We start from the raw sequence: 144,179 nt of genomic DNA, 5'->3' as shown, positions 1-144,179 counted from the left end.
GGAGTTTCATAAATTTGTTTCTACATGACAGTGTGGAGAAGCAGATTATCTCTGTATAACACACTGTGTAGATGCAGAAACACTTCACTGTTCCAGCACCTCCCCTCTTAAGTTCTGTACACAGCATGAAATCATTCGTAGGCAAAAGCTACATGTAAGTGAAATTAATTTATTCAAGGGACCTGAAGGAATCCTCCCATAATCAACATAGATAAGTAAACTTGTGCTTATCAATTACTCCTAAAACATAAGTACCATTAATTATCAAAGCCAGTGCAGTAAAAATGTTGTACAACACAGTAGCCGGCCACTGTGGCCGAGTGGTTCTAGGCGCTTCAGTCTGGAACCGCGCGACCGCTAAGGACGCAGGTTCGAATCCTGCCTTGGGCATGGATGTGTGTGATCTCCTTACGTTAGTTAGGTTTAAGTAGTTCTAAGTTCCTGGGGACTGATGATCTCAGATGTTAAGTTCCATAGTGCTCAGAGCCATTTCAACAACACAGTACACCAGACAAAGTGAGATGTTCACAAACTACAGCGTTAAATATTCACATAACTGATAACTTTACTTCATATGTGTATTCAATTACTTTTGGAGCTATGGCTGAGTAATAGAAACTGAAAACTAAGTTAGCTGTAGCCTCACTCCAAGGCCCCATAAATAAATCATGTTTGTGATATGTACAGGAACATTTCAGTTATGTTACACTACTGTAAAACACTCTTCAATAACACCAATATTTACATAAATACGTAAGATTGGTAAATGTACACAGTGTCCTGTTTAGGCCTATACTTTACGCCAGTTAAATTAATGTTAGATTTTAATTTGGTACATGATGAAGACAGAAAGTGAGTTACTCAACACTTCGATTATCGGCGATACATACGTATTATGTATTATACTGAAACGTGAACTTAAAATCTAAGAATTTAAATCTTTGAATTAACATACCTTTTGCAAATGTTTCGATGGCACAGCATTTTCTTGGAGATGTACTGTTGAAAGAGAAATTCGGTCAATGTCCTCTTCTCGAAAATTCTGAGAACATATAGTATTCAATTTAGGCACACACCAATTCCTCCTCCTCATGGCATTCTCCCACAGAGCTTTCCGACTTCCATCTTCAGGAAATCTAAAATCATAAAAGAGAAAAATACGCTATAGTACAAGTAAAGATGTTGTACACGTTCGTTCACAAAGAAGTTGTAAAATCACACTTAGCGAGACAACTTACACATGAAATGCTTTTCCCTTCGATTTCGCGTCACAATCAGAACGATTCTTACACCTGAACACCACACAAGTCACCATAATAGCGCAAACTCCTTCCAAAAAGGAGCGACAAGCCTATTCACACAAGCTTACAGCATCAATGTTTTGGTCGGATTAAGATGGGTACCCTCGGCTTCACATAGCTTCGCAGCTGTGACGTCACGGTGTCTCGCTTTATTCTTACCTCCATGATTCGCACTGAAGAAAGTGGTTCCAATGCACAGCCAGACTTACCAATTATCTGGATGAATGGTGGGCATTCCACACAGATACCGCAGCTGTGAAACATTATATGTAAATTGAAGGGGAATCATGACTATCATCTGCAGCGAGATATTTTAGCGGAATCAGCGGCGACGAGCGAACATATATACTGGACAGGAATTCGGACCCGAGATAAAAATAAATAACTAAATAAAATAAAAAATGCATAATCCCAGAGAATCGTAAAAGAAGTTAGTGAATCTCAGGAACTTCTCTCGAATGTGAGAAAAGAAGAAACAGAAGAAGATCTACAACTGATTTCATTAACAGACGCAGCTATGTTAAGGTATGAGGTGTGTCTGGAAACTAAGTATTATTCTTTTCTACTGTCACTGCAGCAATGGTGTCGTAGTTCTACACATTCGCACTTGTCTCTCCAGCGCATTATAGCCGGATATGTGTAGTGCATTCTGAAATACGATGTTTGAGTGCAAAGAATGTTACGCCAGTTGAAATTCTTCGTTAACTAGTAGAGATTTACGGCGAAAATGTAATGAGTGATGGGGTGGTGAGGAAATGGTTGAAATAGTTTAATGATGGACGAACCAGTGTTCATGACGAAGCATGAAGTAGGTGGCCTTTTGTTGTCAGTGATGGTTTGATTGAAAAACCGACTGACAATATTAGTAAAACGAGACGGTTCACAATCAGCATGCTTTCTGACGAGTTTCCACAAATTTCAAAAACTGTTTTTTATGTGAGTATCACAAATCGCTTAAATTTTCGCAAACTGTGTTCCCGTGAGTTCCGAAAATGCATACGGATGTCAACAAACCGAAGTGACTTGGCAGTGCTTTGATATTTCTTACCCAGTACATTGATGAGGAAGATGAACTGTTAAACAGAATTGTGACTGCTGATGAAACTTGTGTTTGTCATGTCACTCCAGAACAAAAACAACAGTCGATGGAGTGGAGGCACTCACAATCCCCCAAAAAACAATCATTAAAAACAACTTTGTCAGCATAAATAGATCATATGCCTATGTTCTGGTTCAGACAGTGCATTCTGCTTGTTGAGTTACTTCTCTGAGATGAAACCGTGAATATGGTAAAGTACTGTGAAACATTGAGAAAACTTAAGCAAGCAAGTCAAAACAAACGGAATTGAATGCTCGGTCAAGGCATTGTGTTGGTTCACGACAACACACATCTCCATTCAACAATTTGGTTGGGAGCAGTTCAGTCACCCACCATACAACCCAAATCTCACACCCTTTGACTACCACTTGTTCTTGAAACTGAAGTATGAATTTGGGGGAAAGAGTTTTGACAGCGATGGCGACGCAAAAACAGCGTTCAAAAGTGAATGTCTTCTCAGGTGGGATCATTCTATGAAGAGGGGACAGAAAAATTGGTTTTCCATTACGACAAATATTTGACCAATAGTGGCAACTGTTTTGAAAAATGTTTTTATGATTTTTTTTCCAAAAAGTACTTACTTTCCAGACATGCCTCGTAGATAAAACGTATAGAGTCGGCAGGGAAGAACCTTATACAGTAGGCACACAAGCTATGCATTTAACCAAGCAAACAATACAGTTTATTGGGAGAGAGGAATTTGAAAGAACATTCGGTTCACTGAATGTAATATTCTTAAGAGCCCAGAACCCTTGAATTATTTACTAGAAGGCAGCAAAACGTATGGGGAACTATAATACGTAATGCAGAGAATAAAAGCAAAGCAGTCTGGAATGCTATGAAAAAGGAAACGGGGAGAGGCAAACAAATGCAGAATAACATACTGCTAAGGGAGGGGAATAAGGTAATAAATGATGTACAACACTTAGCAAACTATGTAAACGAGCATTTTTCAAATATTGCAGAGAAGTTACAGCAAAAATTCCCGAAAACAAATATAACACCTGTAAATAATGTTGCACTAAATACAATGACGTTACTTCCAACCACAGTGAATGAAATCAATAAAACTGTTCAAAAACTAAAAAATAAAAAGTCAGTAGGCTCACATGAAGCATCAATGTGTGTACTGAAACAAAGCATGGGGATTATACAAGGCCCCTTAACAAATATAATAAATGAATCCTTCTCATGAGGGACATTTCCAGAGCAGTTAAAACAGGCAAGAGTTGTACCTTTGCTTAAGAAACATAATGCCTAAGACATAGAAAATTACTGGCCCATTTCCCTGCTGTCAGCATTCTCAATAATAATAGAAGAAACTATGAAAGACAGATTAATGAATTACCTGAATAAATATAATCTTTTAAGCGAATCACAGTTTGGTTTCCGAAGTGGCAAAAATACGGAGTCAGTCTTAGTAGAACTCACAAAAGTTGTTCTTGATGCTCTTGATAAACATGAGTATGTTACAGGCATATTTTTGGGACTTTCTAAGGCGTTTGATACAGTCGACCAGAAGATTCTGTTAAATATATTAGAAGCATTAGGAATAAGAGTGGTAGCTAATGACTGGTTTCGATCATATCTAACAGATAGGGTACAAAAAAGTAGAGATAACACATACTTCAAATAGATCTAAACATTTAGTAAAACACTTATCATACATCTTGCTCACTAGATGGTAGAATTTTGTCAGGACTGGCTCTCCCAAGGCCATCAGTAGTTCTAATGGAATGTTGTCTACTCCCGGGGCCTTGTTTCGGCTCAGGTCTTTCGGTGCTCTGTCAAACTTTTCATGTAGTATCCTATCTCCCATTTCATCTTCATCTACATACTCTTAAATTTCCGTAATATTGTCCTCAAGTACATCGCCCTTGTATAGACCCTCTATATACTCCTTCCACATTTCTGCTTTCCCTTCTTTTCTTAGAACTGGGTTTCCATCTGAGATCTTGATATACATGCAAGTGGTTCTCCTTTCTCCAAAGGTCTCTTTAATTTTCCTGTACGCAGTATCTATCTTACCCCTAGCGAGATAAGCCTCTACATCCTTAAATTTGTCCTCTTGCCAGCCTTGCTTAGCTATTTTGTACTTCCTGTCGATCTCATTTTTGAGACGTTTGTATTCCTTTCTGCCTGCTTCATTTACTGCATTTTTATATTTTAATTATATATATATATATATATATATATATATATATATATATATATATATATATATATATATATATATATATATATACACTCCTGGAAATTGAAATAAGAACACCGTGAATTCATTGTCCCAGGAAGGGGAAACTTTATTGACACATTCCTGCGGTCAGATACATCACATGATCACACTGACAGAACCACAGGCACATACACAGGCAACAGAGCATGCACAATGTCGGCACTAGTACAGTGTATATCCACCTTTCGCAGCAATGCAGGCTGCTATTCTCCCATGGAGACGATCGTAGAGATGCTGGATGTAGTCCTGTGGAACGGCTTGCCATGCCATTTCCACCTGGCGCCTCAGTTGGACCAGCGTTCGTGCTGGACGTGCAGACCGCGTGAGACGACGCTTCATCCAGTCCCAAACATGCTCAATGGGGGACAGATCCGGAGATCTTGCTGGCCAGGGTAGTTGACTTACACCTTCTAGAGCACGTTGGGTGGCACGGGATACATGCGGACGTGCATTGTCCTGTTGGAACAGCAAGTTCCCTTGCCGGTCTAGGAATGGTAGAACGATGGGTTCGATGACTGTTTGGATGTACCGTGCACTATTCAGTGTCCCCTCGACGATCACCAGTGGTGTACGGCCAGTGTAGGAGATCGCTCCCCACACCATGATGCCGGGTGTTGGCCCTGTGTGCCTCGGTCGTATGCAGTCCTGAGTGTGGCGCTCACCTGCACGGCGCCAAACACGCATACGACCATCATTGGCACCAAGGCAGAAGCGACTCTCATCGCTGAAGACGACACGTCTCCATTCGTCCCTCCATTCACGCCTGTCGCGACACCACTGGAGGCGGGCTGCACGATGTTGGGGCGTGAGCGGAAGACGGCCTAACGGTGTGCGGGACCGTAGCCCAGCTTCATGGAGACGGTTGCGAATGGTCCTCGCCGATACCCCAGGAGCAACAGTGTCCCTAATTTGCTGGGAAGTGGCGGTGCAGTCCCCTACGGCACTGCGTAGGATCCTACGGTCTTGGCGTGCATCCGTGCGTCGCTGCGGTCCAGTCCCAGGTCGACGGGCACGTGCACCTTCCGCCGATCACTGGCGACAACATCGATGTACTGTGAAGACCTCACGCCCCACGTGTTGAGCAAATCGACGGTACGTCCACCCGGCCTCCCGCATGCCCACTATACGCCCTCGCTCAAAGTCCGTCAACTGCACATACGGTTCACGTCCACGCTGTCGCGGCATGCTACCAGTGTTAAAGACTGCGATGGAGCTCCGTATGCCACGGCAAACTGGCTGACACTGACGGCGGCGGTGCACAAATGCTGCGCAGCTAGCGCCATTCGACGGCCAACACCGCGGTTCCTGGTGTGTCCGCTGTGCCGTGCATGTGATCATTGCTTGTACAGCCCTCTCGCAGTGTCCGGAGCAAGTATGGTGGGTCTGACACACCGGTGTCAATGTGTTCTTTTTTCCATCTCCAGGAGTATATATATATATATATATATATATATATATATATATATATATATATATATATCAGTTCATGACATCCAGTCTTACAAATTTACTGTCTCTGATGGACACACGTCCAGATCATCCGCTCTCAAAACTCCGCCATCTCTCTCCCCACATCCACCACTGCTGGCGGCTCACCTCCAACTGCGCAACGCTACGAGCTGTTCACATCCAACTGCCCAACACTACAATAGCGAATATTACAACAATGCTAACCAGCCACAGACTGCACACAGCACAGCCAGTGATTTTCATACAGAGCGCTACGTGGCGTTACCAATAGAAAAACCTAAACAGCCTACTTACAATGTTTATGTTCTCTCTTCCCAGTACTTTCTTGGTATGGAATCCAAACACTACAACAGTTCTACAGAATTGATAGCACAAGTGCTTTACATAAAATGTTTCAAACTCCTTCCGTCTGGAGCTCCGTCATGCAAAAACCATCCGTTTCTTCTCCTTCTTAATCGTCTGGTATATCATCACAAGACTCTCAAATGAATCAGGTCCATATCTGCTATACAAAAACAATAGTACTAATCCCCTCAGCATGCATGCACCTAGAGGGACCGTGTATGACACATCACAGATGGTGAAATCTGGAGACTGAAGTTGTAGCTCGTTTCGAAACAGAGGGCAGAATGCTGCTATGGTTATGATTCGTTTGTTGGGATAGTAATCATCAAAGATGTTGGTGAGATCTTTCAATCCCCGACTTTATCCTACAAATGCGAGAATACTTTGCGACTCCCATCGTCATAGAGGGAGATAGAAAATCGTAATGAAATCTTACCGAATTTATAAAGTGTTTCGGCTATGGAACGTAGTTTTTACATCTACTCTCTGCTGATGGCTATTTCCTACACTAATAAACAGTATATGTGTCATGTGATGTAGGCTGTGTAACAGGGTCTGCGATGTGTCCACATGTATGTAACCCTCACAAAGTAATGAAGAGTGGTGGTTTAGGAATAATAAAGAAATTGAGAACCATGCTGCAATGTCATTGGCTAATAGCGTCACGAGATCGACGCGATTAGACGTTATGTTGACGTGGCAAGTCGTCGATAGTGGTGATTTGTAAATCGAGTAATTGGGTAAAATGTGTTGAAGTTATGAGAAAACCAGTTAAAATTACGAAAATTGATGGAAGATACGTAAAATTGATGGAAATATGAGGAAAATATAGAGGGATGAAGGTATGTACATGCTCGCATGGACGTATCAAAATCATTCCATTCCTCTTCTGGTGGGATTGACAACTGATGGTGCATATTATCCATGCTCTATCTGTTTAAGTCCCGCAAAATATCTCTTTGTTCCACAGTGGTTATGCGTTTTAGGCCATAAGAATGAAAGATGCAGTGTAAACTCTTGGTCTCTACCGTGGCACCTACCACCCTGTTACTGTAGAAGATGGGATTAAATGTAGAGGTCATCACCTTGAGACAACTGTTTGGAAACACTCCACAATGCCGCAGACTTTTACAGTTTCCATTTGTTGCTGGGTCTTCCACATTTTTTTCAATAAGAAACACCACCTCTGTCCTTTATTTCAAAAATCCTGTGTGTTGTGGGAGCGGTTTAGTTTACTTCATTCATTTTGCAGTTTTCTATGACAGTCATTGTATTGAAACGTGTTGATGTCAGTTTACCACCTGACACAGATCTCAAAGTAATGGTAGAAAAACAAATGTATGGCTATGTACACAGCTGAATTCATACACTGCTTCGATGTGCTGCACAAAATAAAAAAGGGAAAGTCAAATTGCTTATGAAACAACAACAGAAGAACCAACAATTGTGACTGACAGTTTGTGGGATACGATCTTCCTCCAGTAGAGGCAACAAAACTTTACACAGCTGCATAACAGCGACAATAAAAGTAGGGAGGATATAAAATGTAGGCTGGCAATGGCAAGAAAGGCGTTTCTGAAAAAGAGAAATTTGTTATTATCAAGTACAGATTTAAGTGCCAGGAGGTCCTTTGTGAAAGTATTTGTATGGGGTGTAGCCATGTATGGAAGTGAAACATTGATGATAAACAGTACAGAAACTTTTAAAATGTGGTACTACAGAAGACACTCTGGGATGATAATGGCATTGAAACAGAGGATGACACGTGTATAGCTGAAATACTAAACACCTTTTTCCAAAGCTGTTGCACAGAGGAAGACCGCACTGCAGTTCCTTCTCTAAATCCTCGCACGAACGAAGAAATGGCTGACATCGAAATAAGTGTCCAAGGAATAGAAAAGCAACTGAAATCACTCAATAGAGGAAAGTCCACTGGACCTGACGGAATACCAATTCGGTATCTAACAGCCGTGTACCGCAAGTCTCTAGAGGAACGGAAGGTTCCAAATGATTGGAAAAGAGCACAGGTAGTTCCAGTTTTCAAGAAGGGTCGTCGAGCAGATGCGCAAAACTATAGACCTATATCTCTGACATAGATCTGTTGTAGAATTTTAGAGCATGTTTTTGCTCGCGTATGATGTCATTTCTGGAAACCCAGAACTTATCTGTAGGAATCAACATGGATTCCGGAAACAGCGATAGTGTGAGACTCAACTCGCTTTATTTGTTCATGAGACCCAGAAAATATTAGATACAGGCTCCCAGGTAGATGCCATTTTCCTTGACTTCCGGAAGGCGTTCGATACGCTGTCGCCTGATAGACAGCATGTTGTTCTCAATGGAGAGACGTCTACAGAAGTTAAAGTAACCACTGGCGTGCCACAGGGGAGTGTTAGGGGACCGCTGCTTTTCACAATATATATAAATGATCTAGTAGATAGTGTCGGAAGTTCCATGCGGCTTTTCGCGGATGATGCTGTAGTATACAGAGAAGTTGCTGCATTAGCAAATTGCAGCGAAATGCAGGAAGATCTGCAGCGGATAGGCACTTGGGGCAGGAGTGGCAACTGACACTTAACACAGACAAACGTAATGTATTGCGAATACATAGGAAGAAGGATCCCTTATTGTATGATTATATGATAGCGGAACAAACACTGGTAGCAGTTACTTCTGTAAAATATCTGGGAGTATGCGTACGGAACGATTTGAAGTGGAATGATCATATAAAATTAATTGTTGGTAAGGCGGGTGCCAGGTTGAGAATCATTGGGAGAGTCCTTAGAAAATGTAGTTCATCAACAAAGGAGGTGGCTTACAAACCACTCGTTTGACCTATACTTGAGTATTGCTCATCAGTGTGGTATTCGTACCAGGTCGGGTTGACAGAGGAGATGGTTCAAATGGCTCTGAGCACTATGGGACTCAACTGCTGAGGTCATTAGTCCCCTAGAACTTAGAACTAGTTAAACCTAACTAACCTAAGGACATTACAAACATCCATGCCCGAGGCAGGATTCGAACCTGCGACCGTAGCGGTCTTGCGGTTCCAGACTGCAGCGCCTTTAACCGCACGGCCACTTCGGCCGGCGACAGAGGAGATAGAGAAGATCCAAAGAAGAGCGGCGCGTTTAGTTACAAGGTTATTTGGTAAGCGTGATAGCGTTACGGAGATGTTTAGCAAACTCAAGTGGCAGACTCTGCAAGAGAGGCGCTCTGCATCGCGGTGTAGCTTGCTGTCCAGGTTTCGAGAGGGTGCGTTTCTGGATGAGGTATCGAATATATGGCTTCCCCCTACTTACACCTCACGAGGAGATCACGAGTGTAAAATCAGAGAGACTCGAGTGTGCACGGAGGCTTTCCGGCAGTCGTTCTTCCGGCGAACCATACGCGACTGGAACAGGAAAGGGAGGTAATGACAGTGGCACGTGAAGTGCCCCCCGCCACACCCTGTTGGGTGGCTTGCGGAGTATAAATGTAGATGTAGAAGAATGCTGAAGATTAGATGCGTAGATCACGTAACTGTTGGAGAGGTACAGAATAGAATTGGGCAGATGAGAAATTTATGGTACAACATGACTAAAAGAAGGGATCGACTGGTAGGACACAGCGCGAACCAGTTACGAAGCGCTCAGCAGGAAACAGAAGTGGAGACCAAGGGAAGAGCCAGGATACACAGCACCAGACACTATGGATGACGACCTCGACTCCAGAGAGCGGCCGAGCCGGGCGCGGACGGCAGTCGGAACACCAGCGACCACAGACGACGATGGGAGCCGCGTCTGGCCGGCGCGGACCGACTAGGGAGAGCCCAGCATCTTACAGGCATAAATACTGGACTCTATCCGCCCCCAGCAGTTGCGCTCGAGCAGCAGAGACGCGCGCATCGCTACCTGTGCTTGGCCAGAAGAAGAGCTGTGAAGCTGTGCTTGGACTGTGGTGTGCAAATTGTCGTGCGTCGTTATTACGACACAGCAAAATTATCATGTCCTCACATCACAGAATGAGCAGAAACGGACAGAAGAAGAAGAAGAAGGCAGACGCAGAGAAGAAGCCTTCGCCACCGCAACCCAGCAGGAATGCAGAACGGAAGCACGATGAACATCATGTACCTGTCCCCCCCCCCCCCCGTACATTCAGTGCAGTAGAGGGTCGTGCACAGAGATATATGATGTCATAGCCAGCTGCTGCAGGGAAGAAGTAGGCGTAGAGTCCATCGACTCAAGACGCCATCATCCAGATACAGGCAGCGAGCGTGGCCGACCACCGCGCACTGAAGAGTGCTGTGGCCTCCCACATTGTCGATCGACCTACTGTGGAGTCGACGACCGAGCCGAAATAGCGCGAGAAGCAATCCAAGGTCTGTGGCTAAATAGTGCCGCAAACCGCCACGGTGCGTAAAGTGCGACGGCGCGCACGACACCCACGCCTGTGACAGAAGACGAGAAGAGGCGCCAACTTGTGCTCGATGCGGCGGGATACACGTGGCAAACTGGCGTGACTGCCCATCTTTCTCCAGCGATGGCTGCACTGGAGACAAGGCGCAAACCGAGAAGACACGTCGACGGCGCCGAAAGCGCAGCCGAACGAAGACACAACAGAAAGGAGAGAAGACAGCTCCCACTGACCAATGGTGGCCGGAATATCGCACCAGTGGGAGTGACAATGGGGACCGGCCACCGGCGACTGCACAGCAGGCTCTGCAAGTGCGAAAGATGCGCGCCATGCTGGAGGCCGCGGCGGAGGCGGCGATTACGGCCTTCAAAGCCGCCATGGGCACAGATGTTGTTGTTCTGGTCTTCAGTCCCGAGGCTGGTTTGATGCAGCTCTCCATGCTACTCTATCCTGTGCAAGCTTCTTTATCTCCCAGTACCTACTGCAACCTACGTCCTTCTGAATCTGCTTAGTGTATTCATCTCTTGGTCTCCCTCTACGATTTTTACCCTCCACGCTGCCATCCAGTACTAAATTGGTGATCCCTTGATGCCTCAGAACATGTACTACCAACCGATCCCTTCTTCTAATCAAGTTGTGCCACAAACACCTCTTCTCGCCAATCCTATTCAATACCTCCCCATTAGTTATGTGATCTACCCATCTAATCTTCAGCATTCTTATGTAGCACCACATTTCGAAAGCTTCTATTCTCTTCTTGTCCAAACTACTTGTAGGGAAGCAGCCTACTCGCGCTGTAGTAAATTCACATCAGTATTTCCATTGTGTGCCAGCCAGTCTGCTGTAACTAGCTCTGACGTCATAAATGTTGCGCAATACTTTAAAAATCAAGCAAATAATCGAAAATGTTTCTGGCATGTCAGGAGTAATACTAAATTAATGTGTGTTGAATATCAGTTCGATAACTTTAGCCATTTTCGAAATTTGGACGTTTTTCTGTAAAAATTATTGGCGCAACAGAAAAGAGCTAGAGAGTTAAAAATTTATAATTAGATTCATTTTTCATAATTATTTAATAAAAGCAGTACTTTGGATTTCACAAATTAAAATTTTAGTGGAAATTCATGATTTTCTGGTTTTCGTCTTAAAACTTAAGGAAGCAAGATAGATTAAGTAGGCTAATAAATAAGGCTAGGATGTTTATATTTAAGTAGAATGGAGATCCGCTATCACCAAAAGGATGTGAGAAGTTTCATTTGAATACCTATAAAACTATAGCGATAACGTATCTCCAAAGGGCCAGTTCAGAGCTCATCTACTGCGTGCAGTGTAATTAAATTAATTCTCTCGCCCAAAATATTTAACTTAGCCACGTCAAATTTTATTATGATTACTTTCCTGTGTGCTGAATGCACATTTAAATTGAGAGCTTCTTCGGCCATTAGCAAAAGAAGCTATGATTTATTCGGTAACTTAAAGTGGTGCATTACTAGCCCAGCGGCTAGTCGGGAGAGCCGATTTGATCAGGCGTTCCCTTAGCCGTCCGCACCGCGTCTTTATATATAAGAACGCTGCGCGAGGAAGCAAGGCCCCAGTTCTCTCCAGACGCTGAATAACACGCCATCTGTGTCGGGAGTAGCGTCGCGTCGGTATCATTGCTACAAACAGCTTCGGATGCCGTATAAAGTTACTCGGGATACGCGTAACCATGAAATCATTTTCGAGTGAAGTGTTAATTCTGGGATGACTTTAATTATCGATCTTCAGTTTGCGTGTGTCGTATTTTCACGTGCCGCCGCGGGACAAACATTCTACCATTATTTAGCGTGGCGTTTGATGAACCTTATCATCAAATTATGGCGAGCATTCATTTAAACATTTAATTAGGACATTTATAGTTGCATCAGCGCATTAGACTCTGAACTGCTCTGTTAGTTAGATTGTGTGGATTCTTTTGTTTTCATCTGTGACTTTCAGAATACAGAACGTTTTTCAACGACCGTTTTTGATTATAAATCCCAGACAATCTCCTAATTCCTCAGAGCTATAAGCTGTAACTATAAGTGTGTTTCTCAGATGAAGTGGGCACTAGGAATTCTAATTACAGGCTTCACGTTTTGCTAATCACTTTCTGGTTGCCAATATTGTAGTTAGAGAGCCAGTGTTGAGAACGGCGAAAGACAGCATAAATAACATTCTAAATATTAGGAACATTATACAACAGTAAAATTCCACCCGCCGCCCCACATATAGTGCATCGGCCGGGAAATGAAGTGTTTCAACATTCTACATTCAAACATTTAAACAACATAATTTTCCTACCCGCCGCCCCACATACTTATCGTCCACGTTTCACTTCCATACACGGCTACACTCCACACAAATACTTTCAGAAACGACTTCCTGACACTTAAATCTATACTTGATGTTAACAAATTCCTCTTCTTTAGAAACGCTTTCCTTGCCATTGCCAGTCTATTTTATATCCTCTCTACTTCGACCATCATCAGTTATTTTGCACCTCAAATAGCAAAACTCCTTTACTACTTTAAGTGTCTCATTTCCTAATCTAATTCCCTCAGCATCACCCGACTTAATTTGACTACATTCCATTATCCTCGGTTTGCTTTTGTTGATGTTCAGCTTATATCCTCCTTTCAAGACACTGTCCATTCCGTTCAACTGCTCTTCCAAGTCCTTTGCTGTCTCTGACAGAATTTCAATGTCATCAGCGAACCTCAAAGTTTTTATTTCTTCTCCATGGATTTTAATACCCACTCCGAACTTTTCTTTTGTTTCCTTTACTGCTTCCTCAATATACAGATTGAATAACATCGGGGATAGGCTACAACCCTGTATCACTCCCTTTCCAACCACTGCTTCCCTTTCGTGCCCCTCGACTCTTATAACTGCCATCTGGTTTCTGTACAAATTGTAAATAGCCTTTCGCTCCCTGTATTTTACTCCTGCCACCTTTAGAATTTGAAAGAGAGTATTCCAGTCAACATTGTCAAAAGCTTTCTCTAAGTCTACAAATGCTAGAAACGTAGGTTTGCCTTTCCTTAATCTATTTTCTAAGATAAGTCGTAAGGTCAGTATTGCCTCACGTGTTCCAATATTTCTACGGAATCCAAACTGATCTTCCCGAAGGTCGGCTTCTACCAGTTTTTCCATTCGTCTGTAAAAAATTCGCCTTAATATTTTGCAGCTGTGACTTATTAAACTGATAGTTTGGTAATTTTCGCATCTGTCAACACCTGCTTTCTTTGGGATTGGAATTATTATATTCTTCTTGAAGTCTGACGGTATTTCGCCGGTCTCATACATCTTGCTCGCCAGATCGTATTGTTTTGTCAATACTGGCTCTCCCAAGGCTGTCAGTAGTTCTAATGGAATGTTGTCTACTCCCGGGGCCTTGTTTCGACTCAGGTGGGCGGCCTTTAAGGCCGTCCTTACTGCAGAGACGGAGGAGCACGCAGCCAACTGCGGCAATTGCGCTCGCAGATGGCATCTGCAGGCGACGAGAAGGCGCCTACCGCCGCTCCCCTAATGGAGCAGCCGGCGGAAGCACACACCGCGGCGGACACACTGAAGAAGAAGACGGAAGCCGCCGCAACAACGCCGAAGTCCACCGGTTCCGAGCAGCTCTGCTCCGACGAGTGGGCTACCAGAGCGATCAAGACGCCCAAGTGCATGGGCTACGTCGTCCGCTACACAGGGAAGACTCAGCTGCGGCCCTCACTGAGCCTGTCAGCGCAGCCAACGAGCGAGGAGTGGTGCCGTTGGGCGACCACACATCTCCGAGCGATTGGCTACGACGCTCGCCCACCAGACACCGATGGACGACCTAGGCCTTCACCCACGCCAAGTCAGCATCGACGCAGCGCGGCAGGGGGCTCTCATAGCCTAAACCGCAGCACGCCGTGCTGCAGCATCGTCTCGGACTGATCTCTTATGACGAACATATGGCTTGTCACTGTATCCGATTGCATGATACCCGCTTCTAACTTAACCCATTCTTGCATGACCTATCACAGTCAGCAAGAATACGTTACTCCTCTTATTACCCGACCTAAGTGTCACAGAGGTTTTTTTTTTCCTTGGCGCTTGCCTTGGCACTTTTTTCAAACGTTCAGATGTGTGTAAAATCTTATGGGACTTAACTGCTAAGGTCATCAATCCCTAGGCTTACGCACTACTTAACCTAAATTATCCTAAGGAGAAACACACACACCCATGCCGGAGGGAGGACTCGAACCTCCGCCGGGACCAACTGCACAGTCCATGTCTGCAGCGCCCTAGACCGCTAGGCTAATCCCGCGCGGCCGCACTTTTTTCCCTCTGCCCTTCAAACGACTACCATTCGTTCGACTTTCCACCCAATGTATCTCCAGATGAGCGCGTATAAGTGGTTAATCTCAACCAGACATCGCAGTACCCACATCATGCGACACCTCACTTTAGTGAAAACTAACCCTTATGCAGAGATGGCAGTTGTCTTTTTGAGTTGTGAGTTGGCCACCATGCCGGTGTAGAAGACAGCGAGTTAGGCGGTCGAAATTCGCGCGAGAACGACGCGAACATTCGGTAGAAGCCTAGTTTGGAAATGATTATCTCACACTTACCTTACTGTTATTGCCAGCATTTCTACATGCTGAATACAATTCTACATTTTGTGTTTTTGTGCTGAATCGTATCCTTGAACTGCCTGTGGAATCTGTTAAAGGAAATCACCCACATTCTGAAGTAATTGAAATGTTTAATCAAAGTTTAGAAAGTACCAGCCTCTCCTATCCTTTCATTAAGCGGATGCAGCCAGAATAGCTGACATTTCTCCTCTTCATTCGTCGACGTAATGACAATAAACTTAGAATTTGCTCTCTGTTCATTTCAAAGGTGTTGATAATGATGTCATAGTCGCCTTGAGGGCGTTCTTTATTAACTTCAACTCATAATGCTCAATCTCAAAGGCAACTAATTCTCATGACCATTACAGTGTGTATTTAAAGCAAACCTGATTTGCATCCTCATAGTGGCGCTACTACCGCCACTCATGCGACAGCCGCGAAATTTGAATAGATGCCATCTTTCAGAGGTAGAAACACGCCAATCAAATTTCGTTTATGTCGCACAGTTCGTCCTTGGTGTCCCGATTTTTTTCTTCATCAGTGTATTTTACCTGAGAGGATTCCACATCATTTAACTATGCAGTAGAGTAGCACGATCTCGTGAAAAAGTCAAGGTTGCAGTTTACTCTTGCTTTCAGCTGTTCGCAGTCCCAGCACAGTTAGGTCATGTCGCCTAATGTTACAACGAAAGATCAGTCAATTATGCAGACTATTGCCTCTGCAACAACTGAAAAAGTTGTTGCTGCCCCTTTTCAGGAACCATAGGTTAGTCTTGCATCTTCACAGATATCGCTCCGTTGTGGTTGCGTCTACTGTATGGTTATCTGTATCGTTTCGTTTATTGTGTCCTTCGAAAACAAACGAGCCAAAAGCCATAAAACGAAAAACAGGGATTGTAATGCCACAAGGGATCGTAATGGCGCTGCTTACGGAGGAAGATGTGGTCCCTTGAGGAACGTTGAGGCGCCAAACTCGCCGCTACAGGGACACGGACGCACATTCACACGACGACACCGCCAGTCCATCACTCGTCGATCGTCTACTGCACTCCGTAGTGCTGAAATAAGAGAAATAGGGGCTTCAAAAGGAGAGCGAAGGGGTGTAGTACGTTCTCCGACAGCGGAAGGAGTGCAAGAAACGGAAATTCATCGAAGAATGACACAAGTGTACAGAGAACATTGAATGTACGTCACTATTCTGATGCTCAGTCTGACCTGTGGCGCAACGGCTACTACCGTAGCTCAACGTTCTTCAATATAATGGTTTACAATGGCATCGGCAATGCTGTGTGGCGTTCCAGATCGGGCGTCATCGGCTAACAACCTCTGTGCTTCACTGAATCACTTACGCCACGCCTTGATCCTGACGCTTACAACGGACATGCCGTGCACTTTGTACACTTAAGCCAATGTTAGATGAACTTCCGTCTCCCACCCTCTTTTCGCTATAAAGAAACTCACGACACTCCTTTGTTCTTCTTTTGAAGCCTCCATTTCTCTGTTTTCAACACTACCTAGTACACTGGACGGTCGAGGCGCGCACGTACTCGCTCTGTCGTCACGTTTGTATGCGCCCCAGTTCCTCCAACAGCCATTTTGGGGCTTCAGCGCTGTTATAGGGAGCACAGTGTGTACGGCAGGCACTTGCATTACGATCCCTTGAGCGCTTTTCATTTTACAGCCTCCATCTCGTTTCTTTTTGAATGATATTTAATATACAGCTCATTTAAGTGATAATTTTCAACAACTTAGAAATTGCAAAATTTCCAAAATCAGTGAAGGAAAAATGCAGAAAGGGGAGAAGTCTTGGCAGCTCTCCAAGGACGCAGGACTACCTCGGTACGACTCAGCTGACTTCGAGATACCCAGACTCTGCTTTTTGTGACTTTTTTGGGAAATGCTTTTAAAATAGGGGCAGGGAAGTACTAGAACATATATTGATGATTCATCGGTAGTTAGTTTTTATAATATACTACTGGCCATTAAAATTGCTACACCAAGAAGAAATGCAGATGATAAACGGGTATTCATTGGACAAATATATTATACTAGACCCGGCATGTAATTACATTTTCACGCAGTTTGGGTGCATAAAAATGGTTCAAATGGCTCTGAGCACTATGGGACTCAACTCCTGTGGTCATAAGTCCCCTAGAACTTAGAACTACTTAAACCTAACTAACATAAGAACATCACACACATCCATGCCCGGGGCAGGATTCGAACCTGCGACCGTAGCAGTCGCGCGGTTCCGGACTGCGCGCCTAGAACCGCGAGACCACCGCGGCCGGCTTGGGTGCATAGATCCTGAGAAATCAGTATCCAGAACAACCACCTCTGGCTATAATAACGGCCTTCATACGCCTGGGCATTGAGTCAAACACAGCTTGGGTGGCGTGTACAGGTACAGCTGCCCATGCAGCTTCAACACGATACCACAGTTCATCAATAGTAGTGACTGGCGTATTGTGACGAGCCAGTTGCTCGGCCACCATTGACCAGACGTTTTCAATTGGTGAGAGATCTGGAGAATGTGCTGGCCAGGGCAGCAGTCGAACATTTTCTGTATCCAGAAAGGCCAGTACAGGACCTGCAACATTGGGTCGTGCATTATCCTGCTGAAATGTAGGGTTTCGCAGGGATCAAATGAAGGTTAGAGCTACGACGTAACACATCTGAAATGTAACGTCCACTGTTCAAAGTGCCGTCAGTGCGAACAAGAGGTGACCGAGACGTGTAACCAATGGCACCCCATACCGTCACGCCGGGTGACACGCCAGTATGGCGATGACGAATACACGCTTCCAATGTGCGTTCACCGCGATGTCGCCAGACACGAATGCGACCATCATGATGCTGTAAACAGAACCTGGACTCATCCGAAAAAATAACGTTTTGCCATTAGTGCACCCAGGTTCGTCGCTGAGTACATCATCGCAGGCGCTCCTATCTGTCAAGGGTAACCGCAGCCATGGTCTCCGAGATGATAGTCCATGCTGCTGCAAACGTCGTCGAACTGTTCGTGCAGATGGTTGTTGTCTTGCAAACGTCCCCATCTGTTGACTCAGGGATCGAGACGTGGCTGCACGATCCGTTACAGCCATGCGGATAAGATGCCTGTCGTCTCGACTGCTACTGATACGAGGCCGTTGGGATCCAGCACGGCGTTCCGTATTACCCTCCTGAACCCACCGATTCCATATTTTGCTAACAGTCGTTGGATCACGACCAACGCGAGCAGCAATGTCGCGATACGATAAACCGCAATCGCGATAGGCTACAATCCGACCTTTATCATAGTCGGAAACGCAATGGTACGCATTTCTCCTTCTTACACGAGACATCACAACAACGTTTCACCAGGCAACGACGGTCAATTGCTGTTTGTGTATGCGAAATCTGCTGGAAACTTTCGTCATGTCAGCACGTTGTAGGTGTCACCACCGGCGCCAACCTTGTGTGAATGCTCTGAATAGCTAATGATTTGCATATCACAGCATCTTCTTCCTGTCGGTTAAATTTCGCGTCTGTAGCACATCATCTTCGTAGTGTAGCAATTTTAATGGCCAGTAGTGTACATTTCCCCAGGTTTCATTTGCTAACACTTGAATGAAAATATTCGCATTTTCTGTGTAGAAATGCGATTTATATTCCCAATTGGAGGGAGGAGGAGAAAATTAGTGTTTAACGTCCCGTCGACAACGAGGTCATTAGAGACGGAGCACAAGCTCGGATTAGGGAAGGATGGGGAAGGAAATCGGCCGTGCCCTTTCAAAGGAACCATCCCGGCATTTGCCTGAAGTGATGTAGGGAAATCACGGAAAACCTAAATCAGGATGGGCGTACGTGGAATTGATTCGTCGTCGTCCCGAATGCGAGTCCAGTGTGCTAACCACTGCGCCACCTCGCTCGGTATTCCCAACTGTTTTTTACTACCTTGGGTATACTGTAATTTATACATGGTACTAGCATGTAGTGATCTGAAAAAGTCTTGATTTTAAATTTAAAGCCTCTGTGACACCATTTTCGATATTTCTGAAGGTATTGTCTAGTACGCAATATGGAAACTCTGTTATTCTAATGCGGTCCTAAAACAACGGTTTTATGTGAGAGCTATTGAGGATACTCAAAAGCTGTCTTCTCACTTCACTTTCAATTAACAGGCTAATATTAAAATCGCTACAAAATAATAATTTAACTGTATTATCGTAAAATTTGTTTAACGCACCATTATGCAAAATCTCATCACCACTTACCGAATGTTATTTCTGCCGTAAACGTCAAACTTATTCTCTGGGTAACCTCCATAACCCAGCCCGAAACGCTCGAATTTATACTCAAGTTGTCCCTCACGTAACTGCAAACTTGCATGATCATGACTAGGGTAATTTTGAGCAAGTTTCCGGACTGCTCACCTTGCCTGGGGCTTGATCGATTTTCAGATACGCAAGCTTATGAACGTACATATGCTCAAACCTCAGTTGTGAGACGATCATCGGAGCAGCACTGCGTCTAGCAATGTGAAACAGATCAATTTAAAATAGTCGAGAAAGTTTGGTTGAGCGTCTGAAAGCCATCCTTGCTTCACAAGCATTAAATCCATAGACTATCACGATAAGACAATGTAGAATGTTGCGTACGTTATACTTCTAAAATAATCAAAGCAATTGACCCTGTTTGTACAGACATTTCATTAGTTATAAATTCTCCAAGTACCAACTACAGGAGACAAAAAAATGAATGGTATTTATTAGTATGGATCAGGAAGAGATGATGTATATGAGTCAATGGTATTTATTAGTATGGATCAGGAAGGGATAATGTATATGAGTCAACACTTGCGCATTGTCTATGTGTACAGATGAATATTTAAGGTTTCATAACCCTTCAACTAGCGAGGATTCATAATATTACTTTTAGTATTTCCTGTCGTTTTATAGTGTCTTTCATAATTGTACCCTGCTTTTTGATCAGTAAGGTTACAAGTGATAGAGGTTAATATGTTTCTCCATTCGCCTTGATATATTTATACCAACCATATGGATATGTCTTCAACTCAGAAAACAAATTAATGTGAGATTAATTTTTTAATGTCATTAACTAGTCTTTAAATCGCACATCACGTTTCATCTTTTGCCTTTTATGCCACATCTTAATGTCAAAACCGATCAAACGAGCAAATACTCGTTGTGCAACCATGCATGTACTTTGTAGTGGCGAAAGGGATTTGTGCCTACTTGCATATTCATGTTCCTCAAGTTTACAGTTACGGCTGTAGCTGCATTTTAGGCGTTATTCCGCGCTAGTACAAAACGGTTCCCGCTATATTTCGAAACCAAACGTTAACAAGCAATGCAACAATCGCTGTGGGGGGTGAGAACCACCTACCCAAGGCATTTTCCGTAACGCGCATTACCAATGGGAAGGGGGGAGGGTACTTTAAGTCCACTAAAAAAAATTTATATATATATATATATATTTTTTAACAAAATACTTTTTAAAGAGGTACTGATGTGTAAGTAGGTTCCAGAACCTGAAGGTACCTTTTAGCATACTTTAGGAACACCAACACGCTTTCAATAACATGTACTATTGACTTCGTCGCCACCACAAAAAAATTTAAAAACTCAGATTTCTTTCACTGTTGATGGCTTTTATCCTCAACATACATTTTAAAGAGATATTGATCTGTAAGTAAGGCTTCGAACCTGGAAATACTGTGTACGAGATTCACTCTGAGAAGCAACATTGGCTACTGAGACTTAAGCTATTGGCTTAAGTTAAACTAAAAAATTTGAAACAGATATGGAATATGGTATAATAATTCGTTAAAAACAATAAATATTATTTTCAAAATTTTAATATATGAAGTAACTGATTAAATTGCAATACTTTCAAAAGAAGAACAGAGTGTCCCCCACCCCCTTGAATTGTGTGGGTTAAATGTATTACTTCTGTGTTACTAACTGTATTCGTAATAAATTTCGCAGACAGCACCCATATATGTAGCAAAATGCACCTACAAAAGTATATCGTGGTACGACACACAGCTCAGGAGATATGACCTCATCAACACTTAAAATGCATGAAAAACTGCCGCATCACACTTGACATTTAAATTTATTACTCCTTTGCTACTAACTCTGTTCGAGACACACACTAATGGCATTAATTCTGGACACTTCGTTGAAATGTTCATTTTAGCATCACGAGATGAGAGTAAGTTTCGGAATACTGAATTAATAATATATCACGCTTTTATTTTTTGCTTGTGGTGTGTCCTGCTGAATAGTTATCATTTTTAGAGAATGTGATGTTATGTTTTTTTAAGAAAATGAATAAGTAGACGTAACTGACAACGATTTAAAAGCTTCACTTTTTTATCTTCTTGTGCAGCTGTTTGTAATTTGTTCTATTCTGACAAATAAATCACTGGAAGCGTATTATTGTTACTTTAACCAGTGAGAAAAAGCACTCTGGTAATTGTTGTAATTCCACTAGTAGCAATTAATTGTTGTTGATGAAGTATAATGTTTCTTCAGTGTGAGCTGAGTTCAGACGGATGACAGATTGAAAACGATGTCTCCTGTAGCAAAATGTGCTGATTGGTCACCAAGTAAACACGCCTTGGAGAAGGTTATATGTCTGCAAAAATAGCAAAAAGTTTGAGTGGAGAGGCTACAAAGTCGGTTGTAAGGAGAGTTTCCAGCCAGTATGGAGAAACTGGTTCAATCAAAGCTGCTCCAAGAACCGGCAGAAAACCAGTACTGACTAATCAAGAATGTCGTAGAATCTGCCGTCTTTCTGTAGAAGATCGTCGGCGTAAGGCAAAATGTATAAATGCCATCTTGAAGACTTCATGGGTTGAAATTTCTGATCGAATGGTCAGACAGAACCTTTGAGAGAAAGGTCTGCACGCGAGGACTCCGAGGAAGATCTCTCACCTGAACAAAATACAGAGGCAGAAACATGTGCAGTGGACATTTGCACACAGGAAACGGACGCAAGCAGACTGGGCTAGAGTCGTTTGGAGTGACGAGACTAAGATCAGTAACTTTGGAAGTGATTGAGCTAAGTTCATTCGTCATTGACCAGGTGAAGACTTATTGCCTCAGTGCACCACTGTAACTTTGAAGCATCCCATCAGTGTCATGGTGTGGGGCTGCATGGCAAGTCAGAAAATTGAGGTCTGGCAGTGCTACAAGGCAAAATTACCGCCGCAAAAAAGCACCAAGACGAAGTTTTAGTGTTGAAATTGCTGCCGTCTATCCGCAATTTGTTTCACTGTAATAACCATCAGTGCATCTTTCAGCTAGACAGTGCGTCATGTCATACTGCTAAAATCAGTAAGGAATGGTTTGATGAACTTCAGTGTGCTGCCTTGGAACGGCAACAGTCACGACCTCAACCCAACTGAGAATTAGCGGTCAAAGCTTAAAATCATTGTTTCATGACAGAATCTCAGTAACAAGAGGGAGCTGCTACAGGCCATCGTCAGTTCATGGTTTAGAGTGATCAGACCAGAAAATCTCCGGCATTTGGTTGACTACATGCTGTGCAGAGTCGAGGCAGTGATTAAATCAAAAGGATCTCTCACAAAATTCTAAGAAATATTGCATTAACTTTTGTGCCAAGTTATTTGTAACTTTCTGAAATTGGTGGTCTCTAAGTATTTTGTTAGATTTTATAAAAATCTTAATTAAAGTTTTATGTTTGTACTTTAATTTTCGAATAGTGGACAGCAAGGCATGTTTTCTGAAAATTTATAGTGGATTATTTCGAGTATTTGAACTAAAATAAACTCCTGAACGTAGTATTCAATGAATCTCTACAAACTGTCCAGAAGTAATGCCACGACAGTATTTCGCAGACAGTACCTACACAAATACATCATTTTACGACACATAGTTCAAGAGATATGATGTCATAAACACTGAGATGCACATAAAAGTGCCACATCTTGCATAAAGTTTCAATAGCTTTATTCTTTACCTCTACGACACTCGTACCGTCGGGTCAAATAAATGACACTCCTTACATCTGGCAGCGCTTTTGACAGCTTTCAGCTGCGAAGCACATATGGTTGTAGGCGAAAACAGAAACTGTCTACAGAGCTATGAAGAGGTGTCTCCATAGACGCTTACAAAATCGCACTGTAGACACAGAAAGCACACAAACCAGATGCGTCCAGCATACAGAAACTGACCGAGAACATGTTTCTTAATTTGGATGGTGTACTTATACATTATGAATATTTCTTTAAACGACTGTTTCATAATTTCGAAGGTATTCTCATAAATACATGGAAGTGATGTGACACAGTTAATTTTTTTGTTTTTTTGTTTCTAGTTGGCAAAATGAATATGCAGGTGATGCTGAGTTTGTCAGATAGTTATACATAAAAAGGAAGAATATATTCGAGGCAAACCATCTGTCTAAGAGTTTAAGTACACGGCTATTGCAGATAAGACCGACTGTGAAAAAATTAATAACACCGGACATATTTTGCAGCACAGCAACACACGTCACATTTTTCTTTCTCACAGTCAGTTTTAATAGAAAATCTGCAAACTGTTATTTTAAAAAATATATAGCAGATGTCAATACTAAATTTTATTACAGCAGACCTGAAGTAAATCGATCAATGATTTTCAAAATTTTTACTAAAAGCACTTCCACTTTATATATTACATATACCGGGTGATCAAAAAGTCAGTATAAATTTGAAAACTGAATAAATCACGGAATAATGTAGATAGAGAGGTACAAATTGACACACATGCTTGGAATGACATGGTTATTAGAACCAACAAAATACAAACGTTCAAAAAATGTCCGACAGATGGCGCTTCATCGGATCAGAATAGCAATAACTAGCATAAAAAAGTAAGGCAAAGCAAAGATGGTGTTCTTTACTGGAAATGCTCAATATGTCCACCATCATTCCTCAACAATAGCTGTAGTCGAGGAATAATGTTGTGAACAGCACTGTAATGCATGTCCGGAGTTATGGTGAGGCATTGGTGTCGGATGTTGTCTTTCAGCATCCCTAGAGGTGTCGGTCGATCACGATACACTTGCGACTTCAGGTACCCCAAAGCCAATATTCGCATAGACTGAGGTCTGGGGACATGGGAGGCCAAGCATGACGAAAGTGGCGGCTGAGCACACCATCATCACCAAACGACGTGCGCAAGAGATCTTTCACGCGTCTAGCAATATGGGGTGGAGCTCCATCCTGCATAAACATCGTACATTCCAGCAGGAGTTTATCAGCCAGGCTGGGGATGATGCGATTCTGTAACATATCGGCGTACCTCTCACCCGTCACAGTAGCAGTTTTACTGTCCAGCGCCATCTGTGGGACATTTTGTAAACTTTCTTTTTGTTCAAATAAAACCCCATGTCATTCCAAGCATGTGTGTCAGTTTTTACCTCTCTATCTACATAATTCCGTGGTTTATTAAGTTTTCTTATTTATACTGACTTTTTGGTCACCCTGTATTTATACAGGGTGGTCCATTGGTCGTGACCGGGACAAATATCTCATGAAATAAGTGTCAAACGAAAAAACTACAAAGAACGAAACTTGTCCAGCTTGAACGGGGAAACCAGATGGCGCTGTGGTTGGCCTACTAGATGGCGCTGCCATAGGTCAAACGGATATCAACTGCGTTTTTTAAAATAGGAAGCCCCATTTTTTATTACATATTTGTGTATTACGTAAAGAAATATGAATGTTTTAGTTGGACCACTTTTTTCGCTTTGTGATAGATGGCGCTGTAATAGTCACAAACATAGAGCTCACAGTTTTAGACGAACAGTTGGCAACAGGTAGGTTTTTTAAATTAAAATACAGAACGTAGGTACGTTTGAACATTTTATTTTTGTTGTTCCAGTGTGATACATGGACCTTTGTGAACCTATCATTTCTGAGAACGCATGCTGTTACAGCGTGATTACCTGTAAACACCACAATAATGCAATAAATGCTCAAAATGATGTAAGTCAACCTCAATGCATTTGGCAATACGTGTAACGACATTCCTCTCAACAGCGAGTAGTTCGCCTTTCGTAATGTTCGCACATGCATTGACAATGCGTTGACGCATGTTGTCAGGCGTTGTCGGTGGATCACGATAGCAAATATCCTTCGACTTTCCCCACAGAAAGAAATCCGGGGACGTCAGTTCCGGTGAACGTGCGGGCCAATCCACCTGTTATGAAATATGCTATTCAATACCGCTTCAACATCACGCAAGCTATGTGCCGGACATCCATCATATTGTAAGTACATCGCCATTCTGTCATGAAGTGAAACATCTTGTAGTAACATCTGTAGAACATTACGTAGGATATCAACATACATTGCATCATTTAGATTTCCATCGATAAAATGGGGGGCAATTATCCTTCCTCCCGTAATGCCGCACCATACATTAACCCGCCAAGGTCGCTGATGTTCCACCTGTCGCAGCCATCGTGGATTTTCCGTTGCCCAATACTGCATATTATGCTGGTTTACGTTACCGCTGTTGGTGAATGACGCGTGCAAAAACTCTGTCATCGTCCCGTAATTTCTCTTGTGCCCAGTGGCAGAACTGTACACGACGTTCAAAGTCGTCGCCAGGCAATTCCTGGTGCATAGAAATATGATACGGGTGCAATCGATGTTGATGTAGCATTCTGAACACCGACGTTTTTGAGATTCCCGATTCTCGCACAATTTGTCTGCGGATTAGCCGCGGCAGCAGCTAAAACACCTACGTGGGCATCATCATTTGTTGCAGGTCGTGGTTGACGTTTCACATGTGGCTGAACATTTCCTGTTTCCTTAAATAACACAACTATCCGGCGAACGGTCCGGACACTTGGATGATGTCGTCCATGATACCGAGCAGCATACATAGCACACGCACGTTGGGCATTTTGATCACAATAGCCATACATCAACACGATATCGACCTTTTCCGCAATTGGTAAACGGTCCATTTTAACAAGGGTAATGTATCACGAAGCAAATACCGTTCGCACTGGTGGAATGGTACGTGATACCACGTACTTATACGTTTGTGACTATTACAGCACCATCTATCACAAAGCGAAAAAAGTGGTCCAACTAAAACATTCATATTCCAGCGAAAAGCAGCGCGATTCGTCATGGGGACATTTAGTCAGCGCGAGAGCGTTACGGAGATGCTGAACAAGCTCCAGTGGCGGACACTTCAAGAAAGGCGTTACGCAATACGGAGAGGTTTATTATCGAAATTACGAGAGAGCACATTCCGGGAAGAGATGGGCAACATATTACTACCGCCCACATATATCTCGCGTAATGATCACAACGAAAAGATCCGAGAAATTAGAGCAAATACGGAGACTTACAAGCAGTCGTTCTTCCCACGCACAATTCGTGAATGGAACAGAGAAGGGGGGATCAGATAGTGGTACAATAAGTACCCTCCGCCACACACCGTAAGGTGGCTCGCGGAGTATAGATGTAGATGTAGATGTAGATATTTCTTTACGTGCTACACGAATATGTAATAAAAAATGGGGTTCCTATTTTAAAAAAACGCAGTTGATATCCGTTTGACCTAAGGCAGCACCATCTAGCGGGCCAACCATAGCGTCATCTGGTCTCCCCCTTCAAGCTAGGCGATTTTCGTTCTTTGTAGTTTTTTCGTTTGATGCTTATTTCGTGAGATATTTGGCCCGGTCACTTTCAATGGACCACCCTGTATAATATATGTCTGAAAAATAGTAGCTTACATCAAGCCAAATATTTATTAGAGTATCATGTAAAAACTGGAAGTAAATCAGTCAATAACAATTCGAGATTTGTGCTATGTTCACCCGTTATATATTTTATATATAATTTTATATAGGATATATATTAAAGTAATGTGTAGCTTTTGTCTGTCCAAGCTTTAATTAGAGTATCACGCAAATATTTTTAGTACATGGGTCTTCAATTTGTCAAAATTTTTACTAACAAAGCTTGTTTATATATTGTCACGTAGAAGAAGGTGTAATTAGATGAATGACGAACACTAGCTTCACTAACAAAGGTTCCAGCACTTGCACATCCAAGAACGCGGAGCGAACTGCCTACAGCCAGAACACATACAGTATATTCCAGTACAATGGTTCTTGACATTTGTACATACTTCTAGAATGAACTCGAACTGAATATAGAAATTAAAAATGTACATCCCAGGTGAATTTTGAACTCACAACCCTCCATGCAACAGTTTAGTTTCATAACCACTACATTAAAGGTTTACTCAGCTACTTCTGTGACCGTCTCTTTCTTCTCGGTATTACGACGTCCTAGTCCGGGAACGAGTCATCGGTCCTGCATACTCCGACTCCCGGTAACTGATGCTCGCCCTGGCGGTGATCTTCTTAGAACTTCTTTTGCTGCCACGCTCTTGGTCACCTTTCCTCTTATTGCCTGTCGCTGGTGCTTCGAATTTGCCCTGGGTGGCAGGATCCTTGTAGGGCTTCATTCGAAGGACGTGGACCGTATCTTCGATCTTTCGTCGTCTTGTGTCGGGGTAGAAATCTTCAACTTCATAAGTAACATCAGACAACTGTGTTACAACCTTATAAGGTCCAAAGTAGAGCCTGAGGAGCTTCTCAGAGAGACCATATGGAGTGAAGATCCAGACGAGGTCACCAGCCTGGTTGGCTCGCGTCATACCTTCGGCGATCGTTTTCTTGAGCTTGCAGAGTGCGGTGTCGAGCTAACTGCCGAACTTCTTCAGCTCTGGTTAACACCTGGCCGATGTAGTCGTCGTCTACGTCATCAGGATGTAACGGAAATACAGTGTCCATTGTCGTAGCCGCCTCACCCCCATGCACCAGGAAAAATTGCGTAAATCCAGTGGTGTCTTGTTTGGTGGTGTTGTAGGCAAACGTCACGAAAGGTAGCACCTCATCCCAGTTGCTCTGCTCAACGTTGACGAACATTGATAGCATGTCGGCCAAGGTCTTATTAAAGGGTTCAGTAAGTCCGTTAGTTTGGAGATGGTAGGCAGTCGTCATGTGATAAGTAATGTTGCACCGACAGTTTATCTCTGTCACAAGATTCGACTGAAAAACTTCCCCCGATCCGTAATTAACGACCTTGGGGCACCGTGTTTTAATACGCTGTCTTCCATGATGAATTTGTCTACATCAGATGCTTCGGCTGTTTTCACGGCTTTTGTAATGGCATAGCGTGTCAGACAATCAGTGCAAACAATAATCCATCTATTGCCACTAGCAGACATTGGAAATCGTCCAAGGAAGTCAGTCCCAACACGCTGGAAAGGCGTTTCGGCTGGTGGAATTAGTATGAATCAACCAGCTGGTTTCTGAGGAACTGCCTTTCTACTCTGGCACTCTCTGCAGTGCGACACATAGTGACGGACACTCCTTAATAAACCTGGCCAGAAGAGTCTCTTGAGGATTCTATCATATGTCTTAATAAATCCTAAACGTCCGGCCACAGGTGTGTCATGGAATTTCTGTAGAACATCTAAGCGCATGTGTTTATGAATCACTAGTAACCACCTCTTTCCAAACGGCTCAAAGTTTTTCTTGCAAAGTAATCCATTAACTACCTTAAATTGTCCTTTCGCATCCTCTGACCGATTTAAGGCAAGCATAATTTGATATATCTTAGCGTCCTCCTTCCGCTCAGCAGAGAGATCTTGGAGTGCAGCGAGACAGTCACTACCTTCATCGAAGTCTTGACGGTCTTGCACAGGGTATCTTGAGAGATAGTTGGCATCTTGGCGTTTTCTCCCACTTTTGTACACTATCGTAATGTCGTACTCTTGAAGATGTAGTGCCCACCTGGCCAGTCGTCCTGTTGCATCCTTAAGACCTGTCAGCCAACGAATTGAATGATGGTCTGAAACAACTGTGAATGGCCCTCCATAGAGATACTGTCGAAATTTGCACATGCCCCAGATCACATCAAGACATTCTCTTTCTGTAGTTGAGTAGTTTCTCTTGGCTTTTGTAAGTGTCCTAGGAGCATAGGCTATAGCCTTTTCTTTTGCATCCGAAATTTGCACCAGAACAGCACCGATCCCATAACCCACTTGCATGTGTGTGTAGTTCTGTAAGTGATCTCTCAACATACAGACCAAGTACAGGGTCGGTCGTCAGAGCTTTTCGCAGCACATCGAAAGAATCTTGTTCAGCACCACCCCAGATAAATTTAGCATCAGCTTTTAACAACTCTTGGAGTAGACTGGCTTTGATACAAAAGTCTTTGATAAAACGACGGTGATAAGAACGTAATCCAAGGAAGCTTCTTACATCTCTAATAGTTTTAGGAATAGGAAATTCCGTTATAGATCTCACATTTTCTGGGTCTGGCCGCACAGCTTCGTTTGACACAAGGTGTCGAAGTATTTTAATTTTTTTTTGCTCCAAAGCGACATTTTCTTGGATTAAGTTTCAGTCCGCCTTGTTGGAGACACTTAAGAACGGCCCTCAGACTTTTTATATGTTCATTAAATGTCTCTGAGAACACTATAATGTCATCTAAATAACAAAGACACATAGTGCACTTCAGGTGCCTTAGAAGATTATCCATCATCTGTTCAAAAATTGCTGGTGCATTAAACAAACCAAACGCCATTACCTTAAACTCACACAGGCCCTTAGGGGTGGCCGGCCACGGTGGCCGTGCGGTTCTAGGCGCTCCAGTCCGGAGCCGCGCTGCTGCTACGGTCGCAGGTCGAATCCTGCCTCGGGCATGGCTGTGTGTGATGTTCTTAGGTTAGTTAGGTTTAAGTAGTTCTAAGTTCTAGGGGACTGATAGCCACAGCAGTTGAGTCCCATAGTGCTCAGAGCCATTTGAACCATTTGAACCTTAGGGGTGATGAATGCAGTTTTCTCACGATCAGCCTCATCTACTTCGATTTGCCAGTATCCCGAGTACATGTCCATGGTTGAGAAAAACTTAGCCCCGTTCAGACAATCAAGTGCATCGTCCATTCGTGGAAGAGGTTAAACGTTCTTTTTAGTTATTAATCTTCCTGTAATCAACACAAAAGCGCCAAGTGCCATCCTTCTTCCTGGTGGCAACCATGGGCTCTGCGAAGGCTGAGTGATGTCATTCTTCATCATTTTCTCTACCTCGTTGCAAATTATTCGACGTTCCATTGCTGACACACGGTATGCTCTCTGGCTTATTGGTTGATGGTCTCCAGTGCTAAATCAGTGCTTCACCGTCGATTTGTCTAATTTGCTCTTCATCTGTGGATTGAAGCATTCAGAGACCTCTTGAAGAATGACAAGTAGCTTCTTCTGTTGTTCCCTAGTGAGATCTGGTGATAATCGAGCTAGAAGATCTTGTCTCGCAGTGGTAGCGCAAATTTCGCCCGCAGACTCGGCGTGGGAGGTTTCTACGACGCTCAGCTGTTCTTCAGTTAACGGCTCAGTGTTTGCTATGCACAAGCATCTTGGAAGGATCTGCGGTTCTCGGCGACAGTTAACTATCCACAATTCACCGAATCCGTACTCAAACGAGCGAAAGAGGTTGGGATGACCAAGTTATTCTTTGGTGGTATGTTTCTCTTACATTCCACAAGATCCATGGGTTGACGCATGGCATTACACACGACAGTTACCTTTCTAGTGTTGACTGCAGGAATGATTACCTCATCCAGCACACATACTCTCCACACACTCGGATGCGCATCTCCCTGGCCACAGTATTTCATCTCGTCTAGCATAATCTTTGAGCGACCACAATCTAGAATTGCCTGAGAAGCTTTCAAAAGGTCCCATCCGAGAATGACGTCATGAATGGACTCTTGTAAGACGGTGAATTCTAAGGGCTATGATTGGCCACTTCTACCCACATGAATGATACATCTTTGACTGAATATGATGCTCCAGAGCCCACAAGAGCTTGGGCTGGTCGGCCATCCATGAGGATATCGACGTAGTTTCCTATCATTTTTGTAGTGATCGACGGCGGAGGATTTTTCTCTTCGGTGGCCTCACTTCCAAGGAAGGTCGCACTCTTTAGTTTTCCAGGTTGCGGAGGCTAGGTGATCGGCTGAAGCTTCAAAACGGCGATGGAGACCTTGATTGGTGTGCTGGGGAGCGTCCTCTCCAGCGGCTAGCTTGCGGCGATGGTGATCTACGTCGTCCTGCACCCACAACGTCTTGTTTATCTTCGTCGTCCCGGAGTTGGCGTCTACTAAGGTCGGTCTGCTGTCTTATGGCGTGGGCGTCGTCAAATATCCGCCGCCTTTCCCGACAATTGCGCACCACATCTCCTGGTCGTCCGCAGTGGAAACATACTGGTTGGTTATCTTGGGTCCTCCATATGTCAGTCTTCCTTGGTGCCCAAACAGGTTCCTCATGCGGCATTGTAGGAACGTAACTTCGCCTCGGTCTCGACTTTTTTTCCGTTTTGAAGGAAATGAAGGACGAGAGATTGGGTTCAATGTCTGTTCCACTTCCTCCCTTATGACCTCTTGAAGCGTCTCGGTTTTTTGCTCGCCGTTCAATCCAAGTGCCTTCTGGACTTCCTCTCTCACTATCTGACGAAGAACACTTGTGAAATCAGTTTCTTCCTCCATCACAGACATCGATACGACGTTTGGAAGCCGTTCAAACTTCTTGCATGTAATTCTTTTTTGATGCATTGTATCGATATACTGGCACCATTTTATGAAGTCGTCAGCTGTCGAAACCTCCTTCAGGAGGATGGCTTGATACATGTCCTCAGCAACACCCTTCATGAGATATGCAACCTTATCTTCCTCCTTAATTCTACGATCCACTATTTTACACAGCTCCAAGACGTCTTGAATGTAGGATGTTGTAGTTTCTCCTGGACGCTGTGCCCTGCACTTTAATTTATCTTCAGCCTTACATTTCTGTCGTTGTGTGTAGCCGAAATACTTGCGCAGTTCCGCCTGGAATACTTTCCAGCTTTTGAACTTCTCCTCGTTGTTCTCATATCATTGCTTGGCAGTACCCTCCAAGTAGAAAAATCCGTTAGCCAAACACAGTGTCATCCCATTTGTAAATTTGGCTATACGCTCATATATCATCAGCCACTTGTTTGGATCTTGGCCATCATCACCAGAGAACGCGGAAGGATGTCTCATCTGGTGGCACACAGTTGCTGTCATCGTGACGTTCTCTTCTTCTTCTGTCCCTGATAGATTGCGATCTGTTGAATATGGCTCGAACTCGGGTTTCTCGCCACGTAAACGGCGACTCTGTCGTGGCCTGATGGGAGCAACTGTGTCGTCGATAATGTGCCCTATCACAAGTTCCAATACCCAGCGTCTCCATCAGAATAATGTCACGTAGAAGAGGGTGTAAGTAGATGAATGACAAACACTAACTTCACTTAATGAAGGTTTATTCAGCACTTGCATATACAAGAGCGGGGAGCAAACTGCCACTGGGCAGAACACATACGGTATGTATACAGCTACAGGATATTCCAGTACAATGATTCTTGCCATTTGTGGATATTTCTGTACTCAACCATATATAGAAATTAAAATCTTACAGTTTAGGAAAGTTTTGAACTCACTATCCCCCACGCTACACTCTCGTATCATAACCACTACACTACAGCGACTGTGCTGCTCAGCTTCTTCTTCGACAGTATTTTTGGTTTTCTTACATCATGCAATATTTATGCAATAGATTAGAGATGAACAGAAAGTTTCCTCCTGTTTAACCATGGATTTTGCTATAACATTATTACTGTTATCGTACATTCTGGCTTGTACAAAACTGGTAAATAAGAAGTGTGTAAATAAGTGTATGCTGGAGCTAAATATAAGTACAGGCAGGAAATCAATAATGCAATGAAACTACATGATATTTTAAACATTGATAAGTCCAAAAACAAATGGGAAGAAGCCTGGAGTGTAATGAACTTTATTGCCTAAACTAAACAAACAGGTGATATTGCCATAACTTCACAAGGATGCAATAAATTTTGTGTCTAATCCAGTGAAGAAATTAGTAGTTCAATAAACAAACTTCCTGAAACTGCACTTAGCATCAGGGACAACTGCTTTGAAAAGTCTTTTCCAAGCACTTTCACAGAAATGTGTCCAAATACTATCTTGAAAGTAATGAAAAATTTCAAACCTTCAGGTAGTGGTGATTACTATGATTTGTCATGTAAATTGTTGCAAGATGTTATTGACTGTGTATTTTATCCTTCAGATTTTGTGTAAGTAAATATCTAGTTGAAAGTAAGTTCCCCAAGAAACTAAAAATTTCTAGAGTTGTGCCTATATATGAAAAAGGTGAAAAGAACTGTCCCACTAGCTGTAGGCCCTTGTTTTTTCTAAAAAATTTTGAACAATAATTTATAAACAAGTTAGTGTTTATTTGGGCAAATCAAATATAATCAGTGATAAACAATTTGGATTTACGAAAGGTAAATCCACAACTAATGCAATGGAGTCCATAGTAAAATTTGTCCTAGATGTGTTCGAGGCTAGGTGTTGAGTCCAGTCTACGTTTTGTGACCTGAGCAGAATGTTTGATTGTGTAGAGCACAATATTTTCTTGAATAAGCTACTCTATTCTGGTTTTGATGGCAACGGTTTAAATATGTTTAAATCTTCCCTAGATCTTTGCTAGAGAGAAGTCAAATTTGGTTTATATTAGGCCTGGAGTTCCACAAGCGTCGGTTCTCGGACCTTTATTGTTTCTGCTAATGATTAATGGTTTACCCTTATTCATAAATTCTCACACAATATTGTATGCCAGTGATACAACTTTTCTAAATAAAAGCTCAGATCTAGCTACACTTAAAAGATTGTCTGAAAATACCCTTGCTCAATCTTCATTATGGTTCAGAGTGAATGATTTCTTCCTAAATGAAAGTAAAACCCAAGAACTTTACATTAGCTTGAAGTACATTCCTAACCACCATGAACTATAAACTTAAAATGTATGTGTTATTATTGACAACAAATTGACCTGGGAAACACACATCAAAAATATATCAGGTAGACTTTCAAGAATTATTTATTTAATTAGAAATTTAAAAAGATATGTTCCAGATAACTATGTAAGATCGGCATGTTTTACTTTTTTCCAAAGCATATATTATCACATGAAATTTTATTGTGGCGTAGTAGTTGTCATATAAATAACATTTTACTTTTGCAGAAGAAAGTATTAAGAATAATTATTGATTCTAGTAAATCAGAACACTGTAAAACTCTGTTTGTGAAATTAGAATGTGTGGCAGTAGTAAACCTATTTATTTAATTGTTCTGTTGTACATTAGAAAACTGTGTCAAAATTTGTCTTCAGAAGTGATATTCACAACGATAATACTAGAAATAGAACAAGTGTAGACATACCACATCATAGACTATGTAAATCACAGAACTACTGCCTAGTCCTTGGACTAAGCATCTTTAACAGACTAAGCAAAGATTTTAAAGAATGGCCTGTAAATATTTTTAAAAGCTAAATTGTATAAGCTACTAGTAAACAATCCGTTTTACACTGTTGATGAATTTTTCTAAGATGAAAGTATTGCTTTGTAACATGTGGGTACTACTTTTACCCATTTCATGCAAACTAAAGTGCATTGAGAAAGGTATACTCTTGACTTTGTCTATTGCTGTAATGAACTGAATGACAATAAAGTTTTACTTTTATTATTACTGCTCCATTTTTCTGAGATAAATGTAACATCTTTAGTTTTTTAAATCTGTGTTACATCCATAAATGTAACTGCATTGTGTTTTAATTTGTACATTATTTATATAAACAGTTTTTAATAGTCTGAAATTAATATTAATATTTAATACCCGAAATTTTCTTTATAGACTGATGACATGATCTATCAGTGTTGCTAATGGTGGAATAGCAGCTTACTGTATAGCATTTTTTTCCTAAATTTGGGTTCCTAAATTAGATCATATAAGTCTCTTGAAAGAGAACTGCCTTCTAGTGTTTTTATATTATCACCTACTACTGTTATGTAAGTCAATTCTCTGGTATCCTTTTTTAGTAGTACACACAGTTACTTGAGAAAACGTCTTACCTGGCAACTTGGAGGTCTGTACAGTCCTAGTATTAAGCTTCTCTTCCTTCCTATGTTGCTTCAGGACAATTTCTATATATTTCTGTCTGTCCACAAAGTGGTAACCTTTACCTTTGTGTTTAAATACATTGCAACTCTGCCTCCCTTATGTCCCTGTCGACTGAAACATGCAAGTCCCTTGTACCCAAAATGTGGCAAGAATATTTACGCCGGCCGCGGTGGTCTAGCGGTTCTGGCGCTGCAGTCCGGAACCGCGGGACTGCTACGGTCGCAGGTTCGAATCCTCCCTTGGGCATGGGTGTGTGTGATGTCCTTACGTTAGTTAGGTTTAAGTAGTTCTAAGTTCTAGGGGACTTATGACCTAAGATGTTGAGTCCCATAGTGCTCAGAGCCATTTGAACCATTTTGAATATTTACGCTGTTTTTTGTATTATGAAAGTTATGTCTTTGTTTGTCTCAATCTATGACATCTGGAGCCAAATTAATACAGTCCTCGAGTCTGCGATCTTCTGTTTGGCATACGAAGTCCCCAAATAATAACTTTTGTTGCAAATCTTGTACGCAATTGCGTATGAGATGGTATGTTTTTCTTGTATTGGTCACTTATAATCGTCTTCCTAAGCATATTGTAAATACTTTTACCCAGTATGTATTTCTATTCCTGATGTTACCTCTACCTCACAATTATTGTGTGTTAGCTTTTCTAATTTGTCTTTGTGTGAATTTTGCCACAATGATCTGATGATGATGACTCGAAACCCATCATATGTAAAGTTTTTAGGAATCAAGACATTTCCATGAAATTAGTACATTCAAAGCCTGAATGGTCGCATACCTTACAAATGGAAGACTTCATATTTCAAATGGAAATTTTGTTGTACATCTTGATGACATTTTCTTCTACTCCATGTTCATACATTATGGTCTCTGGTGTATCAGAATCAATTAGTACTTCTGTTGTTCTCAATTTCCAAGCAGCATACTGTACATTTTGGTGTAAAATTCTTACATTTGAAGCATATCAGGTTGAAAAATACGTGTAGTTAAAAATATGAACGAAGGAAGAAAGTGACCAGTGTACCAAAAGCAAAGTTAACTTTCACTCTAAAGAAAATGCTCTAAAACTCCAAAAACAGGAATGAGGTGCTCTCATCAGTGAAGTGTGACCAAAAAACAGGTGAAAAGCAATTTTACTGTGAGTACAGTTACCTCAGCTCAGCCACATTTATAAACATGAGTGTGACACATTTATGAATATATAAACATCAGACACATTCATTAAAAAATCACTGACAACTTGTAGTAAAGAATACCTAGTGAAAGCAAGTGCACAGTTAAGAACCAGTGAAATAGAAATACCTTTGTGCAACAATGATGAAATTATTCTCCACACTAATGTCAAGTCTCCTAAGGGCCAACTAAATGAACAGCTGTACCAACTAGAAAGAATCAGTTATAGCCTCTTCCGTATCAGTAAAATTTGGGTGAAACACTCCAAAATAGTTTACTGTTCTCCTCTTTGCTACCTACTAGTTGGTAAATTCTAGCCAACCAAGCATTGCGCAATATCAATCTGCATGAAAATTCCTATTACGAAAGATGAACATCAAAAAGTGCTGAAGACAAGGAGTGGTATATAAATTTAGAAGTATAATTGCTAGCTGTAAGGCACATGACACTGTAAACTCTAAAAATAATTCTAAAGCAGCATAGAACAATACTAAAAAGCTAATGATTAATTATTGTAAAGAAAACAGTGTCCCATTTTTCTTTACAATTCTCAATATTCTCTAAATCGTACTAACGGCACCATCCTGCTCAGTAATTGCACCTTGGATGCAGAAACCTTGTTTCTTCAGATTAAAAAATGTGTGAAATTCTTTACCACAATTAGCCTTTGTCAATAATTACTATAGGAATACAAGTACAAATTCTTTCAGGAAGTTGTCACATTCAGAGCCATTAAATAAATATAAGGGAGCAATAGATACTCAGCTTATGTGCACTAAATATTATTCTGTTGAACTCTTAGTGATGACTGAAATGTGTTTCAGAAATGAAAAAATCTTTTAATTGTTATGCAAGCATTTTTATTTTGCGTTTTGCAGTATATCATGACAAAGACTTTGGTCCATCATATGAAAAGTGTCTTCCAATTCATGCCAAACATACTCCTCTGCAGACACATCTAAATTTTCTCCACTAGTTACATAGCAATTCATGTTACTGTAATCAAGTATATCAAATAAGGGTTTTAATTACACATGTAAATAAAAGGATAAAATTTTCAATTGAAGGACAACATTGCAAAAAAAAATATTTTCCTTATTAATATTGCTTGGGTTTCTGCATCACCAACTGGGGTACCAAGCACAATGCATTACTCTTTGTCTTACATGGCGGGTCTCCCCAGTAGGCCTACAAACCATGTACACAGAAGCCCACACATCTAAAAGTTAGTGCCGACAGTAATTATTGTCATAGTCAATATAAACATTTAATATTTCACTTTCATGCTGCCTCAGTGCTGAAATAATATTTGCTTTTTCAGCAAGGATTCATTTCTTCAAACTGCCCTTTGGCAGTTTGTTACATTTACCAGGTCTTGGCTGCACTTTTACCCTCTGGTTGCTGGGGCATCATGGAGCTTCCCTGCAGTCTGACTGAAATAGTGACAGTGATGAGCTGCATCTCTCTGTAGTGATTTCAGGATTTCTGTGGACACCAACCGAACTGACACGGTTAATCAAAACTTGGTACATGGATCCTAGTTCACAGACCAGAGATGTGTTCTCATGATCATCATTATTTGTTTTAAGTGAACACAAAATGGCAGAAGCCTGTTGCTTCAGTTGGTGTAAATGTGGCACTGGAATGTAATGCATACATCATTGACACAGCATGAATTTGTTTGCATTTGTTCAAATGAATTAAACTGTCTGCACAAGAACAACTGAAAGCATGTATACATATATTACAAATGGAACATGTCAACTTACACGCCAATCTACATTCAATATTATTTAAAATCACAGTGTGTTTGTGATTTCACACGAAACTGTGTGCCATCAGTATTGGCTGTTATGTCACTCTCCTTAACACTATATGAAGCTTTGTGATGAGCTTCAGTAACGTGGATCCTATATGAATGGCCACCCTTATACAGTTTAACCTCTGGAGCACACAATTTGTCACCCACTAATTTCCTCAACACAACAAGTAGTTTGTCAAGTCTGCTGGCTGGTGTGGCCGTGCGGTTCTAGGCGCTTCATTCTGGAACCGCGTGACCGCTACGGTCGCAGGTTCGAATCCTGCCTCAGGCATGGATGTGTGTGATGTCCTTAGGTTAGTTAGGTTTAAGTAGTTCTAAGTTCTAGGGGACTGATGACCACAGATATTAAGTCCCATAGTGCTCATAGCCATTTGAACCATTTGCCAAGTCTATTGTTAATGTTCCATCTAAATAAAAATATGTAAAGACTCAATGCTTTGGTTCAAGGTGCATATTTGTGTTTATACCCAGATTGCGATGGTGACAGTATGCCCACTGCTGAGGCCAGAATAAATACTTTGAAAGGAGATATACACTAAAGTTTCGTGTAACTTCATCTGCTTGAAGCTACCCGACAAACGACTCCAACAGCTCGTTAAAATTGTCTATGTCCGCTTCTTCAAGCAATGTATGAAGAGCTTTATATACAAGTGCTTTCTTTCTCTTCATTGCCATGGACTTTCTTCAAATTATTCCACCAGCTGCGGTGTATGTGTCAAGCACACAGCAGGTTATTTTCTGTGGGTATCATGAATCAAGTCCACACACAGCGGAAAGTATTTGTGTCATCAGACACAAATACAGACACTTTTATGAAGACATCTCTCTCTTTCATAGCACTAAAGAAATGAGTCATTATGGAAGTAGTCTCCTGATTTGAAACACAGAATGCTACAGGCATACCTGAACCACAATCGTCTACCACTAACAATGTGGTCACAAACTTGTAGACATTTGTACAATGTGTGGAGTCTACACATACAACATTTTGTCCAAATCTCCGTAATAACTGTTTCTGGTAGTCAGTCGACTTCGTCAATGCTATGCTGCTGATCATTACCAACGGTGGAAGTTCATGTCGAGTCAAGAGATGCAGCCTCTCCACTTTGCTGGAATGAATTGAGTCCCGCACATCATCCACAATTCTCTGGAGAGTGACCTCCTTAGTAATTTAACCTGCAACATTTTAAAATTACTCCAACCGCAAACAGGGCATTTCTGAGTAAGTACATGCACACAATATGCAGAAAGAACACTGCAGTTAATCACCCTCAATAAAATAAATTCATGCAATATAACAGTTGCTGTAAGTATGTATAAGCTGGATAGTTTAAGAAATGGCTTAACAGTTTATTCGGCTTAACAGTATATTCAGCATACCCTTCCAACATAGCTGAAGACGTCATTAATACACTGAGGACAGAAGAATAAACTGAGACCAGATTTCAGCACCAGTTGCAATGTGTTATTTCCCTGTTCCAGCTAACAAGGCCACTTTCAACTGGTTATGATGTCTGCAAGTACATGCCAGAGCATTGTAACTGGTGCTTTAGTCTAACTCAAGTCCATTATTGCAGTTGCAGATGTCTTGATCCACCATGTTTAACGCACTGGACAAGAAAAAATAAATGTTTTGCCTTTAGTATATCCAGATGCAGTAATTATCTATTCTTGTAAAATAGATTACTATGCCATATGCAATAACACAAGGCAATATGTAAGTATTTCAGAACTTTCTTCCACACTTCCATTACTGTAATGCATTACACCTGCCCTCACCCACCCAAGTACGTGGCATTACAATCACCATTATTGTGGTCAGTATGGATCGCGATAGTCTGGTCTTTTACAACTGCACTCATGCAACAATCACAAATTGTATTCATATGAACTGCCAATCAATATATTCACATCTTTTGCTCCAGAACACATATCCATGACAATAGTCATTTCTCAATAGTAAAAAACAATCTTCCTTCACCGTAAAAAAGTAAAAGTCAACTACATGTAACTAAAAGCAAGCCTGACAACGGATTCTCAAACTTTCATGCTATAATTTAATCAGAAGTTTGACTCATGTACTAGGAGATCACTGAAAGGGCAGCAACATTCTATAATTAAGGTAAAAATCACCAGTGATGGCTTCTCTATCAGAACTACTGAGATGCAGGAAAGCAATGTTCTGTTATGTGGTAAATGACAGTACAAATTCCACTTTCTTCTTCGTGAAGCTCTTATGGCAGCAACAAAAAAAAAGGTTCAAATGGCTCTGAGCACTATGGGACTCAACAGCTGAGGTCATAAGTACCCTAGAACTTAGAACTACTTAAACCTAACTAACCTAAGGACATCACACACATCCATGCCCGAGGCAGGATTCGAACCTGTGAGCGTAGCAGTCGTGTGGTTCCGGACTGAAGCGCCTAGAACCGATCGGCCACCATGGCCGGCTATGGCAGCAACACAATGGTTCCCCATTTTGCTAGTACCCTGGGACTTACACAACCTTTTTCTATCTGACTTGGTTGAAAATGTGCCACTTCTGTGGCACACAAAGGTGGTTTTTGCAGTGTCATCCTTTAAATGCTTAGTGCCATAACGAGACACAAAACTACTTTTTGTTTTTCTCTCCTTCTCAGACTTCCACTTCAGATAGTCTAAAATAAAACCATCGACGAAAAACAATTATATTCAGATTCAAGTACAATGTAAACAGAAGGAGTAAAACATAAATTGCACTGTTAGATATCCTCACGAATTATTGACACAATACTGTTACTAGTGTGATTTTAATCATTTAAATTTGTGTGTACAAGGCTTAGGTGCAACAATTTAACCTATACTGAATGTAGCATACAGTAAGGATACACTCTTCAGGCTTTCCTGGCGATCTAATGACATCTTGGGTTGTCGGGTGTTCTGCCGGATATCAGCGTCGTACTTGCACGATATTTCGGTCACGTAGCTCGTAACCTTCATCAGGTGCGACCTGAGACTGCTCCTCCAGTGGACCTGGTCCAGTATTTATGCCTATGGCCTTCCCCTTCCACCAACGGCTGCAGGCGCTTCCTCTGTGGTCCGCGCCCATTCCCTGCGCCCTTCTGGAGCGTTGCTGCTCCCTTTTCCGTCCGCTGCGGTTCTAGGTGTTCCCTCTGCGGTCCGCGCCCACCAAACCCGCTCCTGGGGGTTTCATCTACGGTCTGGGGTACCAAGCGTTCCCCCTGCGGTCCGCGCCCGCTCACCACGACCTGTTGGAGCGTTGCCGCTCCGTTTTTCGTCCGCTGCGGCTCTGGATGTTCCCTCTGCGGTCCGCGCCCACCAGTCCCACTTCTGGGTGTTCCATCTTCGGTCTGGTGCGCCTGGCAGTCCGTCAGGGGCTCGTTTTCCATCTCCATGTCTCTGATTCTTCTGTTTGTGTAGTGTTGCAGCTGGCCCCATTGCTCCTTTAGCAATTCCAGAGCCAGATCCCAGGCTCTGCTTAGCTGGTACCCTGTGTCACGGTTCATATGATCGTCAGCGCCTGCAGCCGTTGGTGGAGGGGGAAGGACATAGGCATAAATACTGGACCAGGTCCACTCGAGGAGCAGTCTCAGGTCGCACCTGATGAAGGTTACGAGCTATGTGACCGAAACATCATGCAAGTACGATGCTGATATCCGGCAGAACACCCGACAACCCAAGATGTCAGTAAGGATACAGTTTATGCGAAATGCGTCTTTTTTAGGCTTTCAAATAAGCACATATTCTATTGATAAAAAAAAGGGCTACAGGCCGCAGGTCAGGCAAGTATGTAACAATTAACAATGAACTATATTAATTTAAATAGGCAGTGTACACTTAACTTACCATCCTTCCATTGGAATTCACTAATTTCTTTTACCATCTCGACAATGTGCTCCTGTTCCACATGTAGTAGCAACTTAGCCAAAAAAATAAATTTAAAGCTGCAGCCACTTTTTGAGCACTTTATCATATTCTATCCATCTGGCTGTATTTTAATGCACATTTTTCAACTGAGCGTTCAAACGCTTTCTCGCTGAATACTCTCTATCACACACACTTAACACGCAACAGAACCAGCCATTTCGACGAAATAACTCACAGTCCACAACATGCAAAGATATTCGCTCTAATTGAGTGTGAATACGAGAGTGAGTGTAGCAGAGATGTTGCATTCGCTCAAATTTTAGCTACGCTTCTGGTTGGTTAATGTGTATGACATCATGAATCTAGCTCCCTGCCAATCAGCATCACGAACAGCGTGTCGCAAGATGCAAGTATATTTTCTACATTTAGTGCAAGGGTGGCCAACCTTTCTGGCAGGCTGGCCAAATTATTGAGATGAAATATCCCCGTGGGCTGCATTATCAATTTTTGTTTTGCAAACCTAATGAAGCAAGAAATATTATTTCTTTTTTTAAATGAAATATAACAAATTTGAGGAAGGAATATTTATTATGCAATTTAATGAAATAAAATATTAGTGGGATGTGTTCTTTGACCGAAGTAAGTGAGTCAATATTGATATCAACTGAACTTTTCCAGATGAACATCAGGAATTCGTGTTCTCATTTTTGATTTGGTGTAATTCATCCGACTAAAAAGCTGTTCACACATGTGTTTCCAAATAATGAAATAGTTTTTAAATCATATTGTAAAACGCTGGATGTTTCTTCTTGTTTAAATATGCTTTATAGAACTATTCCAAACCAACCTGATTAAATTTCTCTTTTAACTGTGCATCACATTGCATTCGGCAGCATTCCATTTCAAAATGTCCCGGCAGTGAACTCATGCCTACGGAGAATGGCATAGCAAATACAGAAAAAACAGGCAATGTTTATTTAGACCTTTAAATCGGTTTTCGAATTCATATTTCAAGTCAGATATCAAAGAAGCATATTTAATCGCTGCCGCCTGTGTGACGTCCATTTGCTTTGACAGTGTAGGAAAATGGGTGAAAATTTTTGTTTGTAACTGTTGGCTCCAAGGCCCAAGTTTCATTTGAAATGCGGAGATAAGATCAGCATGACATTAAATAGCTGTTCTTTTCCTTGCAGTCGATTATTAACATAATTTACATGGCTAATTATATCGACCAAGAACCCAAAGTCGGAAAGACCTTCTTCATCTTCGAACTCTGGGAATATCTTTGATTTGCTTTCAAAGAATGATTGTATTTCTTGCTTCAAATCAAGCACTGTTTCCAACATTTTCGCACGGGTTAGCCATCTAACTTTTGTGTAATACGAGATTTTATAATGCTCGGAATCCAAAGACTTCAGAAGTTCTTGGAGCAGACGGTGTTTCAATCCTTTCGAATTAATAAAGTTCACTGTTTTGACAGTTATCTTCACGTCATGCTCCATTCTGAGGGACTTAGCACATAAATTCTCTTGATCGATTATGCAATGAAAGTTTAGCATCGACGTATTGCCAACATTGCAGGCCTCGTTTTCAACCAAGTGAACTAAATCTTCTTGTTTCCCAGTCATTGCTGGAGCACCATCCGTTTCCAGCCCCAACAGATTGTTAACTTTTAACGAAAAGTGCCTTAATGTCGATATAACTGTTTTCAATATATCTCGTGACTTCGTGGTATCTTTAAATGGATACAATGCCACTAATTCTTTTGTTTTGTTAAAGTGGTCATCAACACCTCTGACATAAATCGTTACTTGGGCGATATCCGCTATATCTGTGCATTTATCCAAAGCTAGAGAATAATACACAAACTCAGATGCACGATTCTTAAATTATCTTCAATTTGTCTTCCAATGTCGTCCACAAATCTAGTAATAGTCTGACGAGACAGGTGTATTTTTGAAAAATCCTTTTTCTATCACAGTCATGCAATTTCAACGACTGTCTCTAAGCATTCCTTAATATGGCTTTGATTTTTTACCAGTATAAAGGTAGTGCATATCTCGCTTTCACATAGCATGTTGACTCCGAAGTCGTCCTAGTAAATACCTGCTGTTGAACAGAAAGTTTCCTGTTTAAATCGTTTACCTGGTCTTGTCGAAATTTTCCTTTGTACTTATCAAATATAACTGCATATTTAGTCTCCTGTGTCATAGTTTTGTTTTATATTCCACAAAAAATATAGTTTACAGTCCACTAGTCTTGAAAAGATCGCAACTCCCCTGTAACATTCCTCTTCTTAGATCCCGTTGGTTTACTAGTTGACGCTATGCATAATTTACGTCTTGGACTGAAACAGATTTATTTTTACCATAAGTCAGAAACTGACAAAGGTACCACATGGTAATCAGAGTTTCGTAATTTTTTATATGTATGGTACTTCAAGCTCAGAATCAAATATCAGTTACGGTATCTAAAGTAGTTCGATGCAACTTTCAAAAATTCCCTACAAAATCTACTTTGAAGTTCCCCAAAGTTGTTTAACGCTGTAAAGCAAGTTGACTGTTTTGATGGGCTGTGTGTCTGTCTGGTAGGATGCCTAACTTCCACATGGGTGGGTAATGATTGTTGGCCTTGCAAAAATGTTTAATGATATACATAAACTATGCTGAAAAGTGGAATCGAATCCTGGCCCTCCACATGAAAGACTAGCATCGTACCACAGTGCTCGTCAAGTTACCAGCATTTAATTTGAGTATTATACTCACTTGGGAAAAATGGCTGTGAGCACTATGGGACTTAATATCTGTGGTCATCAGTCCCCTAGAACTTAGAACTACTTAAACCTAACTAACCAAAGGACATCACACACATCCATGCCCAAGGCAGGATTCGAACCTGCGACCAGAGCGGTCGCGCGGTTCCAGACTGAAGCGCCTAGAACCGCACGGCCACACCGGCCGGCTCAGTTGGGAAACTTTGTAGTCTGTTCTCTAGAGAATTTTTGAGAGTGGTATTCAACTGCTTTAGAAAATTAATATCTTAGTTCTGAGCATCAAGTAAGGAGCCTTACTTTAAAACTTCGACCCACATTACGACTTCTTTTGTTATGATTGTTTCTTAAAACTATTATACATTTCAAGTCGATAACATTATAAGTTGCTACAAATAAGAAAGAAAGAAAGGTGAATGAAGTTGCACTGGGAAGGTCTCTTTCCTACCTTTGTAATGCAGAATCCATAAACGTCAATAGTAAACACACATTATTACAATTAAGTATTTATTCATTTTGTACTACTAAACTTAAAAGAAGGTACTGAGGCAGAAACAGATGCTAATATCGAGTGGTGTACCTACTCGCCATAACTGAATACATCAAATAAATGTAAGCCTACTGAAATGAAGGCAAGCATCGCAGACTAATTGAAGAAAGATAAAATCTGGCTTTACTTACCTGAAGTGATTATAGATTTATGGCGATCGAATGTGTTCCACATACACACGTGAAGGACCGTACTTTATGCCTGAGGGTGTTGTTAGTTTGCAGTAAAATCAAATAAGGAACGTGTTGGCAATGTCTGCTACTTGTGACACTCGCTCAGTGCAACAAACATATCCTGTTGTGCAATCCATACTACTGCTGATTGGTTGCATATCACCAAGGCGAGCTACATTTTCTTCAAGATAGCGTGCGGGCTTTTCAAAACAAATATATTGGAGGGACTTTTCTTTCAAACTGGAATACAGACAAAAATCTAATGGTGGTCGAATCAATGAACTGAGTTATTTCTATTGTAATTAGATATACGAAAGACAGTTGATGGAATGCTCTTTTGGGGGTTTTACATGTAATAAAAGTTAAATTTTTTATCATATGAAAGAGGTCTGTGGGCGAAAAATTAGTGCCTGTGGGCTGCTGGTTGGCCATCCCTGCTATTGGCCAAAAAAATTCAACCTTTTGAGCCAAGTCGTTACACGGCAGCCACTTGGAGCATTAGCAATGCTTCAGCTGCCAGAAGTTTTGAGAGGTGAAGTGATTCCAGCGCTCTAAGCGACTTGTGCTTAGTAACAGAAGTGGAATAGTATAAATGAAAACTTGCTTTATTTCCATATTTCTCAGTCACTAAACATAGGGGTGACGTTTTGACACAATAAAGAAAATGTAATTAAAGTATTATCCCATCTTCTGTTAATGTCAACATGTAATAATGAAATCTCAGTGGAAAGTAATATATACAGTTCACACTAGCACAGTCATAATCATGTAATCGAACATCGATTGAGATGAGAAATAAATTGTGACCTGATATGTTTAAGTTCAAAAGAAAATTATTACAAATGTATCTGCATGCTTGGCATATATTTTATGAATTCTGATGCTTTGCACGAAGTGTACTTAGTTTCACCAATTTCTTTGCGAATTTCAGACCTATTTTAATACATTCAAAACCAAGCAAGTTTTTCTTACAATCTTGGAGATATTTTTTATTGCTCCTACAATTTATGTGGCTCAATTAACTTCATTTGTGTTTTCAATGTGCTTCTACACTTGGTACTTACAATATACATTTGTTTTGCAGGTGTGTTTTTACTTGTTAGCTGTATGGCAGCGCTGCAGTAGCAGTTTCAAGAAAACTGTGGAGATTTCCATAGAAAAGATATTTCTGCTCTATGGGAGTTTCACAGCTGTTTTTCATAAACTGTGCTTAAACATCCATGGTTTATACATACTTCTTTACAGAGATCTTTCATGTGATACCTTAAGTCACAGATAACAATGGGAAGCACTGCTTTTCAATCAGATATTTTAGTTGCTAGGTCACCCAGAGTGTTCTGTAACAGCTCTGGCATTATTCTCCTATTGCTGCTACCTATAAATAAGATGTTTTTGTTTTTCTTCATGGATTCTAAGACAAAAGGAAAAAGCCATGTACTAAAAAGGAATTATCCGAATGTGACGGAAATCGGTAGATAAGATGTACATGCACAGATAAACAAATGATAACAGTTTCAGAAAAACTGGAAGATCTATTCAAGAGAAACAGCTTCACTAACTGAGCAGGTCAATAACGCGTCGGGCCACCTCTGTCCCTTATGCAAGCAGTTATTCATCTTGCTATTGGTGGATAGAATTGTTGGAGGTCCTCCTGAGGTATATTGTGCCAAATTCTGTCCAGTTGGCACCTTAGATCGTCAAAAGCCCGAGATGGATGGAGGGCCCTGCTCACAAAGCTCCAGACATTCCCTATTTGGGAGAGAACCAGCAACTTTGCTGGCGGAGGTACATTTTGGCAAGCACGTAGACAAGTAGTAGAAACTCTTGTCATGTGCAGGCAGGCATTATCTTACTGATGGTTTGCCATAAGGGCAAAAAAGCGGGGTTCAGAATACCGTCGACGTAGCAATGTACTGTAAGGGTGCTGCAGACAACAGTTAAAGGGGTCTTGCAGTGAAAAGAAATGCACACCAGACTATCACTCACGGCTGTCGTGGCATATGATGGGCGACAGTCAGGCTTGTATCTGGGGCGTCTCCAGACACGTCTTTGCGGGTCATCGGATCTCAGTTCGAAGCAGGATTTGTCACTGAAGACAATTCTACTCCAGTCAATGAAATTCCAGGCTGAAGACTTGCATAAGGGCCAGGGGTGGACCTACAAGTTATTGACTTGCTCAGTTTGAGAAGCATTCTCTTTTGAACATGTTATCCAGTTTTTCTGAGATTGTAATTACTTGTTTGTCTGTAGTTGTACATTACATCTACTGATTTCCGTTCCATTTGAATAATCCTTTTGTGGTGCGTGTCTTTTTGTCTTACAGTGTATTTTAATTAGCTCTTGTGAAATGCTGCAATTGTAGTGATCACTCTGTAAGGTGTCAGGCAAATCCAACACCTTCCATGAAAACCCTGACATGATAAGCAAATCTAGTAGTATGTCACATACCTCCGAATAAATCGTGACATTAAATTAACCAAAGTAATACGAGTAACGAGTGAGCAAATGGAATACCACAGACTAACACAAGAATGCCTAAATGCATGTCATAACTTCCCACCGTGAGACAGACGCAGTTCCGAGGTGAGAAACGAGAACAGAAGCCGAGAGCAGAACCGTGTTAAGTGAGAAGGCCCTACCATAAGGGACGGACACCCACGTCGCCAGCTAACCGCTACGACCACACCAACTGCAAGTTTTTAGCATGAGACTTTTTCACGTCTCTGTTACGTTAGGACCACCCCCCAGCCCATGTTAAAAGCTAGCGCCCTCCAGAAGAACTGTATAGATCTTATGATAACACAAAAAGGGTCACACCACCGGCAAGTTTTAGCATGAGACTTTTTCGCGTCTCTGTTACGTTAGGACCACCCCCCAGCCCATGTTAAAAGATAGAGCCCTCCACAAGAACAGTATAGATCTTACGATAACGCTAAAAGGACCACACCAGCTGCAAGTTTTAGCGTGAGACTTTTTCGCTTCTCTGTTACGTTGCAAACTTTAAAAACATTGCCCCACCACGAAAAGTATAACGTTTCTCATTCGATAGACAGAATTTTTGTAGGCGGAGCTTAAGGTTAACATTGAGACCCTGATTGGTCAGATGAAAACACAGCCAGATAGTTTTTTTTAAACCAACTTCAGTAAATTGTAGTAAGGAGAAGTTAGGTGAAGAGTTGTTTCGGAGACGGCGAGGTAGGCGGAGCTGTGCTGCCCACTGCCCCCTGACGAACACCGACAAGGTAATGAACGCACGCGATGCCGCATTTTTGAGCGCATAAGGCTTCACTCAGAACTGCAGAAGTCTCATCTGTTACATCCCCTTTTTGCGTAATACTAGTGTCGATCGTCAATTTAAGCTCATGGTGTTCACATTTGCCACTTGAAGTAAAAATCTGAAACGCGAGGATTTTTCTGTTATATAATTATTGAGAAGCCACATCAGCCACTGTAATTTACGACAATTTAGATAAGTAATTAAAGATGATTGAGGGTCACTGTAGACCATTTTGATAGTTTTCCCTTTTGGAAACTTAATTTAAACCTAGATTATAGATGTGATATGGCATAGGTCACCCTTCGATCCATTGTAGAACTTGGAAACCCATTCAGGGACTATTCGTTCACATTTTTGTTGAACGCAGTTGGTTTTTACCATCCTGTATTAAAACATTTTCTTTTATTAATGGTGCAATTTATAAACAATGTTTTGTGAGTAGAATAAAATTTCCAATGGTAAACTTAACTGCTTTTTCGACGTTATTTTACCAGCTAACTAAAAATAGGAAAGCCTTGAACCCCTTCCACCAAATTTAGTTAGTATTAAGATTCTTTTACAGGGAGTGCAGTGGAACTGACGCTGAAATCATTAAGTATTTGGTTATATCATCGCTAGTCTCAATGATCTCTTCTGAATTCTACATGTCATGTGTGGTCTGGCGTCTCATTACCAGCAACAGGTCCCAGGTTCAAACTAGTCAATTCCCTAAAAAACACGCTCAGAGCGTCGTTGCACGAAATTGGTAGGGAGACACGATATAGAACAAACAGACACCACGCAGAATGTTTCGAACTCCAAAGATATAAATTTAATGCCCCCTGTTCACTGTTAAACAGCCACAGTAATAATTACTGCATAATAAAAAACATATTTTTCAAGAAGGTTGTGGGAACATTATATGGGAAAAAATGTTGTGTTCAATGAAAAGAACGATTATTTTGTATCAAAGCTGGTTATATGGCAACATAGTTCGGGAATCAGTTATTTGACAACAACAGTGACTGCATTCCTTCATAATGTGATGAATAACGTTTTGTTTGCTAGTTTATGGATATGAATGAGGCAATAGCTAATTTCTACCCATAAATTAATGCTATTTTCATATTGTTTAGGTAGTCTTTTCGTAGTGGTAGACATTTAGCTGGCAGAAAATATCCCAGCTAGCGAGTGGTAAAATAATTCAGACATATGAGCTACTAGAAACCATTATTTTTATTTATTTATTTCTTGTTCTGGTGACCCATGTTGTGACAATATCACAGGATATGCAACATGTCAGAAATCTATGGTAGCACATAAAAACAAAACAAAATGATTTCAAATTACAGTAAACAGTAACTTAGGTCCTACTACAAAAAATCAGTTTTGAGAGATAAATAAATATTACAAAATAGTAAGTGTTACAGAAAATAAATATTGCAAAATATGTGTTTGTAATAAATAATAGTCAGGATTACAAATGTAGATTTGGGAATATATTTGCAGTTAACAATACAAGAAATGCTAGACACTATAGTTCAGGAACTCTTCTCTCATATGAAATGATCCTTGTAATAGGAACTGCCTTAAAGTTTTCTTTAAACAAGAGCTCATCTTCTACCAAACACTTAATTCTTAAAGGAAGGGCGTTAAAACTCTCACAGCCAGTGAAACGGACTCCTTTCTGTACCAGACTTAGATTGACCTGTTCATAGTGGATATCATGTTTTCTTCTCGTCTCACGACTATGATGCTCATTATTCAGTTTAGAAATTGATTTTTCTTTCCTTATGAATCACATCAAAGAGAATATATATTGTGCAGTGGATGTAAGGATTCCAAGTTTCTTAAAAAGATTTCTGCGTGTGGCTCTAAGGTGGACTCCACACATGATCCTTATGGCCCTTTTTTGTGCACACAGTACTTTCTTAGCCAGTGACTGATTTCCCCAAAATATAATTCTATATGTCATAATGGTGTGTGAATAACCATAATAGCCTGACTTCATGGTTTCCATACTTCTACAAGAAGAAACAATGCGTAATGCGTAAGTTACTGAACTCAATCTCTTGCATGGATCCAGGATGTGGTTTGACCAGTTCAGTTTGCTGTCAATATGCAATCCTAGGTATTATGAGGTATCCACCCTGGTTACCACAAACTCACCTATTTTTACAACCATTTCTTCATCTTTGAATGTTGTGTGGAACTGAACGTAATTTGTTTTAGTGTAATTTTAAGAAAGTCCATTACTGTTAAACCAGTTCACTGCTTCATTAAAAACCTTATTTGCTGTCCTCAAGTTTATCTACTGAATTATCAGTAAGTAACGTAGTGTCATCAGCAAAAATAGTGAATCTACAGTATTCTGTACATAGAGGCAGATCATTCATAAAGATAGTAAAAAGTAGGGGCCCCAGAACTGATCCTTGGTGCCTCCACATTTGGTAATGAAATGGCATGTGACGAGGACCTCCCGTCAGGTAGACCGCTCGCCTTGTGCAAGTCTTTCAATTTGATGCCACTCCGGCGACTTGCGCGTCGATGGGGATGAAATTATGATGATGAGGACAACACAACACTCAGTCCCTGAGCGGAGAAAATCTCCGATCCAGCCGGGAATCGAACCTGAGCCCTTTGGATTGATAGTCTGTCGCGTTGACCACTCAGCTACCGGGGGCGGACTCCACATGTGATGATACCCATGTTTAACAGATACGAGTCAAGCTGTTTCCATGATGAACCACTTATAGTGAGATGTGCAGCTGTTTGTAAAAGAATCTGGTGACTGACACAGTCAAACGCTTTTGTTAGGTCACAGAAATACCAACCACCTTCAGTTTTTTGTTGATAAATTCCAAAACTTTGCCAGCAAATGCAAATATTGCATCTTTTGTTGACAAATCTTTCTAAAATCCAAACTCACTTTCGCTGAAGATATTTTGATTCCTGAGATGCTTAACTATCCTAGCATGCATTAGTTTCTCTAAAAGCTTTGAAAAACTGGTCAGTTGTGATATTGGCCAATAGTTAGCAACATCTGTCTTATCTCCCTTCGTATACAGCGGTTTTATAACTGCATACATAAGCCTATCAGGAACTATTCCTTGCTTAAGTGATGCATCAAAAATGTGGTAAAGGAATTTACTTACATGGCTGCAGCAGTATTTTAATAATTTGTTAGAAATATTATCAGTTCCAATAGAGTTTTTACTTTTCAGGGATTTAACAAGTTTTTCAATTTCTTGAACAGTGACTGCTGTTACCTTCATTTGTTGTAATGAGCTAGGTACTTTGGCTTTCAAAAGATTGGTGGCTTGGTTCATGGAGCCTTGTGAATCTATTTTTCTGATACTATTAAAAATGTTTGTTTAATGTGTCTGCAACTATTTTTGGATTGCTAACAAAATGACCCTCAGTTTTTAGCTGGATATTTTCACTACAAACTGCATTTTTGCTTGTTTCCTTCTTTACAAAATTCCAAATAGTTTTTACTTTATTGCTCAAGTAATCAATTTCTGCCTTCAAGAACATGTTCTTTGCTGCTTGTATGGTCTTATTCAGAACTTTATTGTAGAGTTTATAGTGCATACTCCTACTGGATCATTTGATCTCTTGGCTACTGCATATAGTACTCCTCTGGTTTCACAAGAAATTTTGATGCCTTTAGTAATCCAAGGCTTGTTTCCAGATTTTAACAGGTTTTCTCTCATTTACCATTGTTGGAAAGGTTTCTTCAAGAAGACTTGTAACTTCACTGATAAATATATTAAATTTTGAGTTTACATCAATTGCAGCATACACATGAGACTAGTCCACTAGCAGTAATGGCTGACTAAAGCTTTCAATGGTGTGTTCGTTTATAATCCTATTTTTTTTTCCAAATGAAATTTTCTTTCCTTCATACATTTATTTGGTTTAGAGCGAGGTATTGCCCTTCATGATCAGAAAGACAATTTATAATATTTTTCACAGTTAGATTATTGTAAATATCCTTATCTATAAATACATTATGTATTAAAGTGCTAGAACTGGCTGTCACTCTAGTAGGAGTGCCCACCAATGCTACTAAGTTGTAACAGTAGATCAGGCGTTCGATGTCCTTTTGTTTCTATTTACTTTTTAAAAGTCGACTTTGAAGTCACCCATAACAATGCTTGATTTATTTTTCCTACACAGGTGGGACAGAAGTGATTCTATTTGTCTCAGGAACACATTCAGATTTCCAGCAGGTGCCCTGTAAATAGCCAGTTCGATAACTGTTGCACTGTCTGCTGTTAACTCGATGACACACGCGTCATAATGTTGTTAATCACAGTATTTGCTCAAATATACAGATTTATACACTACATTGTTTTTTCACAAATATTGCAACTCCAGCTTTTCTCATAATAGATCTGTAGTAATATACAGCAAATATAAAGTTTTCAATTTGTAGTATGTGGATTCCACTAATATGTTCTGAGAATCACAGTATATCAGGCTCTCTTTCACACTCGTGTTTTAAATTTATGAGCAACTGGTCCATTTTATTCTTGAGACTACACATATTTTGGTGGAATAAAGACAAGGCTTGACTTTTGCTCACCCTTGCATTTGCATGATGTTTGGTAGGACTGGCTTTTCCCAGAACACTAGTTTATAGCATTGCTTGGGGTGTGGAAGTCTCATATTGAACACACGAGAGAGTTGTTTCACGCAACTTGGGATCCTTTTCCCTTGTGTTACTTACCATAAAAAACGCTGGGTTTGCTTTCTGTTTCGTGTAGGACCGGCAACAGTTTCTGCTGCACGTGTTGATGTTTCAGCTGTTGGTCCTGCCACTGATGATTCTGCTGCTTTTGATGATGATGCTTTTTCTGCTGCTGAGACTGGTCCCCTACCAGTACATGGAATTTTGCTGTTCGCTCTCTCTCTGTTCGCAATGATTTCATTTATCATTTTACACTTAAAATTTTTTCTTTCGTAATTTAGATGCATTTCGTGTTGGGTAGGGTTCCATTTTGTCCAATTTGGTACGCTACATTTTACAAACAAAGAACACATTTGTTTTCTTTTAATGTTAGTGTTTCGAATTTCTTTGTTGACACACAAGTGATATCTTACTTCGTATCTGTGTGGTAAATTTGTAACTATTGTACTTCGTAGTTTATTGCGTTCGAGGGACTTTTTTAGTACCATTATGCAGTTATTTACTTCGTTTTTTGCAATATCATTTGCGCCCGCTACACACACGACATAGTCATTTTTTCCCCGGCATATTATCGTGTAAGTCGACACCAATAATGTTTTTCGTTTTTGCTCCTGTCTTCACAATACCCGTTGCGTCGTATCTTCTGATTTCTTTTGAAAGTCTCGTCATGTTTTTGCCGTTAGTGTCCGTTAAAAACAATACACTACTTTCGTGTTTGTACTGTTGTACGTTTTTGTTGGTATTGTCTTTCTCATTCGTCCCATTACTACGTGCAATAGATGGCATTCTCAATTTCTCACTTTCACTTTTTGCCTTAATGCTGCTCAGTTTCTCACCGTTACTATTTGCCTTAATGCTGAACTTAGAGCCTGTATCACCATTCTGTTGATAAGGTTTGTTCAAAAGTTCATGTTCCCTTACCGATGTTAGGCCTAAATCCGCCTCTTCACTCACGGAAAGAACATGAAATTTGTTTTGAACCGCCAACTGTTGGGCGTTTTCACTCCCCGGCAATGTTTTCGCATTTACATCTCTGTTTTTATATGGTATTTTCGTCCACTCGTTAGAGTTTTTTTGCTGAAGAGAAATGGATTTTTGTTTGACTAACGGCTCAGTTATTTCTTTTCGAAGTTTAGATATCTTACTACTCAATACACTGGTGATTTGCTGAAGGCTAGAAATACTCTCATTTAGCTCCATAATTTCGTCCCTACAATTTTCACACACTGTATTTTTACCTACATTATTATCGTTTTTCGCAAGAATACTACTCACTTGTTCACACAACGTCTCCGCCATCTGTCTATTGTAGGGCAGAATGAAAACTGATTCGAAATATTTATTAGAATAGGTACTAGGCAGGGCTGAATCTTCTTTCAGAGTCGCAACAAAGTTACCTCCATAGGGGCAAACTAGCCTCGTTTTACCACGAGTTTAAAACAAATTAAAGTACAATATGTTCGTGGAAAACCCGTGCAAAACGCATACACCGAGCGCGGTTGCGCAGTGGTATGAGATTGGACTCTTATTCGAGAAAAAGGCGGTTCGGATTCCCGTCTGGCCACGCAGATTCAGATGTCGGTTTTCTGTGGAACGCATAAGGCTAATGCTGTATTGGTTCCTTCGTTATGGCATGGCTGAATTCCTTCTCCATCCGTCCCACGGATTTACTTCATCACTAATGGTCTTGCCATCGACGGGACGTTAACTTCTAATATACTTTTTGTAGGATGAAGGCAGTATGTTTGTATGACCTTTCGACTGTAATTATTCGATTGCTATCATATTCCACTGCTGGTAGAAGACGCTGTGTCTTTCCTCTTTTCTCTACGTGTTGGGAATGGTTGCTGTTGACGTCAGTAATGTAGGTCATGGTTTGTGTGTGAGATGATAAAACCATACGGAAATAAAGCCTATTCGATTGCTTAGTGCAGTTTTGTGTTGTATAGTGAAGTTAATGCTATATCTAGTGCAATGAACAATCACTTAGATCCCCGAAGACCTGATAAAGAAGTCAGGTTAGTTACTAACGTGTCTGTTTCTACAGTGCGATCTATCACATGGTTACGTTCGTTTACCTTGATGTTAAGTTTTTAAAGGATTGTTGATGTTTTGTGGCATTTCAAAAAGCTGGAGATTCACACGTTTCTGAGATAACTGTTGCACTGTCTGCTGTTAACTCGATGACACACGCGTCATAATGTTGTTAATCACAGTATTTGCTCAAATATACAGATTTTTTTTAGTTTGCTAGTAATAATTTGTTGAGCGGTCTTTTTAAAACTATGTTTCAAATGACAGCATTATACATATGTTCTAAAGGCACAACCGTAAAATGCTGTTTTCTTATTACCGTAATTCTAGTTTCGCCATAGATACAACACATAAACATGACTTAGGTTCTACAACTTTACCAGTACCTAATTACTTACGTAATGGAAGGAAGGCTGTTTATCAATACCAATTGGGTTTTAAATGCACAAGTACAGTTGGGCAAAGATGGGACAGCGAATCAACTGAGTGCTTGCTTATGGTAGTGCCTTATACCTACGTGAGAATAACTAGGGGAACAATTGAAAGCTTATGTGAGAATTAACTCGTGGATTTACGAGCCCTCCTCTCAAATATGGAGCTGTCTTCTTTATCACAGCATCACGTTGTTGATGCAGACATCCACACACCTGTAAATAAGTTCCCATGTAAAACTAGAAATTAGCCATACATTACAGTAAGGGCAAAATGTATGCAGCATGATAATGTGTTTAAAATCACTCATTTGAACATACTGGGTCATTCCTTCACTTATTGTACCAAATTTATGGTTTGTCACATTCATATGAGTAAAAGCAGTGCTTTAGAAAGGAAGCTAGCAAAACTGCTCTTCATACTAACACTTGGTAAAGAAACTTCCCCCACCCCATCCATACATACAGAACCAAGTAGATGTCTACATCTAAATCTGTACTCTTCAAACCACTGTGAAGTGGATGCCAGAGGGTACATGCCTTTTGATAAGCTTATATATGAGTTTGAATTTCACAGTTTCCACCCATAATCACTTTACACACTCTCCTTGGAACTTACCACCTGAATGTTGACATTACATGTTTAGTGATGTACAACACATGATGCTCTTGTGCTGAACTACCCCGTGATGAGATATGCTGTTCATATTTGGTTTTTCTCACCTCTAATTCCTGCACTCAACCTCTGTAAAGATGGTCCCAGACACTTTAGCATTACTGAAGAATTGGTCAAACAAGCATTTTGTAAAGCACCTTTCTGCTGAATGAATTGCATGTTAAGGGACGAAAATGGCTTTGGATATCGTTAAGTTCAACTGACCCATAGTTGGAACACTTATGAAGACAGCAATATTTTTCAATTGGTTTGGACACATTGATACTCCAATGACCTACTTTGAATTGCTACTAAAATGGGGGGTGGGGGAGGTATCTCATAAGATCCAGTTATTTTCACTCTGTTGTAGTTGATTTTGTACTGTGGGAAAACTTATTTTAGTATCATACATCTGAATGTCTGTGAAGTGACAAATGAGGAGTCATAGTACAATCTTTCCAAATGAAACAAGATTGAAAGACTGCTATGTATGTGCACTATGGTACATTTATATGTGTTGGTCAGCTGCCAGCCCTTGAAAAAAGTGCTAGACTTTTGCAGGTTTTCATGAATTTTATTAAAATTTGCAGGTGTTGGAACACTCTTATTTCCAAAAGCACCATCTTCAGATGGTCTCGTTAAGTTTTTGATGTTATCCCTGTTGTCACTGATGTTTGTTGTGAACATTAATGCTGCTCGTACACTGTCATGCAATACACTGAAATTACTTTCATATCTCTGTTTCTCCCTACTAAGACTGACATGCTGATATCTATTTGTGAGGAAATCCTCAACTGTCACAAAAATCCTCAACTGTCACAAAAATGGGGTCGACAGAAGCGTCCGATCCCACGCATCGGCTTTAACCCGTGACGTAAGGGTGTTGTCGTGTGTGACGTCATGACGGCACGGAGTTTGGTTTGTGAGTGTGGCGTGTTTGTAGATGTCGTCGTGTTGTGGTTTTTTGTGCTCTCTGGTGGTATGTCCAGGGTTTTCGTTTGTGTGGTGTGATGGGACAGTTTGCTTTTGATCATTATCCAGAATTGTTGGTGTCGGCTGTGTTTGTAGTTGAATTCGTTTCAGTGAGTTAACGATTTTGTGTGAAGGTTAATTTAGTGTTGTTCGCTGTATGTCATGTGGTAATTTTAGTAAAATTAATCGGTTGTTGTTTTTGTTCAGGAATGGATATGACGGATAAAATTAAGAGTGCGCAGGTCAAGGGAAGTGTTCGATCCCAATGTGTGGCTGTGTATGTTGGTATTGGTATCGGGAGATGTTTCTGAGCTATATAGGCTAAGGGAAGTGTTCGATTCCAGATGATAGTGTTTAGTGGTATTTGGGGAGTTTTGTGATGTCGGCTTTTTTCGTTGTTTTGTGTGGTTTTGTATGGGGGTGGGTGTCTAAATTTGTTTATATTTAGTTTGTCCCCCCCCCCCACCACCACAAAAAAACACCTCATTTCCCGCGCTTGTCCAGTTAGTGTCATTAGACTTTTTGTGGAAAGTGTGTGTTTGTTTTTCGATGTATTTTCGACCTCATAATGTGGACGTAACGACTTTAAATGCGCCATATTGGAATCGTGGTTTATGGTCGTTTCCGCCATATTTGTGACGTCGTGGGTCAAAGCAGACGGGCGGGATCGGACTCTTCCGTATTTCCCAAAAAGGATAAATTTCCATAAACTCTTATTTGTTTCACTAGGTGATAATCCAGAGCTGTACTGAATGCTTTCTGCCCGTCAAAGAACACACTGTTAAACTTGGTGCTGCTGTCTGTGGTTAAAGTTATGGACTCCCTCCTGAAATCGTGGTTGTGGCAACAGATTGAACTTTTAGTGCTTCCTGAGGTGTAGGTTAGGTTGGAAGGTGACAGTTTGGTTGCGAGTTGGTGAAGCCAACTAATGTGAAGGTAGAAAATCTGGTTGTGATAACACATTGACTGGTAGTGAAGCTTGAAAAATACAAAGGGAGTCTAATACATAACTTTTACCCTATTTACTGCAGTCAAATTCTCATGAACAAGCATAGAATGTGATCCATAATTCTACTGCTCTAAAAGTCTGTAGTTATCAGCACATTTGGTTTGGGGTTAATTGAAGTGTTCAATTCCACTTTGACCAGTCATCTTTCAACCTAATCTAGTTATCAGGCTATGCTACAGTTCAGTATGTCATCACAGCTAAGATTTTGTATTCAGATTCATTTACTTCTCTAACTCTCAATCAAATTGTCTCCTTCAAACCTAACCTAGATTTCAAGCTATGCTACAGATCAATTGGGCTCCATAACCAACATTTCAAAAACAGGTAAAGGAGGAATACCAGCTATTGACTTTGAGTGATGCAGGTGTCAAACAACATGTCTTTTTCTTTCATTCATTTTCCTCCCTTTCATGTGGGCTAAGTGACAGATAAGTCTGTCACAACCACCACATAATTTGCTTCCACATTCAGTAGCTTTGCCAACTAACAACCAAACAGAAAATGTTCACCAAAAGATGATGTCACAGCAGCTATTAACTTTGTTACTAGTCAATGCCAACAACTGGTATAGAATATTCCTCTTGACTCCCGAAAATACTAAGGTGAGGTAGTGGACTCAGACACGCCCTCCGCTCTCCTGACCACAGTAACAGAGTGATCTATATCATAGCCGAAGGTCGAGAGTATCTTGGAAGGTGATAATTTAGTTATGAGTTGACAAAGGGAATGTGACTGTGTAATAAAGATTTTGATAATAGGATGATCTGTAGTGTAGCCAGATGTCTACATTTGTGCCATATTTAACACATCATATATAACACAGATTTTGCTATACAAACTAAAATTGGAAAGTTCAGAATGCCTTTATTAGAGAATGGAAAAAGCCTCCAGCTAGTATTTTGATGCACATTATGAACATATATTGTACATAAACTATCAAATAGAAGGGGGTTCACCATGTAAGTTTGCCCAAAAACTAAGACAGATGCAAAAGAAATGTATTCAGTGTTCTGTTATCTTTATGTTTTGAGCACATATGATGTCATGTCACATCATCATTATGTTACGGGACAAAGGAGAAATCTGGTATCATTAGCCTCAATTGACCCATTGTTTGAACATTTATGAAAACAGTAATGGTCTGAAATTTTTTCCAGTTTAGAAGACAAGGAGTCTTCAGTGACCAACTGTAAGCTTGGCCTCTCTCTCTCTCTCTCTCTCTTTTTTTTTTTTAAAGAAAAGAAGAAAGAAAGAAAAAAAGAAGGGAAAAGCTCTTTCACATAATCTTTACACAAGCCTCTCGTAAGATCCGTTTATTTGTACTCAGGGTAGTTGTAGTTGCGAATAATCTGAGGAAACTTTTTTCAGTATCAATCATTAGGACTTGTGTGTGATGAACCACAGTACAATCTTCCCAAATGAGAAAAGTGCAGAAGATGGATTGCAGTATTTTGGTCTTCTGCCATTCACCATTTCAGTGCTACTATGGGCAGATGGCTTTTACCTGTTTCTAGATTTTCAGTAAAATCAAAATGTTTAAGAATTTTTCATTAGATTGGTCAAAAGAATATTGCTTTCAAATCTCTGAAGTATATTGTACAATAGGCCTTGCTTTTTTTTCCCCACCATTTATACTCCTTTGTTCAGCTCCAGAGGTGAATATTAGATTTTGATTGTGCAGGTAGTCTGCAATCTGTTTCTTGCACATTTGCAAAGCTGAAATTTGTTCCTAGTTTCCTTAATGTTTGTTTTAATGGAGCTATGACAACCCCCTGGCCACCAATTCACTTCTGCATGTTAATTGAATTGAAAAGTTCAGGTCTGTCCTGCTTCATTGGGCGATTCTATAATTTCTCAATGTAATTTTTGAACAAGACATTTAGAACAAGTCATGTCCCATATAGATGTCTTTTTTTACTTCTAATGTTGAAATAGTCGTTAATGAATACAGAATCTCAGTTTGATGCACCTGATCTGTAGTGTAGCCCAAATGTAGCTTAGCTTGGAAGATATGTTTGGGTCTGAGATGTCAAAGGCAACAAATGTGCCACAGCCCATGACACAGCCCCAGGCCCTGCTTCAGTTCGCAATCAGATGATCCAACACCTGAATGTTCCCCAAAGCCAACACAGTCTTCAACTGTCTTTGGCTCCCAGGTGCCTCCCCACCCCCCCCCCAAATGATGAATTTAGTATAGTTGTGCCAACACTTAAGCCAGACAACAGGCTAGTGTCTCTCAATAGTTATCTGCTCATTAGCCACGCCAATGTACTTCACAAGTTGCTTGAAAGAATGCTTGCCTGCAGGTTCTCAAATCTCGAGGCTTTTTGCCTCCCTATCAGTGTTGTTTCTGGGAAGGACAATCCACAATCGACCATCTGCTTGGGTTGGAAACAGCAATCCCATGGACTTTTTGTAAACTCCAACACCCTGCCACAGCTTTTTTTTTTTTTTACACTTCTTTGTGTCATCACATTTTACTTGCCCTCCATGACTGGGTATTTAGAGACCACCTATCGATTTTTATTCATTTTTACCTCACCGGTTGTACAAGGTTAGAGGTGGCACTTCAGTCAGCTTCCCACAGATTTGTGTGTTGAGTGTCACTCTTTCCCTCATTGCCATTAATAAGTTTGTGGTGACCTCTGTTGGGTCACCCCTCAGGGGCTCAGCATTCATTTGATGGGTATGGCGGGCTTGATGACCCTTTGGTTCCTGAGCTGGGAACTGGTAAGTGCCACCAGTGTTCTGTCATCGTAAGCTCTGGTCATACTTCAACGACCACTATGTGGGGCGCAGCGGTGGAATGTTGTGTGTTTTGGAGAATAGGGGTCTTGGCTTCACCACCTGGACCACGAGGATGGTACACACCTCTATAAAAAAAACCTCAACCTCAAGGTGTGCTACGTGCTGAGGAGTTGACTGGCTGTTGATGTAAAACAGTCTTTAGTGGGCAACCTCTGGGGCACCTGTCTCCCCTCCCCCAGTTGTATCAGGCTTGCTCAGGCATGAAGGGCTCTGCCTGGGTCGATGGTTGTTTCCCTAGCATCTCGTGGGATCCTTATGGAACTGTCTCATGAAACTACTACTCCTGACGGGACAGGTGTACCGTCAGGCAGCACCTACACCCATTCCTCAAAGAGAGCTTGGTTTGTCAGTCCTCCTGAAAATAAGCCTCAGAGTAATAGTAACAGGGCATTAGTATGTCAACACTTTCATTGTAATCAAGTGAAATGGGGCCAGCTTTGAGAAGATATCTCCTTTCTATATTCACAAGGCATTGGAAGGTATTGCTGGGTCTCTGAAAAGTGTCAAACGACTTCGTAATGGAATGCTTTTAGTTGAAACTGCTAATTCCAACCAAATATCTAAGGTTCTGGGATGTAAGGCCCAGTCGAGGCTGAATTGCCTAACACCCTTAACTATAGTAAGGGCACGGTTACCTGCTCCGATATAATGGAAGTGAATCCTGCGGAGTTATGTGAAGGGTGGAAGAATGTGGGCATCACAGAGGTGCAGAATTATATGAGGAGAGTCAATGGCAAATTGGAAAAATCGGCAACATTAATTCTAACATTTAGTATTCCTGAATTACCAGAAGATATCCTTGCAGGCTATATCCGTCTTAAGGTTTGCCTGTTTGTTCCTAACCCCAAGTGATACTATAAATGTCAAAGATTTGGCCATACCACTATGGGATGTAACGGGAAAACTACGTGTGGCAATTGTGGAGGCTCTGCTCAAGAGTCAGGGACTTCTTGTACACTTCCTTCGAAATGTATAAACTGCTTTGGGATCACCCAGTGTGGGGTTTACAATGAGGAAAAGAAAATTCAAGAGTTGAAAGTAAAGAGACGCATACCCTATGGTGAAGTTCTTTTGCATCAACCATTAAGACACCAATAGCTAAGTGTGATGCGTCCACACAAACTCAGACCACAGATTCCAGTACGAGCACTTGCACTTGTCGATGTACCTGTGGGGGAAATGCTCCGCTTGCAACTGATGTTGTTCAGAAGCCCTCAACAGTAGGCTACCACCGAAGCCACATACCACTGCCCAACTTTAGAAGCCAACTAAGCCATCCCCACAACCCAGGCAGATGCCGCCTCCTGTCAGTAAAGAAAAATGTCCTTCGGAAAGTAGTTCTAAGTCCAAGAAAGCGGTAGGTAAACCTTCAGATTGACGAGCTCTCTTACTTCCTCATGACTATGCTCTTGAGGATATGGACTTCCAATTGGAGGAACCAAAGAGCACGGAACGGGCTAACGTTCCCCCTGACCTCCCGGGTAAATCACCGCCTCTGAGGGAGATAGAAAAGAGCCACCAGCGCTAACCAATGTCTTCCATAGGGACTTCTGTGTTGAAATGTAATTTGAATGGATATCGCTCACATTTGGAAGAATTCCAGCTGCTGGTCCAGGATAAACCTTTTTGCATCTGCTTGCAAGACGCATCTTAAAAAAACACACACACACACACACACACACACACACACACACACACACCTGTGTTATGGGTCTACCACATATACAGGAAGGACGATACTACTGGAGACAGGGCTAAAGATGGAGTGGCTATTTTTCTTGATGACAGATCCAATCCCCTCCTGTCCCTCTTACCATGACTATGCAAGCAGTTGCTGTGAAAGTTCTCTCACCGTTTACTATAACAGTGTGTTCTTTGTACCTGCCCCCCCCCCCCCCCCATGACACTTTGGATGCGGACGCACTGGCAGACCTCTTCCAGGCACTCCCACGCCCATTTCTCCTTGTGGGGGACTTCAATGCCCACAATGTGCTGTGGAGCTCGGCTACTACTTGCTCCAGGGGTCGGATGATCGAGCAACTCGTCCTTCGTCCGTTCTGAGAATATCTGCCTTCTGAATGCGGGTCAGATGACTCACTTTTCCACAGCTACAGGGTCTTTTTCAGCTATTGATCTTCATTTTTGTTCCCCAGCTATTGCAGACTCAGTTCAGTGGGAAGTGGCTGCAGATTTACATTATAGTGACCACTTCCCAGTGTGGATTTGACTGCCGCCTTGGTGGCCAGCAGGAGACCATGCAGGTGGCTGATACAAAGGACAAATTGCTTACAGTACAGTCGACAGGCTATTTTTGAGTGAAAGTATTGTGCACGGGAGGCAGTGGCCCAAATCACTCATGAGATTCAAAGGATTGCCTCAGAGTCCATCCCCAAGTCTAGTTACCACCTCGGATGACGGCCTGTTCCTTGGTGGAATAACAACTGTCGATTGGCAATCAGGGCCAGACAGACAGCTCTGCGGAACTACAGTGTCCAGGGAGTGTGAGAGCACATGCAAGGCGAGTGATCAAAGAATGGAAGAGGGCTTCCCGGAGGGAATTCATGACTTCCAATAATCAGTCGACTTCTGCTGCACATGTTTGGAAATCAATAAGATGGATTTCAGGCAAGAGTAGTCGACATCCCCTTACGGCCTTGTCAAATGATGTCGGTATCAATGGCATTTCCTCCTCAGTCAGGAGCCCTGTCAAATGCTCTTTGTTTGTGTGTGACTTTGCTGTGTTCTACTCTTCCTCTGATCTTACGACGACGATGAGGCAGCTACAGCTTACCATTAGGAGGCTGGAAATCAGGGTCCAGACAACTGGTTTTAGGTTTTCACCTGAGAAGACTGTGTGTCAATTTTAATTGTGCTTGTCGGAGTTTTAACCAACCAGAGCTTACAATGGAGGACCATATTTTAAGTTTTCAAGACACTGTGCACTTTTTGGGTTTATTATTTGACTAGAAATTAACATGGCTCCCACACCTGAAAGACCTACGAACAAAGGGCTTCCGGTTGTTGAACATTTTGAAATGCTTTGGCGGAAGAACATGGGGAACTGACAGGTCCCGGCTCCTGCAGTTTTATAGGGCATTTGTTCGATCACGCCTAGACTATGGCAGCGTGGTTTGCGGATTGGCCTGTTCTTCCTACTTCCGGATGTTAGATGCTGTACACCATGAGGGCATTCGGATATCGACTGTAGCCTTTCGGACCAGCCCAGTTCAGAGTCTTATGTGCAGAGGCTGGTGAACCACCCCTCTGGATTCGGCAACGTATCCTTTTGGCTCAACAGGCGCTGAAAATCTCGGCCTCACCTCAGTCATTGGCATTTAGTTCAGTGATCGGCAACCCACCTTCAAACGACTGTTCAGGAACCAGCCCCAAACGACCCAGCCATTTGGTATACTGCTGCGGACTGTCTCAAGGATCTGGATCTCTCAGGCATGAAAATATACACCCAGGGAGGGAATGCACTGCCGCCTTGGTGTCTTCAGAGGCCCAAAGTGATTTTAAGCTTGACACAGTACACGAAAATTTGTACTCCAGATGTGGTTTTTACAACTTTGTTTTCATCTATTTTAAGTATGTACCATAGTTTTATTGTTATTTATACAGATGGATCCCAGCAGGGGAATGCTCTCGGTTGTTCTGTGGTTTACCCTGATAGGGGTTTTAAAATGCATCTTCCAGAACAATTTACAAATTATGATGTGGAGTTATATGGCATTCTGATGGCACTGGAGAGGGTTCACACACATCACCGTTCCAGTTTCCTTGTCTGTTCCAACTCTCTTAGTGCACTGCAAGCACTTCACCAAATGGTTCCGGTAGACCCGCTGATTCAGTTCATCCATGACTCCTTACAGCAGCTCCAACACCGTAGCAAGGAGGTGATCTTTTGCTGGGTACCTGGCCATGTTGGGACACAGGGTAACAACATGGCTGACAAAGCTGCCAAGGAAGCATGTTGGGATGGTGCTGTCCATCAATGCACGCCATTATCTCATTTTCTGACAGATGCGTCAGTGGGAGACTGAATGGTTGCAGGTGTCAGACAACGAACTGCGGTCACTCAAATCAACCACAAAGGCTTGGCGGACTTCGTGTCAGCCTCGCTGCTGGAAGGAGGTTTTGCTTACCAGTCTGCGCATTGGGCTTCCTCCTCCAGCGTTAGGATCCACCCTTCTGTGAAGTTTGTGGCGTGTCGCTTTCAGTTCAGCATATTGTGGCTACGTGTGTCCTGTATACTGATATTAGGGCAGCCCTCGGTCTCGCTGGAGATCTTTCCACCATCCTCAGATACAGATACCAGTGTTAAGAGTGGTGAAATTTTGTGGACTGTCAGGCCTCATCCCTTAACTGATAGGGAAGGGTGGAAGATTTTAGTACATTATAAACTGCTGCACATGTGGGGACAGACTTCATCCCCATCTATGAGATTGACTTTGTCAGGGCACTGACCACCATGATGTTGAGTGCCGCCTCAACTAAATCACCATCTCTGTTGGGCCACTGGTCACCCTGCTTTGCATGTCAACGATTTTTGCATTAGGGTAATTTCATGTCAGTTCTGGGTTGGGGATTTTTTTATGCCTGGGGACTGGGTGCTTGTGTCACCACCATCATTATCAACACCATCGTCATCATTCATGACAGTGGCTAGATTGGATTGTGTAAAAACTGGGACTTTGTACAGGCGCTGATGACTGCGCAGTTGAGTGCCCCACAAACCAAAAATCATCACGTCAGTTCAGCATATAAAAGTAACATTTTCAATCTGACCAGCTCATTTCTTCCAAACTTGTCATATCCAGTGATCCAGATAAGAGATGAGAAACTACCAATTTGCAGAGGTATATGACAGTTGTGAATATAGTTACAGGTCTGCAAAGTTTGGAAATTGTGTGAAATTTACATGTGTCTGTCTCAACTTAAATGACAATAATTTTGGTTCTCATCCAGATACAGCAATGAAACTTGTATCATTACAAAGCTAATGAGTAGAGCTTTACATTGATATGCAGCATGGTGGGATTCAAAGAATTTTCACATTAAAGGTCATTGACCTTAACCCTTGACCTTGAATATCTCAAAACGCCCCACCTACAATTCTTTTTAAAGTAAATATTGTATTACTTCAGCACGCTACAGTAAAGATGGTAAATATCAAGATGATATACCAAAGGAATCGTGCTCCAAAATTTTTGTCATTGTCAGTACAGTATATAAATGCAGAAGATAGCACATGAATATGAAACACAAATTATTAAAAAAAATAAAATTCATGAGCAATGTTGTATAAAAATATGGTTTATATTGTAGTAGTGGTACAATGAATGATTTAAAGTGTAGCTTCAATGAAAAGGCAATATAAAGTGGTTACATCTCATTTCGTAAGTCTCCAATTAAATTGTTAATGTTCATCAGATCTGATGCAGTTACATCCTTCCAGTTGGTGTCACTGGATCCAGTCATGTGAGAATGTCACATTTTCTGATGACACGAAAGTCTGGTTTGGCAGGAAACATAAATGATGGATATGGTCCATGTGGATGCAAGTAGTTGGCCTGTAGTTCTCTATTTCTTTATGAGTTTCTAAGACATATGCAATCCACCAATGACTGTCACAATACAGGCAACAAATCCATGTATATCTCTTAACAGCAATCCATTAACCATAGTGATCACTGACTCTCCTCTGCTCACAAAAGAAGCAGAACATGTCTTTGTTTTTACTATACATTTCCTAATGCATATTACACCATGTAGCTTACGGGCACCTGTAACTTAACTTGTACTCTTGAAATGTTGGCTCAGCTTGGCAATGACTTAATCATGATGGAAAACTGATGTATAGTCAAAGACACATGGCGGAATATTTTCTTTGCACCACTGAAACATACTGACCCGGAATTCTACTTACATACCCAGCACCTGGCTGTTGTAGCACAATCCTGTTTCTTCAAGCTCTTTTCTTATAAGAAGCTGACCTAGCTGCCCCATATTTCTCACCTCAAGTCTAGCTATTTGCAGAAGCTCAACACCCTCATCTTGTTGTGTGTATCATGCTACTCTTATCTGTATATCCTGAATGGATTACTGTTGCCAAGTTGGTGAGTTTTAGGCTCCTTCAGCTTTAAAACTATTAGACACAGTCCCCCATTGCGGTATGCATCTGGCCACTGGTTTCATTTGGAGTAGTCACGTAGACAGACTCCTTGCCGGAGCAGGAATCTTCCCCTTCAGATTAGACAGTACCAGCTCTTGGTCTCGTATGCAATTGCCATTTGACAGTTCATTGCTCATCCGTCCGTAGCTTGTGGTATAGTGGCTAATGTTGCTACCTCTGGATCAGGGGGTCCTGGATTCGATTCCTGGCTGGGTCGGGGATTTTCTCTGCCCGGGGACTCGGTGTTTGTGTTGTCCTCAAAATCTCATCATCATTTGGGAAGTGGTGAGCTTGGAACTGGAAATATTGGGAACTTGTGTGGGTGCTGATGACCTCGATGTTGAGTGCCCCACAAACCATCATCATCATCATCATCATCATCGATCATCCCATGTATTCCATTCTCTTTACATCCGAGTGGTGTTGTCATCCTGATACTCACCTTTGGGTGAGACTACCACTACGATGGTGCCTTGTTTCCCTCTTCCAAGATCTCCAGCCCTCCCCCCCCTCCCTTGAGTGCTCCCCATGTTTTCTCATGCCCTCCCCCTTGGACCAGTCTTATCCCAGGTCCTAAAGTCTGTTGCCCCTAAGACCTTTATGCTCTAAAGCTGAGGAACACAGGAGATATACTTTCACATCTTGTGCTGGTATGGAACGCCATTTGCTATCAGGAACGTGTAGTGTGTTTATGGCAGAGCTGATAGGTGTTAGCAGAGCCCTCCAGTTTATTAAATGGACCTCCTTTGACCATGTTTTAATATGTACTAACCCAATGAGCAGTATCCAGGCTATTGGCCGGTGCTATTCTTGCCACACTTTGGTCTCTCTAATTTGTGACCTTGCTGACTTTCGTCACATGGCCTGCTCAGTTGTCTTTCTCTGGGTCTCAAGTCATATGGGTATCCCTGGGAATGAACTGGCTGACCATTTGGCTTGGAGAACTTACTCACTCCCTGTTCATTTTGTTGACCCCAGGTGTAGATTTGTGGGTGCACATTAGATACCCGTTCACTCATAAATGGAACTACATCTGGTGGGCTACTGCCCCATCTAATAAACTCCTCACAACCAAGGAGACTACTGCAGCATGGCACTCTTTACTTTGCTTCTCCCAGAAGAAATTCAGTCCTACGTTGTCTCCACATTGGTCATACCAGGTTAACCAACAGTTCTCTTTTGTGTGACGATCTATCCCCACATTGTGGTTGTGGAGCCTTGCAGATAGTAGCTCATTCCTTGGTGGTGCCCCAAGCTATTGCAGCCCCTTCTCTCTCAGGCTGCATTCTGTTCCCCATATCCACTACTTCCCATCCTAGCTCCTCCTCCTCCTCCTCCTGACCTGATCCCCTTCTTTCGCCCTCAGTGTTTCCCTTTGATGACCCGGCCATTCCCTAAGTTCATCTATTCCCTTTTGGTCTTGTGTCTCATGTTTCCACTATCCTTTTTTTTCCCCTCTGGCTTTTTCTGGTGCCACTTGTAATTTGATCTCCCATTCTAAATTGTTTCCATAGTGTGAACCATGTGGTAAAGAACTTCCTCCCTAGCATCTCCAATGTGGATTCCTCTCCTTCCGTCCACAGCTCGTGGTCTCGCGGTCTCGTTCTCACTTCCCGAGCACGGGATCCCAGTTTCAATTCCCGGCGGGGTCAGGGATTTTCACCTGCCTCGAGATGACTGGGTGTTTGTGTTGTCCTCATAATTTATGCAAGTGGAAGATTGGACTGAGAAAAGGTTGGGAATTTGTACAGGTGCTGATAACCACGAAGTTGAACGTCCCACAATCCAATAATCCTCCTCCTCCTCCTCCTCCTCCTCCTCCTCCTCCTCCCCCCCCCCTTCCCACTTCCTTCCCACTTCCTTCCTTCCTTCCTTTCTTCTGACAAGACAGGGATCACAAGTCTGGTATTTTAGCTGTCACCATCTCATGTAAGCCTAGAAGTGATTGCTCACTTTTTGGGGAATTGGAACTCCCGGCAACAACCAGTGGGCCAGATGGCACTTGCTGGGGCTGGATGCAGATGGTGCCCATGAGGAAAGTCCCTGATCAGAGTGTGTGGTGCCAGGGTGGATGTTCTGCACATGAAGCATGCTAAGCTCCGTGCTTCTTGCTGCTCATCAACAGCCATCTTTCTCTTCGGACAGGAAGAGTTCTTTCTCTGCTCCTTTGATTCGTCAGCCTTCCCCTCCCACGCCACTCCATGTGAGGGCCAGGGCCACTGGCTTGGGGCGAAATCCTTTCCCCATTACTTGGTTTGTTCCAGGACAGGCGGGGAGACTTCTGCTGCTACCAAACTGCTCTTTACATAGACCATATTCAAGATAAGTTTGGTGAAGTTGACTCGGTAACGTGCGATCTGGTTCCCTACTGATTGAAACCTCTGCTGCCAGTCAGTCAGCTTCCCTTTGTGATTGTAAGCACTTGGGAGGCATCCAGATGAGTATCACTCTTCACTAGTCCTTAAATATGATCCATGGCATTATCTTCCCCAGGTACCCCTTCTTTTAGTCTTACAGGAACTCGGGACTAATCTGGCATGGTGCAGCATTCATTTTGTCCAATGAGTCCAGATAGCTCATACGGACAACTGAATTGATACTGGCACTTTCATCCTGGCCTTTGAGGGGAATACCCACCAGGAAAAAGGTCTTAAGTTATGGTTTACGATTGTGACGTGCACCCTATATCCCATCTTTCGTGTGCTGTTCCTCAAATCTTCATGATTTGAGACAAATCTTAATTGTGACAACTGCACCCACCCTCTCTATGTGGAGAGTCAAAGAGCACCAACTGTTATGGCCCAAATTCTCCTCGCTCACTGGACTGCCCAATCTATAAAAAGGAAAGGAAAGGAAAGGAAAGGAAAGGAAGATTCAGGAATTCAAATCTCTCAACCGTCTATCCTACTCTGAGGCTCGACAGAAATTTAACCATCCCTGCCCAGTATCTGTAACATATGCCGCTGCTTGTGTTGCGTCCTTTCCTCCTCCCTCCTCCTGACCTCCACCCTGTCCCACTTCACGTTCCTTCTTCCTGGCAGTTCCAGAGATGAAAGTATCTTCCCTGGCACCCACCATCTCCAGGACAAGTAACCTGTTACATAGAGCTCGATGAGGCAACAGTGGTCTGTGGGCTTCAAGGCAACTTGTTATCTTTCACATCCTGACATTTCTGTGACTTGCTCTTTTCCCAACCACAACTTCTCTTGCACTCTGAAGGAGGAGGGGGTCCATAAGTCTCGGAATGAGGCTGCCCGCCCCCCTGTGACATAATGGGGGTGTTACCCCCCCCCCCTGCCCCCTTCCTGTCAATCAGTGTCCAGTCTTACATTTATTGATGTCACCTTGTCCTTACAAGTGATAGTGAGTTGGCACAATACCGATTCCGGCTGCTGGCCTGCTCAATATCCATCAATCCTCTTGTACTACTCTCTTCCAATTGGTTTGTAATGGTTATTAATGTCACCTACTTGAATTGTAGCCTCTTCTTGTCCTCTCTGTAGCTTGTGTTGTATTGCAGCAATCTCATTTTGTGGATACCCATTTGCCAGCTCTTTATATTTCCAAGCCTTCTGTCGGAACTGGATTGGCCCTTTGTGAGCTTCTGGTGGTGTATCTAAGTTGGTTTGCATGGATATTGTTAGTTGTTGGGTTACTCTTCATTATGTGCTGGTGCAATGGCTGTTTGGATCCATTTAGACCCTGTGGTAACAATATGCAATTTCTATCTCCCCCCTAGACCAGCCTCCTATACTTCTTGCTCTTATTGCCTCTCTTCAACAGCTCACTACCCCCTTCCTCCTTCTTGGAGATTTTAATGTCCAAAATCCTCTGTGGCATGGTACTGTGACCACTGACTGGAGCAGAATTGTTGAAGACCTGCTGGCAGGGCTAAATCTGTGCCTCCTCAACATGGGAGTGCCCCCCCTCCCCCAAACATTTTAGTGTGGCACACAGCACTTCCTTGCGACTTATCATTCCATCTCTAGACCTGGATTCCTCCCCTTCATCCAGTGGGTAGTTCACGATGATTTGTGTGGCAGATCATTTACGATCTTATCTTTTCTCTGCCATCACTCGCCTGGATTCCCTTCCCGGTGGCCCTTTACTAATGTGGATTGGGATGCCTTTTCCACGCTGCCATCCCATCTGTCCACCACATGAAGGCATTGATGAGTCTGTATGACATTCTTTTGGTAGCTGCTTCAGTGACTCTTTCCTCTGGTTCTCCCTGATGGAGGACCACGATGGTGGACCCCCAAATTTGTTGCAGCTATTAGACTGACATTGTGCCCTCCAACACTACAAATGGCATTCATCTCTAGACTACCTCCTGACCATTAAATGGAATGAATGCCACAAAGAATTTGTTGGGAATGATATGTCACAGCTATAGATAGAGCTGAATACTCTCTCTTTGCAGGTAAAGACAATGATCAGTGCAGTTATTGGTGTCCTCTTACAGATGTCCTGGAAATTCCCTGAATGGTGTTATCCTCACCAGCTCAGACTCTATCACCTAGGATTTTGCTCTGCATTTCGTCCAGGCCCCACCGTCTGCAATGACTTCTTTTATCTTTTGTTCCCTGTCGCCTAGAGCCTTACAATGTCCCATTTAGAGAGCAAGAACTCACCAGCACTGTTACTCTCTGCCCCGACACAGCTCCTGGATTGGACCGACTGACCGACCGGGCCGGGTGCACAACCAAATGCTTAAACACTTGTCGATGGCTAGCCAATGTCATATACTTGCCTGTTTTAACTGTCTCTGGAGCAAGGAGGAATTCCCTTCCCAATGGTGAGAAAATGTCGTTATTCCAGTTGGGAAATCCGTTAAACTGCCCCTTCAGATGGACTGCTATTGTCTGATCGGCTTAACCAATGTCCTGTGCAAGTTACTTCAATATATGGCGTGTCAAAGACTCTATTGGATCCTCGAATCCTGGGACCTTTCTTTCCTCGAGTTCCATACAATAGGCCCTTCTTTGGTGTATAGTTTTGTTGACTTGCTTGTTCTAGGTAGGAGGGACTGACGCGTTCATGCTTTATTCCCTTTAATCATTAAACCAACAAACGAACCAGCCACATCTCGGTGGAATGCGCCCTCATTTTGGCTCTCCGTGCTAAGTATGAACTTCCAGACTCATTGCCTCTAATATTGGCCAACAATTCATGGATGATTGAACTGGTTCTCAGTTTTCTCTGTGAAAGTGATTTTTATTCTCAGTTATAAGGTTTTAATCTTCCTCCGTCACAGGGCCAGGTTTGTTAGGGATGCGCGTCACCTGCTCCATGCTAAGTCTGTGGGATCCTCAACCCTACCTCCTTGACCAGGCTACTCTTTCATCCCTTTTACTCTGCCTTAATCACTTCTAGATTCCATTTGCATCCTGTCTGCTGCACCCAATATACTATTCTGGGTGTCGCACTTTGTTGAATAGTTGGTACTCTCGACTGTAATGGATCAGTGGTTGGACAGCTGTGGGTGGGACATTCCCTGTTGCATGCAGAGGCCTGGGGATTCCCACCTGCTGAGTTGTATCTCCTTTAACTTGTTTTCATTATTGATGGTGGAAAAGGTATTTTTTACAGGTTTAGCCTTCTCACTTTTACTGTTATGAATCTCACGACTAGTTCAGAAAACATTCTTGGTGCATGTCTGTTCTTCCAGATGCACTATTATTGGATTGAGGCACTGATGACCCCTTTGTCTGTACATCCCCTCCTCCAATCAATCAAGTTCTTCAGCCATGAGTGTTGCTGAATACCAGCTACAGGTTGCCATAAGGAAAGCGCAGTTCTGGGCTCTCACCTATGGCTTCCTGTTTCCCGCTCTCAAAACACTTTTTATCAATGTCCAGCCATGTCAGTAACTTTTCCTTCATAGTGAACTGCTTTTGGGGCTTTTATTTGATGCTTGGCTGACATAGCTACACATATTTTCTAGCTTAAAAAGAAGTGGTAGTTGAAATTAAACACACTCCACTGCCTCAGCTGCCACGTCTGGAGTGGGAGCCGATCCATCCTTTTGTATCTTTACAAAGCCCTTGTCCTATCTTGATTTTAGAAGTCTGGCTTATTGATTAATGGCTTTACAGCTGCTTGACACAGTGCACCATTGCAGGATTCAACTAGTGGCTGGTGTCTTTCAGATGGGCCATGTGAACAGCCTTCTTGTAAAGGCTGAGATTTCCCTTCTACAGATCAGTCAGCACCAGTGATTACTGAATTATACAGTAAACATCCACAGTGACCCTGAACACTAGAATCACCATGTCCTTTTCACCCCCACAAAGGTTCAGGTCTGTTTTCCCAGCAGCATTTCATCTGAAGTCTCTCAGATCTTTGCTTTGCTTTCATCTGTTGAACCCTCATGTCAGGTTCTCCTTGCAACTTCCCCTCCACCTCCCCACCATGCTCTGTATTTCATCCAAAGATCCACCTGGAACTATCCTTCAGACCAAAGGAAATTGCGGACCCCTCTGCATTTAGATGTTCATTCCTCTGTTCTAGGAGAATTTCCTGGTTCAGAATTTGTCTATCTTGTTGACTCGAAGGTAGACAATGGTATTGCCTGTAACATCTCATTCTGTGGGTCATGAACAGCACTCCTTGGTATACAGGTGCTCTGTTTTGATAGTAGAATTAAATAGCCACTAGCCAAGCTGTCCATTACATGTGAACTTTGACCTCACAGAAACTGCCTAATATGCAGTGACACTCTAAGCTGTGTATTCTCAGGACCTGTTGGTTTTGACCATACATGATCTTTCTGACCCCACAGTACTAGGAGCCTAATTGTATTCCTGCAGACCTCAGATCACACTGGGGTTCTTCCGGAGAACAAGCTGGCTGATCAGTTAGCAAAGGAGGCTACTGAGATGGAGATGGGGAGACCAGGATATGATTTGCAACACTATCATTGCATCTTAGGCTTCTGGAGACCTGAAATGGGGAATAGCATGGTGGTCTTTTTTGCTCCTTCCAAAGGGAATCCACTACCCTTTGCTGGCTCCAAATTGGCCATACCTGGCTCACTCGCTGTCACATCCTTAGGCTAGATGATGAACTGTAATGTCACTTCTGAAATTTTCCCGGCGTATTTCTTCTTCTAATAATTTCCGGGTATGCAGCCGGATCCCGTCGACATTCTGCCACGAATGTCGACGGGATCCGGCTGCATACCCGGAAATTATTAGAAGAACTGTAATGTCCTTTTGACATCCTTCTGTCATTGGCCCATATCCACTTAGTGCCCCAACTTTGTTCTTTGCAGTGAACAGTGAAACTTGATAACTCATTGCCTATACTGTTCTGTGATGACCCCCAAGTAGTGTATCTGGTTTTAAAATTTATACAAATATGATTTATCGACCCTCATTTGACCTTTGTGACTGTGGTCTCTTTAGTTCATTTTAGCATTCTGTGATGAGAGCATTCCGACAGTATTCTACAGTGAATAGGGGAATTCTGGTCTGGTACACAAGTTAACCTTACTTCACTTGACTAGTCTTGTTGAGGTCCTTCAGCTGCTTTGTCAGGCACATATCCCCTGCTCACTCTAAAATATTACTTTTTATGGCTGATTTACCTTTTCTCTTGTTTTTATCATGTTTTAGACTTAAGATGAAATTCCTAAAGATTGCCCCTTAACAGTAGACTGATGTGGCAAGATGTTTTCAACCTCTTTGTGATTTTTGTGCTAGTTCTTGTTTCCACAATTTGTTTGATATTCTACCTTTTCACCATTTGATTATGCCTGTATTCTACAATGATTGGGTGACTGTAGGTTGGATGTAGAAGTTGACTTCTCACTGCAAGACTACCTTCGAGGGATGGAGCTCCACCTTTGGCGGGTACACCTCTGGCTCCTCACTGTGTGTAATTACTTTTGGTTTTTTCCCCTTCATTCTACTCCTTACCTGGTTCTTTGCATCAGATAATGCCATAAATGATCAGATTTGCTGTCCACTCTTTTTTTCTCTTAGTGGAATCCTTCAGGCTTTGATTACTAAAGGAAGAGGGGACTAATCTGATGACCTCCAGGTTTAGTCCCAACCACCATTCAATGAAACATCTCCAAAATGACAATGGTATCTTGTATTGAAGAATGGCTCCTATTCTACAATGGAATGTGAATGGCTTCAGGATCAACGTGGAGGAGCTCAAACATGGCATAGAAAAAGACATTGAGCTTCTGTCTACAAGAGTGACACTGCGAAACTTCTGATAATCCTGTACTGAGGTTTGATCCTTTCCACAGGAAAAAAGATGGTAACTGTGACTGGATTAGATGTGGTGTGGTATTATTCATAAGTAACATGTATCACACTTCACCTGTCCCACTTATCACCACCTTCCATGCAGTAACTGTTAACTTCCCCATGTTGCCTAAAATTGTCATTAACACTTTGTATATGCCACCTTGTGATCTAGTTGTTAAAGAAGCTCTCATAGACCTAACTGGGCATCTTCTCTGTGTCAGATTATGCTACTTAGGATCTAAGAACACCACTTACAAAGAGTAAAGTTCTTGAGTGTCTCACTGTACAAGGGAACACAGTAGCAAGGTGGGGGTGGGGGGGGGGGGGGGTGAACAAAAATATGGCAACACCAAAAACACACTACCATGCCTAATACAGTGTAGGAAAATCCACTGACATTCAAAACAGGAATGGATAAGTACAGGCCATCTGTGGTTTCCAAGGGAATCTTATACCATTCTTCGTGCAAAATAATGATAATGAAGATGTAGGTGGATAGCAATAATACATCGATCTCTCCAAAGTAGACCACAAAGGCTCAGTAATCTTGACTGTAGTGGCTAAGGCAGATATAATAATTCATCCTCGTGTTCACAAGATGAGTCCTGGCAATGTGAGCTGTGCGAACAGGGGACCCTGTCATCTTGAATTACAGCATCACCATTGGGAGAAAGATATTGGACAGTGGGGTGGATGTGATCAGCCAAAATGCTCACATGTTCCTTGGCAGTAATGTGACCTTGCAGAGTAACCATGGGGCCCATGGAATACCATGATATGACTGCTCAAATAATCACTGAACCCCACCATGTTTCACTTTTGGAACACAAACTCAGCTAAGAGTTAGAATCAGTGTGAAACAAGACTCACCCAACCAAATGACTTTCTTCCATTGCTTCATAGTCCAGGTTTTATGGCTTCAGTACATTTTCCTGTTCCAGGCATCTGAATCACTGATAGATGGTTTTGGAATTCCATCTAGCCCTAAATTCCCTGCATATGGAGCTCTGATCATGTTGCTTTGGTGCTGACAGGGTTTGTGACTGCAAGATTCAGTTCTGCAGTGACTTTTGCAGCTGTCAACCTCTTATTTGTTGTCACAATCCTCTTCAATGGATGGTCATCATGGTCTCTCAATACACACTTTTGTCCAAGTCGTTACTTAGCAGACAATGTTTTTCCTGTATGCAGTGTAAACTTGGGTATGATGCCTCTTGAAACACCCAAACACTTTTGATCACCTTGGTTACAGAAGCACGTACCATAAAAGCCCCAACAATTTCCCCATGTTTGAATGCACTGAAATCAGACATAATACACTAACACCTACATACAACACTGTTCTGGCCATATAACAGCACATCCTACAGACTTGGATAGTATCTGCATTTACATTTATGTTCAAGCATGCATTTCTTGTGGTGTATCTATATTTTTTTCCCAACGCCTGTATTTGTCCTTTGAAGAGAGATTCATTTTATACGTTACTGGCCATTGACCTTCTCTTCTGTTCTCCTGCTCTCACAGACACAGCTGAGTGGAAAGTGGATAATGATCTTCACTGTATAGTGACTGATTCCCTTTCCTGACAGAAGAGAAAATGCTGAAACGTATGCTAAGCAGAGCCAACTGGATTTTGTGTGGCTAGCAAGCTAGATTTAAATACAGAAACTGCCCAGGATGGGGTGGATCATATTACTGCTCTCAAGTGGAAAAGTGTCACTGTTGTCAGGAAGAACCAAGCAGCTCGGTGAAAGTTTAGGTCCAATCTGTCAGGAGATAACCAGTAGCTTCTAGTGTTGTGAGAGCAAATTCTGGTGAGTAATTGGAGAGTAGGAAAGGTCATAACAAAAGTTTCTAAATTCCATTTAATTACAGAAGTTTTGGGGTTGATCAGAAGGCTCACACCCCACAGGGGGGTCCACAACTCTCTTGTGGATCCGTGTGTGGCGAGCACGGGACCCCGAGCTAGTGTGGCTATCTGTCCTTTCTGGGCTGCATACCTTACTTTTCCACATCCTTCCCCATCCACCATCCTCCCCCCCTCTCTTCCCTTCCCCTTCCCCCTCTTTGGGAGTATGTTTCATCCCTACATCTGGAGGTGGACTCTTACAGTTACAAAACATAGTTTCTGTTCTTTGCTCTCTATGCTGGAAAGTCTCTGTCCTCCCTTTGTCCTTCTCTTTTCCTTGCCTATTCTCTTTACCCTCTTCTCTGCTGCAGCATTTGATACATAACTTCTTTACTTTACTTTTCTTTTCTTTGTTCCTCCCTTTCTCTTTCTTTCCTCCCTGTGCGTGTCTGAAGGCCTACCCATGCGTTCCCATGCATAGCCGGTGACGGGGTAACGTGCAATTCTCCACCCTGGGTAGACAGGTAGGACACGTACAAACCCCCTGGTAAAGGCCAGGCCCAAGGAGGGGTGATTACCCGAGCTGGTACCTTCCAAATTTGTCGATTGGTCACTCCATCTGTTTCTCAGGATGTCTGACCTGAGGTGTGAACAATCACTTAAGGCAGGAGTGCCCTCGGAGAGGGACCCAATGAGGAAGAAGCGCGCCATCGGAGACGTCGGTAATTGGGGGGATACTTTCGCAGTGGTTTCCTCTACATCTAAAATTTCTGCTCACAGGCGAAAATTAGATGAATCTCATTCACAGACAATTCTTCCATAAGTGCCACAGTTCCTAGTTGTTTCTCGGTTTGATGAAGGTTAAGACTTCTCCACAGTCAACCCTTTCATTATTCAGAAAGGTGTTGACACAACTGCAGGTCCTGTAAGGTCTTGGTCCCAATTATGAAATGGCACCTTGTTGTTATAAACAGTCAGTGCCCTCTGGACACAAAAATCGCTGCAAACTCCACTGCTTCACACCTTCCCTGTCTGGATGGAAGCGCACCACACTTTAAGTTCATCATGCGGGGTGGTTTATACATGCTCGCTCAACGGATTGTCCAACGAGGAAATTCAAAACTACCTGTCTGAACAGGGCGTAATGGCTGTACATAGTCATTTCGGGTTGACAAGGACTTGATGCCAAACCGTACGCTCTTCTTGACATTTGACAGAGTTAAACTTCTATCGAACATTAAAGCGGGCTATGAGATAATTTCAGTTCGCCCTTACATCCCCAACCCTACGCATTACTATTGGCGTCAGCGGTTTAATCATACCAGCCAGTTGTGTTCTAATTCAGCCAAATGTGTTACATGTGGCAGGGATGCCCACGAGGGTGCTTGTCCACCTCCACCCCCTCAGTGCATCAACTTAATGGGCGACCATGCTGCTTCCTCTAGAGATTGCCCCATTTTCAAAGATGAATGAATTATTCAGGAAAGCAGAGTGAAGGAAAAGGTGTCTACATTTGATGCTCGTAAGTTGTGCACCAGTTGAAAGCCCACTGTGCCCCCAGCAGGTAAATATAGCACTGTCCTTGCATCTCCTCGGCCTACTAAGGAGGCAGCCATGCAGACTTGCAATCTCACCTTTAGTGCCACGGTTGTTAGCTTGGTCAGCACAAAGATCGCCCATTCAACCTCCCCACTTACACCTGCTCACTCTACGGCTCACCCTTCATCAGCTCCTGCTAAATCACGAGCCCCAAAATCGGATGCCCGGACTTCCAAAAAAGAGCCTGCTCACGAAGATTTTTTATATACCCCAACTTCACAACCCTCGATTCCTCCCTCATCTCAATGTCTTGTTTCCAAGAAGGCTCATAAGAAACAAAGTTCCTCTCCTCTGCCTTGGAGCGTGTCATCTACAGCTGCGGCTGTCTTCCATGTCGCCAAGGCGCACCGCTGGCGGCCGATCAACTGGCCAATCGCTGGTGGCAGGAGCTGCCCCCGAACAACCTATGGATCGCGATCTTCTGCCTTTGGCTGAATGCTGTTCCATGGTGTCGGCCATTGGCTCTCAGCAGTCGTTGAGTTGACAGCAACCATGGTAAAATTCTTCCCTTTTCTGTCCACCCTATGTCAATTATCCATTGGAATATCTGCGGCATTCGAGCCAATCGGGATGAATTGTCAATCCTCTTACGATCGTACTCCCCGGTCATCTTCTGTCTTCAGGAAACAAAGCTGCATCCCCACGATCGCTTTGTTTTCCCTCATTTCCAGTCAGTCCGGTTTGATCTCCCCTCTGTTGATGGCACTCTGACACACAGGGGACTTATGATTCTTCTCCACAATACTGTCCGTTATCACCCAATACCCTTAAACAGTTCCTCCCAAGATGTCACTGTCAGTCTTGCCCTTTCTGGATACACCTCTCTTTGTACCATCGTCCACACCGATGGCAAGAGCTGATCTCCTTTATATCTCCTTGGTCAGCTCCTGCCCCCCTATTTGCTGGTTCGGGACTTCAATGCTCACCACCTGCTTTGAGGATCTCCGCGTCCTTGTCCGCGAGGCTCTCTATTGATTGACCTCTTCCACCAAGTGGATCTTATTTGCCTCAACACCAGGGAACCTACATTTTTGTCTGCCTCAAAGACAAATTTCTCTCATTTGGATCTTTCAGTCGGTACTGTTAGCTAGCTCGGCACTTTGAGTGGTTCGCTCTTGCTGATACACTCTCAAGTGACCATTTTCCATGTGTCCTGTGATTACAGCAATTGCCACCTATGCGCTCGAGACGCTGGAAGTTTGCCCAAGCTGATTGGACACTTGTCTCTTCTCTAGTGACATTTGATGACTGTCACTTTCCTAGCATCGACGATCAGGTCACTCATGTTACAGAAGTTATTCTTACAGCTGCGGAATGTTCAATACATCACACCTCTGATTTGCCCCGGCACCCCCCCCAGTTCCTTGGTGGAACGAGGTGTGCCGTGACGCAATATGCAAGCGGAGATGTGCTCTTCGCGTTTTCCGCCACCATCCTACTTTGGCCAACTGTATCCGCTATAAGCAGTTATGTGCGCAATGCCATTGCATCATCCATGATAGCAAGAAGGCAAGCTGGGACTTCTTTACTAGCTCCTTTAACACTTTCGCTACTTACTCAGTAGTTTGGAGTTGAATTAAACATTTATGTGGCACATCTAGTTTCTGGCTCTGAGCACTACGGGACTTAACATCTGAGGTCATCAGTCCCCTAGACTTAGAACTACTTAAACCTAACTAACCTAAGAACATCACACACATCCATGCCCGAGGCAGGATTCGAAACTGCGACCGTAGCAGCAGCGCAGTCATCTAGTTTCTCCCCGATCTCTGGGCTCACTGTCGTGCATGATACCTTAGTGGACCCAGTCACAATTTTTATCTCATTGGGTCAACACTTTGCTGGGATTTCGAGGTCTTCAAAGTACCTGCCAGCCTTTTTCCTGAAGAAATGTGCAGTGAAAGTCTGACCTCTTGCTTTCTCCTCTCAAAAGAGGGACAGCTATAATACTGTTTTCTCTATGTGGGAACACCAACATGCACGCTCTTCTTCTCGCTCTTCCGCCCCAGGACCAGATGGTGTTCATGTCCAAATGTTGCTGCATTTATCATACCATAGTCTGTGTTACCTCCTTTGCTTTTATAATCGGATTTGGACCAACAGTACCTTTCCCAGAAGATGGCGGGAAGCTATTGTTGTTCCTGTTCCGAAATCTGGAAAGGACAAACATCTCCTCGATGCTAAGTGTTGTACTGTTTGCCATTGCCATAAATCCAATTATGGATTGTCTCCTTCCCGATGTCTCAGGCTCCCACTTTGTCAGCGATTTTGCAATCGTCTACAGCTCTCAACAGACCAGCCTTCTCGAACGACATCTTCAAGAATGTCTCGATCACCTCCACTCTTGGAGCATAAAAACTAGCTTCGGCTTTTCTCCCAGTAAGACCGTCTGTGTAAATTTTTTGCATCGTATGGAGTTTCCTCCACCTTCCCTACATCTAGGTGCTGTTGACCTTCTGTTTGCGGACGTTGCTAAATTCTTGGGACTTAAGTTTGACAGAAAACTGTGCAGGCCCTCCCATGTTTCATATCTTTCAGCTCACTGTCTACGATCTGCTAACACCCTCCATGTTCTGAATGGTACCTGCTGGTGAGCAGACAGAGTGGTCCTTCTCCACCTATTTCGCGCCTTAGTGCGCTCGAAATTGGACTATGGTAGCATAGTTTACTCCTCCGCTTGGCTGTCTATTCATCAGCGTCTCGACTCTGTCCACCATGGATTGCGTTTAGCGTCTGGAGCTTTTTACACCAGCTCCGTGGAAAGCCTTTATGCTGAGACTGCTGAACCTCCGCTGTCCAATCGGCGAGCTGTCATTCTGAGTCGTTACGCTAGTCATCTGTCTTCCATGCCTGCTCATCTGGCCCATGCCCTTTTTTTCGACACCACCTCAGATGTATGGTATGTGGGCCGCTTTTCCTCTCTGCTACCACCGGGAGTCTGCTTCCATCAACTGCTACGTTCTCTTTCCTTTGGCTATCATAAAACTTTCTTGACAACTGGGGGTACGGCACCACCTTGGCTTCGCCCCCAGACCTGCCTGCTCCGTGACCTTTGTCATGTTCCCAAGGATGGTACCCCTCATTCGTTTATCATCTGGCATTTGCTGCTCTATGCACACAAATGGAGGATGCCACATTTATTTACACTGATGGCTGAAACACAACATAGGGTGTTGGGAGTGCCTGTATTGTTGGCGACACCCGTAATAGATTTTATTGTTGACGACACCCGTAATAGATTTCAGCTTCCCCACCAGTATTTGGTTTTTACTGCGGAGCTTTATGCTGTTCTGCAGGCTGTCCAATACATCCGTAGCCATAAGCGGATCCAGTATATTATATGCTCGGATTTGCTCAGCATCCAAGCTCTTTATCCAGCCCACCCTCTGGTCCACCAGATTCAGGACTGCCTCCACTTTTTCCAGTTGGGGGGTGTCTGTGTCATTCCTCTGGATCCTAGGGTGCATTGGTATGAGGCAGCCAATATAGCGACCACAGCTGCAGTCTCTCTTCCTTGGCCCGCTGTTTGCATGGTTCCCTTTGCCGATCTACAGGGTGTTTTATGTTGTTGTGTTGCTCTTTTATGGCACACACATTGGTCTACACTTCCCAATAATAAATTGCTGGATGTGAAACCTCTTCCCTGTGCGTGGACCTCTTTCTCCCGATTTTGTCATTGGGAAGAGGTAATTTTAACTAGACTCTGGATAGGGCCACTGTCTTTTTAGCCATTGAAATCTTTCAAGTGGTGATCCTCCCCCCGCTTTGTCCCCTCTGCTCTCAACCGTGGATGGTAAGACACCTTTTACTTCATTGCCCCTATTTTAATCCGTTATGTGCCCATTTACAGCTGTCACCTGACATTCTCCCTTTTAGTAGATGACACGTGCTCAGCCAGTCGCGTTCTTGAGTTTGTGTCAGTGAGACGACATTGGTCATTTGAAGCTCTTCTCAGGCAAAACAACCCCCCTTAATAAGAGTTTTTTAAGATTTCCTTCCATTTGTAGTTTCCCTCCTTTAGTTTTGCTCCCATTGCTGCTGATTTAAATTTCAGTTTTTTACCCTTCACTGAGCCACAGAATGGACGCTTATGAACATTGCAGTTTTGCGCCCTAAAAAAAATTCATCTGTGAATAGCCTTAAAGAGCATCCAACATTCTCTACTAGATCATTTATGTATATTGTCGACAGCAACGGTCCTATCACACTTCCCTCTGGTACTCCGAATATTACCTTTACATCTCTCAATTTAGTTCAGTTATGAGTGGCGTGTTGAGTTCTATCTGCAAGTCTGCTCTGATGCTCCGTAACCTTGTATCTCCATTAGACGGCAATGCGGGACAGTGTCCAATGCCTTGCTGTGAAGGCAAGGAACACAGGATCAACCTGAGCACTGTTTTCCGCTGAGCTGTGAATCTCGTGAAGGAACAGAGCGAGCTGAGTTTTGCAGGATCTCTGTTTGCAGAATCCATGTTGTTTTTTGATCCATCTTTTTCTAAAGTAGATCTAAAAATTCACCAAGCTCTCAAAAACTCGTGGAACTGTTCCAACTGTCAACAATTAACTAAATATTCAAAACAGCTGAAAATGCATACATACATCAGGAACATGTATACCAACAAAATGAGAAGTTTTGAAAATTTGATGTGTAAAGGCTGCGAAATTAAATTCCCATTACTTTTATTATCACACCTCTTATATCTAAGCCAATGTGGTACTTTAAATGCCAAAATTTTGGGGACATCACCATTCAATACAAGGGAAGACATTGTGCAGCAGGTCTGTTTTGTTTTTGTTGTAAATGATAGAAATATTCCGTGTATGGCTCAATCCACATGTCTGAATTGCTTGCAAAAAGACATATGGAGCAGAGTATGGTGGTTATTTATAGAGGAGAAGAAATTACAGGGACCCAAGGTTACCCAATGTATCTCATATTCTGTGGCAAACAAGGCATTTAGGTCCAGCCAGCTGCCTACATTCATGAAGCCATTCATCTCAGCCGTGAAGCAACCTATATGGGAGACTAGTGTTGGCACCCAGAAAATATAGCTGATGAAAGCACAATAACTTGAAAATGTAGCTACAAGCCTGTGCTACATTCTAAACCAGCAAGCACATGCAGCAGATACATAATAGTGGCAGCAGAATATATCATTCAGAATAATGAACCCTCATGGTAGTCAGAAGACAAGAATGAAATGAATGGTTTTGGTATAACAAAATTACCTATGTGCTTAAAATTGAAGCATTATATTCCCTCCGCCTGCCCCTAAATGAAATTGTAGACCAAGAGGCTCTCTTCCTGCCCCCCGGTCTCCTCCCCCCCCCCCCCACTGTGTTTGTCAGTCTGTCTCTTCGCCCCCCTCACTCTATACCCTCTTCCCCCCTCCTTTCTCTTTATCTCTCCCCCCCCCCCCCTCTCCCTCGAATATTCCCATTGAAAGCCTTCTAATTTCAGTAATAAGTACACTGTGATCAAAAGTATCCGGACACCCCCAAAATATATGTTCTTCAAATTAGGTGCATTGTGCTGCCACCTACTGCCAGGTACTCCTTATCAGCGACCTCCGTAGTCATTAGACATTGTGAGAAGATAGAATGGGGCACTCAGTGTCAGTGTCAGTCAACTGCAGATAACCTAAAAGACTTGGAGTGATAAGGGTCAAATGTCATTGAATTGTTAGGGAGAGCAAGTAGACTATGCCAGCTTTTCCTGAATATCATAAATTGATCCACTGAAAGTATGATTGTATGGAAGACTATCAGGAGGATTTCTTGAAGAGATGGGATATGTCAAATTGCAGCTGTAATGTGAAACTGGAGTTGCTAGAGCAATGCACAGACATAACCCAGACAATGGCAGAAGCTTTTGCTGGAGTTACTTCCACTGCCAGTCTGGATCTAGCTTTCTGATACCAGACAGTGACTTGTCACTGTCAAGACACAATGGATAAATTTAGAAAAAAACTTGGGATTGACAAAAATATTGCAACGTTCAGTCATCCATAAAGAACTACTACTAGCCAGGATGTCTTACTGTTAGAAATATTTTAATTCCACTAGATTTCTTGTGTACATACTCCTGGATTTTGATGACTTATTTACTATGAAAAACAGCATCAGCACTATCATACTCTAGTTTGGAAGACCTCTTTTTGCCCATCTGTTCTTAGTGGTTAGCACTCAGAAGTTCTTACAGCAACATGTAAAATAGGTTGTAGAAAAACTGCTGTGTGTCTAATTTTCATTGTCTGCATTTGCAAAATCGCACATCACACTGAACCTCATTATTGCACAGCACACGTAACACTAAGTGTACTATGATGTTACATGTTATGTGGTTTGAGAAATCATTTACACTTAAAGGTAGTTCCAGAGTTGTGTGTATTGCATGTGTGAGTTTTAAAAATAATTTACGTTCAGTGACATTTATGGTTGAAGTGCCTCTTTAAAATAATGGTTCTGGGTATTTTTATAGACCTAGTGATATGATGAGATTTAGTACAAATAATGTAATTTGCTTTGCTTGAGAACCACACAAATTTTTCTACCTCATCTAATTGAATGAGTCAGTTACAGTAACAGGATTTATCAATTGGCAATAATTTTAATTCATAATTTCAATAGATACCTGTATCAAATATTTTTCTATTTACAGGTACAAACCTCCAGTACAGAACTCTCAAAATGGCCAGGGGGAAGACCTGACTCCTGATTATATGAATATATTGGGAATGATCTTCAGCATGTGTGGACTGATGATGAGAGTAAGTTTACAGAAGGTCTAACAAATTGCTCAGATATCATTAATTTCATTTTATGAGAATAAATTTTTATGGAGAAATGAACAGTCTTGTGAAAATAACAATACCAAGTGTTCTTGGCTGCCCACAAGAGGCTCTAAAGCCCTTGTATATAAAGCTCAGTGGGTGTGGAAGACAGCTTGCGTTTCATTAACTTCACAGTCTTGATTCCCTTGTGATACAGAGAAACCTCTGAAAACAAGCTACTCAGATCATCATCATCTGGGTAACAGGGCAGTTTCCTGATGCATTCAGATATGCTAATGCAATATCTGCTGAAACCCAAAGAGGACTGCATACCAAAGAACTTACCCTAGTGTTACCTTCACCAGATATGTAGGTAAGATTTTGATGGGAACAGTCAACTACCACTTTGTTTGGAATTTAGAGTTCAGACAACACCTAAGTCACTTTCAGTGGGGTATCAGGAAATAACACACTACTATGTACAACCTGATCCTGCTGGAGCTTGGCAGTACAACAGACCTCTGCAAATGTCACTTAGTAAGTACTTTCTTTGAATTAAAAGAAAAAAAAAAACATCCTCAGAAAGCTCTATAAATGCAGTTTCTAAGGACATCTGCACATCTTTATAAGGTATTTCTCCCGCCCCCTCACCCTGTCGCCATTCGTGCTGCTCCTTTCATTTCAAATACTGAGGAGGCGCTGTTCTAACTGCCTAAGTAGCACTTGGCTCAAATAGCATTCTGTGACTGGTGTACTCTGTGACCAGAAGATTCCAAACTGCCTCAAGTCGAAGTATACTGATTTGTAATCCACTGAGTTGCACTTTATGCTACTGAATGCTGGACGACTTGCTGTCATGGAAATGAAGATGCTGAGGTGGACATCTGTATTAACACTGCACAATCATGTCACAAATGATGACAGTCATAAGCTATACGGAGTACCATTAATAGTTGACAAGATGAGAGAAAGCCATCAACAATGGTATGGGCATGTTCTTAGAGCAGACACAACAATAATGGCATGGGTTTTAATTTGAGAGTAAATGATAAATGCCAGTAGGATGACATTGACAGTGAAGGCTTGACACCCTGCACGAAGACCTGGCCTACGCCCTGATCAGGCACGTGATCACGTAAAATTGTGACAGCCAATCAAAATGGGACCCTGCAAGCATGTGGGACAAATGCTAAGGAATAAGTAGTAGTAGTTCAGTCTTTGTTGTTAAGTCCACCAGTTTTAGTTCTCTTCCAGCCTTGCCACAAAAAATCCGATGGCTGCAACTGACAAGTGAGCGAAGTAATGAAAAATGGAAAAGAAACTCTGCAATCAGGCCCTGAAGTCGATTCGATGTTGACCAGCTGCCTTGTAATCATCTGCAATGTGGCATCACGTTGATGGAGTACGAGGGGGCACAGTTTCAGCACACCACTCTCCAACCTGCTGACGTTTTGACCTGAGAGCTGCTACCTCTGTTGAGTAGTTCCTGAGTTGGCATTATGAGACTGATTGCACCCTGGTCCAGTGCTACCACAAAGGAAAAAACTGGCTTTGGAACTCGAGCCTGGGTCACCACATTGCAGGCATCTACACTGACCACTCAGCTACAGAGGCAGACAGGTGGAGGAATGGATGGAGAAAATGCTTTTAAATTATCAATTGTCAAATCTAGTTGTCCTTGTAACTGCTTGTATTCTGTGTTTTGAGGTCGTGATGAGGGCCACTGTTCTAGTCCTGTCTGATGTGAAAGTGTAAACTGTATCCAGAGTAATAATTTTCGTAAGCTGCACACTGAATGTATACCAATAGTGAAACCAAGACATTTCAGAAACTGAGCAGGGTTGTTGTAGTTGCTTCAGTATAATAAGATGGAGTACCCCCATACAGCACAGCACAATAGAATACTGGCTGCTAGCTGCCCTAGCTTTGTGCAAGGGATGCAGCCCACATGACTCATCATTTCAGCCCCTTGTAGCCAACAGCAGAAGCAGCAGTTGTAGGGATGTGTAGCACCTATGAATTGTTATCGAAACCCACTTTAGGTAGTGATACTAAATCCCCTCCCTCTGAAATTGCCAAATAGAGCTGGTAATGGCCAGTTTTTGCCATTGCAGGCATGGAAGAGTGGGAGGTGTGGCTTAGATCTCCACCAAGTGATAGTGACACGATCTCATCTGGACTGGCCAACTCAAATTGCCTGAATGAGCACTTCAGGAATGTTGGAGTTGGCAGCACATCAGAGGCAGTGCTGCTCTGGTGCAGCTGGACTAGAAGAGGCTTGGGCAGTTGGAGTGGCTCAGCATTCATGAACTGTCACACACTGGTCTGTTCAGTTGCTCACCTACGATTGTGATAGTGGGTTTGCAGGTTGTACCAGTGAAACAGCAGCACAGGGTTACGGCTAGTGGCTTGTGGGGCACAACTTGAAACTGCTGCCTTTTGGCCTACCCCTGTGATCAGCCTTCTAGCAGAGACAGGGGTTCTACCATTGCGGGTTCTGCACCACCAACAGTTGATCACTCGCGCATTACGCATTTGGTGCTTCCCGGAGCACCTGAACTACTGTGTCCTCTTTCCAGACACAGATATCCACCCCCTGCAACAGTGTCCAAGGTCTGGGGCTATGATCCAGATCTGCATTTGGTCCGTCCTTTCTTTCTAAATTCAGTTTTCCCACTACCACCACTTGTCCACTCCCGCTCACGTACACCTCCTTTGTGCATCCTCCGTCCACAGCTCTGTCTTTACCTATTACAAGGACCGATAAACTCGTTTACTCCTGAGGCCCTCTATCACCAAATTCTTCACCATTCTCAGAGCATTTCGTAGTTTAAAAGTAGTCTACACTGATGGCTTGATGGTTGCCAGTCATGGTGGCTTTGCTTACATTCATGCGGGATGTAATGAATTCCACTCCGTACCTGATGGCTGCAGTGTTTTCACTGTGGATTTGGTAGCCATCTCTCGTGTTCTTGAGCATATACGTTCCCGCACCAGTGAGTCCTTTGTAGTGATTCTGAGCTCTTGTCCTTGCCATCCATTGATTCTGACTATCCAGGATTCCCTTTCTGCCCTCAAACAATGTGGGTGCTCGGTCTTTGTCTGGACCCCTGGTTCTCTTCAGGATTCCAGGAATTGAACTGTGTGACAGGCTGGTCAAACTCTGTAACAGCAAGGTGCCCCTTGAGATCGGTATTCTGGATTCGGATCTTCAATTGATATTACACCTTCAAGTTCTAAGGATTTGGAATACGGAATGGCATACTCGGACTTTGCCGAACACTGGTGATAAAGGAGACAACAAATTTGTGTAGGTCGTCCATGCCAACTTCTCACAAGGACACCATCTTCCTTTCATGGCTCTGCATCAGCCACACGTGGCCAACTGTCATCTCCACCATCACTAGGATTCACCCCACTTTTGCTGTGGTGCCAGTCTTGTGATGGTCCACACTTTGCTAGACTATCCTTAGCCTAGCCACCCTGTTACAGACTCTTAATCTTCCTGACTTGCTTCCCCAGGTGTGAGCGGGTGACACCTCAGCACTTGACCTGGTTTTACGGGTTATTCATGGATGGGGTTTTCCCCATTCTGTCTAAGGGAGGGCGTCTTAGCCTTGGGTTGGCAGGACACTGTTACCACCTCTGTCCTGCATGGTCAGCAGTTGTCTGGGCTTGGTGGTGCCCCACAGCCATTTCCATACCTGCTCTTATGCTCTTCTTCCCCCTCCTTGCATGTTGTAGGTACTGTTGACCTTCGGTAGACCTTTGGGGTTTTCTTTCCTTGGATTTCGCGCACTGGGTCATTCTTTGGTGTGTAGTTGGATTGACTTGCCTGTTCTAGATAAGAGGGATTGATGACCTCATAGTATGATCCCTTTAATCATTAAACTAACCAACCTCAATTGCAAAGATTGTAGAGAGGGCCCGGAGGGTTGTATGGCTGGTCATTGGCAACATCAGAACCACAGGTGGGAAGCTGGAGAGCTTGTCCACCACCAGCAGCCACATATTTCCCTGAAATGTTGTGGCAAAATCAGTGTGTACCCTCTCCCATGGGTAGTTTAGGGGGTAGCCATGGAGAGAAACATTGTTCTAGGGTTTCTACACCGGACCAATATACATGCCGCCAAGCTAACATCTTCAGATGTGTCATCATGCAATGCAAGGCTGGAAGATATGTGGCCTGAGCGGGACTGGGGTGGTGATTCAACATTCAGATTTGTCAGTGGCCAACAGTAAGACACTCTTTGTAGCATTGAGCCTGTGTTGTGTTGGAAAAAGATGGGTCTGCTTGCTTTGGCAAGTGCTGTAGTCGCCCCAACTGCACCACTGGCAAAACTTTGTGCAGGACTGATTCACTGTGGCTATCTCCTGTATTGTCAATGGGAAGTTGTCCAGGGTTTGTTGCAGGTGCTGATCGAGTGAAAAACACTGTATCCTGGCAGGCAATCGAACTCCCTTTCGGGGCCAATGGAAAGGTGGGAAAGGACATCTGCGTTGGCATGTTGGCAGTGGGACGAAAGTGAATTTTGTAATTACACCCTGCCACTGTAGACATTGCCCTCTCTTTCCTAGGAGCTTTGACCTATGCTCAAAAATCGATGTGAAGGGATTTTGGTCAGTTAACTGGTGGAATCGTCTGCCAAACAAATCTGCATTAAACTTCTTGACACCAAAAACTACTGCTAAAGCCTCCTCCACAACTTGAACACTTTTTAAGTGTGTTTTATGGAGATGTAGGTAATTGGTCTTTTAAAGCCATGTAGCAGTTTATGGGATCAAACTGCCACAATGCTGTACTAGGATGCATCTGGCGTGAGCATTAACTGCACCATTGGGTGTTGTGCTGTTTTGAGACAATACTTTAGAGATTTAAAAGCCTGTAAGCAGAAAGCCGACCATACACGTCTGACTCCCTTTTTGTGCAGCTGGGAAATAAACTTCACATGGTGAGCGATCTTACCAAGGAAAGACTTCTTGCTACTGAAGATATGGCCCAAGTGTTTAATGCTGGGGGTGAAAACACAACACTTGTCTGACAACACAAGCTGTCTTCCAAGAGCTGCTTGAAACGAGATTTCAGGATCCTGCAGTATATGCATGTGTCACTGCTGTTACAGTGATATCATCTAAATAGTCATTGCACTGTGGATCATCCCGAATGAATTGCTCTAACTGTTTTTGAAGAAGGCAGGGGCAGTAGCAACCCTAAATGATAAAAAATTATACCTTTCAAGGTAATGGAAGTTGTGGATAAGCATCCTTATTTTTGAAAAATATTGGCTCTGGGCTACTTTCGTTAACAAATTCTCTGAACGAGGCATAGGATAAAGATCAGCATTGGACTGACTGTTGATAGTTACCTTGAAATGGCCACAGATGTGTAAAGACCCATTAGGTGTTTTATGATGACTGTAGGCATCGTTCATTAATTGGTTGACACCAGTTACATGACATCTAGGTCCTTAACTTGTAAAAGTTTGGTCCAGGCAGCATTTCTAGCAACAACTGATCATGGGTGAGCTCTACAACATAGGGCTCCAGTAATGTTTTCATAGATTTTCTGCAGTAAAATTTGTTGCACAGCTTAGCAATTGTTTGAAAACTGTGTATGTATTGCAAAGAGAACCTAGATCAGAAAATGGCACTGTTCTGATGATAAATTTACGTGGTCCACTATTTTGAAATCAATGTCATAAAAGCGGCACTTAGGAGCTCAGCATTCATTTGCTGAATACGGACTTGGTGACCCCGGAGTTCTTGAGTTAGGGACTGGTAAGCACCATCGGTCTCCTTACTGAGAGTTCTGGGCACGCTTAAACGACCACTGTATGGACAGCAGTGGAACGTTACCTTATGTGTCGCAGGGACCGCCCAGATCGCAAGGATGGTAAAAATCTCTAATAAAAAAAAAAAAAAAAAAAAAAAAAAAAAAAAAAAACCCTCAGTCTCAAGGTGTGCTGCATGCTGATGAGAGATGCATGTCTGTTGAGGTGGAGCAGTCGTTAGTGCGCAACCTCTGGGGAACCTGCCGCACCTCAGTTGTTTAAGGCTTACTCAGGCATGAGGAGCTCTGTATGAGTGGACCGTTGTTTCCTTAGCTGCTCGTGAGACCAAGATGGAACTCTTGAAATCATCATCTTTTCCTCCCAGTGGGAAGGGTGTTAATTGCCTGGGAGTATTCACACCCAATCCTCCAAACGAAGAAGGGAGGCTGGCCCTCCTGGTAATCTGCATCAGTTGAATTATATAGTAACAGGACTCAAGGAGAATGTGTTTTTGGTCATTAAGAGGAAGGGGGGACGTTTGGAAAAGTGTCCCTCTTCTGCATCCATAAAGCCTTGGAAGGACTTGTTGGAAGCCTGAAGTCTAATAAGCGGCTGTGGAATGGTTCCCTACCAATCAAGACTAGCGGGGCAAAGCAGATGGAACTAATTATGAAGACCGAAAAATTGGGTGAATATGATGTAACTGTTGAACTGCATAACTCCCTTAACTCTAGCAAGAGTGTGGTCACGTGCCGTGACATTATGGATATCGACATAGCCAAATTTAAACAGGAATGGGCATTACAGGGGATAGTGGACGGAGAAAAGGATGCGTAGGAATAATGTAGAAATTGAGATCACCACCACCTTCATTGTGACCTTTAATTGTCCAGCATTGTTTGACCACATCATGGCAGGTTTCCTCCGACTTAGGGTTAGGCCTTATGTACCTAACCCTATGCAGTGCTACAAATGTCAGCGTTTTGGTCACACAATGCTGAGTTGTGGGGGTGAAGTGACCAATGGGAAATGTGGAAAGGCAGCCCATGAAGCTGGGACTGACTTTCCGTCTCCAGTAGTCTGTGTTAACTGCTCTGGGAGCCACCCAGTCTGGAGGCAAGACTGCCCTGTTTTTGCAGAGGAATGAAAAATTCAGGAACTAAGTCACCAAGTGAATCCCCTATGCTGAAGCCAAAAAGGAATACAAGGTGATGAAATCTCCAGTCTTTACCCATTCTTATGCTTTCATGGCACAGAAACCTGTTCCTAAGGTCGATGCCTCGACGCAGATGTTGTCCAGTATACAACCATCCACCAGCAGCACCTGTACTTGCATGTGTACATTCCAAGACAAAATGAGTATGGATAAAGCAATCCAAGCAGCTGTCACAGAAAAGACCAGCAACAGTTGTGTAGTGTATGTCAAGAAGGCACACAACAAGCAGTCTCTCTCTCAAAACCCTTCCCCTCATCCTCGAAGGGAACAGGGTGCAGGGAAAGAAAGGTTCACGACATTTGGGTCAAAAGCTGTCCAGAGTGCCATCAGATGTCATTCTTTCACATCTGGCTGATGAGGACATCATGGAGTTCGGTGCCGTGGATCAAGGCAGCTCCTCCACTCCCCCTCACTCTAAAAGTGCTTCATCTCCGCAGTGGTGCTTCACCTCTGCAGTGCAAAGATAAGGGTAAATTAAAACTTCATTGATGAAATGGCTACCATCCTACAGTCAGGGGTTCAGGATGCATGTGGAGGAACTCCGTCTCTTTTCTGAGGGTAGAACACTGTGTCTGTATCTCCAGAGACTCATTTCCATCAATTGTACACACCTGAGCTATGAGGCTATGTAGTCCACAAAGAGGACAACCTGAATGGAGAGAGAGAGGAAGAGTAGGTATTTTCATCAGTAACAATTACCACTCCTCGCCTCTCTCACATAAGATGACTTTACAAACAGTTGCTGTATCAGTGCATGTACGCCATCCATTGACAATATGCACATAGTGCACTTGATGAAGAGGCCCTAACTGACCTTATTACACAGCTTCCCTGCCCCTTCATACTCTGTGGTGATTTTAATGCACACAATGTGCTTTGGGGCTCTGCAGCTACCTGCCCCAGGGGTAGAGCAATTGAAAAGCTTCTCGCGTCGTCATGCGCATACTTGCTAAATGAGGGACAGAGCACTCACATCTGCGCAGCAACTGGGTCGTTCTTTACCATTGATCTCTTGCTTTGCTCTCCAGCTCTTGCTCACACTGCTCAATGGGAAGTGGGCGATGACTTGCATGGAAGTTATCACTTCCTGATTTGGAAACCACCGTGATGGGTGCTTGGTAGAGCTGACTGGACACTTTATAGCCAGTTGGCCCAGTTCGAACATTGTGGGAATGTCGAGGCATGGGTGGATCATATTACCAAAATTATCCACCACACTGCTGCAGCATCCATTTCACAGTCCACGGACAATGTTCGAACTGGGCCAACTGGCTATAAAGTGTCCAGTCAGCTCTACCAAGCACCCATCACGGTGATTTCCAGATCAGGAAGTGATCACTTCCATGCAAGTCATCGCTTGGTGGAGTGCCAACTGCTGCTCTGCAATCAGGATCATGCGTGTGGCTCTGCGTAGGTTCAAGTGTTGTCCAACTGCAGGGAAACTTGAAGTGTCACCAAATTATTCAAGAGAGCAAGAAGAGGTCGTGGCAACAGTTCCTGAACACCATTGATCATTCCAGCAAAAGTTCCGTTGTGTGGGAGACCATCAGGAGAATTTCTGGGAGAGGAGGCAGGTGCCCCATCACTGTTGTAATGGGAAACGGTACTCTCCAAACCAATCTATGAGACATTGCCCAGACTATGGCAGAATAATTTGCCACAGTTACTGCAACAGCCAGTCAGGATCCAGGTTTCCAGCACCATAGAGCTGTTGTCGAGAGGTGTAGTTTGGACTTCCGGTCCAACTCTGAAGATTACAACTGCCCATTTTCCATGTGGGAGCTGGATTCTGCATTGTTGGTGGCTCGTGACATTCCCTGGTCATGACAGGATCCATTACAGTACACTGCGGCACCTCACAAGGTGGAACAAAGATATCCTTCTCGCACTTTTTGATGCCATTTGGGCACCAGATCTCGTGGCATGAGGCAATTTGACTCTCTCTTTTAAAACCTGGGAAAGACTGTACATGCCCAAGTAGTTACCATAGTTTTGCCCTCACTAGCTGCATGGGGAAGACCTTGGAGCAGATGGTCAACCGCCACCTTGTCTGTATCTTAGAATCCAGGCAACTTCTTAGTTGTTTTCAGTGTGGGTTCAGGAGGTATCGCTACACCTTCGATAACCTTGTCCTCCTGGAGACGGTTATACAACAGGCTTTCCTATGCCAGCATCACCTTCTAGGTATATTTTTTGACATTGAGAAGGCCTATGATACTATTTGGAGACATCTTATCCTGGAGCAGCTTCACGAATGTGGTTGTCTTCCCATTTTTATTCAGTCCTTCCTCTCGCCACAATATTTTAGGTACAGAATCGGTGACATCCTGTCTGATCACTTTGAGGAGAACGGTGTCGCTCAAGGTAGCATTTTAAGTGTGACTGTCTCTGCCATAGTTATTAATAGCATTATGTCCGTAGTGAAAAGTCCTGTTCAGTATTCTTTGTATGTGGATGACATCTCAGTATTTTGCTCTTAGTCTCGCAACAACATGTCAGTTGCAACTAACTTTTTGACATTTAGATGAATATGTGCAGAAGAGTGGTCTTTAAGTTTTCCACTGAGAAGTGTGTGTGTGTGTGTGTGTGTGTGTGTGTGTGTGTGTGTGTGTGTTTTTTTTTTTTTAACCATTCTCGTTCCATTTTAAACTTTCATGTCACAGCCTTATTTAGTCCTTATTTTTAAAGACACAGTGAGGTTTCTGGGCCTTCTATTTGCCTCTAAGTTTACGTGGTTACCACATCTTAAGGACTTGAAAAAAAGCAGACAGGACTTGTCTGCTCTGGTTTTACAGGGCATTTGTGCGATCTTGGCTCGATTATGGGTTCATGGTGTATGGGTCTGTGAGATCCTCTTATTTAGAGATGTTGGATGCGGTGCACCATGAAGAGATTTGGTTGGTCACTGGAGCATTCAGACAAGCCCCATACCAAGTTTCAGTACAGAGGCTGGTGAACTGCCACTTCAGGTCAGGCGACGGCTACTTACAGTGCGCCATGCGTATAAAACACTGTCCACACCATACACACCCACCATACCATTGCTCAGCCTCCACTGGAAAGGCTTTTTCGTAACAGGCAATAAGGCCCTACGGGATTCATGAACAAGATTGCAATCTAAATGGGTGTGGCCAGTCTTCATGTTTTACATCGCAGTGGGAGTAGATTTTCACCTTGGCTTCTCCAGAGGCCCAGACTTGCTTTAGACTTGACAAATTTTAAGAAAGATTGTACGTCAGATTTTACGTTTCAATCTCTGTTTTTTAACATTTTAGATACACATCGCAGTTTCACAGCAGTGTACACTGATGACATCAAACAAGGGAATTCCCTTGGCTGCTCTGTTATGTTCCCCGACCCTGTCACCAGGATTCGCCTTTTTGATAAGTATACCGTTTTCTCAGCAGAGCTCCACACGATGTTGAAGGCACTGGAGCAGATGCATCATATTCGGGGCAAACGGTTCCTCTGTAGTGCCTTACAGTCATTACAGAACGAGGAGTTGGTCCGGCTGATATATGACCAACTGTACGTGCTCCAACAGCAGGGTAAGCTGGTGTCATTCTGCTGGGTGCCAAGTCATTTAGGGATATGGAGAAATGAACAGGCTGATCAGGCTGCAAAGGATGCCTGCAGAAGACATGATGTGGCACAGTGTCCTCTTCCCTTGCAGGCCTGCACTACACAGGAAGTGCATGCAGTTCTGTGATGAGGAATGGCTGGCGGTGACGGCCAATAAGCTGTGGTTGGTGAAGTCAACAACCTGGCCATGGCATTCCTCCTGCCAGTTGTTTGGGCAGGATGAGGTGACCCTCATGCATCTTAGAACTGGGCACTGCCCTCTCACACACAGCTTTTTACTATAGGGAAAGGATCCCCCATTTTGTGATGCGTGTGGCATGCTCATCTCTATCTGCCATATTTTAACGGAGTGCATTGTATATTGTGATGCAAGGGCAGAAGCAGAAATTGGTGGGGATCTGCCCTCTATTTTAGCTGATGATGAGATGAGTGTGATTAAGGTTTTAAAGTTTTGTGATGTGTCTGGACTCTGGCTTACACTTTCAGGTTGGAGGTTTTAGGGTTGCATAGTGGCTGGCTTCTCCTTTTTTATTCTTGTGGTTAGCCAGCCACCTCCATGTGCTATATTGTTTTATCTCCTTGTACCACTTTCTTCCTGTGTCGGTAAGGTTTTACTAATGACAGAATACTTAGTTCTGTGGTTCTGCGCAGGTACACACATAGTTTTCAAACTTCTTATCTTCCTGTTTTGTATATTTCACTGACACTTGTCTCAATCTGTTTTTTCATGGGCTCTAAAGACCTTGTTGTCGTATGCCCATACAAAACTGTCCGTGTCTGTAAGAGCATCTAAGCCAAGAATATTAACAGCTGTGAGTGGATTCACTATTAAAAATGTTAGCATGCACTTGATGTTTTTTGTACTTAGCTATCAGTGACAATTCTCCAAGGATAGAAATTGTCTTTTGGCATTAAGACTCACACAGTCACTGAGCCCTTCACAGTGTAGGTGAGCAAAGCTGCCGACACATGTCCTCACTGATTAACAATGCAACAGTTCCATTGTCCAGCTGGAGCTCCTTTGACAGGTGAAAATAGCAAGAGGAAACTTCAGCTTCTGCAATGGTGGCAGAGCTGCCTGATTAACTGTCATAACTGTTTGGAGCGATGTACTATCACCAGGCTGTGTGGGTATGCAATGCTAGTGAGCAGCTTGGTGACAGGTCGCCAGGTACCGTTGCTCGACACATCCCCAATACTGTGTGGCGCATTGAGGGAACAGCTTCATGGATGGCAGTTGTCACAGTCCAGCCATGACTAGAGCGGCATCTGATTACATGAGGAATCGTGTAGTATTAAAAAACAGGTTACGTGATGCTGAACAGGGATCATTAAGATCAATGTACTTAAAGTTTCTCATAAGATGCCTTCAATCTGATCTGGATGACAATGAACTAGGGTGAGACTTGGTGAATGAATGAGAATAGTCAACTGGCATCAAATATCATCGTGCAGTCACTCAGAGCCAGATGTCTCCCTTCTTCGGTGTCTGCCAGTGATGGGGCTCCCTCCCAGGGAATTTCTCACACCAGGGTCTCCCAGGCCGGAGGCCTGCCGCACAGTTCGGCCACAGGACCTGCAGTCCATGTGCCCCAAGGCCACACCTCTCTCTCTCTCTCTCTCTCTCTCTCTCTCTCTCTCTCTCTCTCTCTCTCTCTGTGTGTGTGTGTGTGTGTGTGTGTGTGTGTGTGTGTGTGTGTGTGTGTGTGTGTTTTTTGGTAGAGTAGGTGAATTGGCGGTGTGATTGGCTCCAGCCTATTCAGCTCCTGTTTGGATCCCTTTTCCTTGCTTATTCAACGGAACTGTAATGGATACTAGCATCACTTACCGGAGTTGCAATCCCTTAATTCTTTTTATTCGGCAGCTTGTGTTTTTCTCTAGGAATATCACTTTACTGATGCGTACTCACCAACCCTTTGTGGGTTCCATGCTTTGTTGGAACATGGTCGGCCCTTTGACAGCTTCCGGTGCTGTTTGCTCATTGGTCCATATGGACGTTATTAGTACATGGATCCCCCTTCATACCACATGGGAAGTAGCTGCCGTCTGCGTCCACTTGGACTCTGCAGTCAAGGTTTGCAGTCTCTATCTCCCTCCTGACAGACCACCTACACCCAATGCTCTAACTTCCCTCCTTCAGCAACTCCCCCCTCCCTCCCTTCCTCCTATGGGATTTTAATGCCCATCACCCTTTGGGGGGAGGGGGGCAGTGCTTTTTCATCTAGTCAGGGGCTCCTCATTGACAAATTTCTTGCAGACCACAACCTGTATCTTCTTAATAATAGTTCCCCTACGCATATCAGTGTCATCAATGGCATTCTCTTTGCCATTGTTTTGCTCACTACACCTCCCCTTCTTCCTTCTTTACACTGGCCCCCACATGATGACCTTTGCGACAGTGGCCGCTTCCCATTGGTTCTCTCATTCCCTTCCCACCTCTTGGTGCCCAGGTTTCCATTGTGTTGAAGGGTTTATATATATCTCCCAGGTTATCTTTACACCTTCTTTGTCAGGATGTATTGATGAAGTCACGGAGGCCTTGGCCTTACCTCCTCACTGGCCATGTTCTCTCCTCCTTTTCCATATGTTTCGTCTGGTCTTCCATGCCAATTTTTGTGTGTCTTCTTCTCCTGGTGTTGTCCCTGTTGTCGGGATCGTAGTGTAGTGTTGTGTAGTGTAGTATACTATGGCATGGGGACTGGAAGGAGTTGACAGCAGTGTTGGTGCCCCAACATTTGTAGCTTCTTTGGAGCGCCCCTGCTCCCACAGTTTCCTCCCCCATCCCCACCATCCTCTTGTTCTTTACTCTTGTTGCTGCCCAGACGTTTGTTTTAGCTCTCTGTTTACCCATTGTCACTTCCCCTAGACTGGACTGTGCTGTTCGTCCCTTGGTTTTGGCCAACTTGAATCATGGAACTGATGACCTCACTGTTTGGTCCCCCCCCTCCCCCCAAAATCAGTCAAGCAACCAACCATCGCAGAAGTGATGCTTTCTAAATCTGTGCTGATTTGTGGAGAGAAGCTTCTCACTCTTGAGAAAATTTATTGTATTCTGAATTGGTATATGCTCAAGAATTCTGCAAAAACAGATGTTAATTTTGCAGTTCTATTGTTTTACGCTTATTATGTATGATGACCACCTGCACTTTCTTCCAGTTGCTTGGATATTTCTGCTGGGGAAGAGATTCACAATAAATGCAAGCTAAGTATGGGGCCAATTACAATGGGTACTCTTCTAGAAAACAGAAATGGTATTCTATCTGGATGTGGCAATTTGTTTTCAGCTTTTTCAGCAGCTTTTCAACACAAGGGATACCTGTTTCTGTGCCCGCTGTGTAGGAGTTTTTGTGGTCGAACAACAGTATGTCTGTCTGATACTACAGTGAAAATGATTCTTTAAATGTAAAATTTAAAACTTCAGGCTTTTTTTTTGCCACACCAGACTGGTCTATGAATGACTGTTAGAAGCCTTGAGCCCGCCTGTGGTTTTATGTAGGACCAGAATTTTCTAAGATTCTCAGCAAGATCTTTCAATAATGTATGACTGTGGAAGTTGTATGCTTCACACATCAAAGTTATAGACACATGAATTTCTACTAGCTTTTTCCTGTTGACAGTTCTGCATTCTTTTATGAAGAAAGAGTGCAATTTGTTACCTCAGCATATTCCGGATTTTGTTGTTAAACTGCAGCAATTCATTTTCATTGTTAATCCATTTACTCAGTACATATTCTCCAGTGTGCGGCTTACAGTCACTTTAAACTTTGCCCATAATTCCTCTATGTCCATCATAGTGGAATGAAATGACATCCATTCATTGTCCTAGTAGAATACTAACAATGCTTATCTGCTCTTTCCAGCATAAATACTCTGCTGGGCTTCGTGATGGATTTGTTATTTTAGTAACTGTCCCGGCTATGATGATGATGATGATGATGATGATGATGATGATGATGATGATGATGATGTGATTTTTAATCCCTGTCCGTCTGTTGATACTGTTGAAAAGGTCAGGCCTATCTGTAGCTACATAGTCTAAAATATTCCATTGGGTGTGGGTTGTCGCACTTGTTACTGTACTTAGTGCGACAGAATGAAGTGACATCAGTTAGTCTGGCCAGGGGTTTGGAGTTTCCCTGGGTGTAAGGGGAATACTGGAGCTGTCCATCTCATTCCCTCCAAATTAATTTCCAGTTTGGGGCAAACATCTCAGCTTTGTACAACCCGTCAGAAAAATAAAAATCTGAACGGAATAAATGTATAAGATAGTAGCTGAGGAGCACATTTTATATTATGACAAGAAGGCATATATTAACTTTTGTGGTGACCTGCCTTTTAGTTTCACTGACAAGGAAACTAGTGTGGTAAAACTTACAAACTTTTGTGTAGTGTGTGTAGTCCAGCTCACGTTATTAGGCTGGAGATGTTAGTATGTTAGAGGGTAATAGGCTCATTCTATTGGTCTCCAGTAATCAGCCAGGGAGCCACATTTGTCTCCTGTCAGTTTTAGATGTTCCACAGTTTAATTTCTCTTTTTTATTGAAGAGTGTGTGTTTTAAGGAAGAAGTTTTCTGTATTAAGCCTTGTGAAATTTTTAGAACAACTTTCAGCCGTACTTCTATAATTAAATTAATGTGTAGATGCTAAGCTCCCAAATATCATATTAATTTATTGATGATGTAATATAAAGCAAAAACTTGTTGCCCAGTTATTGGCTTTTTATATTGGCCCAAAGGGAGCAGTGGGAATTTATTAGCAGAAAAAAGCAACTGTATGTTACCTCATGCTTTATTAAGTAAATAAAGTTGTTGTGGAGAGGAGCCACAACAGTATGATTGAATCTGTTTTGTATATGATACAGGAGATGTCATTGGGATGTTAATTAGTGCAAGTCAGAATCAGTTGTTACCAACTCTTCACACTATACTTTCTACATGCATTGTATTTTGTGTAAAGGAAATGTGGAGATATGCAAGTAGTTGTGAGAAACCACTTCTGCAAAATGTAAGAAAAATTAATTTCATGTTATTTAAGCAGCATTACTTATCTTCTCCCATTCATGTGTTCTCTTATTTGCCATTAACTACAGGTACACGGTCTCGAAACTTGTCCTGTCACAAGGATGCAGCTGTTACAAATTACACATTTCTCAGTTGTATTATATTGCAGGAATAAAATAAGATCTCAAAAGCTTGAAATGTATTGTCTACATTCTGGTTATCTTTTCACTATCTCACATGTAGAGTAAATAATTTCTTTGTTGGTTTTGCCTTTGTTATACACTGTTTTCTGTGATAAAATTCTCAAAGGACAATTTAACATATTTTGAGCCTAACAATATTACATTCACAAGTAATCACAGTACATACTATGTAATTGTGACTTTGTGTATTATTTAACATGAATGTGTGGTTTTCAGTTGAAATGGTGTGCCTGGGTTGCCTTATATTGCTCCTGTATTAGCTTCGCAAGTTCACGCGTTAGTGATGATACTAAACAAATACTTAGCAGTTTCATGTAAGTATGTTAAAATGTAGTGTGTTGTTACTTGTATGTTCTGTAAATATTTTAGTGAAGTGAATTCATGTAAGCTTGGCCTTGCAGTAAAAGTGTGTTTCGTTTTTCTGAACTAGTACTTTGATTTCAGTACTTTTATCAAGTCTTGGTTGCAAACAAATAACATTGATTGCCTTTGGGAATTAATTATAAAGTTGTCTAATTGTTGCAGCACTTATATTCCTGATATTTTACTGTGACAAAAAATTTCTGTGTAGTGAATGATCTGAAGATGATGATATTAAGATCGGTAATCAAAGTTATTCTTTCGTTACATTCTGGATACCTATTACTGTTTTGCAATATTTTGGTTCATTGTCAAACTGAATTAATTTATGTCTTTAGACTGAAAGTTTTGCAGGAAAAAAGAGTATGTAGCTATTAAATAAGGAAGACATCAGGAATTTTCAGGTGGTCACATAGGCGAAGCTTTTCAGAACTATTTAGCAGCTTAAACATTGCAAGCATCAAATTTAAGCTTTGATAAATTGGAATTATTTCCCAGAACACATGTTCAAGATAAAGCTAATAAAAAAATTGAGTGGATGTAGCAAATATTTTTATGTAGACCCTAATCTAAACTAAACGGAGAACCCTTATATAAATTTTCTTTGATTTCACATTGAATATGTTGTGAATATAGCCCCTTTCCTTGCTAATACGTATCAAGAATCTGTTGTGCAGCCATCAGGAGAAGAACAGATTACTTCAGTTTATAAAAAGAGTAAAAGGCTGGGTGCTCAGACCTACAGACCAATATCATTAACATCTGCCCTTTTGAAAGAATCAAGAGCATATTCTAATAAGCTCACACATTGACATTCCTGGAAGAAAAGAAGCTGCTCTTGAAGAATCAGTGTAAAACATCAAAAATCTGCTTGCTTTATTCACAAACAATGCCAGGCAAATGATAGATGTAGGTGAACACAGATATACCATCTACTGAGGTTTCTGAAATAAATTAGACTATGTAAATCATCAGCTATGAGAGGGAAAGGGGGGGGGGAGAGGGAGGGAGGGGGGGGGGAGAGAGAGAGAGAGAGAGAGAGAGAGAGAGAGAGAGAGAGAGAGAAAGTGCAAGTGCTGGAGGCTGGTAAATAGGAATGTCTACCTTTACTTCAAAAGTAGTTCCCAGCACTGTTGAGGCACTTGCCCCACTGCAACATAAGGTGGTGAATGGCTCTCGTAAAACTTCTTGGTGTGCATTGTGAACCCACCAGTTGACATCCTTGAAAGAGGCGACCTTTTTGCCTCTAAACCTTCTTTAGATCACCAAAATGTCATAATTGCTGGGAGACAGGTCCAGACTGTATGGAGGTTGACAGAGGACCTCCCATTGTGTATGGAGGCCTCAAATTGTCATAGAGCAAAATGATGCCTTGGGTGAGCTGCCCTGATAGTTTCAATCAGATTGAATTGCAAAGGGCGGTCAAGGTTCATGAGTATCGCTGCACATGCACTGTTGTCCCATTCTGCTGGAAGGAGATAAGAAGGGGGTCCTTTACGTCAGAGAAGAAGGCGAACCTAATCTGTCCCACACTTGTGTGGACGGTCTAGTATTTTTTGTGGCAACAACAGTGTCATCATTTAGTGTCTGGTTCAAAGTGATGACACAATGTTTCATCACCAGTGACCAGTTAACAGGAACTCATTCCCTTCCTTGGCACAGTGCAGCAGGTGTTCAGGAGAGTCCTATTTGACATACTTCCTGTGCTGGTTGAAGATTGAGAAACACCCATTGAGGTGCACACTTTGCAAGACTAACATATATCCTTAATGATTGCACGAACCCTTCAGACTCTTAATCCGAGCTCTGCAGCAATGGCTGCTATTGTAATTTGCCAGTCTCGAATAATCTCCTGGACAATGGCATTGGTTGTACAGTAGCATTGGTAATGCGGTGTGGCATTCCATCCCTGAATTGCTCATGCCCCATCTTGACACTTGTAACGGACATGATGTACTCTCATACACTAGCACCATTCTTCGTCGAAGCATTTCTGTTCCGCACACTCCTTCTGCTTGATAGCTACACACAACACCCCTGTGTTTTTCTTTTGAAACCTCCATTTCACTGTTTTCAGCAGACTAAGTGCAGTGGATGTTCAACATGTGTGCACGTGCTTGCTCTGTTCTCTCATGGGTATGCACCCATGTCCCTCTAGTGGTGAATGAAATCACAATCCTTTCAGCAGTTTTCATACACCCTCTGGCTTGTTTCTTTTTGAATACACTTTATAATAGCCAAGGTGCAGTGTTTTCACAGATATACAGTTTTGTTGAATAATGCTCGAAAAATAGAACCAAGTATGTTACACTGGATGGCAAACATTAAAAAGAAATGAAAGGTGGATTGGGTGAGACTAAAGAATCATAATATAACTTTTAATGTTGCCAGTAAAAATAAATTATATGATCAGATGAGATCAGCAGCACTATCACATTGTTAATGAACAATGTTGCTGTCTGGGAAGTATCAACAGTTGCAAGGAAGTGCAGAAATACTTTGAGAAAATTATCATTTGGAGCATATCATCTCCCGTGGATTACTGTTGTGGTCTCCAGTCCAAAGACTGCTTTGATGAAAATCTCCATGTAACTCTATCCTGTGCAAGCCTCTTCTCTGCGTAACTACTGCAACCTGCAGCAGTATTTGAACCTGCTTGCTGTACTCCCCCCTCCCCACACACTTCACTCCATTACAAAACTGACGATACCTTCCTGCTTCAGGATGTGTTCTATGAACTGACCTCTGCTTCTAGTCAACCTGTACCATACTTTACTTTTTTCCACTGTTCATTTTAGCACCTCATAAGTTACTCAATCTACCCATCTAATCTTCAGCATTCTTGTATAGCACCATGTTAGGAAAGCTTCTGTTCTCTTATTGTGTGAACTGTTTATCATCTACATTTCACTTCCATACAAGGTTATACACCAGACAAATACCTCATAAAACTTCCTAACACTTAAATTTGTATTTGATGTCAATGAATTCCGCTTTTTCAAAAATGCTGCTATTTATGTTATAGCAAGTCTGCATTTTACATCCTTTCTACTTCAGCGATCATCAGCTATTTTACTGCCCAAATAGAAAAAACTCGTCTACTACTTTTATTTCCTAATCTAATTCCTTCAGTGTCACCTGATTTGCTTACATTTCATGACTCATGTTTTACTTTTGTTGATGTTCACGTTAAATTTTTTTTTCTATGTTATAACCCACTTCAAAGACACAATGCATTCCACTCAATTGCTCTTCCAAGTCTTTCGGCATCCCTGACAGAATTACAATTACATCGGCAACCTAACCTCAAACTTTTAATTTCCTCTCCCTGAACTACCTACCCGAAAGCTCCAAATTTTTCTTTGGTTTCATTTCTTACTTGCTCAGTGTACAGATTGCAGGGATACACTACAACCTTGTCTCATTCCCATCTCAACCACTGTGCTTCCCTTTCATGCCCCTTGACTCTTATAACTTTTGTCTGCTTTCTGTAAAAGTTGCAAATAACCTTTTTGCTCCTATATTTTACCCCCACTATATTCAGAATTTTGAAAGATGCATTCAAGTAAACAATGTCAAAAGGTTTCTGTAAATCTACACATGCTATGAATGTAGGTTTACCTTTGTTCAACTTACCTTCTAAGATAAGTTGATTGGTTGGTTGGTTGGTTGGTTTGGGGAAGGAGACCAGACAGCGAGGTCATCGGTCTCATTGGATTAGGGAAGGATGGGGAAGGAAGTCGGCCGTGCCCTTTGAAAGGAACCATCCCGGCATTTGCCTGGAGCAATTTAGGGAAATCACAAGATAAGTTGAAGGGTCAGTATTGCATCACATGTACCTACATTTACCTGGAGCTCAAACTGACTTCCATCAGGTTGGCGTCTACCAGATTTTCCTTTCTTCTGTAAATAATTAGTGTCATTATTTAGCAAGCATTACTTACTAAACTGATAGTTCAGTAATATTCCCACCTGTCAGGACCTGCTTTCTCTGTAATTGGAATTATTACATTGTTCTTGAAGTCTGGGAGTATTTTCCCATCTCCCACATCGTGCACACCAGCTGGAATAGTTTCTTCATTGCTGGCTTTCTCAAGCATCTCAATAATTCTGAGGGAATGTTGTCTGCTCCTTGGGCCTTGTTTCGGCTTAGGTCTGTAAGTGATCTGGCATATTTATCTCCCAGCTTATCCTCATCTACTTCCCCTTCCCTTTCTATAATGTTGCCTTCAAGTTCATTTCCTTTGTAGAGGCCCTTTGTATATTTCTTCGAGCATTCAGCTTTCCCTTCTTTGCCTAGTACTGGTTGGCCATCTGAGCTCTTGATATTTATACAGCCACTTCTTTCGTTTGGTCTCTGTAACTTTTCTATAGGTGGCATCTATCTTTTCCTGTAGTTACATGTGCTTCTACATCTATACATTTCTTGTGCAGCCAGTTCTGCTTACCATTTTGCACTTTGGCACTCATTTTTAGATGATTGTATTCCCTTTTGTCTGGTTGATGTGCTGCATCTTTATATTTCACCAATAAGCTTGAGTATCTCGTGTGTTTCTGAGGATTTCTGCTGGGCTTTTTCTTTTTGCCTATTTGTGCCTTTGCTGCCTTCACGGTTTCATATCGAGGCTATCCATTTGTCTTGTACTGTTTCTTACACCTGTTCATCAATTTAGCCAAATGCTCCCACTGAAATTCTCAACAGTCTCTGGTTTGTTAAACTTATCCAGGTCTTGTCTCCTCTCCTCGATTTCCTACCTTTCAGCAGTTTCATTTGAATTCTGCAGTTTCTAAGCAATAAATTATGGTCAGGGCTCACATCTGCCCCTAGAAATATTTTGCAGTATTAAAATGTGGTTCCAAATGGTCTGTCCTACCATTACATAATCTGTTTGAAACCTTCTGGTGTCTCCAGGTATCTTCTACGAAAGTAATCTTCTTTCATGATTCTTAAACCAAGTGCTAGTGATGATTAAATTAGGTTTTGTGTAAAATTCCTCTTCATTCCTCTCCCCTAGTCAAAGTTCTCCTGCTAGATTTCCTTCTCTTTGTTTTCCTATTATCAAATTCCAGTCCCCCATCACATGTAAATTTTCATGCCCCTTAACTATCTGAAAATTTCTTTTATCTTATGCTAGATGGCATATAAACTCGTATTATTGTGGTGGTGGTGTTGGCTTTGTGTCTTGCTTGGCTATGATAATGCCTTCACTGTGCCATTTATAGTAGCTTGCCCCCATTTTTATTTTATTATTCGTTATTGGACTTAATCCTGCATTGCCCATGTGATTTTGTATTTATGACCCTGTACTCACCTGACGAACAGTCCTTTTCTTCCTGCCATCACATTTCATTAATTCCCATGATATCAAACTTGAACATATCTGTTTATGTTTTTAATTCTCTAGCCTACCTACTCTATTAAGGGATGTAACTTTCCATGCTCCAACCCATAGAATGCCAGATGAGTTTTTCCTGACGACATTCTCCTGAGTAGTCCTTGCTGTAGATCCAGAGTATTTTACCCAAGAGGATGTTGTCATTATTTAACCATATAGTAGAGGTGCAGGCTGTCAGGAAAAATAATATCTGTAGTTTCCCCTTGCTTTCAGATGTTCACAGTACTAGCATAGCTAGGCCACGTTGGTGTAATGTTACAGGGACGGATTATTCGTTCATTTGGACTGCTGCCTCTGCAGCTACTGAAAAGGGGCTGACACCCCTCTTCAGGTGCCATGGGATAGTCTGACTTCTACACAGTTAAACCTCTTTTTTGTTTGGTTGGTTGGATGAATAAAGGGACCAAACTACTTGGTCAACAGTCCCTTTTTCCTTGAACAGATAGGTCTAGATGACTGTCAGAGACAGACTACCACACAAAAACAAGAAGAAGAAACTCAAAAGGTCAGCAAAGCTGAAATAAGGGACAAAAAGAAGAAAGGGAGAGACAATAACAATAGAAGGTGATTTGCCCCATCTAGGAAGCAGCCGGAAGCCCCTGAAAGCAGAGTCCAGTGAGGGGATATACATTACCCACCTGCCACTTACCAAAGGTAGAGATGGGGCCCCTCCATGCCTGCACCAATGTGGTGACCAAACCAGAAGTTCTACTGTCACCTCCGTCAACATGTTAACATAAGTGGATCACAGGATGCTGGGCTATGATGTTATCCGTGCGTCTGGGTAAGACTACGCATTAACACGGTCCATCAGGTGATTACCAGAGGTACTCCACTCAGCGATTGCCTTCTAGGGACTAGCAACCTGGACAGGGCAAGGGAAGCACTGAGGGAGAAAAGGTGAAAAAGTCTAATGGGCCAAGTGGGCGCGGGGGGGGGGGGGGGTGGTAAAAGAGCAGGTAGGGTGAGGACTAGGGTGTACTACCAAGCACCAACCACCACAGCCTGTTCTGGGCAGAGGAGGCAACAGTGTTCTGCCAACCTGTAAATGGGCCAATAAGATTAAGCAGCTCTACCGTAAAGAGTGTGGTAAAAGCGCGCTTCACAAATAGAACATAAAGCTAAATCCAGGGGTAGCGAATCACGGAGATAGTCCCTTCCAGGGTGGTTAGGTTGGAACAGTCCTGCAAAATGTGGGCCACCATCAAATGGGAGCTACGACAGTAGGGGGGTCCTCACTACAGAGGAGACAACCATGAGTCAGCAAAGTATGGCCAATACAGAGCTGGCTAAAGATGGTAGAGTCCTTATGAGAGGCCTGCATAGAGGACCTCCACAGATTCATAGTATCTTTTGTCACCAGTAGTTTGTTTGGTGAAGTCAGAGTGAGCCATTCCATATTCCAGGCACCTAAAACTTGATGGCATAATACAGATCAGAGGTCTGTTTCCAGGATACCGAATTCAAGAGTTGGCTTATTGGCTATCAGAGTGGCCTGGGGCCCAGATGAAGGTCATAGTGTCCGCACTCTTCAAGGACATGCAGGGAATCTTGGGCAGCAATGAGCAAGGGATGGCAAGGGTAGCAGTGGTTGAAAGTGTGAAAAACTGCTCAAGTAGTTGCTGTAGATGAGAAAGGACCCACCAGTGCAGGAACAGATATGCTTAAGAGCATGAGAGATGGCTACTAACTGCACAGTGAAAACACTACAGCCGTCCAGCAAGGAATGCAGTTCAGTACGTCCCATGTGAGTATAAGCAAAGTGTATGTGACCATAAAGCCATCAGTGCAGACTTCATGTGAACCCCAGGACGTACAAAGGATGGAAAAAAATTGACAGCGGAGGGCCTCAGCATGAACAGTCTTTCGGATCTTGTGATAGGTCAAGATGAAGCTTTGGCTGAGTGATGCGCCACAGAGGTGTACGTGAGTAGGTCCAGAGGAGAGGTGGAAGAGGAAAAACTGAAGTTCAGAGAGGATAGACCAGATGCTGATTGCAATCATTATCCCAGATCTGGGCCTGGACCCTTGTTGCGGGAGATAAACTACCATGTTTGGAAGAAGGAGATGGTAGTTTGGATGCTTAGTGGAGCTGCAAATGTGAATAGCATAATTGACAAGCTGCTGTTGGTGCCTGATCTGCGATGGAGAGACCCCAACCTTCATGAGTAAGCTGTTCACAGGGCTTGTTAGAAAGGCTCCTGTTGCAAGTCGAACCCCGCAGTGGTGTATCAGATCCAGTATCAGTAATGCTAAGGGTGATGCCAAACCAAATGCCAAACTTCCATAATGAAGGTTGGATTGTATCAGGGCTTTGTAAAGCTGCAGAAGGGTAGTGCAATCTACATCCCAGCTGGTGTTATTCGGGCAGTAGTGTGTGTTAAGGTGCAACTAGTACTTTCGCTTAAAGTTGGTGAAGGTGGGGAACCAAAGTTGACCAACAATCTAAAACCAGTCCTAAGAAGCAGTACGTCTCCACCACATTGAGTAGTTGGTTTCGAGGTAAAGTTCTGATTGTGGGTGAATGGTACAACTTTGACAGAAGTGCATGACCCAAGTCTTGGCAGCTGAAAATTGAAGCCATAGGTGAGGGCTCATGCCTGCACATTTTGTATGGTGCCTTCCAATTGACATTCACGCCCACATTAGAGGAGCAATAGTAGAGGCAAAACTTGTCAGCATACAAGGAGGGTGATACTGGGGACCCCACAACCATTGATTGCTACTAGAAAGAGAGGAACATTCAGTACAGTTCCATGTGGGACCCCATTCTCCTGGATATGGTGGATACTGTGAGAAGCACCAGCTCAAACCTGAAACACATGGTGTGACAGGAAGTTCTGGATGAAAATCAGGACAGAATCTCGGAGACCCCACTCATGTAAGGTAGCAAGATGTGGAGTCATACGCCTTTTGCATGATGAAGAAGACGGCTGTAAGGTGTTGATGTTGCGAAAAAGCTGTTTAGATGACAAGATCCCAGGTAAACCCACAGATTATTAGTAGTGGAACAGCCTTGGCAAAACCCACCCTGGGACGAAGCCAGAGGACTCGAACCCAGACGCCGCATTCAAGCAACTTACAGAGAACACTGGTGAGACTAATTGGGCAATAACTGTTCATCTCGAGAGGGTGCTTACCTGGTTTCAGTACTGGGACAATAATGTTTTCTTGCCATTGTGGTGGGAAATAGCACTTGCTCCAGATGCAGTTGAAGATGGCAACGATAGGATGCTGACAGTCCACCAGTAGGTGCTTGATCGTTTAGTTGTGGATGTGGTCCAGCCCTTTGGCTGTATCAGGGCAGTGGGCTAAGACACTGACGAATACCCACTCACCGAATGGAACATTATATGGTTCCAGGTGGTGTGTAGTAAAAGGTAATTGCTTTTGCTCAACCAACTTTTTAGAAGACGGAAGGCAGGCTGATAATTCTTAGATGCTTAGGCTTGAGCATAGTCCAGAGCAAAATGTTTCGCGGCGGCGTCTGAGTCAGTGTAGACAGTGCGATTCAAAGTAATACCAGGTACACCAGGGACAAGGAGCGTCAGCATGTAGCACTCTTCCACAATCTCAACAGATGGAGCTAGCGTTGCAATGAATTTCAGGCACTTGAAGCACCACACAGGGAGGGAGGGTACATATGGTTTCACATAATATCAGTTTACCATCACCTTGACATTTTCAGGCAGTGAATCGCCCTCAAAGGCCAAGAGGAGGGCACCGATAGTGTCCCTATTGTCATTTGGCCCCCTATGTACACATCGCTCCAAGTTGGTGCGTAGCTCATCATCAGATTGTAAGAGCAGATATCTGTGGTAAATGATGCCCTGAATCAAATTTAGACTTTTTTGGGGAGTGACAGTCACTGGTATGTCACCCAGCATGTTACAAGCAAGTAGTGCCTGTGACTGGGCAGGGGATGCCATTTCGATCAAAATTGACCCACTTTTCATTTTAGAGATGGGCGCCACTATCCCAAACTTGTCTTCTAAGTTCTCCACAAAGAATAAGGGCTTTGTGGCCAAGAAGGAATTGCCAACAGTCCATGTACAAACAAAGTATTGTGGGAAGTATTACTCTGCTTGCCACTTAGCCCTACATCCCTCACACAGCTGTAGACAGGGAAGGAAACATTTTAGGGACGTATCTATCTGCATTGAAATATGACTGTCCTTTCACAGAGACTTCTGGGGCTGCTTTATTTGTGGCTCATCCACCATGGTGCCACCCACTCTGAACGGGGGCTCTCCCCACAGGTACCACGCACCCCCAGCAACAGCTACCTTCTAGGGGGCTCACCACTCTTTGGCGGGTTCGTGCTAGGCTAACACGGGGCCCGAGCCTTTGCAGCACTTTTTCCCTTCCGTGCTACATGTCTATCCTCTTGCTGTTCTTCTTTCCCTCGCTTGGGGAACATGTCTGGAGTATTCTTGGGAATGTTTGGCATTCTGTCGCTGACGTGTGAACAGTCTCTCCTTTGTTATTCACTCCCTTTTCCTTTCTCCTCTCGTTCCTCCGCTTCGGTGTTTGAGAATCCTCTTCTTCTTCTTCTTCTTCTTCCTCCTCCTCCTCCTCCCTGTGCACTCCTGAAGGCTGGCCCACACATCTGATGTGTAACAGGTGACTGGGTAACATACCCCCTGGTACAGGCCAGGCCCAGGGAGGGGTGAATGCCTGAGCTGTAACCTTCCCAAATTGCCGATTTGTCTCTCCGTCAGGTGTTTGGGAGGTGTGACCTGAGGTGTGAACAATCACCTAAGGCACCTTGTGAAGGGGCCCCCAGTTGGAAGGAGCGTGCCATCGGACACGCTGACAATTGTAGGGTATTTCCTTGTGGTGAGTCAATCATCTTCTCACTCCACTTGTATAAAATGTAAATGCAACGATGCTAATGATTCAAAGATCCTTCCCGCTGCATCGCGGTTCCTCCTGGTCTCATGTACTGAAGACAGTCAGTCCTTTGCCAAGGTAAATCCGTTTATTGAATAAAGGTGTAGATGCAATTCCTGGCCCTGTGAAATCCTGCTCTCATTTAAGGAATGGCACTTAGCTTTTGGAGACCACTTCTGATTCTCAAGCACAGCTACTGCTTGCTGTCTTGCTTCTCCACGGTTACCTTGTTCGTGTCGAGGCCCACACAACTTTGAATTTTTCCTGTGGTGTAATTTAAACCAAGCTGTTCAACGGTCTAACTGAAGCTGAAATACAATCTTACCCTTCTGATCAGGGTGTCATTGCTGTTCATTGTGTAATGAAAAAGGTAGATTCCTCCTTAGTGCCCACCTGCACTCTTTCTCACCTTTGATAGAGTGGTGCTTCCAGCCAAGCTCAAAGCTGGCTATGAAATTATCACTGTCCGGCCATACATTCTGAACTCGATGCGCTGCTACCAGCGTCATTGTTTTAACCACACTAGAATGTCTTGTCACCCAGTCGAGTGTGTCACCTGCGGTAGAGATGCGCACGAGGGCAACTGTCCACCTCCTTCTCCCCTCTGTATCAACTGCAAAGGTGGCCGTGCTGCCGGCTCAAGAGATTGTCCAGTGTATCTTGATGAGCGGTCTGTACAAGAGATTCGGGTAAAGGAAAAGGTGCCTTATCCAGTTGCTCGCAAGTTACTGCCTCGTCGCAAACCCTGTGTTCTCCCACCTGGTACCTATAGTTCTGTTCTTGTTACCTCTCGCTCCACGAACGACATGGCCAGGCAAACATGTGCCCTCCAATTCAGCTTTGAGGTTGTGAAATCGCCCAGTGTCAAGGTAGCATTGTCATCCCAGTCCCTTGGTGGACTGAGGCATGCCCCGAAGCAATTTACGCACGTAGACACGCTCTCCGCGTTTTTAACCACCACCCTACACTGGCAAACTGCATTCATTATAAACAGATGTATGCAAAGTGTCATTGCGTTCTTCAGGATAGCAAAACAGCTAGATGGATTTCAACACTAGTTCTTTTAAAAGTTCCACACCTTCATCTGTCGTGTGGGCCAACCACCGATGGATCTCTGGAACCAAGATCCATTCTCCAATTTCTGGCCCGACAGTCACTGACAATGTCATTGTGGACCCTATTGCTATCTCCAACACCTTGGGCCGCCATTTTGTGGAAGTTTCGAGCTCTTCCCACTATCTCCCTGCCATCCTTCATTGGAAACGAGCAGAGGCAGCTCAGGCGATACCCTTATCTTCTCCAAATCGTGAGTGCTACAATGCTGTCATTACTATGAGGTAACTAGATCATACTCTCAGTTCATCCCGATCCTCCGCCCCAGGGCCAGACGCCATCCACATTCAGATGTTGCAGCACTTTCCTCTTGTGGGCAAGCACTTTCTGCTTAACACGTACAACCGCATCTGGGCAGAGGGCACATTTCCTGGACGCTGGTGTGAAGCCACTGTCATACCCATACCTAAGCCCGGTAGGGACAGAAACCTTCCTTCTAGCTACCGCTCCATCTCTCTTACCAGTTGCATTTGCAAGATGATGAAACGCATGATTCATGCCTGGCTAGTGTGGTGGCTTGAGTCTCAACATTTACTAATGACTGCGCAGGGTGGATTTTTAGCGCAGCGTTCTGCAGTTCACCATCTCGTTGCTTTGTCCACCCATGTCATGAATGGTTTTCTGTGGAATTCTCAGACTGTGGCTGTGTTTTTCGATTTGGAGCAGGCGTACGATACCTGCTGGAGAATGTATATCCTCCATACTCTTTGCACATGGGGCCTTCATGGCCACCTGCCCTGTTTCCTTCGGGCATTTTCACAAGACTGGGTTTTCAAGATGTGTGTGGGTTCTGTCTTGCAGATACCTTTGTCAGGAAAATGGTGTGCTTCAGGGTTTCGTCTTGAGCGTCGTCCTCTTTGCTATTGCCATTAACCCTATAATGGCATGTCTCCTGCCGGGCATCTCCGGCTCTTTTTGTTGACTATTTTGCCATCTATTGCAGTTCCCCATGGACCTATCTCACTGAGTGGCATCTTCAGCGCTGTCTTGATCATCTTTACTCCTGGAGCATTGACAATGGCTTTCTCTTTTTTCCCCTGACAAAACAGTCTGTATGAATTTCTGGTGGCGCAAATGGTTTCTCCCACCATCTCCACATCTTGGGCCTATTGCCCTTCCATCCGTTGAAACTAAGAAATTTATGGGGCTCATGCTCGATAGGAAACTCTCTAGGTCCTCTAAAGTGTCTTACCTGGCCGCTCGCTGTACGCGGTCCCTCAATCTCCTACATGTCCTCAGTGGTACTTCCTGGGGTGCCAATCAAACCACCCTCCTCCATTTGTACCGGTCCCTAGTCCATTCGAAACTCGACTATGGGTGCTTTCTTTATGCATCTGCATGCTCATCCCTCTTACGTCATCTCAACACTATCCACTATCATGGCATACGTTCGGCCATGGGTGCCTTTTAGAGCAGCCCGGTTGAGAGTCTGTATGCCGAAGCTGCTGAACTACCCCTGTCGTACAGCTGCGACTCTCTCCTCAGCAGGTGTGCATGCAGTTTGTGTGCCATGGGTGGCCACCCATCCTATGCCTCCTCCTCCTCTGATGATTCCTTTGACCATCAGTATGGGGCTTGCCCCTCTTCTGTTACCTCCTGGAGTTTGCTTTCCCCACTTGCTACAGCAGCTTAGCTTCACCCTACCTACAACTTTCCCGGTGGGTGTAAACCCTTCACCACCTTGGCTTTGTGAAGCAGTCCATGTTAACCTTGGCCTTCATTCACTTCCTAAGGACACTACTCCAGCCTCAGTCTATCACCTCAAGTTTCACGACCTTCACATGGAACCTCGCGATAGTACCTCTATATACACTAATGGCTCTCGGGCTGTGTGCCTACATCATTGGCACACGTGTCTTTTGATATCTGCTTCCGGCACACTCCTAAGTATTTTCAGCCGAGCTCTTCACCTTGTATCAGGCCATGGAGTACATCCAGCGACACAGCCTTCCCAGTTGTGTCCTCTGCTTGGACTCACTAAGTGCCCTCCAATGTCTATGTGCACTGTACAATGCTCATCCCTTAGTGCAGCGGGCCCAGGAAAATTGTCGCTTGCTCACTCTTCGTGAAGTGAGTGTCATGTTTCTATGGGTCCCTGGTCATGTCGGTCTGCCAGAAAACAAGGCTGCTGACGCTGCTGCCAAGGGTGCCATCCTCATACCTCAGCCTGCGGGTACCTATATTCCGTCCGATGATTTCTGTGTTGCTGTCTGTCAGGAGGTGGTGTCCCTTTGGCATCACCAATGGTCCTCCCTTCACGAGAATAAAATCTGGCTTATTAAGCCTCTCGTAGGGCTTTGGATGACCTCTTGTCAGCCCTCCCGCTGGGAGGAGATTATTTTAACTCGGCTATGTATTGGGCACTGGCTTTTTAGCCATCATTTACTAAGTGGCACTACCCCACCACTTTGCACACATTGCCCCCAAATTTTAACTGTCTGACACTTTCTGCTGGAATGCCCTTTTTTTTAAAAAATTTACATTCCATCCTGGCTTTGCCTTCTGATTTATCGGCCTTTTTAGCGAATGATGCATGGGCTGTTGACCGTGTTTTTCTTTTTATCCACCGAAGCAATATGGCGAAGGCCATTTAATTTTTAGTGTTGGACCTCCATTTCTGTATATTTCCCCCCCCCCCCCCCCCACATGCCTGTTTTTTGCTGTCTCCTATTCTGTCTATTGGGACTGGCGTATAGTCGTGTAACTCCTCTCTGTGTTTGTGTTCTGTAGTTTTGACTTGGGCACATATGACCCCCCAGTTGTTTTATGTGCCCTAAAGAAAGCAAAACAAAACCAAAACAAATCTAACAGCTACCTGGCAAGTAAGCCAGTGCTCGGAGTCCCTGTGCCCCAGTCATGATGGGCACATACTCCTTAGCATACATGGGGAGTTTCCAGCTAAGGCACCAACAATGTGATCCCTGTGTGGTCAGAGGGCTACCACTGTGCAGGTATTTGAGAACACCCCGACAACCCCCCACCTTCACCCCCACCCCTACCCCTTAACAACAGGATGGCTACTGTGCTGGGTTTTGTGTGTATTACCTTATTAAAGGGAAGGGTGCAGAGATGGAAAGGCACAAAGATGGAGCATACACTGCATTGGGCAAATTTCCCTGCATGATCCACACTTCTGGAGAATTTTGAAAATTGGTGGCACGTCAAACCCAACACTACATCTACATTTATACTCCGCAAGCCACCCAATGGTGTTTGGCGGAGGGCACTAGGGATCACGTGTTTATTTAATGAAAAGTTGTAGAATATGCCAGAAGTGGAAACTTGAGACTCAGTTGTAAACCAGGTCCAAGCAGGGTCAGCACCAAGAAAACCATCTGCTGGATAGGCAGAGTGAGAAAGGGATAGTGGAAGTATAAGCTTACAGCACGGAAAGGAAGTAATGCTGCAAAGGCTGGGGGCCCCGTGGTAGCCAAGCACATACTTAAAAAAAAAAAAAAAAAAAAAAAAAAAAAGGGAGAGAGTTGAGCCCCCTGAGCGTGCTCTGTTTTGGTTGCACCTACAGTATGGCTATTAATATTGTTGAGACAAGTGAGCCACCCTTCCTTGACAAGGTCCATAGTTCATGAGCAGCTCACGTAGTTTATTGAGGGGCAATACTAAGAAGTGGTATGAAACAAGATGAACACCTGAAGTCAGTATTAAGGAATCAAATGAAAGACTTAGATTTGTAGGAAGGAATCCAGATAGTGCAGTGCATCTGTAAAGGCACTAGTGCAACCAATCAGAAGTACTGTCCTAGCGTTTGGAGTCCTTATCGAGTAAACATGATTGCGGAAATCGAATAAATTCAGATATTCTTTGTGAGGATCATAGGTGGTCAGTATAGACCAATACCAAAGTGTAATGGAAGGAGAGAGGATGAGATAAACGGGAATGTTTGGAAGAAAGGAGATGTTCTCCCAAAACTTTGTTGAGTAAATTTATGGAACCAGTATATGAGGGTCTGTGCGAAACCACCATTGTACATCTTGTGTAGCAGTCATAAATGTACGATAAGACAGATTACATCATGTAAAAGGCCTATAGACTGTCTAGAAAAGATGTAAATTCTCTTAAGCATCCACACTATACAGGGGCTTGTGGAGTATTTATGCAGATCTACTTCACCTGTTTAAAAAGAACAGAGTAAGGCTCAAATCCCTGTCTGGCAATAAAGACTTTCTCTAATATTTCCCAACTCACTTACGGTGAATTGCATTGATGGTTCATTCAAAAAGGCGAGTCAATTTTCTGGCCATTCACTTTGCACAGGTTTTAATGTCATTTAGCCCTAGTCTTCCTTCCTTCTGTTAGTACAGGTTTGGTATGTGTTGAATTTTCCCTGTTTTTTCAGCAGGCTATTACTACAGACATAAGATATTGTGAAGAGATAACAAATTTGTAATGCTGGCGTTTTTTTTTTTTTTTTTTTTTTTTTACAAGTGACCACAGTCCTGCAAGATTTCAGAAATTACATTTTCCAGTAGGATTGTTATTAAATGTATTTATTAACAGTAGTGATTTCAGCCTATTGTGACAGCTCTAACGTCAACTGCTTAGTCTTCTTAATATCTTTAAGTAATTTATGTTGTTAAAGATGTCGCTTGAGAACATTATAATAGGTCAAAATTGCAATGATTAAATAGGTTTAGTAACAGTCTAGGCAGAAAAAACTGGCAACTTACCTATTGGAAGGAAGAGCCTGTACATAATATTAACACCACATGTGCTAATTGAAATTTCGGATTATTATATTCTTCTTTTAGGACAGTCATTTTTCCCTATAATTACTGTTTCATGGCATTACCATTATTTTTAGTCAGAGAATTCTCTGTCCATGTGACAACTTCCTTGAATGTAAAAATAGACCCCATTCCCATCATTTGTTATTTTCATCTAAGTAAGACATAATTTAATTTGTGAATAGCTTTTGTAGCAGCAATAGTTATAAGAATTGTTATTCCATGTTATTTCTGTATGTTACCCATGTATAAACACTTACCTTTTGTTTGTGTTTCCAGGTTGTCGATATCAGCTGTAGTCATGTCGTATTTGCAAAATCCACAACCAATGACACCACCTTGGACAACAGTTTTACCATGATGGTTGTTAACATAGGAACTTCAGAAGGAAAATTCTGCTGTAGTGTGATCAATGAATTGTGCAGTGCTATGCACACCTGTAAAAATGTTTTATATAACAGTAGTTGGTATTTGATAAATGCCGTGGTTACAACAAAGTACAATTAAGACTCAAAATAATGACGATAATAAGACAACGATCATTGCATTGTAAATAATAAAACACTGTTGACAATGTTTCATTGTATTTGTTGATATATATGGATTTAAAAACAGAAATATGTTGTTTACATTTTTAGAATGAATCCTAACCATAAGAAGCTAATTTGGCAAGGAATGTAAAATGACCAATTTCCTTTTGGCAATCATAAAATAGTTTTGAATGTAAGATTGTAAAATAGTGATTTCATATTTTATTGGAGTGGGTGAAAACCACACAGAAGAAGAAAATAGGATGCATGTAATTAGCATCCCGTAAAAGACAGAAGCTTTTCAAATCACAAAAACAGATGTAAGATTTTTCTACATCTAAAAATCTAAAGATTCTGTTATCACATAGCATACCAAGAACATTTAGTGTTCTAGTTGGAGTTTCTGTGCTAATTAATCAGGAGACAAGGTCAGCAACCATCACAGATACAAACAACAAAGACCACTGACTTGTAAAAAGAAAACAAAATGTTGATTCTTCAACAAATAAATTATGCATTAAACTGATGTTTGAAGAGCTGCAGAAATACTGATACTACAAAAACATAAATCCTAAGTGAAAATATCACTGACTCAGTAAACATCTTTAAGAAGTTTGATGTTTATCAAGCAAAAGTTTCACAAGAATGTGTGGAAAAAAAGCAACCATGTAATATTCTTTGTTACTAAAATGGCCCCATGAGAACGTGTCAATAATCCTGCATCAGCAATCTGTAACATGAAATCTGTGTCTGGCTTTGAGTTTCTTGAATTTCCCTGGCAGATTGAATATTTGATCACCTTTCAGGTGTGGTTTACACAACTGTTATAAAACAATGTTGATGTAAGTATACACACATTACCAATTAAACTGAACACACATACCTAGTAGAGTGAAGCACTTCTTTCTATGCTGATGGTGGTAACGTATTGTAGCATAGGCTCAGTTTATGTTCATAAACGATGAAAAGTGTCTGCTATAAAGCTGCCCCAGCCATCTTACAAATTTTTGTGAGACATGTCCAGGGTCTGTACATCTCACTTAAGTCATAGATGGGCTCAATAAGAATAAAATTAGGTAGTCTAGGGACTGTTAAAGTACCCTCTAGTCTATGAAGTGTTCTTCAAACATTTCTGACAGTTCAACAACAATGGGGTAGGGCACTGTTATGTGGAAGGTACAGGTGACCTGCGCAGTGCTGTTGAAAAATGGGTAGATATGATCTGACTGTAGGTTCCTGGATCATCTGCCTCTGAGAGCTGATGGCAGAGGTATCAGATCTGTCTTGATCGCCACTGCGAAAGTAGTAGTTCAACGTTCACTCTTCTTGTACATATTTCTGGGGGGGAAATAGAATTCTCTGTTAGGAAGTGCATGTAGTAGTATTAATATTCACTGTAAGACTATGTGATGCATAAAGAAGTTACATCACAACTCTCACGTAAACGTCTTCATGAAGTTGCTTGCATGTAACAGTCAGTGTTGGTGCTTTAGTATGTCATGTTCGACCATGAAGTGTCAGCATTAAAGCTGAGTGAAGCACAGCTTACGGGACATCTCTCACTGTGAGTCTCCACGTTAACTTACAATTATGTTTTACTATAGTTATCTAGGAACTAGGCAAATCAGAAGATACAATCGATCATAACCAGAGCACAGAAGGCAGACCTGTTCTTAGATAAAATAAAATTATAGACAATGAAATTCAATCTAAAATGATAAGTGTAGGATAAGCATTTGAACTTAATAGGAAAATAATGTGATGGTAATTGTACAATGTAACTTAACAAAACAAACTGAAGATTTAGAAAAAGGAGACCAGGAGGCTGACAGTGAGTGGCAAAACTAGAAAAGCACAGGCTTAGAGAAGAAAATATTAGTGTGGCTGCCTCAACTGCACATCCACAGAAGGTTGCAACAGGTACAAAAATACTAAACTCACACTAAAGAAGGGTGCATTTGGTTTATTCATCATAGCAACAACAATGGGGATGAAAGACTCTGTGCAGAAATTTACAGACTGACTCAGTCCCATAAAAAAAAAGTGCAAACAGAATTGGAAGCCCACAGTAAAAAATTTGGGCTGCCAAGAAAATATAGGCCTTTAATAATGGTAATCAATATCCTGTCACAAAGGACAGTGGAAGAACTGAGGTGCTTTACAACCATAATATAGAGTGGAAAATAAACTAAAATTATTTCACAAATGATACTAGGTTTCATTTCAGGATTGCAACCAAAGAAAGGAATACATGCACAGTGCATGTCGTTTAACCTGAATAAAAGGACAGAAAAGGGTAAATAGAGTATTCAGGTTGATGAATGTAAAAAAGTACTTGTTGTTTGCTAGGATTGTGGTCTTAACACTAAATTCTGCAAAACAGGAAAAGTGGTCCACTTGTACTGTGGCTAGGGGAGCCATGGGGGGGAAAAAGTTTGTAATAAGCTCTAATAGCTACCTGTCTTGGGACCCATGTGCAAAAAGGAAGACACAGTGCACCCAGCAGGGCAAAGATTGTCTGGGGTGTCAACTTTTATTGGAGCAACAGATTTAAAAAAAAATTGTAAACTGAAGGAAATTAAGTGCTTCTGAGCAAAAGAAAATAACTTAAAATGGCTGTGTATATAAAACTAAAACAACGGGAACATTGTCAGACAGGCTCAGCTAAGAAAATAGAAATGACATCAGATTCAGCATAACAGATAGAATTCCAAATAATCTGCACCATGTGCAGAAAGCACAAGAAAACTTCAAATAAAAGAATTGATGCAGCCCGAGTCAGAATTTCTCACGAAATTTTGGTCACGAGCTTTCTCCTCTGGGTGTGAAAGGTAGTAGGAGTAATCCACTAAATTACAGGACCATATCATTAATGTCGATATGCAGCAGGATTTTGGAATGTATACTGTATCTGAACACTATGAATTACCTTGAAGGGAATCAACATGGATTTAGAAAACATTGTTCATGTGAGAAACACAACTATCTCTTTACTCACACGAAGTACTAAGTGCTGTTGACAAGGGATTTCAAATTGATTCTGTATTTCTAGATTTCCAGAAGGCTTTTGACACTGTATCATTCAAGTGGCTTGTAGTAAAACTGTGTGCTTGTGGAATATCATCTCATATATGTGACTGGATTCATGATTTCCTGTCAGAGAGGTCTCAGTTCATATTAACTGATGTAAACCATTGAGTAAAACAGAAGTGATTTCTGGTGTTCCCCAAGGGAGTGTTATAGGACACCTGCTATATAAACAATTCAGGAGACAATCTGAGCAGCTGCCTTAGGTTATTTGCAGATGACACTGTCATTTATCGTATAGTGAAGTCATCAGAAGATTTTAAAAAAATGCAGAATGATTTAGAAAAGATATCTTTATGGTGCGAAACTTGGCAATTGACTCAAAATAATCAAAAGTGTGAGGTCATCCACGAGTGCTAAAAGGACTCTGTTAAACATTGGTTATGCGATAAAGCAGTCAAATCTAAAAGCCATAAATTCAACTAAATACCTAGGAATTACAATCATGAACAACTCAAATAGGAAAGAACACACAGAAAATGTTGTGGAGAAGGCAAACCAAAGACACTTAGAAAATGAAACAGATCTACTAAAGAGACTGCCTACACTATGCTTGTCCGTCATCTTTTGCATCTCTGCTGCACGGTCTGGGATCCTTACCATATATAATTAATGGAGTGCATTGAGAAAGTTCAAAGAGCAGCAGCTTGTTTTGTATTCTCACGAAATAAGGGAGTGTGTGTCACTGAAATGGTACAGGATTTTGGGTGGCTATCATTAAAACAAAGGCATCTTTTGTTGCGTTGGAATCTTCTCATGAAATTTCGGTCACCAGCTTTCTCTTCTGGGTGTAAAAATATTACGTGGACACCTACATAGGCAGAAATGATCATCAGAATAAAATAAAAGATATCGAAGCTCACATTGAAAGATTTAGGTGTTCATTTTTCCCCGTGCTGTTAGAGATTGGAATAATAGAGATTTATTGTGAAGGTGGTTCAATGAACACACTGCCAGGCCCTTAACTGATTTGTGGAGTACCTATGTAGATGTAGAACTGATAAGGAATTTTCATTCACCTGCAGAATAAATTACATTTCCGGTTCGAGAAGTAGTGGACAAAATTCAGCTGAAGATGAAGAATGTGCCATCTGAAATACCTTAACTGCAAATCTCGCTCAGCATACTATTCAAGAAATAGAAGAGATACAGATGTTGATGACCTGTCCAGACAGTTGGTAGTGACTTTTGGCCACTCCCAAGGATAGCAATACAAGCACACCCGAACCTAGTACTTTTTGCCAGCAGTGATGCTCAGTGCAAATGCACACAACAGCTTCCTGTTAAATTTTCTAAGAGTTTGGAGATTAGTTTGCTGGGGCGGGGGTTTCTATATTTCATTGCTGCAATGAACCATGTTTCTTTGGATTGCGCTAAATTTCAACTGCACACTGGGTACACGGCATACTCAAGTCAGTTCACAATGCCTACTACAATGTTATATTGCTATGACATGTCCTGTTTCCTGCTTAAGGCTGGGAATGAGTAGAAACAATCCATATCTTCCTGGAGTCATCGGACTTCCACAGGTACCTCTGCCCATAGAAAAGTGCCGAGTTGTATTGTGCATGTAATCCCAGGTGTTATAAGTAAAGTGAAGCTACTCACAGGTCAGTTGTGGCCTGTAATTATTGTATGGCAGCGAAACATGATAGATATGCAAATGCATTAATGCAGAACCTATCTATGCCAGGTAAAAAAAATAATTACAATTTTTGCCACCAGGTGCAAATTTGGTGCTATACACTGTTTTGTATGGTGGCGTGACATTCACACTGTCATTTGACGAGCCATAATGTTAGTGGACAGTATGGCTATTGAGAAGAGAGTGTGCGCTGTTAGAAAGACTGTTTTCTGTGAACAGCAGCAATTGCAGATGTGCTTTGAGTGAGTATCACTGACTGAATGGTCTGAGGAGAAGCTCAGTGTCATTCAGTGGTTTAAAGATGATGATGATGATGATAAAATTGAAAAACATGGGTGAGCTTGATGTGGTACATGGAACAGGAAGGCGTCCTAACCCTGTGGAAGTTGACAAGGCTGCTGTTGCTGTAACTGACAATGCACTATGTTCCCTGGGTAGTGGTCGTGCGTATGGAGTGTCAAGAGAATTGTCTGTCCCATGGCAAACAGTAGACAAAGTTTTGCAATCCGTATTACAGTGGTACCTGTACAAGATTCAGAGGGTGCAGCAATTGAAACCTAGTGTTCCACAGCTACGTTCTGCATTTACTCTTCGGTTTCTGGCATGGATCAAAGTTAATGACATGTGGCCGGGAAATATTCTATGGAGTGATGAGGCACATTTTACACTTCAGAGTGCAGTGAATGCACAGAATTGCCAATTCTGGGATACCATTAAACTGCATGTTGTGCACAAAGGTCCTCTGCATTCGCCATATGTGGCTGTGTGGTGTGGATTCACAAGCAACTTTATTCTTGAACCTCTTCTGTGGAGAAAATATACCCAGAGGGTCTGTCAGGTGTACAGTGATATCTGCACGTTATCGAGAACACTCTGTACAGCATGTGATTCTTGCTTTGGAAGAATGCAACTTTGTGGGAACCACTAATTCCACGAAAGAGGGGGCAGCACCTCATATCACTTGGCCCATGAAAGATCTGCTTAATGCAACCTTCCACATGTTATCTCCACAGGTTTTTCAGACTCATGGACAGCAATATCACCTGATCTGAATCCAAGTGACTTTTGGCTCTGTGGATATCTGAAATAATGCATTTACCAGAGACTCATTTGGTCTCTACCTTACCTGAAGGCCAGTAAAAAACAGCCTCCCCAACAACTCCCCCCCCCCCCCCCCCCGCCACCCCCCCACCCCACTCCCTGCCGCCCAGAGGGCTTGCCAGTCTGTGGTGGGTTTGTACTTGGCTATCACGGGGCCCCAGCTTTTGCACCATTGCTTTCCTTCCACACTGCATGTCTATCCTGTTACTATTCTTTTTCCCCTCCCTTGGAGAACATGTCTGGGATGTTTTGGAAATGTGTTCTGCATATTCAGTAGCTGATACCAGACCAGTCTCTTCACTGTTTTCCATTCCTTTTTTCTTTCTTCAGTCCCCTTCTCCTATCCTTCCACAACTTCAGTGTGTCAGGTTCCTCTTTCTCTTCTTCCTCCGTGTGTGCTCCTGAAGGTTAGCCCACGCATCTGATGCATAACAGGTGACTGGGTAATGTGTAATTCCCAGCCCTGGGTTGGCAGGTAGGGTTCGCACATGCCCCCTGGTATAGGCCAGTCCCAGGGAGGGGTGACTGCCTAAGCAGCTACCTTCCCAAATTGCAGATTGGTTCCTCTGTCAGGTGTTCGGGAGGTGTGTACAATCACCTAAGGTGAATGTGCCCCCTTCTGAGGGGGGGGGGGGGGGTCCCCAGTTAGAAGGAGTGCCATTGGAGACACTGGCAATCATGAGGGATTTTCTCGCAATGAGCCAATCATTTTCGTCCCAGTCAATTCCTACCAAACATAAACAGAATGAGGCTAAAATTCAGACCCCCTCCCAGCTGCACCATGGTTCCTCATGATTTCACGTACCAAAGATGGCCAGTCCTTTGCTATGGTAAATCCGTTTATTATTCAGAAAGGTGTTGGTGCAATTGCTGGCCCTGTGAAATCCTGTTCTCGTTTACGAAATGGCAATTTGCTTTTGGAGACTACTTATGATTCTCAAGCACAACAACTGTTTGCAACTTCACTCCTCCACGGCTATCTTGTTATCACAGGCGAACCATGCATTCCACACCCAATTCACTGCTACCAGTTTCACCATTACAACCCCTCTCAAATGTCCTGTCAACACCCAGCCAAATATGTAACGTGTGCTAGGGATGTCGACGAGGGCATTGTCTGCCTCCTCCTCCTCCTCCCCGCTGTATTAGCTGCAAGGCATCCCGAGATTGTCCCATGTATCTCAATGAGCAGGCTGCCAGGAGATTTGGATGAAGGAAAAAGTGCCTTACCCAGTCACTTGCAAGTTGTTGGCTAGTTGGAAACCCTGCATTCTACCATCTGGCACTTTACTGTTTTTGCTACATCTTCTCCATGCTGAACATGGAAATGCAGACAGAAGACCTCAGATTCGGCTGTGAAAGCACCCAGTGTCATGGTAGCATCCCTGTCTCCACCTCCAGCTGTGCAACAAGCCACCAAACTTTCGCCTCATCGGGCGGAGTCATCTGCAACATGACGGATGGGCCGGGAAGGGCAGGAGGAAACTTCCGCAAAGACTTCCTATGTCCATTCAGCCAACAAGCATCTGAGTCTTCCTCTGCCAACAGGAGAGGCTCCAAGAAGTCAAAAAAAGGCAAACAGTCTCCTTCACCGACTCAGATCCTCTTCGATGGTGTTGCCATGTGATACACTCATCTGGCTGACCTCCATGTTAATGGTGCACACCATCAACCATTTGTCTGCCCTGGACTCCGCAGATCGAGAGAGAATGCCGGCGCCTCTGTAGATCTCATGGGGCAGGGTCCTCCAGCCTCTGCGTCCTGTAGCAATGAGGCTTTAAAGGCTTGCACTTGGCAGCTGTCAAGGTGATACCCCTTCACTTTTGCCCCCCTCCTCTTCCCTCGTTATGAGTCTCCTCCAATGGAACATTCGTAGCATTCAGCCCAACAAAGAGAATTTACAGCTGCTCTTAGAATCACAGTGTCCACTTGTTCTGTGCCTCCAGGAAATAAAATTGTGTCCTCACAACTGCTGGGAGCTCTCTCATTTCTTCCCAGTTCGCTTTCACCTTCCCCCCGAGGACAGCATCCCATCTCTTGGGTGGAGTCATGCTGCTCATCCGAGATGACATTCGTAGACAACCCATGTCCTTGACTACTCAGCTTCAAGCTGTTGCAGTCTGCATTATCCTTCCCCACTTGACCTTTTCCCTTTGTACCATTTACGTCCCCACTCCCCATTTATTTCAGCATAACCCCCGAGGGGTTAGAATAGGCTTGAGGTGTTCCTGCCAGTCATAAGAGGTGACTAAAAGGAGTCTCTCGCCTTTTGGCCTTTATGTGATGGTCCCCTGTAGGTTTTTGACCTCCATCTTTCAAAATTTTACCGAAGAGCGAGCCAATTGGGGAAGGGCGCCTTACATGGTGCATCGTGTTCATCGTCCATTGAGATCTTTAGCCCACTTTCTCGACGAGGCATTACAGTCCCGCTCATCCTCCATCTCTTGGGCAAGGACACCTTCCTGGCTGCATTTTCCTCCACCCACTATGCAGTGTCGTTTCCTGCACCGACAATGACCCTGGATTTCTTTGCACCTCATATCCAGCACGGTAGCTAGTCTGTTGTGGTGGGGCCACCATGTACCCTGTTGGTTGTAGCCTCCTGACTACACAGGGATCACTCTGCTGATGCCTGTGCCATTAACTCCCCACGTATTCAAAGGAGTAGATGCCCGTCACCCTGGGGTGTAAGGACTCCTGGCAAAGGCCATCCTGCCAGGTGGCCTTTGCTGTGGTTGGGTGGCGCCCGTGAGGAGGGCCCCTGGTCGGAGTGGTTGGCATCAGGGTGGATTGCACGTCATCACTTGCTGGTGATCAAACGCCAGCAGTCTCTACGCATTCCAATTCTCAGTATGATCCTAAATCATTCCTCTCCCTGGCCACACAATGGGAGGAACACCAGGCTAAGGATAGCAGCAAACTTTATTCTCCCCGGTACCTTGTATGTACGAGAGCTGATTGGGACTCCTTTGTCTCGATGAAGCCTCAGTTTTTTGTAGAGCATTTAGAGGACAAGTTTGGGGAGGTGGAGGGCTTGTCCAAAATGCGGTCAGGGTCAGTCTTGATAAAAACGGCATCCTCTGCCCAGTCATCGGCATTACTCGTTTCTGACGTGATGGGTATGTTTCCGTTACCATCACACCTCATAAGATCTTAAATATGGTCCAGGATATTATATTCCACAGAGACCTTCTTTTGCAGTCCGACGATGAGCCGCGCACAAACTTAGAACGACGAGGGGTTCATTTTGTCCAGCACGTCAATCAGGGTCCGAGGGATAATCAGGTTGCCACCGGTGCCTTCATCTTGGCCTTCGAGGGTGACACATTACCCGAGAAGGTCAAGGTGACGGTCTACTGCTGTGATGTCAAGCCATATATCCCTCCCTCCAATGCGGTGCTCTAAGTGCTGGATGTTCGGCCATATGTATTCCTGTTGTACTTCCAGCATCACATGTCAAGATTGTGGACATCCATCCCATCCCAATACTCCATGTGCCCTGCCTCCCATCTGTGTCAACTGTGGAGAGCATCATTCCCCTTGCTCACCAGATTGCAGGATTTTACAGTGAGAAAGGAAAATTGTGGAATACAAGACCCTTGACCGACTGACCTACACTGAGGCTAAGAGGAAATTTGAGTGCCTACATCATGTGGCTATGACCTCCTCTTACACCACTGCTATGAGAACAGTTGTAGCCCCATCAGTTCCGTGAATCCAGTCAGTTCTCAGAGCTGGAAGACTACACCTGCCCCCTTGATGGTGGGGCCACTTACCTCCCTGTTGCTCCCACACCACCTACCTCAGGAGCACTGTCCCCCCAACCATTGGGGACACAAGTCCCCCCCTTCTCAGCCAGAGAAGTGTAAGTCTTCTTCAGCTCCTTTCGCTAGGAAGGGGCCCTTGGGTCACTCCCTTCCCAGGTTTCTGCTAGTAGGAAAGATGACACCTGCCAGTGGCTGAAGTGCCCAAAAGCAGCTGGTTGTAGGGCTTCACGATCATCCTCCATCCCACAGACGGAATCAGTGAGGCCCTGCCAGCCAGAGAAACCCAAGGATCAGCGAGAGAAATCCAGAAAGACGAACCCCAAAACTGAGGGAATTGCAGTGGCACCCACACCACCGCTGCCTACAAGCTCTGCGTCTGAAGACGAAGTGAAGATTCTGGCATCCACTGAGGACCTAGATCTCGCCAGATCCTCGGACACAATGGATATAGCCTGTTCAGGAAATAAGTCGATGGCAGCAAGTGACCCTGAGGTGTAGACTGCCTCATTGAGTGTGTTTCATGCCTTCCCAGTCTCACGATCTCACATCATCCTCCAGTGGAATTGTGGCAGTTTTTTCCACCATGCGGCTAAGCTACGGCAACTGTTAATCTACACACCTGCTTTCTGCATTGCCCTCCAGGAAACCAGGTTCCTGGCAATGTGGACCCCTGCCCTTTGCGGCTACAGGGGATATTACAAGAACTGTAGGGAATATAATAGTGTGGCCGTATTTGAGTGCTTATAAAACAATGGAAACAGGAGTGTTGGGAGAGGTACATGTCTACCATTGGGTGCCATACGTCACCTTCCAAAGTCTGGACGAAGATCAGACATCTTTTTGGGTACCAGACACCAACAGGTGTTTCTGATGTTAACATCAATGTTGTGCTCTCTACCGATGCAGATGCAATTGCCAAGTACTTTGCTGAGCAATATGATCGAGCCTCTGCGTCGGAGTACTACCACCCAGCATTTCACACCCTCAAATGGCGGATGGAAAGGAAAGTACTCTCGTTCACTACACGCCACACTGAACCCTATAATGCCCGCTTTACAGAGTGGGAGCTCCTCAGCGCCCTTGTACATTGCCCCGACACAGCTCCTGGGCCAGATTAGATCCAGTCAGATGATTAAACATCTCTCGTCTGACTACAAGCTATATCTCCTATTCATCTTCAACCGGATCTGGTACGATAGCGTCTTCCCATGGGGATGGCGGGAGAGCACCTTCATTCTGGTGCTAAAACATGGTAAAGATCCACTTGATGTGGATAGCTATCGGCCCATCAGCCTCCTTAATGTTCCCTGCAAACAGCTGGAACTTATGGCGTGTCGGCAGTTGGTTTGGGCCCTGGAGTCGCATGGCCTACTGGCTCCATGTCAGGGTGGCTTCTGCCAGGGTCGTTCTACCACTGATAATCTTGTCCCCCTCAAGTCTGCCATCCGAACAGCCTTTTCCAGATACCAATATCTTGTTGCCGTCTTTTTTGATCCACACAAAGTGTATGACACCACCTGGCGACATCATATCCTTGCCACATAGTATGAGAAACATCCTGTCGCTCCATACTTTCCGTGTCCAAGTTGGTGCCTCCCATAGTTCCCCCCATATTCAAGAGAATGGCGTTGAGTGTCTCTCTATTTTTAGTAGCCATTAATGGTCTAGCAGCAGCTGTAGGGCTGTCAGTCTCCCCTTCTCTGTATGCGAATGACTTCTGCATTTTGTATTGCTCTTCCAGTACTGGTCTTGCTGAGCGGCGCTTACAGGGAGCCATTCAGCCAGTCATGGGCTCTAGCCCACGACTTCCAGTTCTCAGTCGCAAAGTCGTGTGTCATGCACTTCTGTCAGCATTGTACCATTCATCTGGGACCAGAACTTTACCTTAATGACGAACCACTCACTGTAGCGGAGGCATATCGATTCTTAGGACTGGTTTTCGATGCCCGATTGACTTGGCTACCTCACATTCGTCAGCTTAAGCGGGAGTGCTGGCAGCACCTCAATGCTCTCCGCTGCCTGAGCAACACCAGCTGAGGTGCAGATCGCTCGAAGCTGCTGCAGCTCTACAGAGCCCTTGTTCAATCCCGCCTTGACTATGGGAGCCTGGTTTATGGTTCAGCGGCACCCTCAGCGTTCCGATTACTCGTCCCAGTGCACCACTGTGGCATTAGCCTAGCTATGGGAGCTTTTAGAATGAGTCCGGTGACCAGTGTCCTTATGGAGGCCAGAGTTCCTCCATTGCAGATCCGATGTGCGCAACTGCTTGCCAGTTATGCTGCACACGATCGTAGTTCTACTGAGCATCTGAATTACCATCTCATTTTTCCTCCCCGCGGCAGTCATCTCCTGCATCGGTGACCCAGGTCAGGGCTCACGACTGCAGTTCACGTGCGATCCCTTCTCTCTGAACTGGAGTCCTTTCCTTTACAACCTCTCTTTGAGGTCAATTCACATACACCACCATGGTGTACACCTCAGCCAAAGCTTTGTCCGGACCTTTTGCGTGGCCCTAAGTACTCCATTAACCCTGCCACTCTGCGCTGTCACTACCTCTCGATTCTTGACATGTTCTGAGGCTCTGAAGTTGTTTACACTGACAGCTCGATGGTTGATCGTAATATTGCCTTCGTCTATATCCACAGAGACCATATTGAACAGCATTCCTTGTCGACTTGCTGTAGTGTATTTGCTGCAGAGCTTTCGGCCATATCTCATGCACTTCAGTACATCCGTTCCTGTTCTGGTGAGTCGTTCCTTCTCTGTTCTGACTCAGTGAGCAGCTTACAAGCTATCGACCAGTGCTACCCTCGCCATGCTTTGGTAGTGAACATCCAGGGGTCCATCTATGCCCTGGAATGGTCCAGTCGCTCAGTGGTGTTTGTGTGGACCCCAGGACACGTCAGAATCACAGGCAATGAACTTTCTGACAGGCTGGCCAAACAGTCTATGCAGAAACCGCTCCTGGAGATGGGCATCTCTGAAACTGACCTGCGTTCTGTCTTATGCCGCAAGGTTGTTTGGCTTTGGGAGACAGAGTGGCATAACAGTATGCACAACAAACTGCATGTTATTAAGGAGACTGGGAATGTGTGGAAGTCTTCCCTGCGGACTTCTCACAGGGAATCAGTTGTCCTTTGTCGGCTCTGCATTGGCCATATGTGGCTCGCACATGGTTACCTCCTCCGTTGCGAGAACCCCCCCTCAGTGTCGCTGTTGCTCTCAAATGACAGTTGTCCACCTCTTACTGGATTGCCCACTTTTAGCCACTCTGTGGTGGACTTTAAACTTTCCAAGCACCCTACCTTCAGTGTTGGCTGACAATGCCTCAACAGCATCTTTAGTTTTACGTATTATTCGTAAGGGTGGGTTTTATCATTTGATCTGAGTTTTAGTGCATGTCTTGTGTCCCTCTGTGTCCTCCACCCTAGGACTTTTAGGGTGGAGGTTTTAATGTGTTGCAGAGTGGCTGAATTCTCTGTTTTTATTCTCATGGTCAGTCAGCCATGGTAATCTGCTTTCTTGTTTTTAATCTCTTCTCCCTGTTTCTTGTGTGTCTCTGTGGTTGTCTTGCCCTGTTTGGTCCATTGTAGTGTTTGTTGTCCTTCTGTCATTCTTCTGGTTCTTCCTTTCTCCTGTTATTGTGCCGTACATCTTCTTTGTTTTCTTATTTCCTTTGGGTAATTGTTCTATTGGGAACAAGGGACCGATGACCTCACAGTTTGGTTCCTATTCCCCTCTTTTAAACCAACCAACCAACCAACTTTCGGTGTCACCAGGGCAGACTTCATCCAGCTTATTGGGCCTCCCTCACCCCTTTCTGCTGCTCAGTGACTTTGAAGTGCAATATCTCCTTTGGGGCTCACCCAGAGCCTGTCAGAGGTGCCCTCTGGACTGACCTTTTCAATCACCTTAACCTCATCTGGCTTAACACAAGCACCCACATTCCTTTCCTACTCCACTCACACCTATTCCCATTTGGACCTCTCCTGCTGGACTGCCAAGCTTGCCCTTCATCGTGAGTGGTCCTTTCTCTGACATGTGCTTGAGCAACCTTTCCCAGTGTGATATCAGATTGCTGACTCATACCCCACCTATGTACATACCCATATGGCAGCTTTCTAAGGCTGACTGGAGGCTTTACTCCTCCCTGGCGACCTTCCCCAGTTGTAATGAACAGGTAGAATATCTTACAAACCTTATTCTTACAGCCACAGGACATCCCATTCCTTGCATTTCCCCTTTGTCTCGCCATGTCCTCGTCCCATGGTGGACTGGGGTGTGCAGTGATGCAATTTGCACACAGAGATGTGCCCTCTGCATTTTTAACTGTCACTCTATGTTGGCCAACTGCATTCCTTACAAGCAGTAGGGTGCACAGTGCCGTTGCATTCTTCGGGATAGCAGTACAGCTAGCTGGATTTCCTTCACTAATTCTTCTAACAGTTCCACACAGTCTTCTGTTGTATGGGCCAACCTCTGATGGCTGTCTGGGACCAAGGTCCATTCCTCAATTTCTAGCTGTAGATGATGATGTCATAGCGGACACTACTGTTATCTCCAACACCTTGGGCCACTACTTTGTGGAAATTTTCAGCTCCACCCACCATCACCATGCCTTCCTTCATCAGAAATAAGTGGAGGAGACTCAGGCAATACCCTTCTCTTCTCAGAATCATGAGTGCTACTATGCTGCTTTTACTATGAGGGAGCTAGATCATGCTCTCACTTCATCTTGATCCTCCACCTCGGGGCTGGACGATGTTCACATTCAGGTGATGCAAAACCTTTCTCTTAAAGGCAAGCACTTTCTCCTTCATACGTACAATCACATTTGGGCAGAGGGCATGTCTCCCAGACACTAGTATGATGAAGCCACTGTCATACCGATAGCTGTACCTAAGCCCGGCAAGGACAAACACCTTCCTTCTAGTTATCACCCCATTTCTCTCATCAGCTTTGTTTGCAAGGTGATGGAACATATGATTCGTGCTCAGCTGGTACAGTGACTTGAGTCTCGCAATTTACCAGCCACTACACAGTATGGAATTTGAGCATGCTGCTCTGCAGATGGCCATCTCATCACTTTGTCAACCCATTTCGTGAATGGTTTTCTGTAGAAATGCCAGTCTGTGGCCATGTTTTTTCAATTTGGAGAAAGCCTAAGATACCTGCTGGAGGACTGGTATACTGCGTACTCTCTTCACATGGGGCTTCCTTGGCTGCATACCTGTTTCCTTCAGGAATTTTTAAAAGGCCAAGTTTTCAAGGTACGTGTGTGTTCTGCCTTGTCAGATACCTTTATTCAAGAAAAGTTGTGCCTCAGGGTTCCGGTGAGTGTCATCCTCTTTCCTATCACCATTAACCCTATTATGGCCTGCCCCCCCCCCCACCCCCCCACCCCCACCCCGCCCAGCCCACCACACTGGGCATCTCAGACTCCCTTTTTGTTGATGATTTTCCCATCTGTTGCAGCTTTCTGCAGATTTGTTTCCTTGAGTGACATCTTCAGTGATGTCTTGATCATCTTTACTCATGGAGCATCGACAATGGCTTTCACTTTTCCAAACCATTTGTATTAATTTCTGGCAGCACAACTGGTTTCTTCCACCAACTTTTCATCTTGGGCCTGTTGCTCTTGTGTTCGTTTAAACTACGAAATTCCTGGGGCTCATGCTTGATAGGTGGTCCTCCTCTGTGACTTACCTAGCTGCCTGCTGTACACGGTCCCTCAGTGTCCTACGTGTCCTCAGTGGTTCTTTCTGGGGAGCTGATTGGGCTACCCTCCTCCATTTGTCTCAGTCCCTTGTCCATTTGAAAATAGACTATGGGTGTTTCTTTATGCATCTGCACATCTGTCCCTCTTATTCTGTCTCAATTCTGTCCACCATTGTGGCATCCGTTTGCCCGTTGGTGCCTTTTACACTAGTCTGGTTGAGAGTCTGTATGCTGAAGCAGCCAATTTACCGCTGTTATACCACCGTGACTTCCTCCTCGGCAGATGCGCATGCCATTTGTCTACCATGCTTCACCACCCATCCTACGTCTCCTTCTTTGATGACACCTTTGATCGCCAGTATGGGCATGTCCCTCCTCTGTTACCTCACGGAGTTCACTTTTGGCTCTTGCTCCAACAGGTTATCTTCATGCTACCTGCCTCATTTCCAATGGGTGTAAAATTTCACCACTTTGACTGTGTGCAGCAACCCATGTTCATCATGGCCTTCGTTCGCTTCCTAAGGACACTGCTCCAGCCTTGCTCTATCACCGTAAGTTTCACGACCTTTGCGATAGTACCTTTGTGTACATTGATGGCTCTCGGACTGACAGTGGTGTTGGGTGTGCCTTCATCATTGGCACCGATGTTTTCTGTATCGGCTTCTGGAACATTATATTCAGTATATTCAGCAGAGCTCTTAGCCCCGTATCAGGGCTTGCAGTACATGCAGCAACACAAGCTTTTCAATTGCGTCATCTGCTCACTCTCTCTCAGTGCACTTGAGAGGCTGACCATCCCTTAGTGCAGTGGGCACAGGAAAGCTGTCACTTGCTCACTCTTGATGGAGCCACTGTGATGTTTATGTGAATTCTTGGTCACGGCAGTCTGATGGGAAATGAGGCTGCTGGCGTTGCTACCAAGGCTGCAGTCCTCATACCTCAAGCTGTTAGTTCTTCCACCCCCTCTGATGATTTCTGTGTTGCCATTTGTCAGCAGGTGGTGTCACTTTGGCATCACCAGCGGTCCTCCCTTCATGGAAACAAGCTCCAAGGATATAAACCTCTCCCATCAGCTCGGATGACCTGCTCTAGGCCCTCTGTCCTCAAGGAGATCATTTTAACTAGGTTGCGTATTGGTCACTGTCTTTCTAGCCATTGCCATTTCTTAAGTGGTGCTCCCCCACCACTATGTGCTCATTGCCATCAACCTCTGACAGTTCACCATTTCCTGATGGAATGCCCGTTTGTTAACCACTCACATTCTCCTGTATCTTAGCCATCTGACTTACTGGACATTTTAACGAATGACGCATGGGCTGCTCACTGTGTTTTACTTGTTTTCCATTGTAAAAATATGACAAAGGACATTTAATCTTTAGTTCAGGACCTCCGTTTCTTTATGGCGCATTTTATGGTCCCTGCTTTTAGCTGTCATTCCTTACATCAATTGGGCTTAACGAGTAGTCATTTTTAACTCCTCGTGTTTTAACTCTTCGTGTTCTATGGTTCTGACTTGGGCACATATGACCGTAGTTGTTTTCATGCCCTAAAACAAAACAATACAGTATACAGGAACATGTTGCTCAGGTTCGGCTGGAACTGCTGCAAGCAACTGTTGATCACATCATTTTATTGATGCAGCGCCTTGTCAATGGCTACGGTGCACATATTGAACAAACTGTGTAAACGGCAGTTAATAATAAAATGAACTTTACACATTTTTCACTTTTTTGACCTTTCCTGCCCATGTCCCATTCCTGGTCCATTATATATGAAAACTGTTACATACATCTTTCTTGCCAGACAGTCCCAGATCTGTACCCAGGCCAAAATTAGCTCTCATTTTTTCCCCATGTACATCAGTTCTGCAATAACACTTTAGCATATCTACCAAGTTTTGCTGCCATACAATAATTACAGTCTGAAAAGTACCTCAGTAGGTAGGTGCAATTTAATTATGACCACCTGGTACCGAAAGTGGGGACCCCCTCCTCCACACCTGCCCCTCCCACTTTCCCTGTTTACACTAAAACATCATGTCCCACAGCCAACCCACCCTCACACACCACCTTGATTACATTTCTCCCATGTGGGCCAAAAAATGAAATATAACAAAAAACATTTTAAAAATTAAAGAAAAAATAAAAATTATTTTTCAGCACTTGGAGGCAGCTATTGCACATAACAAATACTGCAGACTGTACAATTTAAATTTTAATGAAATACAAATCCAGATCTGTACATAACTAGTAAGATAACTGTCTTATATTCAGAATAAAAACTTTTAAAATTAATTAGAACACAGATTGATGCCTGAAAATTTAAGTAATATAAAATACTTACTGTAAGACAAAACAGTATCAAATAGTTAATTTGAAATAAGTATATACCTAAATATGAATATCCATGTTAAAATACAAACAGCTAATGAAATACACATCCTTAGTACCCTAAATTTTTGTGTTATTTAAATGATTTTTTTCTTAATTTTGTATCTGAACAGAAAACTCTCACTATGAGGAAAGAAAGGAATACATGGAAAATGCAATTCTTAATTTTAAACATATACCTATAATTTTATAACAAACACATATATTTTGCTTCACAGCCATAAAAGGTAAAAAGAAAGAAACAAACCTGATCTCTACAAAGAATGAAGTTACCTCTTGCTGTATTATGATTGAAAACTACTGTCACTTCCATTTAGCAGGATGCAACATTTCTTGATCATTCAAAGCAAGCCATGCCCCGGTTCATCCAACCATCATGTTTCTTCCAACTTGTAGCGTTCCAATGGTATGAAATTTAGCTGTTCATTGCCAGATCATTCAGCGGACTGCAACATAACCTGCTTGCCTCCATAATCCTCTGTCTGAAGCAGTATAGCGTACATAGTTTGTTTTGTTTTCAGCTTTGCACCATTGCAGTCATTCAAGGATGACTGATCTCAGTTGTGGCCAAATGGGTACTAACCATGGTCTTCCTGCATGCACCAAGGCTAAATAAAAGAAAGAGGAAGCTCCCTGGTAGAATTTTGTACAAAGGTAATTTAAATATTGCTGACACTTGGTTTAAGAATCGTGAAAGAAAGTTGTATACATGGAAGAGATCTGGAGTCCCCAGAAGGTTTCATATTGATTATATAATGGTAAGAAAGAGATTTTGGAATCAGAATTTAAATGGTAAGACATTTTCAGGGGTAGGTGTAGCCTCTGACCACAATTTATTGGTTACAAACTGTAGATTAAAACTGAAGAATTAGCAAACAGGTGGGAAATTAGAGCGTTGGGACATGTAAAACCAGAGATTGTTCATAGTTTCAGAGGGAGCATTAGGCAACAACTGACAAGAACAGAGGAAAGGAATAAAGTAGAAGATGAATGGATAGTTTTGAGAAATAAAATTGTGAAGTCAGCAGGTGATCAAATGGGTAAAAAGACAAGGCCTAGTAGAAATCCTTGGATAACACAGGAATACTGAATTTAATTGATGATAGGAAAAAATTTAAAAATGCAGCAAATGAAGAAGGCAAAAGGGAAGTGTAAAATGGTAATCAGGAGTGTCCAGGGTCAAATGTAAGGATTCATAAGCATATTTCAGTAGGCAAAAGACATACATCACCAACAGGAAAATTAAAGAGGCCTTTGGAGAAAAGAGAAGTAGCTGTATGAATGCAAGAGCTCAGATGGAAAACCAGTACTGAGCAAAGAAGGGAGAGGTGGAAGGAGTATACAAAGGGTCTATGCAACACACATCAACTTGAAGGCAGTATTATAGAAAGGGAAGAGAACACAGATGAAAGTGACATGAGAGATATGATACTGCAAGAAGAATATGACAGAGCACTGAAAGACCTCAGTCAAAACAAGGCCCCAGGAGTAGACAACATTCCCTCAGAATTGTTGCGATGCTTGGGAGAGCTAGCAATGGCAAAACTATTCCAACTGCTGTGCAAGATGTGGGAGACAGGAAAACACGCTCAGATTTCAAGAACAACATAGTAATCCCAATTACAGAGAAAGCAGGTCCTGACAGGTGTGAATATTACTGAACTATCAGAATTATTTGCAGAAGAATGGAAAATCTGATAGGAGCCAACCTCACAGAAGTCTGTTTGAGCTTCAGGTAAATGTAGGAACATGCTATGCAATACTGACCCTTCAACTTATCTTGGAAGATAAGTTGAACAAAGGTTCATAGCTATGTTCATAGCATTTGTAGATTTACAGAAAGCTTTTGACAAAGTTGACTGAAATACACCTTTTGAAATTCTGAATGTAGCAGGGGTAAAATATAGGGAGCAAACAGTTATTTACAGCTTGTACAGAATGCAGACAGCAGCTGTAAGATTTGAGGGGCATGAAAGGGAAGCTGTGGATGAGAAGGGAATGAGATAAGGTGGTAAGAGAAGTTATATGGAATGGACAGTGTCTTTAAAGGAGGATATAAGATGAACATCAACAAAAGCAAAACAAGGAAAATGGAATGTAGTCGAATTAAGTCAGGTGATTCTGAGGGAATTAGATTAGGAAATGAGATTCTTAAAATAATAGATGAATTTTGATATTTGAGCAGCAAAAGAACTAATGATGGCTGAAGTAGAGAGGATATAAAATGTAGACATAATATGGCAAGGAAAAAAGTTTCTGAAGCAGAGAATTTGTTAGCATTGAATATAGATTTAAGTGTTAGGAAATCTTTTTTGAAGGTATTTGTATGAAGTATAGTTATGTATGGAAGTGAAACATGGATGATAAATAGGTCAGGCAAGAAAGAAGAGGCGCTTTTGAAATGTAGTGCTACAGTAGAATGCTAAATATTGGATGGGTAAATCGCATAACTAATGAGTAGGTACTGAATATAATTGAGGAGAAAAGAAGTTCATGGCACAACCTGGTTAGAGGAAGGGATTAGTTGATAGGACACATTCTGAGACATCAAGGAATCACCCTTTATGGAGTAAACATCATAGAGAGAGACCAAGAAATGAATACAATATGCACATCCAGAAAGATATAGGTGCAGTTATTATTCAGATATGAAGAGGCTTGCACAGGATAGAATAGCATTGGAAGCTGCACCAACCAGTCTTCAGACAGAAAACCATAACAACAACAACAACAACAACAATAAATGTCTGGGTACTTTTGATGATCAGTGTAGTTAAGGTATAATTTCATAACAATTTTCACAATATTTATTTTGCACCATAAAATCAATAAATTCAAATACACCTGGGCAAAAAAAAAATTCCCTGCTCTTTTTTTTTATCAGTAATATGGAGTTTGGGTACTTTTAAAAGACTGCTGCTTGTGGTAATGAGAGATTGTTGAGTGTTGTTTGACATGCAATACATTAGGTTAATTTACCTACAGAATCAACATTTCAATGTTTAGTGTACTTTTCCCACAGGCTTCTTTGAGAGACTGAATTATTCTCAGCACTGAATAAGTTTGTTGGCCTCTACTGTCTCTGGAAACCTGTGATTCACACCTTGATGTACAACCCTTGATCAATGGGAACTGGCATTGTAATCTTGAAAAACAAGTGATCCAAGGTTTGCACCACTGAAATGGTCCCTAGCTGTTCATTACTCCCTTTGCAACAATTTTACAGTACACCACATCATTGACTGTACCTGTACATATTTTTATCCTTCCAATTCCTATGAAACAAAAGGAACCCCACACCATAACACTTTCAGAGCACTTTTTGGTTTGCACAACACACTCATCGTTCAATACCTGTCCTGTGACAATGTAGACTTGAGTTCACTGCCAAAAAAATTCAACTCCTTTAATTATCGTGGACAACTCTTCCATTGTCCAATCTTCATAAATGTTTACAAAATGAATCGTGTCTATGATGTGATTCTTAGCATACATTTCTTCTTGGGAGTCTTCTTCTTGACAGTCTTCTTTGAAAGTCAGCTAAGCACTGTTTTAAGTGAAATACTCTTCTTAAAATCTTGTTCGATTTTGGAACCAGTCTTCCACAAACTCATTTTCCTTTCTTTCTTCGCTAGTATTTTTACTGACCTCCAAGTCAGAGACTTGTTTCCTTCTTATGATCACATCTGTGTTGCAACCTTGTTATCCCAATATCTCTCTGCTTTTTTACAAAATGTTTCCCACTATTTTGTGGTCTCCAGATAGTTTCCTTGCAATTTATGTATTTCAGTCGCTTCCATTTTTCATGGCTAACACCATTCTTAGTTTCCTCAGGGAAATATTCTTTTCTCCCATAATTTGGGCCTTACCCAAACATTCCTCATGGCTAGACCTAAACTTCCACTTGTCGTAAACCTGTACTCATAAATCCATAATGTATATTCCCATACAGGGGAGACATTTTACTTGAAAGTCACTTGCCCAGTGTCGGCGGATAAATACAATATTGCAGTACCTGTGTTATTCTGAATTATGATGTAATGCTCCTTCAGATATTATGCAGTCCTATTCATAAAACAGTTTAATGGAGTATTACCAGGACACTGGGAAGATGTGGAAAATTGGCTGTCACAAACAGAATGAAAAGGGATGCTGTGTCTTGCCAAATGGGAGCCAGAGATTCTTGCCAGTCATATGAAGGAATTATCAAAACATTCCTAGATAAATATTAGTCAAATGGTACAAAAGGCAGTGTACAATACAGCATTTTTCATAGGAGCAATTTTTCAAGTAGCAGATACAACTTTTTCCAAAGCTTTTGCAAAAATAATTTATATCTGGATCATCCATATAGTGAGGAAGACCTTGTTTCAGTAGTACTGATCAAACTATGGACACATGTAGGGGAAAAATTTTCAGGGATAAAAAAAACCTTAACACTTTTGCAAGGACTGTATCAATTGGAGGCCTTATCAGGAATATTTGGAGGGGTGTAAACTGCAGATCCAGGCAATATGAAAATAAGAACTGCCATAATGTGAATAACAATGCAGGAAGCGGAAATGAAAGACAAAATAATGGATTTTAATAGGTGAGGAAGAGGAGGTTGTAACCGAAGAGGTTCTAATGTTCATGCTAAAAGATGAAGTGAGGACCATGATGAATGAAATAACGATAGGAGGGCTGAGAGATTTCAAGAGAGATTGTGCTGAACAGGAAAACTGGGAGGGAGTTCGTGCAAGGTCTGTACATGAACTGAGGTGTCTGATGGATCAATAGGAATTAAGCAGATGATGAGGGAAGATGTTGGAAATGTAAGAGATGCCCTTTTCAAAGAAATGAAAGTTGAAATTAAAGAGGAGTGTCAAGCTATAGGCTAGTAGATTTTGAGATTAATGGTATTGAGGCAGTTGTGGTCATTGACATGGGTGCAAATTATGTGCCATTACAGAGGGAATTTACAAGCAAATAATAAACAAATGAGAAGCAGCAGTATTACTGGTGCAGGGAGGTCATAGATACTGTTCATAAAAAGAGCAAAATAATAATCAGGTGTTATAGGAAGTGAGAGTTCAGGAAACAATGTTGAAGGTTAGTGCCATGGTGATACTAACTTTTTGTATTGGACTTATAATGGGATCATATCTGTTGGTGTACCATACAGCTGTTACAGATTTTGAAAAAGGCGATATGACTATTATGGTAAAAGATACAAAGAATGAGATAAGATTTTGTAATAGTGTTAGTCCTCAAGAGAAAGCACAAGGTAGGTGCTACTTACAGGTAAAGTGTGAGTGTTTTCAGTGGTAAATGAATAAAAATGAAATTTTTTACAAATGAGGAGAAATAATCAAAACAACATTGAAACAGAAGTGTCAGATGATGAAATAAGGGTTAAGGTAAAGGGAATTAAAGTAATTAACCAAGCTGGGAAATGGGAGTTACAGACTTCGGTTGTGGAGTATACAATAACATTTATAACAAACCAGGACTAACAACAGGCAAGCCTTTTGAATTCAAAGTCAAACCATACAAACTATTTAAATTAAAATTCTGTTCAATACCATTAGCAGAAAGTGATACAGTGGGAAAGGAAATTCAAAGAATGTTGGACTTGCAAGCCAATGAAAAACAGACGAGTCAGTACTGAAAACCATTTGTGCATGTAATGAAAAAGGATGGTTCAGTGACAGTGACATTAGATGCTAGAGTTATAAATAAAATAATTGACAGTCATGACCACGGAGCCCTTTTCACCACACATGCCACCTGCATTCTTCCCCCAGACACCAGTTTCTCAGAACACCGCAGATTGGAACTAGCGGTACATCTTCTTGGTTCTCGCTACTCATCTGGCTTAATTTATGTTAATTCCTTCCGTCTCAGAATTTATTCACAGTAATGACTCCTTTCTTCATTCCATTTTAGTTTTCTACATCTTTCATTTTCTGACTTGTCTATTTTTCACTGTCCCCTCCACCACCTCTGTTACATACAATGCACTTAGCTTTACACTCTTATTAACTTGTGCATGACTTTTAGTAGTAATCTCTGTCTTGCATATTACCCTGTCTTCCACTTTTATGCTCAAAGGCTTTCAAATCTCATCCGGTGCAATCTCCAACAATCTGCCTTTCCTTCTCATCTCGTCCAGTAAGTCTCCCCTGACAGGGATTCTGGGTGACTTTTCTGAACAGTATCCCTTTCCCTAAACCTCTCCAGTCCTTTTCCTTCAACACTCTTCCTTCCCCTTCAACTCTCCTGCTGGAAGAAGGAGCCACAGTCTCTGAAAGCTTGTAAAGGTTAAATCCTTTGGTGTCTATGTTTCCCTGCTGATTTTGTGTATCCATTTACAGTATAATAGAAACTCTGAATGACAGGCCAGAAGCTTTTAAAAAGTTACTTGAAAAATCTGAAGGAGCTAGCATGTTATCCAATCTCAACTTCACATCAACTATTGGCAAGTTCCATTACCAGAAAGTTGTAGGCAATACACAGATTTCGTTTACAGAGGCATGTGTTTCCAGTTTAAGATACTGCCATTTGGAATAAACTTCTGTGTGTTCATACTCATACAAATGCTGGATTCCACATTAGGGGGAGAGCTGTTAGCTAAGATTACAGTTTATGTTGTGGACATTTTAATTGCTGTCAGTGAATGGCAAGAGCAAAAAATATTTTGAAAGAAGTGTTAGCAGCTTCTGAAAATAGTACAGTATCCCACCCAAACACAGCAGAGGTGACACATCTGGTGTCCCAATCAGTAGAAGTTATATATAATGCAGTATATGTGAAAATATACTGTGGTAACTGGGAAGAACCCATTTGGTTATGACAAGCATGAATGCCAGACACTGGAAAAGGTACCTCCTTTTTTGAACAAATAATGAAGTACTAAAACCACAGGATATTACCTAGAATTAAATGTATGTGGTAGAGTTGTGATTCGAAGTAGACAATTAATGCTAAAGAATTATAACAACAATATATTTGTTTTGATAAATATTTACATACACAAGACAGTCTGAGTTGAATGAGCTCCTGATGGACACTGAGTCAGGAGGAATGTTAAATCAGTCAAGGCATTTAAAGAGCCCCAGAGAGATGTGTAGTTCAGTGTTAGTGGCCTCTCGGAAAGTGCCAGCCAGCTGTTAAGGTCGACATGCAAAGGAATGTCATGGTGATGTAAGCATG

The 144,179-nt window shown here is 42.7% G+C and overlaps 1 protein-coding gene across 2 annotated transcripts; it reads left to right on the top strand.

The window, feature by feature from the left end:
• The first annotated feature begins 55,614 nt into the window (after nucleotides 1–55,614).
• Nucleotides 55,615–119,365, top strand: LOC126248725 (PAT complex subunit Asterix). Of its 2 annotated transcripts, none has more exons than XM_049950038.1 (4): nucleotides 55,615–55,763; nucleotides 86,360–86,468; nucleotides 102,460–102,557; nucleotides 119,027–119,365. In XM_049950038.1, exons 1-4 carry the CDS (start codon nucleotides 55,630–55,632, stop codon nucleotides 119,106–119,108), a joined length of 423 nt encoding a protein of 140 aa, XP_049805995.1. In that variant the 5' UTR covers nucleotides 55,615–55,629; the 3' UTR covers nucleotides 119,109–119,365. The 2 variants fall into 2 exon arrangements, with proteins under 2 accessions (XP_049805995.1, XP_049805996.1); XM_049950039.1 differs by having other exon boundaries at nucleotides 55,713–55,917.
• Nucleotides 119,366–144,179: the final 24,814 nt, after the last annotated feature.

The sequence above is a fragment of the Schistocerca nitens genome, chromosome 3 (genome assembly GCF_023898315.1).
Source record: "Schistocerca nitens isolate TAMUIC-IGC-003100 chromosome 3, iqSchNite1.1, whole genome shotgun sequence".
NCBI lineage: Eukaryota > Metazoa > Arthropoda > Insecta > Orthoptera > Acrididae > Schistocerca > Schistocerca nitens.
The sequence above is the reverse complement of the archived record's forward strand: the minus strand, read 5'-3'. Positions and strand labels throughout refer to the sequence as shown.

Bases quoted from the DNA above. Each gene is read 5' to 3' on its own strand.
- LOC126248725 (XM_049950038.1), top strand. From the start codon at position 55,630: ATGAAGGCAGTATGTTTGTATGACCTTTCGACTGTAATTATTCGATTG. The intron at 55,764-86,359 runs GTAGGTCATGGT...TTCTATTTACAG, and splicing joins TTGCTGTTGACGTCAGTAAT to GTACAAACCTCCAGTACAGA. The intron at 102,558-119,026 runs GTAAGTATGTTA...TTGTGTTTCCAG, and splicing joins CAAATACTTAGCAGTTTCAT to GTTGTCGATATCAGCTGTAG.